Source organism: Saccoglossus kowalevskii, chromosome 12, assembly GCF_978046115.1.
Source record: "Saccoglossus kowalevskii chromosome 12, keSacKowa6.1, whole genome shotgun sequence".
Lineage (NCBI taxonomy): Eukaryota > Metazoa > Hemichordata > Enteropneusta > Harrimaniidae > Saccoglossus > Saccoglossus kowalevskii.
In genome coordinates, this window is record NC_140652.1 from 8,012,843 (window position 1) to 8,128,264 (window position 115,422).

At 42.1% G+C, this 115,422-nt stretch overlaps 1 protein-coding gene across 2 annotated transcripts; it reads left to right on the top strand.

Moving 5' to 3' along the window:
• The first annotated feature begins 3,078 nt into the window (after window positions 1–3,078).
• Window positions 3,079–93,318, top strand: LOC144344438 (uncharacterized). Of its 2 annotated transcripts, XR_014931078.1 has the most exons (8): window positions 3,079–4,370; window positions 8,118–8,262; window positions 9,725–9,923; window positions 88,988–89,182; window positions 89,286–89,599; window positions 90,114–90,255; window positions 90,974–91,120; window positions 92,918–93,025. XR_014931078.1 is itself a non-coding variant. In XM_085506097.1 (7 exons), exons 4-7 carry the CDS (start codon window positions 89,002–89,004, stop codon window positions 93,091–93,093), a joined length of 813 nt encoding a protein of 270 aa, XP_085362223.1. In that variant the 5' UTR covers window positions 3,079–4,370; window positions 8,118–8,262; window positions 9,725–9,923; window positions 88,988–89,001; the 3' UTR covers window positions 93,094–93,318. The 2 variants fall into 2 exon arrangements, 1 of the variants encoding a protein (XP_085362223.1); XM_085506097.1 differs by lacking the exon at window positions 90,974–91,120 and having other exon boundaries at window positions 92,918–93,318.
• Window positions 93,319–115,422: the final 22,104 nt, after the last annotated feature.

The window sequence follows — 115,422 nt, forward strand, 5'->3', positions numbered from 1 at the left end:
TATATCAAGAGTAATCGGTATGTGGCACTGATCGAATCATGTATTCTGTCATAGTTGATATAATTAATAAAAGCGATGTTCACACATAAAACTTTGAAAAATGTCTATGGTGAATGTATGCAACCTTGTCCCTTTGCGAAACAAATCAAGATTTGTTTTATTTTGAAATGAGCGTGAATTCATTTTACAATGCAGTGAATACACACAGATTGTATTGATGCCTGCACCTTCATATCCACATTCAACACCTGTAGACTCACAAATATATAACGAGATAAATGGCTTTAGAGTGATGGTGTGTTCAGCTTCCATGGTCGGTTGTGCAGCCTTGACCAATCCTGTAAATTTGCCTGGTTTGCTGCATTGGGACAATAGCGGACAGTCAGGTGGGGCTTCCAGTTCTGTTCTAAGGACACGTAACACTTCATAATATTTTCAAAACGTGATGACTCGAACACCAGACAGTAATTGGATTCATCCACTCACTGATCAACGTAATAAAAAATGTCATATATTTAAGAGTAGTGTGGGTTGGAATAATAGTCATTGTCAGCTAGAAACCCAATATTCTCAGTTACCCCGCATTCTCCAAATAGAACAAGTAGTCAATTTCCTCTTCACAAGGCTATATGGCCATGTTACGGTGTCACGTTTTGGTGGCGGCGTTTTAGGCTTGGTTAAACAGCACCTGGAGTGATGTAATATAATGTGATTGACCGAGCAGTAGACATCAGAGTCTGTATATTGACACGAATAAGGCGGGCATTTGGCTAGTCATATGCAAGGGAACCAGTAACGACTGAACACACTAAATATTGTGTGTGGAAAGTAGTAGTTTGTTGTGGTCGGCACACTGAGTGGTCGAAATATCGTAGTGTGTTAAATCTCTGGGTCTACGTTTTTCTAATTCAACTACTGTACGGCGAATGTACGAACGTGACGAGCAGATATCTAGATTCGATATTAGCAAGGTCAATACAGGAAACGGCGCACTGGTCGCCGTTTACTGTGTGGGACCACGCACATTGACCGCCCAGTGTGGAGTTTTGTAAGGGCTCATACCACTAAATGAATTTCCATGGACGACAATGTTAACATATGACGAGATTGCTATATGAAAATGATAAAGAAAGTTGAAAACATGGCTCGAAAATGGGAAATCAACATGCCAGTAATCAACCATATGAAAAAACTAACATGCTGGCCAGCTCAATCTCTTACAAATCTCAGGTAAACAAGACAAACCTACTGTATTTAGATTGCACCTAGAGAAAACACTGGAAAAACACCAAGATTAGAACATCCAAATACACACAGAATAAGCCCACAGGTACACAGCCACTAAGTAGTAAACAAGAGACCACCCAGGTGATTACGCCCGCAAACAGGAAGCACCTGAGAAAAAAAATATTTAAAAAATTTCATTGGTTCTTTCAAGGCATATAAATTGCTACGAGCAGCCATTGGTTAATTAGTGGCACGAGACGTTAAGTGTATCGGGTTTCTGTGTACTTTTATTGTTATTCGCAACTATGTATTTGTTATTGGTTACTTAGGTTAATTAGGATTGTAATGTGGGACTAAAAATTAATGTGAACTTAGTCAACTATTTATTTTGGCAAGTATTGGGAGTAAGGTTGTATTTATTTTCCAAATAATGTAATGTCTTGTCATATAAACCCTTATGCTGGCCTACGTGTTCCACGTTCGGCTTTCACTCAATGTTGACAGTACTGATGGCATATCATTGGTTGCATTATTCCATAAATGTTTTTTCAATAAACATTTGAACTACACATTACTGTCCTTGACAAGGTGTATTTTTTGTGTATTTACAATGTGATTAATTGTCTCCAAAAAGTGTTTAAACTGCTTTATTGTACCGATGAGTTGAATTGGAAAGCGTGTTTCGAACCATCAGTGTTTGTGCTAGACATTTGTGGTTTTCCCGTGTTTTCCAAACCATAATATGCTACTACTTCCTTTTTCATTGTGTTATTGTGAGTGTTGAATGACGTTTTCCTCGCCTGTCACGCCATGAGAAAGTTTCAACCACTCGGCCTTGTGACAACGAAGTGCATGACTTTGCGTGATCCCACAAACTATATGGTCGTTCTTTTCAATTGCGGTAGAACTTATTTATCACTACATTGTTCCACCTTATTGGTGTCTTATATATTATTATTGTAATCTGTGTACACCAATTCGTATATACCTAACAAACGACTTTGTTTGAAAGTCGTGTATTTTGCGACGTCACCAATTCGTGTGTGGTTACTTCTGAAATTGTGTCCACTCGTTATTCGTTAGTTTGAGACCTTCGGTTTATCGTTTTCGAGAAGCCATCACACTGTCTACTCCGTCATTGGTTCATATGTACAAAGGTCAGATTATGTGTACTGGACCTAATTCCGATCGGAAAGGTGAACAGTAAACATGACCATTTTTCTAATCTATAATCATTGCAATCAACTGAAATTCACTGTTTATAGCTTATTAAAACGTGTTCACGTATAAGTCGTTTTGATTAAGTGCTTTGTGGCACAAGATGTGGGTCAACAATTGCACTGTACTTCGTCCTTTTGCTAACTCGAATGACCCTTATTTACTCTCACCTGAAGAGAGTAAACCTTTTGACTGGTGTGAACATCTCAAAATCTTACTTTTATGTATCTAAAATCACGCACACGCAGTAGTTATCGCGTTATTAGCATAGTGTACCCTTGGTAGGCTGACCTATCGTAGCCACGTGTACATAAACCAGCCTGTCCATTATCTGCACCAACATCGGTTGCATACTAGTATCTGACCCATTGTTCTGATCGTAAGTGTATTCTCGGCTACAAGACTACGTGGGTAATGAGATAGACGCTAACTGTTGTTGCCGTCTAAAGACCGACATGGACTAAATATTGTGAGCTGATAAAATTTAGTATACCCATTAGGTCACTGACCACGAAATCCAACTAATTTACATATAGGACAAAAATAGAATGTCTGCCCAGCAACAGTCACTGTTGCTGAGCAACTAAGTTGTAATATACTTAGGTCAGGTTAGTGAGTTATGTTGAACACATACAGGCAACCAGAAAACACATGTATTTTGGATGGACACCAAGCAAAGGGATATAGGTTTTTTACGAATACGCCAGTGCTACTCATGACAACAGATTAACAACCTGTTTGAATGTGAACCAGGACAATGCAGCTAACAATGCAGCTAAGTAATGATATTATCTAGTGAAGTTGAGTTACATGTTATTCAGTTATTCTCATGTTTTGGTAAAAAAGACAATAAAGTTATGGAAATTGATGAACTGTCTTCAGATATTTGATCAAGCATAACAGCGATAACGACAACTGCTTCACGATTAGAATGCACTGGTAGTAAAGGCCATAAACCGGAGCTTGTGGTATTATTAGAAACTTAGTCACGTGAACGCAGAGACCCGTAGTGATCCATCACCTTGTTCAACCACGCAGTTTCGCGAGCGCGTCGGTAACACTAACCAAACGCAAAAATAAAAGAAAATGGAATATTCTGCTTTTCGTTGCATGGCCAGTGTGCATCGCCGGACGTGTATTATATTACATAAATAGAAAGGATGTACTATACACACTTTTTCAGTTCTCGTGAATAATTCAAAATATCATTTGGCGTTAAAATTAACCTTCTAATCCCTGTTTTTGCCCAAAAGCCTCAATCAGTAATTTAATTTGAGATTTGGCCATCTTTTCAAAAAGTTGAAAAAAAGTTCAGTGTCCTTGCCAATTCCATTCGTTGCATATTGACTAAAGCATCACAGTAACAAGTCTGATATACAATAGCAGTTTACAAAATTTTTACTAAATTTCACCGGTTTACAAGTTATCTACAGTTATTTGTAGAAATTAAATTCTGCATATAAATACAAGTTTACAATATGCATGAAAACAAACGTTTTAAAACCTAACTGCCAGAACCCAGTGCCAGTGTCGCATTGCTATGCTTGTAAAAATTGATCAAGGCCAGTCTCTCGTTACTCGTAAAGGTAAATTCACTCTCAGTCATGCTGAATCTGTCGCATCCATTTTATCTGTACGTGAAACAGTTTAGACAGCCATACAATGCTTTAAACACCTCATTAATTATAAAATAATTGCAACTTTAATTTCTCTCAATTCAAGCGTGTTTATAATATCGAATCATTAGTGGCACATCTACCTTTCTGTTTTACAGCAGTTATGAACTCAAAGAAGCCACATCATCCTCTGCGTACAGAAAGCGATTTGTTCATATCTCAGCAAGCCAAATAATACAGAGGCTGGATTTTAAAGAGTCGGATTCATTACTCGACGTTTGCTGTGGATCAGGGGAGTTAACAAAACTGGTGACTGAAAATGCTGTAGATATACTATATTTTTAGCTCCGCTGTCAAGTTTATTGAGTTCAAAAGTGGCTTGCAGCATCTGTGTATAAAGTACTTTACAACTTGCTTTCATAGTTTGGTCGTCACCATAGAAACAGATACTGAATGTCATAAAACCCATTTCTTAGCAACTGCCTAACCAAAATGATATGTTATTTAGTTTGTAGTATATATCAAAACCCATCAATATAGTCATGTTGTGGGTTTATTTTGAATTGAATATACACAGAGAAATCAAGATTGTCTAACTTCCCAATGCTATACACCGACTCATCAGAGCCAATTAAACTGTATGCACATAATACAGTATGGGGATCTTTTAAAAAACAACAAATGCGTTTGTATTGTTATTTAGTATATTTGTTTTGATTTGTAGATTATCATTAAGTCCCCCCCCCAAAAAAAAAAAAACACAACTACAGCCTTTGGGGTTCGGTGCCTGTCAAGTGACCAGTTCTCAAGTTCCAGTCTAACGAAAAGTGTCAAATAAATGTAAGTCGTCTAATAAAGGTCTGTTGAGGCGACGCCTGTATCTCCCGGAACCAGATTATATCCTCATACCTGACAAAGAATTATATTTCAAGATTCTACATGTACTTTTCATTTTGAATCTTCATTTGTTTTACTGGGAAGTTCAGATTTATAGCACACGAAGTTGGCCGCTATTTTTTACATGTCGTGTCTATCTTTCCAAGTGTATGTTTGTTTGTACATCCCAGCTAAAAGTATAAACTATAGATGGGAGGAGCTCAAATAATAATCCAATGGCTAATGGTCCCAATGAAGGTTTTTATTATTATTGCACAATGTGTATGAAACTAAAGCTGGGAAATATGCCAACATGCCAAGTGATACTATCTATATCTGGTAACAACTATTTCTCCGTAAATGCTGCTTCTATCATAAGACAGCTAAACATGATATAAAACCCAACAATACACTGTCAGATAATACTGTCAAAACTGTCAATATCTGTCCACGATTTGCGTGTTCACAAAGTGTGATGCGAGGACTGATTTCTGTTGTCGGTCACAGCTACAGTGCACTGGCCTATTACTGATCAATCAAAGCACGGTGAATGTTGTATACATGCATGAAACTGCTCACACACACAGTGATTCAATATGTAGATTGCGTTTTGTATCGGTACACAATGTTTCCAAAGTGACATCCACGAACTGAAATTATTATCAGGGTTACAGGCTCGTTACATGGACGTGCCTTATTGTTTGCATCATATACAAGGTCAAATGACGTTACACATCAATAGTTGTCAGCAGATGACGCCTTGTAGGTTTCAAATTTGATGTTCTCACCTCAACTGGGAATTCGTGGCTATCCCAGCCTGTTCTTCGTCATCAAGAACCCAAAATACACTGAAAGTCTCCCTGTGCCAGCAAGTCTGTGTATAGTATGCATGATAGAGACACATAGCCTGTAAACTAAAAGGGCCACATTTTGTGCATGCAGTCCTTTCTGCAGTTTTGATTCGAAATCTCTATTGAGTGTCAATTAACAGTTGTTTAAGTCTCAGATAGATACTCAGATTTTATATTACTATTAATTAAAAGTGTTGAACCCTTTATGTAGGTTTTAGTTGACACTTATCTAGCATTTGGATGCGAGTGAACAAACTAGCTCTTACCACTTAGTAAATATGCTTTTCCCCTGACGATATTAACATGGTGAAGTAATACTTACCGCACACCTACCCGTCTCTAGTTGCTACAATTGTTTTCAGATTCTATGGTGACAAATTTAAAACTGATCACTTGGAGGTGCTTGGTTCCCAAGGCTGCCGCGTATTTCACTAACCTAGTTGATTATGTTTTGAATGGCAATGTCTAGTGGGTTTCAATTGATACTTGATTGGCGATGATCCCAAACTCAGTAAATGCTGCTTGTATGGGAACATTCCGATTGTTAGTGGTATTATACTTTTCTTGTACACTTTTCAGCAATGGATATCAACCAGAATATGATAAATGTAGCGAAGTCTACAAATAATGTTGACAATATCACGTATAATGTTGGTGATACCGAAGCCGAAATTGGGTTTCAAAATGGCATCTACACGAGTGCCTAAAGCCCGGCTTAGAGGGCTATTTAAACATTGAAGTGGATCGAAAGTCACACTTTTCCAGTGTGATACACGATGCTATCCATAAGCTACCGAAATGGCAAACATTTGTGCCAAGGCTTCCCTCTAGTAATGTTGTTCAGACAGCATAGATCTAAAACTTTGTTTTGTTATATGAGCAACTGTGATGTATACAATAATTATTACATATTGTTTTAACTGAGAACATATTTACGCAGTATTTGTTCTTCATGTGATATTCGTCGACTGTGCTGTTATTTAAGAAGTCGAAAATTATATGATAACAACCACACACACAGTGTAATCTCGGATTCTCGACAAAAATGGCCAATCATTTGAGTATTTGTATTGCATGAGTGTTTTAACCGATCAACTTGAAATTGTTCATGCGGCATGTATGGTCAATGCTTCAAAAACATATAATTTCATCATTCACATGCTTTTTCCACCATCTTTTAATATTGTAAATTGGACACATAAAAAATTGGTCAAGGAATACTTAATCCAATCAACTTGATGTCATATCAATATGTATAGAGAAAGCAAGAAGAATAAAATAATTTTGTTCGGTCATGTGATTTGGCCGCCGTCTTGGTTTTCCGGTATTATGATCACAATTTAGGACATTTGTTTATTATGAGCGCTTGAATCAATCAACTGGATATTTTGCTTCGAACACGTTTTGTGCAAAATTTTGTTCGAGATGAATAAAAATAGGCTGGTCAGTGACGTAATTTTGGATATTATTCAAAAATGTTCAAATGTTTAGAATAATTTTTCTTGGAGACTTAAACTGATTAAATTTATTTGTTGCATGTAGAACGAACGTTTCTTATTACAAGAAAATTTAAATAATTTGGATTGCTCACATAGTTTTAGCCATCTTGAATTTCTCACATAATGGCCCCAAAATCATGCATTTGTTACGATCTGAAATGTAATCTATGGATTCTTTATGTGAAAAATAAAATAATATTTGACGGTCAGTGTGATTTTACCAAAACGTAATACTAAGAGTTTAATTGTTTTTTTTAAACTATTCTCATAACGTTGTTGTACAGGTTTTGTATGAAACAATAACATCAGAACATATTCAAAGATTAACTTTAAACTTTTTTCAGAAGCGATTTGACTTTTGTAACCAAGCACCAACAAACTGCTCAATTAATTACGTTTGTGATATACCTACAAAGCACAGCAATATGGTCATGTTCTGTAGTTTGTACAAATTGGATTGAATACATACAAAAACTACTTAAACATGCTCTAACTTCTAAATTTTCAGTTTTTACTCAAAACCGTTGGCTATATTTGTCCCAATCTTCTGAAGGAAATTTATAAACGAGACTTGTTTGTGAATTTGTAATGTGAAAAAGAAACTGGTAGCGAAAAAGTTAATCCTCTGATTAGTATTATTCGTACCTAACACAGACAACATATGAATTGAATATAGGACATCATTGAGAATAGAAGACATTGTTTATTACAACAATGATGACAACACTATAGCAGTCAATTTGAAACTGTAGTGTTTTCCGATACTATTCAACATAACTTAAATTCGTCACTGAATCATGTATTCATACCAAATTACCTTTCCATGATAGGGATTCCAGTATAAAAAGTATCCACTACAAGGCAATAAAGAAGATTTTGCTACAATTCTCCGAAAAGCTGGATTTGTAGATGTCAAAGTAGAACTTGATAATACGTTACCATACTTCATATTTGAAAATGATTTGCAGACAAAAGGTATGTAGAAAGAGAATTGAGAACACATCTGCCTGTCTCATTACTATTGCTAAGAAATTTGAAAACATTCTCTACAACCTTTACTGAATACCCATACCCAAGCATACTGACTTCAAACTTCTTCAAATCACAATCAACTGTCTACATTTAAAACATGCAAACAAGTTTGAGGGCTGCAATCGTTCAACAGAATGCCATATCACAGATGAATAAACAAACAAATAGTGGAAATTACAAGTCTCAGTATACGAAACTGACAATACACAAGCAAACCAAAACAGGTAGATGGATAAGGGGTCATTGTGTACACAGTAATCAATAGTTTTTATTTGCATATTACTTTGTTTGTGTTGTCCGAGATTTGGCGTATTATGTGAATTTTCGTTTGCCTGTGGTTATTTACATTACCTCAGCCGATTACTCTGGCGATGGATAGTGTCAAGAGGGCATTAACTATATTTCTCCAACATGCGTCAGGGCTCTTTACTATACGCACATTTGCAAGTTAAAATTAGGCAAGCTCTTGTTTGGGTTCTTTAAAAATATTACGAATTAAATTAAATCTTGTACAGGATTGGAATTAAACATTAAAAACACTTGACCAGCCTCAAGTAAAAAAGGACGCAAGTAAGAAGTTTCAAACAATATTCAATATAGCAAATAAATAATTACAAACGTGGTGAAATCCCGCTCGAACAATCTCGACCCGTCTCGGGCTGTACATAAACTGGTAAGGAATGAGGTGCACGGATACGAAGGCATGGGAGAATGTCGAGTAAAGGTGGGAGCGATCAGTCACCAAAATGTCAGGTTAAATAAATCAGACTAAACTCCAAAAATAGACAAACCAACCCAAGGCGCCAGCTTAAATACAGAGTCGTAGCAATGTCCTAAGACGAAGACTATAACAGTTGCAATCTTCGCACGATTTCTAGTTGTCTCGACAGATGGTAAATGTACTCCCGATTGTAATCACACTGCGATATATATAGCCAGTGGAAAATTAATTTACATATTAGGACTTTGCAACTTTCCAAGTACATTCGTGACAGTCACAAGCAGAACATTCTACAAACTGGCTACACAAAACATGTTTATGCATTTCATCCTCCCTGTCTGACAACTGCAGTTCTCCTAAAATTGGATAGTCCTACACCAGGAGTTATTGTCTGGCCTAATAGTGACAATTAATATGGATGGCCATTCACAAGTATGCCAACTGCAAGTGCGAGAGGGCGTTGTACACTTGTAACACTTCCTGGTGGTGGTCGCTGAATGTGCAGCAGATAATTTTGAGATTCGACCAAATTACAGGTTTAAAACATATCAAACCTACCAAGCTTTCATGTCCAATTCATTCATGTCCAAAATATTAGTGCCAGCATTGATGATTATAGACAACCTATAGACAAACTGAAATACAAAATTGACAATCCATTGCATCTGTTTGTATCCTACACAGATTAAAGTTGAATATAACTGGCTTTCTAACAAGCAACTTTCTATATGTCCTTGAATCCAGTATTACGACGTCATTCGTTTTCCGTGCATGCGCGCACGTTTACTGTACATAACTAGGTCACTAAAGTGAGCAGGGTCACTTATCGGAGCTTTGACAAAACCAGAAGCCTGAGCGAAGCTGAACGAGTCAGTCGATCAAGGTAAGAAGTGATCAACACTTTATACCAGTTATTAGATTGTGGTACTGTGTTTTGAATACGTTCATGTTTTGTTCTTGCGAGAAATGTCGGATCTAGGCCAATAGAACATTCGTACAATACCCCTGTAATGGAACTGACCTGTAATTTATGTGTAGATCGAAATGTTTTCATAGCGAAGTGTGGCGACAACATAATCATTTATCATAGTATCATTGTGTTAGTTCATCATTACTAATTCATCTTGATATTGGAATGAGTGTAGACATGTTTTATTAATTTACATCATTACCGAGAGAGCAGCCATCTGAACATGACATCACGGGGAGGAACTATTAACTGTGTGTTCGTATAATTATGGGTAATATACATAAACACATTGGCAATATTTGGATAACTCAAGAGTAATCGGTATGTGGAACTTCAAGGAATCCGATTGTGTTCTGTCAAAATGCAGTTGGTAGAATTAATAAAAACGATGTTCACACATGTAATCTTGAAAAATGTCTATGGTGAATGTATGCAACCTTGTCATGTAGCGAAAAATCAAGATTTGTCTTTTTTCAAACAGTTTCAAAATGAGCGTGAATTTTACAATGTAAATGTTTTGACTGAACATGAAATCCCAGTTAAATATACACAGATCGTATATGCTCAATCCATTAAGTGTGTATGCCTGTAACTTCAACTTCACATCCACATTGTATTAGATATGATTCGACATCTGTAGACTCACAAATATATAAGAAGATAAATGCTTCAGGTTAATGGCGTGCTTAGCTTCCATGGTCGACTGCACAGTCAGTCATTAGAAAATTTTGCCAATTTGCCTGGTCTGCTGCATTGGGACAATAGCGGACAGTCAGATGGAATCTTCCGTTGTATTCTAAGGGCACTTAAAAAATATTGTATCTACAACGAGTAGCGGACCATCACGAGTTTACTCGTACTAAGACCCAGACAATTTTTGGATTCATCCACTGATCAACGTAATAAAATAATTGTCATCTATTTAGACATCCCAAGAGTGGTGTGTGTTCGAATAATAGTCGTGGTCAGCTAAACCATGATATGTTCTCAGTTAGCCTTCACACTTCTAATAAAACTGGCGCCGTGACACTAATTTAAGGAGGTTATTGGTGCATACGGGTGAAAGGGGAGACCCTGAGAAATATGGTTCTGTCCCGTGTAATCGTCCTAGGTGTAATACTTGTCCTTTTATTACAGACTATAATCGTATATTTGGTCCCAAAGGAGATGTTGATGTCAAATATCCGTTCAGTTGTATCACAATGAATGTTGTATATTGCATTTCATGTATTAAATGCGGGAAACTTTACATTGGTTCTACAGTTCGTCGACTGGGTGATCGGTTTGCTGAGCATCTGCGGCAAACTAGACAGAAAAATCGTTATTATCCGGTTTCACTTCAATTTAATTCTAGTGGACATAATATTGCAGATATGTCTGTTTCTGGTGTGTGTGTTGTCAATGGCAATGAAAATCAGCTCAGGCGTGTCGAGGAGGAAACTATATTCCGCCTTGGAACTAAAGAACCCCATGGTATTAACAAACAGTTCAACTCATTTGTTGAGCTCACTACCTAAGACGCGTTATTTGTTCTATTGTGGAATTTTTTGTGATTCTACTTATAGTTCTTGCGCGTTCTTACGTTCCTATGTTCTACCTGTACGTTATTACACTTTCTTCTATGCTATCGATAAAGAGCCATTGCTCGAAACGTCTGGCTATTTTTAATAGTTATTTAGGACTACGATTACCAAATATTATCTTCTATATATCAAGTTACGAACTGAAACCTGTGCAAGTCTTGTGAAACCCATTGTATTGTATCTGACAAATAGCCTCGCTGAGGTGTGGTGGTCACCACACTGAGTGGTCGTAACAGCGTAGTGTCAAGTTCCTGCAAAATTTGCTGGGGCATGCTGCAGTCGGATCTACGTTTTGCTAGTTCAGCTACTGTACAGCGAACGTACGCACGTACCGAGCGGATATCTAGATTCGATATTAGCAAGGTCAATACAGTACACGTTGGAGAAAGACAACTATTTACGTCATATTAGTCGTCGCTAACTCTGTGGGACCACGCACATTGACAGTGCAGTCTTGTATGATCATTTATTTAGGCGTCGCCGGCCGGGCAATTGTTCAAATTGTATTAAATAATTTGGGTTGTAATGTGAGACTGAGTATTGATAATTAATGTAAACTTGAGCAACTTTTTAATTTGGCATGTATTTCAAAAGCAGACTGTAGAGTATTTGGGAGTTATGGTATTTAAATGAACAAGCTGCATATGGAACCCACAATTCAGAAATGTAAACGTTATGTACGCTAGTTCAGTTTTCTTGCTTTATGTATGTAAATATGATATAATGTGACCATAATGTGGGACTCCTCAAAGCACTACTGGGGTTCCAAGTTTTTTTTCAACTACCGTGCGACTCTTCATAGCACTACTGGGGTTCCAAGTGTCTTTTCAACTACCGTGCGACTCCTCATAGCACTACTGGGGTTCCAAGTGTCTTTTCAACTACCATGCGACTCTTCATAGCACTACTGGGGTTCCAAGTTTCTTTTCAACTACCGTGCGACTCTTCATAGCACTACTGGGGTTCCAAGTTTCTTTTCAACTACCGTGCGACTCTTCATAGCACTACTGGGGTACCAAGTTTCTTTTCAACGACCATGCGACTCTTCATAGCACTACTGGGGTACCAAGTTTTTTTTCAACTACCGTGCAACTCCTCATGGCACTACTGGGGTTCCAAGTTTTTTTTCAACTACCGTGTGACTCCTTATAGCACTACTGGGGTTCCAAGTTTCTTTTCAACTACCATGCGATTCCTCATATCACTACTGGGGTACCAAGTGTCTTTTCAACTACCGTGCGACTCCTCCTGGCACTACTGGGGTTCCAAGTTTTTTTTCAACTACCGTGTGACTCCTTATAGCACTACTGGGGTACCAAGTGTCTTTTCAACTACCATGCGACTTTTCAAAGCACTACTGGGGTTCCAAGTGTCTTTTCAACTACCGTGTGACTCCTTATAGCACTACTGGGGTTCCAAGTGTCTTTTCAACTACCGTGTGACTCCTTATAGCACTATTGGGGTTCCAAGTTTCTTTTCAACTACCGTGTGACTCCTTATAGCACTACTGGCGTTCCAAGTTTCTTTTCAACTACCGTGTGACTCCTTATAGCTACTGGGGTTCCAAGTGTCTTTTCAACTACCGTGTGACTTCTTATAGCACTACTGGGGTTCCAAGTGTCTTTTCAACTACCGTGTGACTCCCTATAGCACTACTGGGGTTCCAAGTTTCTTTTCAACAACCGTGTGACTCCTCATAGCACTACTGGGGTTCCAAGTTTCTTTTCAACTACTGTGCGACTCTTTATGGCACTACTGGGGTTCCAAGTTTCTTTTCAACTACAGTGCGACTCCTCATATCACTACTAGGGTTCTAAGTTTCTTTTCAACTACCGTGTGACTCCTCAAAGCACTACTGGGGTTCCAAGATTCTTTTCAACTACCGTGCGACTCCTCATGGCACTACTGGGGTTCCAAGTTTCTTCTCAACTACAGTGCGACTTCTCAAAGCACTACTGGGGTTCCAAGATTCTTTTCAACTACCATGTGACTCCTCAAAATACTACTGGGGTTCCAAGATTCTTTTCAACTACCGTGCGACTCTTCATGGCACTACTGGGGTTCCAAGTTTCTTTTCTACTACAGTGCGAATCCTCATATCGCTACTGGGGTTCTAAGTTTATTTTCAACTACCGTGTGACTCCTCATAGCACTACTGGGGTTCCAAGTTTCTCTTCAACTACCGTGCGACTCGTTATGGCACTACTGGGGTTCCAAGTTTCTTTTCAACTACAGTGCGACTCCTCATAGCACTACTGGGGTTCCAAGTGTCTTTTCAACTACCATGCGATTCCTCATAGCACTACTGGGGTTCCAAGTGTCTTTTCAACTACCGTGCGACTCCTCCTGGCACTACTGGGGTTCCAAGTTTTTTTTCAACTACCGTGTGACTCCTTATAGCACTACTGGGGTACCAAGTGTCTTTTCAACTACCATGCGACTTTTCAAAGCACTACTGGGGTTCCAAGTGTCTTTTCAACTACCGTGTGACTCCTTATAGCACTACTGGGGTTCCAAGTGTCTTTTCAACTACCGTGTGACTCCTTATAGCACTATTGGGGTTCCAAGTTTCTTTTCAACTACCGTGTGACTCCTTATAGCACTACTGGCGTTCCAAGTTTCTTTTCAACTACCGTGTGACTCCTTATAGCTACTGGGGTTCCAAGTGTCTTTTCAACTACCGTGTGACTTCTTATAGCACTACTGGGGTTCCAAGTGTCTTTTCAACTACCGTGTGACTCCCTATAGCACTACTGGGGTTCCAAGTTTCTTTTCAACAACCGTGTGACTCCTCATAGCACTACTGGGGTTCCAAGTTTCTTTTCAACTACTGTGCGACTCTTTATGGCACTACTGGGGTTCCAAGTTTCTTTTCAACTACAGTGCGACTCCTCATATCACTACTGGGGTTCTAAGTTTCTTTTCAACTACCGTGTGACTCCTCAAAGCACTACTGGGGTTCCAAGATTCTTTTCAACTACCGTGCGACTCCTCATGGCACTACTGGGGTTCCAAGTTTCTTCTCAACTACAGTGCGACTTCTCAAAGCACTACTGGGGTTCCAAGATTCTTTTCAACTACCATGTGACTCCTCAAAATACTACTGGGGTTCCAAGATTCTTTTCAACTACCGTGCGACTCTTCATGGCACTACTGGGGTTCCAAGTTTCTTTTCTACTACAGTGCGAATCCTCATATCGCTACTGGGGTTCTAAGTTTATTTTCAACTACCGTGTGACTCCTCATAGCACTACTGGGGTTCCAAGTTTCTCTTCAACTACCGTGCGACTCGTTATGGCACTACTGGGGTTCCAAGTTTCTTTTCAACTACAGTGCGACTCCTCATAGCACTACTGGGGTTCCAAGTGTCTTTTCAACTACCGTGTGACTCCTCATAGCACTACTGGGGTTCCAAGTTTCTTTTCAACTACCATGCGACTTTTCAAAGCACTACTGGGGTTCCAAGTGTCTTTTCAACTACCGTGTGACTCCTTATAGCACTACTGGGGTTCCAAGTGTCTTTTCAACTACCGTGTGACTCCTTATAGCACTACTGGGGTTCCAAGTGTCTTTTCAACTACCGTGCAACTCTTCATGGCACTACTGGGGTTCCAAGTGTCTTTTCAACTACCGTGTGACTCCTCATAGCACTACTGGGGTTCCAAGTTTCTCTTCAACTACCGTGCGACTCGTCATGGCACTACTGGGGTTCCAAGTTTCTTTTCAACTACAGTGCGACTCCTCATAGCACTACTGGGGTTCCAAGTTTCTTTTCAACTACCGTGTGTCTCCTTATAGCACTACTGGGGTTCCAAGTTCTTTTCAACTACCGTGTGACTCCTTATAGCACTACTGGGGTTCCAAGTTTCTTTTCAACTACCGTGTGACTCCTTATAGCACTACTGGGGTTCCAAGTGTCTTTTCAACTACCGTGTGACTCCTTATAGCACTACTGGGGTTCCAAGTTTCTTTTCAACTACCGTGTGACTCCTCATAGCACTACTGGGGTTCCAAGTTTCTTTTCAACTACCGTGTGACTCCTTATAGCACAACTGGGGTTCCAAGTTTCTTTTCAACTACCGTGTGACTCCTTATAGCACTACTGGGGTTCCAAGTTTCTTTTCAACAACCGTGTGACTCCTTATAGCACTACTGGGGTTCCAAGTTTCTTTTCAACAACCGTGTGACTCCTCATAGCACTACTGGGGTTCCAAGTTTCTTTTCAACTACTGTGCGACTTTTCAAAGCACTACTGAGGTTCCAAGTGTCTTTTCAACTACCGTGTGACTCCTTATAGCACTACTGGGGTACAAAGTGTCTTTTCAACTACCGTGTGACTCCTCAAAGCACTACTGGGGTTCCAAGATTCTTTTCAACTACCGTGCGACTCTTTATGGCACTACTGGGGTTCCAAGTTTCTTTTCAACTACAGTGCGACTCCTCATATCACTACTGGGGTTCTAAGTTTCTTTTCAACTACCGTGTGACTCCTCAAAGCACTACTGGGGTTCCAAGATTCTTTTCAACTACAGTGCGACTCTTCATGGCACTACTGGGGTTCCAAGTTTCTTCTCAACTACAGTGCGACTTCTCAAAGCACTACTGGGGTTCCAAGATTCTTTTCAACTACCGTGTGACTCCTCAAAATACTACTGGGGTTCCAAGATTCTTTTCAACTACCGTGCGACTCTTCATGGCACTACTGGGGTTCCAAGTTTCTTTTCTACTACAGTGCGACTCCTCATATCACTACTGGGGTTCTAAGTTTATTTTCAACTACCGTGTGACTCCTCATAGCACTACTTGGGTACCAAGTTTCTTTTCAACTACCGTGCGACTCCTTATGGCACTACTGGGGTTCCAAGATTCTTTTCAACTACCGTGCGACTCTTCATGGCACTACTGGGATTCCAAGTTTCTTTTCAACTACAGTGCGACTCCTCATATCACTACTGGGGTTCTAAGTTTCTTTTCAACTACCGTGTGACTCCTCATAGCACTACTGGGGTTCCAAGTGTCTTTTCAACTACCGTGCGTCTCGTCATGGCACTACTGGGGTTCCAAGTTTCTTTTCAACTACAGTGCGACTCCTCATAGCACTACTGGGGTTCCAAGTGTCTTTTCAACTACCGTGTGACTCCTCATAGCACTACTGGGGTTCCAAGTTTCTTTTCAACTACCGTGCGTCTCGTCATGGCACTACTGGGGTTCCAAGTTTCTTTTCAACTACAGTGCGACTCCTCATAGCACTACTGGGGTTCCAAGTGTCTTTTCAACTACCGTGTGACTCCTTATACCACTACTGGGGTTCCAAGTGTCTTTTCAACTACCGTGTGACTCCTTATAGCACTACTGGGGTTCCAAGTGTCTTTTCAACTACCGTGTGACTCCTTATAGCACTACTGGGGTTCCAAGTGTCTTTTCAACTACCGTGTGATTCCCTATAGCACTACTGGGGTTCCAAGTTTCTTTTCAACTACCGTGTGACTCCTTATAGCACTACTGGGGTTCCAAGTTTCTTTTCAACTACCGTGTGACTCCTTATAGCACTACTGGGGTTCCAAGTTTCGTTTCAACTACCGTGTGACTCCTTATAGCACTACTGGGGTTCCAAGTGTCTTTTCAACTACCGTGTGACTCCTTATAGCACTACTGGGGTTCCAAGTTTCTCTTCAACTACCGTGTGACTCCTTATAGCACTACTGGGGTTCCAAGTTTCTCTTCAACTACCGTGCGACTCGTCATGGCACTACTGGGGTTCCAAGTTTCTTTTCAACTACAGTGCGACTCCTCATAGCACTACTGGGGTTCCAAGTGTCTTTTCAACTACCGTGTGACTCCTCATAGCACTACTGGGGTTCCAAGTTTCTTTTCAACTACCATGCGACTTTTCAAAGCACTACTGGGGTTCCAAGTGTCTTTTCAACTACCGTGTGACTCCTTATAGCACTACTGGGGTTTCAAGTGTCTTTTCAACTACCGTGTGACTCCTTATAGCACTAATGGGGTTCCAAGTGTCTTTTCAACTACCGTGTGACTCCTTATAGCACTACTGGGGTTCCAAGTGTCTTTTCAACTACCGTGTGATTCCCTATAGCACTACTGGGGTTCCAAGTTTCTTTTCAACTACCGTGTGACTCCTTATAGCACTACTGGGGTTCCAAGTTTCTTTTCAACTACCGTGTGACTCCTTATAGCACTACTGGGGTTCCAAGTTTCGTTTCAACTACCGTGTGACTCCTTATAGCACTACTGGGGTTCCAAGTGTCTTTTCAACTACCGTGTGACTCCTTATAGCACTACTGGGGTTCCAAGTTTCTCTTCAACTACCGTGTGACTCCTTATAGCACTACTGGGGTTCCAAGTTTCTCTTCAACTACCGTGCGACTCGTCATGGCACTACTGGGGTTCCAAGTTTCTTTTCAACTACAGTGCGACTCCTCATAGCACTACTGGGGTTCCAAGTGTCTTTTCAACTACCGTGTGACTCCTCATAGCACTACTGGGGTTCCAAGTTTCTTTTCAACTACCATGCGACTTTTCAAAGCACTACTGGGGTTCCAAGTGTCTTTTCAACTACCGTGTGACTCCTTATAGCACTACTGGGGTTCCAAGTGTCTCTTCAACTACCGTGTGACTCCCTATACCACTACTGGGGTTCCAAGTTTCTTTTCAACTACCGTGTGACTCCTTATAGCACTACTGGGGTTCCAAGTTTCTCTTCAACTACCGTGCGACTCGTCATGGCACTACTGGGGTTCCAAGTTTCTTTTCAACTACAGTGCGACTCCTCATAGCACTACTGGGGTTCCAAGTGTCTTTTCAACTACCGTGTGACTCCTCATAGCACTACTGGGGTTCCAAGTTTCTTTTCAACTACCATGCGACTTTTCAAAGCACTACTGGGATTCCAAGTGTCTTTTCAACTACCGTGTGACTCCTTATAGCACTACTGGGGTTCCAAGTGTCTTTTCAACTACCGTGTGACTCCTTATAGCACTACTGGGGTTCCAAGTGTCTTTTCAACTACCGTGTGACTCCCTATAGCACTACTGGGGTTCCAAGATTCTTTTCAACTACCGTGTGACTCCTTATAGCACTACTGGGGTTCCAAGTGTCTTTTCATCTACCGTGTGACTCCTTATAGCACTACTGGGGTTCCAAGTGTCTTTTCAACTACCGTGTGACTCCCTATAGCACTACTGGGGTTCCAAGATTCTTTTCAACTACCGTGTGACTCCTTATAGCACTACTGGGGTTCCAAGTTTCTTTTCAACTACCGTGTGACTCCTTATAGCACTACTGGGGTTCCAAGTTTCTTTTCTACTACAGTGCGAATCCTCATATCGCTACTGGGGTTCTAAGTTTATTTTCAACTACCGTGTGACTCCTCATAGCACTACTGGGGTTCCAAGTTTCTCTTCAACTACCGTGCGACTCGTTATGGCACTACTGGGGTTCCAAGTTTCTTTTCAACTACAGTGCGACTCCTCATAGCACTACTGGGGTTCCAAGTGTCTTTTCAACTACCGTGTGACTCCTCATAGCACTACTGGGGTTCCAAGTTTCTTTTCAACTACCATGCGACTTTTCAAAGCACTACTGGGGTTCCAAGTGTCTTTTCAACTACCGTGTGACTCCTTATAGCACTACTGGGGTTCCAAGTGTCTTTTCAACTACCGTGTGACTCCTTATAGCACTACTGGGGTTCCAAGTGTCTTTTCAACTACCGTGCGACTCTTCATGGCACTACTGGGGTTCCAAGTGTCTTTTCAACTACCGTGTGACTCCCTATAGCACTACTGGGGTTCCAAGTTTCTTTTCAACTACCGTGTGACTCCTCATAGCACTACTGGGGTTCCAAGTTTCTCTTCAATTACCGTGCGACTCGTCATGGCACTACTGGGGTTCCAAGTTTCTTTTCAACTACAGTGCGACTCCTCATAGCACTACTGGGGTTCCAAGTTTCTTTTCAACTACCGTGTCTCTCCTTATAGCACTACTGGGGTTCCAAGTTCTTTTCAACTACCGTGTGACTCCTTATATCACTACTGGGGTTCCAAGTTCTTTTCAACTACCGTGTGACTCCTTATAGCACTACTGGGGTTCCAAGTTTCTTTTCAACTACCGTGTGACTCCTTATAGCACTACTGGGGTTCCAAGTGTCTTTTCAACTACCGTGTGACTCCTTATAGCACTACTGGGGTTCCAAGTTTCTTTTCAACTACCGTGTGACTCCTCATAGCACTACTGGGGTTCCAAGTTTCTTTTCAACTACCGTGTGACTCCTTATAGCACTACTGGGGTTCCAAGTTTCTTTTCAACTACCGTGTGACTCCTTATAGCACTACTGGGGTTCCAAGTTTCTTTTCAACAACCGTGTGACTCCTTATAGCACTACTGGGGTTCCAAGTTTCTTTTCAACAACCGTGTGACTCCTCATAGCACTACTGGGGTTCCAAGTTTCTTTTCAACTACTGTGCGACTTTTCAAAGCACTACTGAGGTTCCAAGTGTCTTTTCAACTACCGTGTGACTCCTTATAGCACTACTGGGGTACAAAGTGTCTTTTCAACTACCGTGTGACTCCTTATAGCACTACTGGGGTTCCAAGTGTCTTTTCAACTACCGTGCGACTCTTCATGGCACTACTGGGGTTCCAAGTGTCTTTTCAACTACCGTGTGACTCCCTATAGCACTACTGGGGTTCCAAGTTTCTTTTCAACTACCGTGTGACTCCTCATAGCACTACTGGGGTTCCAAGTTTCTCTTCAACTACCGTGCGACTCGTCATGGCACTACTGGGGTTCCAAGTTTCTTTTCAACTACAGTGCGACTCCTCATAGCACTACTGGGGTTCCAAGTTTCTTTTCAACTACCGTGTGTCTCCTTATAGCACTACTGGGGTTCCAAGTTTCTTTTCAACTACCGTGTGACTCCTTATATCACTACTGGGGTTCCAAGTTCTTTTCAACTACCGTGTGACTCCTTATAGCACTACTGGGGTTCCAAGTTTCTTTTCAACTACCGTGTGACTCCTTATAGCACTACTGGGGTTCCAAGTGTCTTTTCAACTACCGTGTGACTCCTTATAGCACTACTGGGGTTCCAAGTTTCTTTTCAACTACCGTGTTACTCCTCATAGCACTACTGGGGTTCCAAGTTTCTTTTCAACTACCGTGTGACTCCTTATAGCACTACTGGGGTTCCAAGTTTCTTTTCAACTACCGTGTGACTCCTTATAGCACTACTGGGGTTCCAAGTTTCTTTTCAACAACCGTGTGACTCCTTATAGCACTACTGGGGTTCCAAGTTTCTTTTCAACAACCGTGTGACTCCTCATAGCACTACTGGGGTTCCAAGTTTCTTTTCAACTACTGTGCGACTTTTCAAAGCACTACTGAGGTTCCAAGTGTCTTTTCAACTACCGTGTGACTCCTTATAGCACTACTGGGGTACAAAGTGTCTTTTCAACTACCGTGTGACTCCTCAAAGCACTACTGGGGTTCCAAGATTCTTTTCAACTACCGTGCGACTCTTTATGGCACTACTGGGGTTCCAAGTTTCTTTTCAACTACAGTGCGACTCCTCATATCACTACTGGGGTTCTAAGTTTCTTTTCAACTACCGTGTGACTCCTCAAAGCACTACTGGGGTTCCAAGATTCTTTTCAACTACAGTGCGACTCTTCATGGCACTACTGGGGTTCCAAGTTTCTTCTCAACTACAGTGCGACTTCTCAAAGCACTACTGGGGTTCCAAGATTCTTTTCAACTACCGTGTGACTCCTCAAAATACTACTGGGGTTCCAAGATTCTTTTCAACTACCGTGCGACTCTTCATGGCACTACTGGGGTTCCAAGTTTCTTTTCTACTACAGTGCGACTCCTCATATCACTACTGGGGTTCTAAGTTTATTTACAACTACCGTGTGACTCCTCATAGCACTACTTGGGTACCAAGTTTCTTTTCAACTACCGTGCGACTCCTTATGGCACTACTGGGGTTCCAAGATTCTTTTCAACTACCGTGCGACTCTTCATGGCACTACTGGGATTCCAAGTTTCTTTTCAACTACAGTGCGACTCCTCATATCACTACTGGGGTTCTAAGTTTCTTTTCAACTACCGTGTGACTCCTCATAGCACTACTGGGGTTCCAAGTGTCTTTTCAACTACCGTGCGTCTCGTCATGGCACTACTGGGGTTCCAAGTTTCTTTTCAACTACAGTGCGACTCCTCATAGCACTACTGGGGTTCCAAGTGTCTTTTCAACTACCGTGTGACTCCTCATAGCACTACTGGGGTTCCAAGTTTCTTTTCAACTACCGTGCGTCTCGTCATGGCACTACTGGGGTTCCAAGTTTCTTTTCAACTACAGTGCGACTCCTCATAGCACTACTGGGGTTCCAAGTGTCTTTTCAACTACCGTGTGACTCCTTATACCACTACTGGGGTTCCAAGTGTCTTTTCAACTACCGTGTGACTCCTTATAGCACTACTGGGGTTCCAAGTGTCTTTTCAACTACCGTGTGACTCCTTATAGCACTACTGGGGTTCCAAGTGTCTTTTCAACTACCGTGTGATTCCCTATAGCACTACTGGGGTTCCAAGTTTCTTTTCAACTACCGTGTGACTCCTTATAGCACTACTGGGGTTCCAAGTTTCTTTTCAACTACCGTGTGACTCCTTATAGCACTACTGGGGTTCCAAGTTTCGTTTCAACTACCGTGTGACTCCTTATAGCACTACTGGGGTTCCAAGTGTCTTTTCAACTACCGTGTGACTCCTTATAGCACTACTGGGGTTCCAAGTTTCTCTTCAACTACCGTGTGACTCCTTATAGCACTACTGGGGTTCCAAGTTTCTCTTCAACTACCGTGCGACTCGTCATGGCACTACTGGGGTTCCAAGTTTCTTTTCAACTACAGTGCGACTCCTCATAGCACTACTGGGGTTCCAAGTGTCTTTTCAACTACCGTGTGACTCCTCATAGCACTACTGGGGTTCCAAGTTTCTTTTCAACTACCATGCGACTTTTCAAAGCACTACTGGGGTTCCAAGTGTCTTTTCAACTACCGTGTGACTCCTTATAGCACTACTGGGGTTTCAAGTGTCTTTTCAACTACCGTGTGACTCCTTATAGCACTAATGGGGTTCCAAGTGTCTTTTCAACTACCGTGTGACTCCTTATAGCACTACTGGGGTTCCAAGTGTCTTTTCAACTACCGTGTGATTCCCTATAGCACTACTGGGGTTCCAAGTTTCTTTTCAACTACCGTGTGACTCCTTATAGCACTACTGGGGTTCCAAGTTTCTTTTCAACTACCGTGTGACTCCTTATAGCACTACTGGGGTTCCAAGTTTCGTTTCAACTACCGTGTGACTCCTTATAGCACTACTGGGGTTCCAAGTGTCTTTTCAACTACCGTGTGACTCCTTATAGCACTACTGGGGTTCCAAGTTTCTCTTCAACTACCGTGTGACTCCTTATAGCACTACTGGGGTTCCAAGTTTCTCTTCAACTACCGTGCGACTCGTCATGGCACTACTGGGGTTCCAAGTTTCTTTTCAACTACAGTGCGACTCCTCATAGCACTACTGGGGTTCCAAGTGTCTTTTCAACTACCGTGTGACTCCTCATAGCACTACTGGGGTTCCAAGTTTCTTTTCAACTACCATGCGACTTTTCAAAGCACTACTGGGGTTCCAAGTGTCTTTTCAACTACCGTGTGACTCCTTATAGCACTACTGGGGTTCCAAGTGTCTCTTCAACTACCGTGTGACTCCCTATACCACTACTGGGGTTCCAAGTTTCTTTTCAACTACCGTGTGACTCCTTATAGCACTACTGGGGTTCCAAGTTTCTCTTCAACTACCGTGCGACTCGTCATGGCACTACTGGGGTTCCAAGTTTCTTTTCAACTACAGTGCGACTCCTCATAGCACTACTGGGGTTCCAAGTGTCTTTTCAACTACCGTGTGACTCCTCATAGCACTACTGGGGTTCCAAGTTTCTTTTCAACTACCATGCGACTTTTCAAAGCACTACTGGGATTCCAAGTGTCTTTTCAACTACCGTGTGACTCCTTATAGCACTACTGGGGTTCCAAGTGTCTTTTCAACTACCGTGTGACTCCTTATAGCACTACTGGGGTTCCAAGTGTCTTTTCAACTACCGTGTGACTCCCTATAGCACTACTGGGGTTCCAAGATTCTTTTCAACTACCGTGTGACTCCTTATAGCACTACTGGGGTTCCAAGTGTCTTTTCATCTACCGTGTGACTCCTTATAGCACTACTGGGGTTCCAAGTGTCTTTTCAACTACCGTGTGACTCCCTATAGCACTACTGGGGTTCCAAGATTCTTTTCAACTACCGTGTGACTCCTTATAGCACTACTGGGGTTCCAAGTTTCTTTTCAACTACCGTGTGACTCCTTATAGCACTACTGGGGTTCCAAGTTTCTTTTCTACTACAGTGCGAATCCTCATATCGCTACTGGGGTTCTAAGTTTATTTTCAACTACCGTGTGACTCCTCATAGCACTACTGGGGTTCCAAGTTTCTCTTCAACTACCGTGCGACTCGTTATGGCACTACTGGGGTTCCAAGTTTCTTTTCAACTACAGTGCGACTCCTCATAGCACTACTGGGGTTCCAAGTGTCTTTTCAACTACCGTGTGACTCCTCATAGCACTACTGGGGTTCCAAGTTTCTTTTCAACTACCATGCGACTTTTCAAAGCACTACTGGGGTTCCAAGTGTCTTTTCAACTACCGTGTGACTCCTTATAGCACTACTGGGGTTCCAAGTGTCTTTTCAACTACCGTGTGACTCCTTATAGCACTACTGGGGTTCCAAGTGTCTTTTCAACTACCGTGCGACTCTTCATGGCACTACTGGGGTTCCAAGTGTCTTTTCAACTACCGTGTGACTCCCTATAGCACTACTGGGGTTCCAAGTTTCTTTTCAACTACCGTGTGACTCCTCATAGCACTACTGGGGTTCCAAGTTTCTCTTCAACTACCGTGCGACTCGTCATGGCACTACTGGGGTTCCAAGTTTCTTTTCAACTACAGTGCGACTCCTCATAGCACTACTGGGGTTCCAAGTTTCTTTTCAACTACCGTGTGTCTCCTTATAGCACTACTGGGGTTCCAAGTTTCTTTTCAACTACCGTGTGACTCCTTATATCACTACTGGGGTTCCAAGTTCTTTTCAACTACCGTGTGACTCCTTATAGCACTACTGGGGTTCCAAGTTTCTTTTCAACTACCGTGTGACTCCTTATAGCACTACTGGGGTTCCAAGTGTCTTTTCAACTACCGTGTGACTCCTTATAGCACTACTGGGGTTCCAAGTTTCTTTTCAACTACCGTGTGACTCCTCATAGCACTACTGGGGTTCCAAGTTTCTTTTCAACTACCGTGTGACTCCTTATAGCACTACTGGGGTTCCAAGTTTCTTTTCAACTACCGTGTGACTCCTTATAGCACTACTGGGGTTCCAAGTTTCTTTTCAACAACCGTGTGACTCCTTATAGCACTACTGGGGTTCCAAGTTTCTTTTCAACAACCGTGTGACTCCTCATAGCACTACTGGGGTTCCAAGTTTCTTTTCAACTACTGTGCGACTTTTCAAAGCACTACTGAGGTTCCAAGTGTCTTTTCAACTACCGTGTGACTCCTTATAGCACTACTGGGGTACAAAGTGTCTTTTCAACTACCGTGTGACTCCTCAAAGCACTACTGGGGTTCCAAGATTCTTTTCAACTACCGTGCGACTCTTTATGGCACTACTGGGGTTCCAAGTTTCTTTTCAACTACAGTGCGACTCCTCATATCACTACTGGGGTTCTAAGTTTCTTTTCAACTACCGTGTGACTCCTCAAAGCACTACTGGGGTTCCAAGATTCTTTTCAACTACAGTGCGACTCCTCATGGCACTACTGGGGTTCCAAGTTTCTTCTCAACTACAGTGCGACTTCTCAAAGCACTACTGGGGTTCCAAGATTCTTTTCAACTACCGTGTGACTCCTCAAAATACTACTGGGGTTCCAAGATTCTTTTCAACTACCGTGCGACTCTTCATGGCACTACTGGGGTTCCAAGTTTCTTTTCTACTACAGTGCGACTCCTCATATCACTACTGGGGTTCTAAGTTTATTTTCAACTACCGTGTGACTCCTCATAGCACTACTTGGGTACCAAGTTTCTTTTCAACTACCGTGCGACTCCTTATGGCACTACTGGGGTTCCAAGATTCTTTTCAACTACCGTGCGACTCTTCATGGCACTACTGGGATTCCAAGTTTCTTTTCAACTACAGTGCGACTCCTCATATCACTACTGGGGTTCTAAGTTTCTTTTCAACTACCGTGTGACTCCTCATAGCACTACTGGGGTTCCAAGTTTCTTTTCAACTACCGTGCGTCTCGTCATGGCACTACTGGGGTTCCAAGTTTCTTTTCAACTACAGTGCGACTCCTCATAGCACTACTGGGGTTCCAAGTGTCTTTTCAACTACCGTGTGACTCCTCATAGCACTACTGGGGTTCCAAGTTTCTTTTCAACTACCGTGCGTTTCGTCATTGCACTACTGGGGTTCCAAGTTTCTTTTCAACTACAGTGCGACTCCTCATAGCACTACTGGGGTTCCAAGTGTCTTTTCAACTACCGTGTGACTCCTTATACCACTACTGGGGTTCCAAGTGTCTTTTCAACTACCGTGTGACTCCTTATAGCACTACTGGGGTTCCAAGTGTCTTTTCAACTACCGTGTGACTCCCTATAGCACTACTGGGGTTCCAAGTGTCTTTTCAACTACCGTGTGATTCCCTATAGCACTACTGGGGTTCCAAGTTTCTTTTCAACTACCGTGTGACTTTTCAAAGCACTACTGGGGTTCCAAGTGTCTTTTCAACTACCGTGTGACTCCTTATAGCACTACTGGGGTTCCAAGTGTCTTTTCAACTACCGTGTGACTCCTTATAGCACTAATGGGGTTCCAAGTGTCTTTTCAACTACCGTGTGACTCCTTATAGCACTACTGGGGTTCCAAGTGTCTTTTCAACTACCGTGTGATTCCCTATAGCACTACTGGGGTTCCAAGTTTCTTTTCAACTACCGTGTGACTCCTTATAGCACTACTGGGGTTCCAAGTTTCTTTTCAACTACCGTGTGACTCCTTATAGCACTACTGGGGTTCCAAGTTTCGTTTCAACTACCGTGTGACTCCTTATAGCACTACTGGGGTTCCAAGTGTCTTTTCAACTACCGTGTGACTCCTTATAGCACTACTGGGGTTCCAAGTTTCTCTTCAACTACCGTGTGACTCCTTATAGCACTACTGGGGTTCCAAGTTTCTCTTCAACTACCGTGCGACTCGTCATGGCACTACTGGGGTTCCAAGTTTCTTTTCAACTACAGTGCGACTCCTCATAGCACTACTGGGGTTCCAAGTGTCTTTTCAACTACCGTGTGACTCCTCATAGCACTACTGGGGTTCCAAGTTTCTTTTCAACTACCATGCGACTTTTCAAAGCACTACTGGGGTTCCAAGTGTCTTTTCAACTACCGTGTGACTCCTTATAGCACTACTGGGGTTCCAAGTGTCTTTTCAACTACCGTGTGACTCCTTATAGCACTAATGGGGTTCCAAGTGTCTTTTCAACTACCGTGTGACTCCTTATAGCACTACTGGGGTTCCAAGTGTCTTTTCAACTACCGTGTGATTCCCTATAGCACTACTGGGGTTCCAAGTTTCTTTTCAACTACCGTGTGACTCCTTATAGCACTACTGGGGTTCCAAGTTTCTTTTCAACTACCGTGTGACTCCTTATAGCACTACTGGGGTTCCAAGTTTCGTTTCAACTACCGTGTGACTCCTTATAGCACTACTGGGGTTCCAAGTGTCTTTTCAACTACCGTGTGACTCCTTATAGCACTACTGGGGTTCCAAGTTTCTCTTCAACTACCGTGTGACTCCTCATAGCACTACTGGGGTTCCAAGTTTCTTTTCAACTACAGTGCGACTCCTCATAGCACTACTGGGGTTCCAAGTGTCTTTTCAACTACCGTGTGACTCCTCATAGCACTACTGGGGTTCCAAGTTTCTTTTCAACTACCATGCGACTTTTCAAAGCACTACTGGGGTTCCAAGTGTCTTTTCAACTACCGTGTGACTCCTTATAGCACTACTGGGGTTCCAAGTGTCTCTTCAACTACCGTGTGACTCCCTATACCACTACTGGGGTTCCAAGTTTCTTTTCAACTACCGTGTGACTCCTTATAGCACTACTGGGGTTCCAAGTTTCTCTTCAACTACCGTGCGACTCGTCATGGCACTACTGGGGTTCCAAGTTTCTTTTCAACTACAGTGCGACTCCTCATAGCACTACTGGGGTTCCAAGTGTCTTTTCAACTACCGTGTGACTCCTCATAGCACTACTGGGGTTCCAAGTTTCTTTTCAACTACCATGCGACTTTTCAAAGCACTACTGGGATTCCAAGTGTCTTTTCAACTACCGTGTGACTCCTTATAGCACTACTGGGATTCCAAGTGTCTTTTCAACTACCGTGTGACTCCTTATAGCACTACTGGGGTTCCAAGTGTCTTTTCAACTACCGTGTGACTCCCTATAGCACTACTGGGGTTCCAAGATTCTTTTCAACTACCGTGTGACTCCTTATAGCACTACTGGGGTTCCAAGTGTCTTTTCATCTACCGTGTGACTCCTTATAGCACTACTGGGGTTCCAAGTGTCTTTTCAACTACCGTGTGACTCCCTATAGCACTACTGGGGTTCCAAGATTCTTTTCAACTACCGTGTGACTCCTTATAGCACTACTGGGGTTCCAAGTTTCTTTTCAACTACCGTGTGACTCCTTATAGCACTACTGGGGTTCCAAGTTTCTTTTCAACTACCGTGTGACTCCTTATAGCACTACTGGGGTTCCAAGTGTCTTTTCAACTACCGTGTGACTCCTTATAGCACTACTGGGGTTCCAAGTTTCTTTTCAACTACCGTGTGACTCCTCATAGCACTACTGGGGTTCCAAGTTTCTTTTCAACTACCGTGTGACTCCTTATAGCACTACTGGGGTTCCAAGTTTCTTTTCAACTACCGTGTGACTCCTTATAGCACTACTGGGGTTCCAAGTTTCTTTTCAACAACCGTGTGACTCCTTATAGCACTACTGGTGTTCCAAGTTTCTTTTCAACAACCGTGTGACTCCTCATAGCACTACTGGGGTTCCAAGTTTCTTTTCAACTACTGTGCGACTTTTCAAAGCACTACTGAGGTTCCAAGTGTCTTTTCAACTACCGTGTGACTCCTTATAGCACTACTGGGGTACAAAGTGTCTTTTCAACTACCGTGTGACTCCTCATAGCACTACTGGGGTTCCAAGTTTCTTTTCAACTACCGTGTGACTCCTTATAGCACTACTGGTGTTCCAAGTTTCTTTTCAACTACCGTGTGACTCCTTATAGCACTACTGGGGTTCCAAGTTTCTTTTCAACAACCGTGTGACTCCTTATAGCACTACTGGTGTTCCAAGTTTCTTTTCAACAACCGTGTGACTCCTCATAGCACTACTGGGGTTCCAAGTTTCTTTTCAACTACAGTGCGACTCCTCATAGCACTACTGGGGTTCCAAGTGTCTTTTCAACTACCGTGTGACTCCTCATAGCACTACTGGGGTTCCAAGTTTCTTTTCAACTACCGTGCGTCTCGTCATGGCACTACTGGGGTTCCAAGTTTCTTTTCAACTACAGTGCGACTCCTCATAGCACTACTGGGGTTCCAAGTGTCTTTTCAACTACCGTGTGACTCCTTATACCACTACTGGGGTTCCAAGTGTCTTTTCAACTACCGTGTGACTCCTTATAGCACTACTGGGGTTCCAAGTGTCTTTTCAACTACCGTGTGACTCCTTATAGCACTACTGGGGTTCCAAGTGTCTTTTCAACTACTGTGTGATTCCCTATAGCACTACTGGGGTTCCAAGTTTCTTTTCAACTACCGTGTGACTCCTTATAGCACTACTGGGGTTCCAAGTTTCTTTTCAACTACCGTGTGACTCCTTATAGCACTACTGGGGTTCCAAGTTTCGTTTCAACTACCGTGTGACTCCTTATAGCACTACTGGGGTTCCAAGTGTCTTTTCAACTACCGTGTGACTCCTTATAGCACTACTGGGGTTCCAAGTTTCTCTTCAACTACCGTGTGACTCCTTATAACACTACTGGGGTTCCAAGTTTCTCTTCAACTACCGTGCGACTCGTCATGGCACTACTGGGGTTCCAAGTTTCTTTTCAACTACAGTGCGACTCCTCATAGCACTACTGGGGTTCCAAGTGTCTTTTCAACTACCGTGTGACTCCTTATAGCACTACTGGGGTTCCAAGTGTCTTTTCAACTACCATGCGACTTTTCAAAGCACTACTGGGGTTCCAAGTGTCTTTTCAATTACCGTGTGACTCCTTATAGCACTACTGGGGTTCCAAGTGTCTTTTCAACTACCGTGTGACTCCTTATAGCACTAATGGGGTTCCAAGTGTCTTTTCAACTACCGTGTGACTCCTTATAGCACTACTGGGGTTCCAAGTTTCTTTTCAACTACCGTGTGACTCCTTATAGCACTACTGGGGTTCCAAGTTTCGTTTCAACTACCGTGTGACTCCTTATAGCACTACTGGGGTTCCAAGTGTCTTTTCAACTACCGTGTGACTCCTTATAGCACTACTGGGGTTCCAAGTTTCTCTTCAACTACCGTGTGACTCCTTATAGCACTACTGGGGTTCCAAGTTTCTCTTCAACTACCGTGCGACTCGTCATGGCACTACTGGGGTTCCAAGTTTCTTTTCAACTACAGTGCGACTCCTCATAGCACTACTGGGGTTCCAAGTGTCTTTTCAACTACCGTGTGACTCCTTATAGCACTACTGGGGTTCCAAGTTTCTTTTCAACTACCATGCGACTTTTCAAAGCACTACTGGGGTTCCAAGTGTCTTTTCAACTACCGTGTGACTCCTTATAGCACTACTGGGGTTCCAAGTGTCTCTTCAACTACCGTGTGACTCCCTATACCACTACTGGGGTTCCAAGTTTCTTTTCAACTACCGTGTGACTCCTTATAGCACTACTGGGGTTCCAAGTTTCTCTTCAACTACCGTGCGACTCGTCATGGCACTACTGGGGTTCCAAGTTTCTTTTCAACTACAGTGCGACTCCTCATAGCACTACTGGGGTTCCAAGTGTCTTTTCAACTACCGTGTGACTCCTCATAGCACTACTGGGGTTCCAAGTTTCTTTTCAACTACCATGCGACTTTTCAAAGCACTACTGGGGTTCCAAGTGTCTTTTCAACTACCGTGTGACTCCTTATAGCACTACTGGGGTTCCAAGTGTCTTTTCAACTACCGTGTGACTCCTTATAGCACTACTGGGGTTCCAAGTGTCTTTTCAACTACCGTGTGACTCCCTATAGCACTACTGGGGTTCCAAGATTCTTTTCAACTACCGTGTGACTCCTTATAGCACTACTGGGGTTCCAAGTGTCTTTTCAACTATCGTGTGACTCCTTATAGCACTACTGGGGTTCCAAGTGTCTTTTCAACTACCGTGTGACTCCCTATAGCACTACTGGGGTTCCAAGATTCTTTTCAACTACCGTGTGACTCCTTATAGCACTACTGGGGTTCCAAGTTTCTTTTCAACTACCGTGTGACTCCTTATAACACTACTGGGGTTCCAAGTTTCTTTTCAACTACCGTGTGACTCCTTATAGCACTACTGGGGTTCCAAGTGTCTTTTCAACTACCGTGTGACTCCTTATAGCACTACTGGGGTTCCAAGTTTCTTTTCAACTACCGTGTGACTCCTCATAGCACTACTGGGGTTCCAAGTTTCTTTTCAACTACCGTGTGACTCCTTATAGCACTACTGGGGTTCCAAGTTTCTTTTCAACTACCGTGTGACTCCTTATAGCACTACTGGGGTTCCAAGTTTCTTTTCAACAACCGTGTGACTCCTTATAGCACTACTGGTGTTCCAAGTTTCTTTTCAACAACCGTGTGACTCCTCATAGCACTACTGGGGTTCCAAGTTTCTTTTCAACTACTGTGCGACTTTTCAAAGCACTACTGAGGTTCCAAGTGTCTTTTCAACTACCGTGTGACTCCTTATAGCACTACTGGGGTACAAAGTGTCTTTTCAACTACCGTGTGACTCCTCAAAGCACTACTGGGGTTCCAAGATTCTTTTCAACTACCATGCGACTCTTTATGGCACTACTGGGGTTCCAAGTTTCTTTTCAACTGCAGTGCGACTCCTCATATCACTACTGGGGTTCTAAGTGTCTTTTCAACTACCGTGTGACTCCCTATAGCACTACTGGGGTTCCAAGATTCTTTTCAACTACCGTGTGACTCCTTATAGCACTACTGGGGTTCCAAGTGTCTTTTCAACTATCGTGTGACTCCTTATAGCACTACTGGGGTTCCAAGTGTCTTTTCAACTACCGTGTGACTCCCTATAGCACTACTGGGGTTCCAAGATTCTTTTCAACTACCGTGTGACTCCTTATAGCACTACTGGGGTTCCAAGTTTCTTTTCAACTACCGTGTGACTCCTTATAACACTACTGGGGTTCCAAGTTTCTTTTCAACTACCGTGTGACTCCTTATAGCACTACTGGGGTTCCAAGTGTCTTTTCAACTACCGTGTGACTCCTTATAGCACTACTGGGGTTCCAAGTTTCTTTTCAACTACCGTGTGACTCCTCATAGCACTACTGGGGTTCCAAGTTTCTTTTCAACTACCGTGTGACTCCTTATAGCACTACTGGGGTTCCAAGTTTCTTTTCAACTACCGTGTGACTCCTCAAAGCACTACTGGGGTTCCAAGATTCTTTTCAACTACCATGCGACTCTTTATGGCACTACTGGGGTTCCAAGTTTCTTTTCAACTGCAGTGCGACTCCTCATATCACTACTGGGGTTCTAAGTTTCTTTTCAACTACCGTGTGACTCCTCAAAGCACTACTGGGGTTCCAAGATTCTTTTCAACTGCCGTGCGACTCCTCATGGCACTACTGGGGTTCCAAGTTTCTTCTCAACTACAGTGCGACTTCTCAAAGCACTACTGGGGTTCCAAGATTCTTTTCAACTACCGTGTGACTCCTCAAAATACTACTGGGGTTCCAAGATTCTTTTCAACTACCGTGCGACTCTTCATGGCACTACTGGGGTTCCAAGTTTCTTTTCTACTACAGTGCGATTCCTCATATCACTACTGGGGTTCTAAGTTTATTTTCAACTACCGTGTGACTCCTCATAGCACTACTGGGGTTCCAAGTTTCTTTTCAACTACCGTGCGACTCCTCATGGCACTATTGGGGTTCCAAGATTCTTTTCAACTACCGTGCGAATCTTCATGGCACTACTGGGATTCCAAGTTTCTTTTCAACTACAGTGCGACTCCTCATATCACTACTGGGGTTCTAAGTTTCTTTTCAACTACCGTGTGACTCCTCATAGCACTACTGGGGTTCCAAGTTTCTTTTCAACTACCGTGCGTCTCGTCATGGCACTACTGGGGTTCCAAGTTTCTTTTCAACTACAGTGCGACTCCTCATAGCACTACTGGGGTTCCAAGTGTCTTTTCAACTACCGTGTGACTCCTCATAGCACTACTGGGGTTCCAAGTTTCTTTTCAACTACCATGCGACTTTTCAAAGCACTACTGGGGTTCCAAGTGTCTTTTCAACTACCGTGTGACTCCTTATAGCACTACTGGGGTTCCAAGTGTCTTTTCAACTATCGTGTGACTCCTTATAGCACTATGGGGTTCCAAGTGTCTTTTCAACTACCGTGTGACTCCTTATAGCACTACTGGGGTTCCAAGTGTCTTTTCAACTACCGTGTGATTCCCTATAGCACTCCTGGGGTTCCAAGTTTCTTTTCAACTACCGTGTGACTCCTTATAGCACTACTGGGGTTCCAAGTTTCGTTTCAACTACCGTGTGACTCCTTATAGCACTACTGGGGTTCCAAGTGTCTTTTCAACTACCGTGTGACTCCTTATAGCACTACTGGGGTTCCAAGTTTCTCTTCAACTACCGTGTGACTCCTTATAGCACTACTGGGGTTCCAAGTTTCTCTTCAACTACCGTGCGACTCGTCATGGCACTACTGGGGTTCCAAGTTTCTTTTCAACTACAGTGCGACTCCTCATAGCACTACTGGGGTTCCAAGTGTCTTTTCAACTACCGTGTGACTCCTCATAGCACTACTGGGGTTCCAAGTTTCTTTTCAACTACCATGCGACTTTTCAAAGCACTACTGGGGTTCCAAATGTCTTTTCAACTACCGTGTGACTCCTTATAGCACTACTGGGGTTCCAAGTGTCTTTTCAACTACCGTGTGACTCCCTATACCACTACTGGGGTTCCAAGTTTCTTTTCAACTACCGTGTGACTCCTTATAGCACTACTGGGGTTCCAAGTTTCTCTTCAACTACCGTGCGACTCGTCATGGCACTACTGGGGTTCCAAGTGTCTTTTCAACTACAGTGCGACTCCTCATAGCACTACTGCGGTTCCAAGTGTCTTTTCAACTACCGTGTGACTCCTCATAGCACTACTGGGGTTCCAAGTTTCTTTTCAACTACCGTGTGACTCCTTATAGCACTACTGGGGTTCCAAGTTTCGTTTCAACTACCGTGTGACTCCTTATAGCACTACTGGGGTTCCAAGTGTCTTTTCAACTACCGTGTGACTCCTTATAGCACTACTGGGGTTCCAAGTTTCTCTTCAACTACCGTGTGACTCCTTATAGCACTACTGGGGTTCCAAGTTTCTCTTCAACTACCGTGCGACTCGTCATGGCACTACTGGGGTTCCAAGTTTCTTTTCAACTACAGTGCGACTCCTCATAGCACTACTGGGGTTCCAAGTGTCTTTTCAACTACCGTGTGACTCCTTATAGCACTACTGGGGTTCCAAGTGTCTTTTCAACTACCATGCGACTTTTCAAAGCACTACTGGGGTTCCAAGTGTCTTTTCAACTACCGTGTGACTCCTTATAGCACTACTGGGGTTCCAAGTGTCTTTTCAACTACCGTGTGACTCCTTATAGCACTAATGGGGTTCCAAGTGTCTTTTCAACTACCGTGTGACTCCTTATAGCACTACTGGGGTTCCAAGTTTCTTTTCAACTACCGTGTGACTCCTTATAGCACTACTGGGGTTCCAAGTTTCGTTTCAACTACCGTGTGACTCCTTATAGCACTACTGGGGTTCCAAGTGTCTTTTCAACTACCGTGTGACTCCTTATAGCACTACTGGGGTTCCAAGTTTCTCTTCAACTACCGTGTGACTCCTTATAGCACTACTGGGGTTCCAAGTTTCTCTTCAACTACCGTGCGACTTGTCATGGCACTACTGGGGTTCCAAGTTTCTTTTCAACTACAGTGCGACTCCTCATAGCACTACTGGGGTTCCAAGTGTCTTTTCAACTACCGTGTGACTCCTCATAGCACTACTGGGGTTCCAAGTTTCTTTTCAACTACCATGCGACTTTTCAAAGCACTACTGGGGTTCCAAGTGTCTTTTCAACTACCGTGTGACTCCTTATAGCACTACTGGGGTTCCAAGTGTCTCTTCAACTACCGTGTGACTCCCTATACCACTACTGGGGTTCCAAGTTTCTTTTCAACTACCGTGTGACTCCTTATAGCACTACTGGGGTTCCAAGTTTCTCTTCAACTACCGTGCGACTCGTCATGGCACTACTGGGGTTCCAAGTTTCTTTTCAACTACAGTGCGACTCCTCATAGCACTACTGGGGTTCCAAGTGTCTTTTCAACTACCGTGTGACTCCTCATAGCACTACTGGGGTTCCAAGTTTCTTTTCAACTACCATGCGACTTTTCAAAGCACTACTGGGGTTCCAAGTGTCTTTTCAACTACCGTGTGACTCCTTATAGCACTACTGGGGTTCCAAGTGTCTTTTCAACTACCGTGTGACTCCTTATAGCACTACTGGGGTTCCAAGTGTCTTTTCAACTACCGTGTGACTCCCTATAGCACTACTGGGGTTCCAAGATTCTTTTCAACTACCGTGTGACTCCTTATAGCACTACTGGGGTTCCAAGTGTCTTTTCAACTACCGTGTGACTCCTTATAGCACTACTGGGGTTCCAAGTGTCTTTTCAACTACCGTGTGACTCCCTATAGCACTACTGGGGTTCCAAGATTCTTTTCAACTACCGTGTGACTCCTTATAGCACTACTGGGGTTCCAAGTTTCTTTTCAACTACCGTGTGACTCCTTATAACACTACTGGGGTTCCAAGTTTCTTTTCAACTACCGTGTGACTCCTTATAGCACTACTGGGGTTCCAAGTGTCTTTTCAACTACCGTGTGACTCCTTATAGCACTACTGGGGTTCCAAGTTTCTTTTCAACTACCGTGTGACTCCTCATAGCACTACTGGGGTTCCAAGTTTCTTTTCAACTACCGTGTGACTCCTTATAGCACTACTGGGGTTCCAAGTTTCTTTTCAACTACCGTGTGACTCCTTATAGCACTACTGGGGTTCCAAGTTTCTTTTCAACAACCGTGTGACTCCTTATAGCACTACTGGTGTTCCAAGTTTCTTTTCAACAACCGTGTGACTCCTCATAGCACTACTGGGGTTCCAAGTTTCTTTTCAACTACTGTGCGACTTTTCAAAGCACTACTGAGGTTCCAAGAGTCTTTTCAACTACCGTGTGACTCCTTATAGCACTACTGGGGTACAAAGTGTCTTTTCAACTACCGTGTGACTCCTCAAAGCACTACTGGGGTTCCAAGATTCTTTTCAACTACCATGCGACTCTTTATGGCACTACTGGGGTTCCAAGTTTCTTTTGAACTGTAGTGCGACTCCTCATATCACTACTGGGGTTCTAAGTTTCTTTTCAACTACCGTGTGACTCCTCAAAGCACTACTGGGGTTCCAAGATTCTTTTCAACTGCCGTGCGACTCCTCATGGCACTACTGGGGTTCCAAGTTTCTTCTCAACTACAGTGCGACTTCTCAAAGCACTACTGGGGTTCCAAGATTCTTTTCAACTACCGTGTGACTCCTCAAAATACTACTGGGGTTCCAAGATTCTTTTCAACTACCGTGCGTCTCTTCATGGCACTACTGGGGTTCCAAGTTTCTTTTCTACTACAGTGCGACTCCTCATATCACTACTGGGGTTCTAAGTTTATTTTCAACTACCGTGTGACTCCTCATAGCACTACTGGGGTTCCAAGTTTCTTTTCAACTACCGTGCGACTCCTCATGGCACTATTGGGGTTCCAAGATTCTTTTCAACTACCGTGCGACTCTTCATGGCACTACTGGGATTCCAAGTTTCTTTTCAACTACAGTGCGACTCCTCATATCACTACTGGGGTTCTAAGTTTCTTTTCAACTACCGTGTGACTCCTCATAGCACTACTGGGGTTCCAAGTTTCTTTTCAACTACCGTGCGTCTCGTCATGGCACTACTGGGGTTCCAAGTTTCTTTTCAACTACAGTGCGACTCCTCATAGCACTACTGGGGTTCCAAGTGTCTTTTCAACTACCGTGTGACTCCTCATAGCACTACTGGGGTTCCAAGTTTCTTTTCAACTACCATGCGACTTTTCAAAGCACTACTGGGGTTCCAAGTGTCTTTTCAACTACCGTGTGACTCCTTATAGCACTACTGGGGTTCCAAGTGTCTTTTCAACTATCGTGTGACTCCTTATAGCACTATGGGGTTCCAAGTGTCTTTTCAACTACCGTGTGACTCCTTATAGCACTACTGGGGTTCCAAGTGTCTTTTCAACTACCGTGTGATTCCCTATAGCACTCCTGGGGTTCCAAGTTTCTTTTCAACTACCGTGTGACTCCTTATAGCACTACTGGGGTTCCAAGTTTCGTTTCAACTACCGTGTGACTCCTTATAGCACTACTGGGGTTCCAAGTGTCTTTTCAACTACCGTGTGACTCCTTATAGCACTACTGGGGTTCCAAGTTTCTCTTCAACTACCGTGTGACTCCTTATAGCACTACTGGGGTTCCAAGTTTCTATTCAACTACCGTGCGACTCGTCATGGCACTACTGGGGTTCCAAGTTTCTTTTCAACTACAGTGCGACTCCTCATAGCACTACTGGGGTTCCAAGTGTCTTTTCAACTACCGTGTGACTCCTCATAGCACTACTGGGGTTCCAAGTTTCTTTTCAACTACCATGCGACTTTTCAAAGCACTACTGGGGTTCCAAGTGTCTTTTCAACTACCGTGTGACTCCTTATAGCACTACTGGGGTTCCAAGTGTCTTTTCAACTACCGTGTGACTCCCTATACCACTACTGGGGTTCCAAGTTTCTTTTCAACTACCGTGTGACTCCTTATAGCACTACTGGGGTTCCAAGTTTCTCTTCAACTACCGTGCGACTCGTCATGGCACTACTGGGGTTCCAAGTGTCTTTTCAACTACAGTGCGACTCCTCATAGCACTACTGCGGTTCCAAGTGTCTTTTCAACTACCGTGTGACTCCTCATAGCACTACTGGGGTTCCAAGTTTCTTTTCAACTACCATGCGACTTTTCAAAGCACTACTGGGGTTCCAAGTGTCTTTTCAACTACCGTGTGACTCCTTATAGCACTACTGGGGTTCCAAGTGTCTTTTCAACTACCGTGTGACTCCTTATAGCACTACTGGGGTTCCAAGTGTCTTTTCAACTACCGTGTGACTCCTTATAGCACTACTGGGGTTCCAAGTGTCTTTTCAACTACCGTGTGACTCCCTATAGCACTACTGGGGTTCCAAGTTTCTTTTCAACTACCGTGTGACTCCTTATAGCACTACTGGGGTTCCAAGTGTCTTTTCAACTACCGTGTGACTCCTTATAGCACTACTGGGGTTCCAAGTTTCTTTTCAACTACCGTGTGACTCCTCATAGCACTACTGGGGTTCCAAGTGTCTTTTCAACTACCGTGTGACTCCTTATAGCACTACTGGGGTTCCAAGTTTCTTTTCAACTACCGTGTGACTCCTTATAGCACTACTGGGGTTCCAAGTTTCTTTTCAACAACCGTGTGACTCCTTATAGCACTACTGGGGTTCCAAGTTTCTTTTCAACAACCGTGTAACTCCTCATAGCACTACTGGGGTTCCAAGTTTCTTTTCAACTACTGTGCGACTTTTCAAAGCACTACTGAGGTTCCAAGTGTCTTTTCAACTACCGTGTGACTCCTTATAGCACTACTGGGGTACAAAGTGTCTTTTCAACTACCGTGTGACTCCTCAAAGCACTACTGGGGTTCCAAGATTCTTTTCAACTACCATGCGACTCTTTATGGCACTACTGGGGTTCCAAGTTTCTTTTCAACTGCAGTGCGACTCCTCATATCACTACTGGGGTTCCAAGTTTCTTTTCAACTACCGTGTGACTCCTCAAAGCACTACTGGGGTTCCAAGATTCTTTTCAACTACCGTGCGACTCCTCATGGCACTACTGGGGTTCCAAGTTTCTTCTCAACTACAGTGCGACTTCTCAAAGCACTACTGGGGTTCCAAGATTCTTTTCAACTACCGTGTGACTCCTCAAAATACTACTGGGGTTCCAAGATTCTTTTCAACTACCGTGCGACTCTTCATGGCACTACTGGGGTTCCAAGTTTCTTTTCTACTACAGTGCGACTGCTCATATCACTACTGGGGTTCTAAGTTTATTTTCAACTACCGTGTGACTCCTCATAGCACTACTGGGGTTCCAAGTTTCTTTTCAACTACCGTGCGACTCCTCATGGCACTACTGGGGTTCCAAGATTCTTTTCAACTACCGTGCGACTCTTCATGGCACTACTGGGATTCCAAGTTTCTTTTCAACTACAGTGCGACTCCTCATATCACTACTGGGGTTCTAAGTTTCTTTTCAACTACCGTGCGACTCCTCATAGCACTACTGGGGTTCCAAGTTTCTTTTCAACTACCGTGCGTCTCGTCATGGCACTACTGGGGTTCCAAGTTTCTTTTCAACTACAGTGCGACTCCTCATAGCACTACTGGGGTTCCAAGTGTCTTTTCAACTACCGTGTGACTCCTCATAGCACTACCTGGGGTTCCAAGTTTCTTTTCAACTACCATACGACTTTTCAAAGCACTACTGGGGTTCCAAGTGTCTTTTCAACTACCGTGTGACTCCTTATAGCACTACTTGGGTTCCAAGTGTCTTTTCAACTACCGTGTGACTCCTTATAGCACTACTGGGGTTCCAAATGTCTTTTCAACTACCGTGTGACTCCTTATAGCACTACTGGGGTTCCAAATGTCTTTTCAACTACCGTGTGACTCCTTATAGCACTACTGGGGTTCCAAGTGTCTTTTCAACTACCGTGTGATTCCCTATAGCACTACTGGGGTTTCAAGTTTCTTTTCAACTACCGTGTGACTCCTTATAGCACTACTGGGGTTCCAAGTTTCTTTTCAACTACCGTGTGACTCCTTATAGCACTACTGGGGTTCCAAGTTTCGTTTCAACTACCGTGTGACTCCTTATAGCACTACTGGGGTTCCAAGTGTCTTTTCAACTACCGTGTGACTCCTTATAGCACTACTGGGGTTCCAAGTTTCTTTTCAACTACCGTGTGACTCCTCATAGCACTACTGGGGTTCCAAGTTTCTTTTCAACTACCGTGTGACTCCTTATAGCACTACTGGGGTTCCAAGTTTCGTTTCAACTACCGTGTGACTCCTTATAGCACTACTGGGGTTCCAAGTGTCTTTTCAACTACCGTGTGACTCCTTATATCACTACTGGGGTTCCAAGTTTCTTTTCAACTACCGTGTGACTCCTCATAGCACTACTGGGGTTCCAAGTTTCTTTTCAACTACCGTGTGACTCCTTATAGCACTACTGGGGTTCCAAGTGTCTTTTCAACTACCGTGTGACTCCTTATAGCACTACTGGGGTTCCAAGTTTCTTTTCAACAACCGTGTGACTCCTTATAGCACTACTGGGGTTCCAAGTTTCTTTTCAACAACCGTGTGACTCCTCATAGCACTACTGGGGTTACAAGTTTCTTTTCAACTACTGTGCGACTTTTCAAAGCACTACTGAGGTTCCAAGTGTCTTTTCAACTACTGTGTGACTCCTTATATCACTACTGGGGTTCCAAGTTTCTTTTCAACTACTGTGTGACTCCTTATAGCACTACTGGGGTTCCAAGTGTCTTTCCAACTACAGTGTGACTCCTTATAGCACTACTGGGGTTCCAAGTGTCTTTTCAACTACCGTGTGACTCCTTATAGCACTACTGGGGTTCCAAGTTTCTTTTCAACTACCGTGTGACTCCTTATAGCACTACTGGGGTTCCAAGTTTCTTTTCAACTACCGTGTGACTCCTTATAGCACTACTGGGGTTCCAAGTTTCTTTTCAACTACCGTGTGACTCCTTATATCACTACTGGGGTTCCAAGTTTCTTTTCAACTACCGTGTGACTCCTTATAGCACTACTGGGGTTCCAAGTGTCTTTCCAACTACAGTGTGACTCCTTATAGCACTACTGGGGTTCCAAGTGTCTTTTCAACTACCGTGTGACTCCTTATAGCACTACTGGGGTTCCAAGTTTCTTTTCAACTACCGTGTGACTCCTTATAGCACTACTGGGGTTTCAAGTTTCTTTTCAACTACCGTGTGACTCCTCATAGCACTACTGGGGTTCCAAGTTTCTTTTCAACTACCGTGTGACTCCTCATAGCACTACTGGGGTTCCAAGTTTCTTTTCAACTACCGTGTGACTCCTTATAGCACTTCTGGGGTTCCAAGTTTCTTTTCAACTACCGTGTGACTCCTTATAGCACTACTGGGGTTCCAAGTTTCTTTTCAACTACCGTGTGACTCCTCATAGCACTACTGGGGTTCCAAGTTTCTTTTCAACTACCGTGTGACTCCTTATAGCACTACTGGGGTTCCAAGTGTCTTTTCAACTACCGTGTGACTCCTTATAGCACTACTGGGGTTCCAAGTTTCTTTTCAACAACCGTGTGACTCCTTATAGCACTACTGGGGTTCCAAGTTTCTTTTCAACAACCGTGTGACTCCTCATAGCACTACTGGGGTTACAAGTTTCTTTTCAACTACTGTGCGACTTTTCAAAGCACTACTGAGGTTCCAAGTGTCTTTTCAACTACCGTGTGACTCCTTATATCACTACTGGGGTTCCAAGTTTCTTTTCAACTACTGTGTGACTCCTTATAGCACTACTGGGGTTCCAAGTGTCTTTCCAACTACAGTGTGACTCCTTATAGCACTACTGGGGTTCCAAGTGTCTTTTCAACTACCGTGTGACTCCTTATAGCACTACTGGGGTTCCAAGTTTCTTTTCAACTACCGTGTGACTCCTTATAGCACTACTGGGGTTCCAAGTTTCTTTTCAACTACCGTGTGACTCCTTATAGCACTACTGGGGTTCCAAGTTTCTTTTCAACTACCGTGTGACTCCTTATATCACTACTGGGGTTCCAAGTTTCTTTTCAACTACCGTGTGACTCCTTATAGCACTACTGGGGTTCCAAGTGTCTTTCCAACTACAGTGTGACTCCTTATAGCACTACTGGGGTTCCAAGTGTCTTTTCAACTACCGTGTGACTCCTTATAGCACTACTGGGGTTCCAAGTTTCTTTTCAACTACCGTGTGACTCCTCATAGCACTACTGGGGTTCCAAGTTTCTTTTCAACTACCGTGTGACTCCTCATAGCACTACTGGGGTTCCAAGTTTCTTTTCAACTACCGTGTGACTCCTTATAGCACTACTGGGGTTCCAAGTTTCTTTTCAACTACCGTGTGACTCCTTATAGCACTACTGGGGTTCCAAGTTTCTTTTCAACAACCGTGTGACTCCTCATAGCACTACTGGGGTTCCAAGTTTCTTTTCAACGACTGTGCGACTTTTCAAAGCACTACTGGGGTTCCAAGTGTCTTTTCAACTACCGTGTGACTCCTTATAGCACTACTGGGGTACCAAGTGTCTTTTCAACTACCGTGCGACTCCTCATGGCTCTACTGGGGTTCCAAGTTTTTTTTCAACTACCGTGTGACTCCTTATAGCACTACTGGGGTTCCAAGTTTCTTTTCAACTTCCGTGTGACTCCTCAAAGCACTACTGGGGTTCCAAGATTCTTTTCAACTACCGTGCGACTCCTCATGGCACTACTGGGGTTCCAAGTTTCTTCTCAACTACAGTGCGACTTCTCAAAGCACTACTGGGGTTCCAAGATTCTTTTCAACTACCGTGCGACTCTTCATGGCACTACTGGGGTTCCAAGTTTCTTTTCTACTACAGTGCGACTCCTCATATCACTACTGGGGTTCTAAGTTTATTTTCAACTACCGTGTGACTCCTCATAGCACTACTGGGGTTCCAAGTTTCTTTTCAACTACCGTGCAACTCCTCATGGCACTACTGGGCTTCCAAGATTCTTTTCAACTACCGTGCGACTCTTCATGGCACTACTGGGATTCCAAGTTTCTTTTCAACTACAGTGCGACTCCTCATATCACTACTGGGGTTCTAAGTTTCTTTTCAACTACCGTGTGACTCATCATAGCACTACTGGGGTTCCAAGTTTCTTTTCAACTACCGTGCGTCTCGTCATGGCACTACTGGGGTTCCAAGTTTCTTTTCAACTACAGTGCGACTCCTCATAGCACTACTGGGGTTCCAAGTGTCTTTTCAACTACCGTGTGACTCCTCATAGCACTACTGGGGTTCCAAGTGTCTTTTCAACTACCGTGTGACTCCTCATAGCACTACTGGGGTTCCAAGTTTCTTTTCAACTACTATGCGACTTTTCAAAGCACTACTGGGGTTCCAAGTGTCTTTTAAACTACCGTGTGATTCCCTATAGCACTACTGGGGTTTCAAGTTTCTTTTCAACTACCATGTGACTCCTTATAGCACTACTGGGGTTCCAAGTTTCTTTTCAACTACCGTGTGACTCCTTATAGCACTACTGGGGTTCCAAGTTTCGTTTCAACTACCGTGTGACTCCTTATAGCACTACTGGGGTTCCAAGTGTCTTTTCAACTACCGTGTGACTCCTTATAGCACTACTGGGGTTCCAAGTTTCTTTTCAACTACCGTGTGACTCCTCATAGCACTACTGGGGTTCCAAGTTTCTTTTCAACTACCGTGTGACTCCTTATAGCACTACTGGGGTTCCAAGTTTCGTTTCAACTACCGTGTGACTCCTTATAGCACTACTGGGGTTCCAAGTGTCTTTTCAACTACCGTGTGACTCCTTATAGCACTACTGGGGTTCCAAGTTTCTTTTGAACTACCGTGTGACTCCTCATAGCACTACTGGGGTTCCAAGTTTCTTTTCAACTACCGTGTGACTCCTTATAGCACTACTGGGGTTCCAAGTGTCTTTTCAACTACCGTGTGACTCCTTATAGCACTACTGGGGTTCCAAGTTTCTTTTCAACAACCGTGTGACTCCTTATAGCACTACTGCAGTTCCAAGTTTCTTTTCAACAACCGTGTGACTCCTCATAGCACTACTGGGGTTACAAGTTTCTTTTCAACTACTGTGCGACTTTTCAAAGCACTACTGAGGTTCCAAGTGTCTTTTCAACTACCGTGTGACTCCTTATATCACTACTGGGGTTCCAAGTTTCTTTTCAACTACTGTGTGACTCCTTATAGCACTACTGGGGTTCCAAGTGTCTTTCCAACTACAGTGTGACTCCTTATAGAACTACTGGGGTTCCAAGTGTCATTTCAACTACCGTGTGACTCCTTATAGCACTACTGGGGTTCCAAGTTTCTTTTCAACTACCGTGTGACTCCTTATAGCACTACTGGGGTTCCAAGTTTCTTTTCAACTACCGTGTGACTCCTTATAGCACTACTGGGGTTCCAAGTTTCTTTTCAACTACCGTGTGACTCCTTATATCACTACTGGGGTTCCAAGTTTCTTTTCAACTACCGTGTGACTCCTTATAGCACTACTGGGGTTCCAAGTGTCTTTCCAACTACAGTGTGACTCCTTATAGCACTACTGGGGTTCCAAGTGTCTTTTCAACTACCGTGTGACTCCTTATAGCACTACTGGGGTTCCAAGTTTCTTTTCAACTACCGTGTGACTCCTTATAGCACTACTGGGGTTTCAAGTTTCTTTTCAACTACCGTGTGACTCCTCATAGCACTACTGGGGTTCCAAGTTTCTTTTCAACTACCGTGTGACTCCTCATAGCACTACTGGGGTTCCAAGTTTCTTTTCAACTACCGTGTGACTCCTTATAGCACTACTGGGGTTCCAAGTTTCTTTTCAACTACCGTGTGACTCCTTATAGCACTACTGGGGTTCCAAGTTTCTTTTCAACAACCGTGTGACTCCTCATAGCACTACTGGGGTTCCAAGTTTCTTTTCAACTACTGTGCGACTTTTCAAAGCACTACTGGGGTTCCAAGTGTCTTTTCAACTACCGTGTGACTCCTCATAGCACTACTGGGGTTCCAAGTTTCTTTTCAACTACCGTGTGACTCCTTATAGCACTACTGGGGTTCCAAGTGTCTTTTCAACTACCGTGTGACTCCTTATAGCACTACTGGGGTTCCAAGTTTCTTTTCAACAACCGTGTGACTCCTTATAGCACTACAGGAGTTCCAAGTTTCTTTTCAACAACCGTGTGACTCCTCATAGCACTACTGGGGTTACAAGTTTCTTTTCAACTACTGTGCGACTTTTCAAAGCACTACTGAGGTTCCAAGTGTCTTTTCAACTACCGTGTGACTCCTTATATCACTACTGGGGTTCCAAGTTTCTTTTCAACTACTGTGTGACTCCTTATAGCACTACTGGGGTTCCAAGTGTCTTTCCAACTACAGTGTGACTCCTTATAGCACTACTGGGGTTCCAAGTGTCATTTCAACTACCGTGTGACTCCTTATAGCACTACTGGGGTTCCAAGTTTCTTTTCAACTACCGTGTGACTCCTTATAGCACTACTGGGGTTCCAAGTTTCTTTTCAACTACCGTGTGACTCCTTATAGCACTACTGGGGTTCCAAGTTTCTTTTCAACTACCGTGTGACTCCTTATATCACTACTGGGGTTCCAAGTTTCTTTTCAACTACCGTGTGACTCCTTATAGCACTACTGGGGTTCCAAGTGTCTTTCCAACTACAGTGTGACTCCTTATAGCACTACTGGGGTTCCAAGTGTCTTTTCAACTACCGTGTGACTCCTTATAGCACTACTGGGGTTCCAAGTTTCTTTTCAACTACCGTGTGACTCCTTATAGCACTACTGGGGTTTCAAGTTTCTTTTCAACTACCGTGTGACTCCTCATAGCACTACTGGGGTTCCAAGTTTCTTTTCAACTACCGTGTGACTCCTCATAGCACTACTGGGGTTCCAAGTTTCTTTTCAACTACCGTGTGACTCCTTATAGCACTACTGGGGTTCCAAGTTTCTTTTCAACTACCGTGTGACTCCTTATAGCACTACTGGGGTTCCAAGTTTCTTTTCAACAACCGTGTGACTCCTCATAGCACTACTGGGGTTCCAAGTTTCTTTTCAACTACTGTGCGACTTTTCAAAGCACTACTGGGGTTCCAAGTGTCTTTTCAACTACCGTGTGACTCCTTATAGCACTACTGGGGTACCAAGTGTCTTTTCAACTACCGTGCGACTCCTCATGGCTCTACTGGGGTTCCAAGTTTTTTTTCAACTACCGTGTGACTCCTTATAGCACTACTGGGGTTCCAAGTTTCTTTTCAACTTCCGTGTGACTCCTCAAAGCACTACTGGGGTTCCAAGATTCTTTTCAACTACCGTGCGACTCCTCATGGCACTACTGGGGTTCCAAGTTTCTTCTCAACTACAGTGCGACTTCGCAAAGCACTACTGGGGTTCCAAGATTCTTTTCAACTACCGTGTGACTCCTCAAAACACTACTGGGGTTCCAAGATTCTTTTCAACTACCGTGCGACTCCTCATGGCACTACTGGGGTTCCAAGATCCTTTTCAACTACCGTGCGACTCTTCATGGCACTACTGGGGTTCCAAGTTCCTTTTCAACTACAGTGCGACTCCTCATATCACTACTGGGGTTCTAAGTTTCTTTTCAACTACCGTGTGACTCCTCATAGCACTACTGGGGTTCCAAGTTTCTCTTCAACTACCGTGCGACTCGTCATGGCACTACTGGGGTTCCAAGTTTCTTTTCAACTACAGTGCGACTCCTCATAGCACTACTGGGGTTCCAAGTTTCTTTTCAACTACCGTGTGTCTCCTCATAGCACTACTGGGGTTCCAAGTTTCTTTTCAACTACCATGCGACTTTTCAAAGCACTACTGGGGTTCCAAGTGTCTTTTCAACTACTGTGTGACTCCTTATAGCTACTGGGGTTCCAAGTTTCTTTTCAACTACCGTGTGACTCCTTATAGCACTACTGGGGTTCCAAGTGTCTTTTCAACTACCGTGTGACTCCTTATAGCACTACTGGGGTTCCAAGTGTCTTTTCAACTACCGTGTGACTCCTTATAGCACTACTGGGGTTCCAAGTTTCTTTTCAACTACCGTGTAAGTCCTTATAGCACTACTGGGGTTCCAAGTGTCTTTTCAACTACCGTGTGATTCCTTATAGCACTACTGGGGTTCCAAGTTTCTTTTCAACTACCGTGTGACTCCTTATATCACTACTGGGGTTCCAAGTTCTTTTCAACTACCGTGTGACTCTTTATAGCACTACTGGGGTTCCAAGTGTCTTTCCAACTACTGCGTGACTCCTTATAGCACTACTGGGGTTTCAAGTTTCTTTTCAACTACCGTGTGACTCCTCATAGCACTACTGGGGTTCCAAGTTTCTTTTCAACTACCGTGTGACTCCTTATAGAACTACTGGGGTTCCAAGTTTCTTTTCAACTACCGTGTGACTCCTTATAGCACTACTGGGGTTCCAAGTTTCTTTTCAACTACCGTGTGACTCCTTATAGCACTACTGGGGTTCCAAGTTTCTTTTCAACAACCGTGTGACTCCTTATAGCACTACTGGGGTTCCAAGTTTCTTTTCAACAACCGTGTGACTCCTCATAGCACTACTGGGGTTACAAGTTTCTTTTCAACTACTGTGCGACTTTTCAAAGCACTACTGAGGTTCCAAGTGTCTTTTCAACTACCGTGTGACTCCTTATAGTACAACTGGGGTACAAAGTGTCTTTTCAACTACCGTGCGACTCCTCATGGCACTACTGGGGTTCCAAGTTTTTTTTTCAACTACCGTGTGACTCCTTATAGCACTACTGGGGTTCCAAGTTTCTTTTCAACTACCGTGTGACTCCTCAAAGCACTACTGGGGTTCCAAGATTCTTTTCAACTACCGTGCGAATCCTCATAGCACTACTGGGGTTCTAAGTTTCTTCTCAACTACAGTGCGACTTCTCGAAGCACTACTGGGGTTCCAAGATTCTTTTCAACTACCGTGTGACTCCTCAAAATACTACTGGGGTTCCAAGATTCTTTTCAACTACCGTGCGACTCTTCATGGCACTACTGGGGTTCCAAGTTTCTTTTCAACTACAGTGCGACTCCTCATATGACTACTGGGGTTCCAAGTGTCTTTTCAACTACCGTGTGACTCCTCATAGCACTACTGGGGTTCCAAGTTTCTTTTCAACTACCGTGCGTCTTCTCATGGCACTACTGGGGTTCCAAGATCCTTTTCAACTACCGCGCGACTCTTCATGGCACTACTGGGGTTCCAAGTTTCTTTTCAACTACAGTGCGACTCCTCATATCACTACTGGGGTTCTAAGTTTCTTTTCAACTACCGTGTGACTCCTCATAGCACTACTGGGGTTCCAAGTTTCTCTTCAACTACCGTGCGACTCGTCATGGCACTACTGGGGTTCCAAGTTTCTTTTCAACTACAGTGCGACTCCTCATAGCACTACTGGGGTTCCAAGTTTCTTTTCAACTACCGTGTGTCTCCTCATAGCACTACTGGGGTTCCAAGTTTCTTTTCAACTACCATGCGATTTTTCAAAGCACTACTGGGGTTCCAAGTGTCTTTTCAACTACCGTGTGACTCCTTATAGCACTACTGGGGTTCCAAGTGTCTTTTCAACTACCGTGTGACTCCTTATAGCACTACTGGGGTTCCAAGTGTCTTTTCAACTACCGTGTGACTCCTTATAGCACTACTGGGGTTCCAAGTGTCTTTTCAACTACCGTGTGACTCCTTATAGCACTACTGGGGTTCCAAGTGTCTTTTCAACTACCGTGTAACTCCTTATAGCACCACTGGGGTTCCCAGTTTCTTTTCAACTACCGTGTGATTCCTTATAGCACTACTGGGGTTCCAAGTTTCTTTTCAACTACCGTGTGACTCCTTATAGCACTACTGGGGTTCCAAGTGTCTTTTCAACTACCGTGTGACTCCTTATAGCACTACTGGGGTTCCAAGTGTCTTTTCAACTACCGTGTGACTCCTTATAGCACTACTGGGGTTCCAAGTTTCTTTTCAACTACCGTGTAAGTCCTTATAGCACTACTGGGGTTCCAAGTGTCTTTTCAACTACCGTGTGATTCCTTATAGCACTACTGGGGTTCCAAGTTTCTTTTCAACTACCGTGTGACTCCTTATATCACTACTGGGGTTCCAAGTTCTTTTCAACTACCGTGTGACTCTTTATAGCACTACTGGGGTTCCAAGTGTCTTTCCAACTACTGCGTGACTCCTTATAGCACTACTGGGGTTTCAAGTTTCTTTTCAACTACCGTGTGACTCCTCATAGCACTACTGGGGTTCCAAGTTTCTTTTCAACTACCGTGTGACTCCTTATAGCACTACTGGGGTTCCAAGTGTCTTTTCAACAACCGTGTGACTCCTTATAGCACTACTGGGGTTCCAAGTTTCTTTTCAACAACCGTGTGACTCCTCATAGCACTACTGGGGTTACAAGTTTCTTTTCAACTACTGTGCGACTTTTCAAAGCACTACTGAGGTTCCAAGTGTCTTTTCAACTACCGTGTGACTCCTTATAGTACAACTGGGGTACAAAGTGTCTTTTCAACTACCGTGCGACTCCTCATGGCACTACTGGGGTTCCAAGTTTTTTTTTCAACTACCGTGTGACTCCTTATAGCACTACTGGGGTTCCAAGTTTCTTTTCAACTACCGTGTGACTCCTCAAAGCACTACTGGGGTTCCAAGATTCTTTTCAACTACCGTGCGAATCCTCATAGCACTACTGGGGTTCTAAGTTTCTTCTCAACTACAGTGCGACTTCTCAAAGCACTACTGGGGTTCCAAGATTCTTTTCAACTACCGTGTGACTCCTCAAAATACTACTGGGGTTCCAAGATTCTTTTCAACTACCGTGCGACTCTTCATGGCACTACTGGGGTTCCAAGTTTCTTTTCAACTACAGTGCGACTCCTCATATCACTACTGGGGTTCCAAGTGTCTTTTCAACTACCGTGTGACTCCTCATAGCACTACTGGGGTTCCAAGTTTCTTTTCAACTACCGTGCGTCTTCTCATGGCACTACTGGGGTTCCAAGATCCTTTTCAACTACCGCGCGACTCTTCATGGCACTACTGGGGTTCCAAGTTTCTTTTCAACTACAGTGCGACTCCTCATATCACTACTGGGGTTCTAAGTTTCTTTTCAACTACCGTGTGACTCCTCATAGCACTACTGGGGTTCCAAGTTTCTCTTCAACTACCGTGCGACTCGTCATGGCACTACTGGGGTTCCAAGTTTCTTTTCAACTACAGTGCGACTCCTCATAGCACTACTGGGGTTCCAAGTTTCTTTTCAACTACCGTGTGTCTCCTCATAGCACTACTGGGGTTCCAAGTTTCTTTTCAACTACCATGCGATTTTTCAAAGCACTACTGGGGTTCCAAGTGTCTTTTCAACTACCGTGTAACTCCTTATAGCACTACTGGGGTTCCAAGTGTCTTTTCAACTACCGTGTGACTCCTTATAGCACTACTGGGGTTCCAAGTGTCTTTTCAACTACCGTGTGACTCCTTATAGCACTACTGGGGTTCCAAGTGTCTTTTCAACTACCGTGTGACTCCTTATAGCACTACTGGGGTTCCAAGTGTCTTTTCAACTACCGTGTAACTCCTTATAGCACCACTGGGGTTCCCAGTTTCTTTTCAACTACCGTGTGATTCCTTATAGCACTACTGGGGTTCCAAGTTTCTTTTCAACTACCGTGTGACTCCTTATATCACTACTGGGGTTCCAAGTTCTTTTCAACTACCGTGTGACTCCTTATAGCACTACTGGGGTTCCAAGTGTCTTTCCAACTACTGCATGACTCCATATAGCACTACTGGGGTTTCAAGTTTCTTTTCAACTACCGTGTGACTCCTCATAGCACTACTGGGGTTCCAAGTTTCTTTTCAACTACCGTGTGACTCCTTATAGAACTACTGGGGTTCCACGTTTCTTTTCAACTACCGTGTGACTCCTTATAGCACTACTGGGGTTCCAAGTTTCTTTTCAACAACCGTGTGACTCCTTATGGCACTACTGGGGTTCCAAGTTTCTTTTCAACAACCGTGTGATTCCTCATAGCACTACTGGGGTTCCAAGTTTCTTTTCAACTACTGTGCGACTTTTCAAAGCACTACTGAGGTTCCAAGTGTCTTTTCAACTACCGTGTTACTCCTTATAGCACTACTGGGGTACCAAGTGTCTTTTCAACTACCGTGCGACTCCTCGTGACACTACTGGGGTTCCAAGTTTTTTTTCAACTACCGTGTGACTCCTTATAGCACTACTGGGGTTCCAAGTTTCTTTTCAACTACCGTGTGACTCCTCATGGCACTACTGGGGTTCCAAGATCCTTTTCAACTACCGTGCGACTCTTCCTGGCACTACTGGGGTTCCAAGTTTCTTTTCAACTACAGTGCGACTCCTCATATCACTACTGGGGTTCTAAGTTTCTTTTCAACTACCGTGTGACTCCTCATAGCACTACTGGGGTTCCAAGTTTCTCTTCAACTACCGTGCGACTCGTCATGGCACTACTGGGGTTCCAAGTTACTTTTCAACTACAGTGCGACTCCTCATAGCACTACTGGGGTTCCAAGTTTCATTTCAACTACCGTGTGTCTCCTTATAGCACTACTGGGGTTCCAAGTTTCTTTTCAACTACCGTGTGACTCCTTATATCACTACTGGGGTTCCAAGTTCTTTTCAACTACCGTGTGACTCCTTATAGCACTACTGGGGTTCCAAGTGTCTTTTCAACAACCATGTGACTCCTTATAGCACTACTGGGGTTCCAAGTTTCTTTTCAACAACCGTGTGACTCCTCATAGCACTACTGGCAAGTTTCTTTTCAACTACTGTGCGACTTTTCAAAGCACTACTGAGGTTCCAAGTGTCTTTTCAACAACCGTGTGACTCCTTATAGCACTACTGGGGTTCCAAGTTTCTTTTCAACAACCGTGTGACTCCTCATAGCACTACTGGGGTTCCAAGTTTCTTTTCAACTACTGTGCGACTTTTCAAAGCACTACTGAGGTTCCAAGTGTCTTTTCAACTACCGTGTGACTCCTCAAAGCACTACTGGGGTTCCAAGATTCTTTTCAACTACCGTGCGACTCCTCATGGCACTACTGGGGTTCCAAGTTTCTTCTCAACTACAGTGCGACTTCTCAAAGCACTACTGGGGTTCCAGGATTCTTTTCAACTACCGTGTGACTCCTCAAAACACTACTGGGGTTCCAAGATTCTTTTCAACTACCGTGCGACTCCTCATGGCACTACTGGGGTTCCAAGATCCTTTTCAACTACCGTGCGACTCTTCATGGCACTACTGGGGTTCCAAGTTTCTTTTCAACTACAGTGCGACTCCTCATATCACTACTGGGGTTCTAAGTTTCTTTTCAACTACCGTGTGACTCCTCATAGCACTACTGGGGTTCCAAGTTTCTCTTCAACTACCGTGCGACTCGTCATGGCACTACTGGGGTTCCAAGTTTCTTTTCAACTACAGTGCGACTCCTCATAGCACTACTGGGGTTCAAAGTTTCTTTTCAACTACCGTGTGTCTCCTCATAGCACTACTGGGGTTCCAAGTTTCTTTTCAACTACCATGCGACTTTTCAAAGCACTACTGGGGTTCCAAGTGTCTTTTCAACTACTGTGTGGACTCCTTATAGCTACTGGGGTTCCAAGTGTCTTTTCAACTACTGTGTGACTCCTTATAGCACTACTGGGGTTCCAAGTGTCTTTTCAACTACCGTGTGACTCCTTATAGCACTACTGGGGTTCCAAGTGTCTTTTCAACTACCGTGTGACTCCTTATAGCACTACTGGGGTTCCAAGTTTCTTTTCAACTACCGTGTAACTCCTTATAGCACTACTGGGGTTCCAAGTTTCTTTTCAACTACCGTGTGATTCCTTATAGCACTACTGGGGTTCCAAGTTTCTTTTCAACTACCGTGTGACTCCTTATATCACTACTGGGGTTCCAAGTTCTTTTCAACTACCGTGTGACTCCTTATAGCACTACTGGGGTTCCAAGTGTCTTTCCAACTACTGCGTGACTCCTTATAGCACTACTGGGGTTTCAAGTTTCTTTTCAACTACCGTGTGACTCCTCATAACACTACTGGGGTTCCAAGTTTCTTTTCAACTACCGTGTGACTCCTTATAGAACTACTGGGGTTCCAAGTTTCTTTTCAACTACCGTGTGACTCCTTATAGCACTACTGGGGTTCCAAGTTTCTTTTCAACAACCGTGTGACTCCTCATAGCACTACTGGGGTTCCAAGTTTCTTTTCAACAACCGTGTGACTCCTCATAGCACTACTGGGGTTCCAAGTTTCTTTTCAACTACTGTGCGACTTTTCAAAGCACTACTGAGGTTCCAAGTGTCTTTTCAACTACCGTGTGACTCCTTATAGCACTACTGGGGTACCAAGTGTCTTTTCAACTACCGTGCGACTCCTCATGGCACTACTGGGGTTCCAAGTTTTTTTTTCAACTACCGTGTGACTCCTTATAGCACTACTGGGGTTCCAAGTTTCTTTTCAACTACCGTGTGATTCCTCATGGCACTACTGAGGTTCCAAGATCCTTTTCAACTACCGTGCGACTCTTCATGGCACTACTGGGGTTCCAAGTTTCTTTTCAACTACAGTGCGACTCCTCATATCACTACTGGGGTTCTAAGTTTCTTTTCAACTACCGTGTGACTCCTCATAGCACTACTGGGGTTCCAAGTTTCTCTTCAACTACCGTGCGACTCGTCATGGCACTACTGGGGTTCCAAGTTTCTTTTCAACTACAGTGCGACTCCTCATAGCACTACTGGGGTTCCAAGTTTCTTTTCAACTACCGTGTGACTCCTTATATCACTACTGGGGTTCCAAGTTCTTTTCAACTACCGTGTGACTCCTTATAGCACTACTGGGGTTCCAAGTGTCTTTCCAACTACCGCGTGACTCCTTATAGCACTACTGGGGTTTCAAGTTTCTTTTCAACTACCGTGTGACTCCTCATAGCACTACTGGGGTTCCAAGTTTCTTTTCAACTACCGTGTGACTCCTTATAGAACTACTGGGGTTCCAAGTTTCTTTTCAACTACCGTGTGACTCCTTATAGCACTACTGGGGTTCCAAGTTTCTTTTCAACTACCGTGTGACTCCTTATAGCAGTACTGGGGTTCCAAGTGTCTTTTCAACAACCGTGTGACTCCTTATAGCACTACTGGGGTTCCAAGTGTCTTTTCAACAACCGTGTGGACTCCTCATAGCACTACTGGGGTTCCAAGTTTCTTTTCAACTACCGTGCGACTCCTCATGGCACTACTGGGGTTCCAAGTTTTTTTTCAACTATCGTGTGACTCCTTATAGCACTACTGGGGTTTCAAGTTTCTTTTCAACTACCGTGTGGACTCCTCATAGCACTACTGGGGTTCCAAGTTTCTTTTCAACTACCGTGTGACTCCTCATAGCACTACTGGGGTTCCAAGTTTCTTTTCAACTACCGTGTGACTCCTTATAGCACTACTGGGGTTCCAAGTTTCTTTTCAACAACCGTGTGACTCCTTATAGCACTACTGGGGTTCCAAGTTTCTTTTCAACAACCGTGTGACTCCTCATAGCACTACTAGGGTTCCAAGTTTCTTTTCAACTACTGTGCGACTTTTCAAAGCACTACTGAGGTTCCAAGTGTCTTTTCAACTACCGTGTGACTCCTCAAAGCTCTACTGGGGTTCCAAGATTCTTTTCAACTACCGTGCGACTCCTCATGGCACTACTGGGGTTCCAAGTTTCTTTTCAACTACTGTGCGACTCTTCATGGCACTACTGGGGTTCCAAGTTTCTTTTCAACTACAGTGCGACTCCTCATATCACTACTGGGGTTCTAAGTTTCTTTTCAACTACCGTGTGACTCCTCATACCACTACTGGGGTTCCAAGTTTCTCTTCAACTACCGTGCGACTCGTCATGGCACTACTGGGGTTCCAAGTTTCTTTTCAACTACAGTGCGACTCCTCATAGCACTACTGGGGTTCCAAGATTCTTTTCAACTACCGTGTGACTCCTTATATCACTACTGGGGTTCCAAGTTCTTTTCAACTACCGTGTGACTCCTTATAGCACTACTGGGGTTCCAAGTGTCTTTCCAACTACCGCGTGACTCCTTATAGCACTACTGGGGTTTCAAGTTTCTTTTCAACTACCGTGTGACTCCTCATAGCACTACTGGGGTTCCAAGTTTCTTTTCAACTACCGTGTGACTCCTTATAGAACTACTGGGGTTCCAAGTTTCTTTTCAACTACCGTGTGACTCCTTATAGCACTACTGGGGTTCCAAGTTTCTTTTCAACAACCGTGTGACTCCTTATAGCACTACTGGGGTTCCAAGTGTCTTTTCAACAACCGTGTGACTCCTCATAGCACTACTGGGGTTCCAAGTTTCTTTTCAACTACCGTGCGACTCCTCATGGCACTACTGGGGTTCCAAGTTTTTTTTCAACTACCGTGTGACTCCTTATAGCACTACTGGGGTTTCAAGTTTCTTTTCAACTACCGTGTGACTCCTCATAGCACTACTGGGGTTCCAAGTTTCTTTTCAACTACCGTGTGACTCCTCATAGCACTACTGGGGTTCCAAGTTTCTTTTCAACTACCGTGTGACTCCTTTTAGCACTACTGGGGTTCCAAGTTTCTTTTCAACAACCGTGTGACTCCTTATAGCACTACTGGGGTTCCAAGTTTCTTTTCAACAACCGTGTGACTCCTCATAGCACTACTGGGGTTCCAAGTTTCTTTTCAACTACTGTGCGACTTTTCAAAGCACTACTGAGGTTCCAAGTGTCTTTACAACTACCGCGTGACTCCTCAAAGCACTACTGGGGTTCCAAGATTCTTTTCAACTACCGTGCGACTCCTCATGGCACTACTGGGGTTCCAAGTTTCTGCTCAACTACAGTGCGACTTCTCAAAGCACTACTGGGGTTCCAAGATTCTTTTCAACTACCGCGTGACTCCTCAAAACACTACTGGGGTTCCAAGATTCTTTTCAACTACCGTGCGACTCCTCATGGCACTACTGGGGTTCCAAGATCCTTTTCAACTACCGTGCGACTCTTCATGGCACTACTGGGTTTCCAAGTTTCTTTTCAACTACAGTGCGACTCCTCATATCACTACTGGGGTTCTAAGTTTCTTTTCAACTACCGTGTGATTCCTCATAGCACTACTTGGGTTCCAAGTTTCTCTTCAACTACCGTGCGACTCGTCATGGCACTACTGGGGTTCCAAGTTTCTTTTCAACTACAGTGCGACTCCTCATAGCACTACTGGGGTTCCAAGTTTCTTTTCAACTACCGTGTGTCTCCTCATAGCACTACTGGGGTTCCAAGTTTCTTTTCAACTACCATGCGACTTTTCAAAGCACTACTGGGGTTCCAAGTGTCTTTTCAACTACTGTGTGACTCCTTATAGCTACTGGGGTTCCAAGTGTCTTTTCAACTACCGTGTGACTCCTTATAGCACTACTGGGGTTCCAAGTGTCTTTTCAACTACTGTGCGACTCTTCATGGCACTACTGGGGTTCCAAGTTTCTTTTCAACTACAGTGCGACTCCTCATATCACTACTGGGGTTCTAAGTTTCTTTTCAACTACCGTGTGACTCCTCATACCACTACTGGGGTTCCAAGTTTCTCTTCAACTACCGTGCGACTCGTCATGGCACTACTGGGGTTCCAAGTTTTCTTTTCAACTACAGTGCGACTCCTCATAGCACTACTGGGGTTCCAAGATTCTTTTCAACTAACGTGTGACTCCTTATATCACTACTGGGGTTCCAAGTTCTTTTCAACTACCGTGTGACTCCTTATAGCACTACTGGGGTTCCAAGTGTCTTTCCAACTACCGCGTGACTCCTTATAGCACTACTGGGGTTTCAAGTTTCTTTTCAACTACCGTGTGACTCCTCATAGCACTACTGGGGTTCCAAGTTTCTTTTCAACTACCGTGTGACTCCTTATAGAACTACTGGGGTTCCAAGTTTCTTTTCAACTACCGTGTGACTCCTTATAGCACTACTGGGGTTCCAAGTTTCTTTTCAACAACCGTGTGACTCCTTATAGCACTACTGGGGTTCCAAGTGTCTTTTCAACAACCGTGTGACTCCTCATAGCACTACTGGGGTTCCAAGTTTCTTTTCAACTACCGTGCGACTCCTCATGGCACTACTGGGGTTCCAAGTTTTTTTTCAACTACCGTGTGACTCCTTATAGCACTACTGGGGTTTCAAGTTTCTTTTCAACTACCGTGTGACTCCTCATAGCACTACTGGGGTTCCAAGTTTCTTTTCAACTACCGTGTGACTCCTCATAGCACTACTGGGGTTCCAAGTTTCTTTTCAACTACCGTGTGACTCCTTTTAGCACTACTGGGGTTCCAAGTTTCTTTTCAACAACCGTGTGACTCCTTATAGCACTGCTGGGGTTCCAAGTTTCTTTTCAACAACCGTGTGACTCCTCATAGCACTACTGGGGTTCCAAGTTTCTTTTCAACTACTGTGCGACTTTTCAAAGCACTACTGAGGTTCCAAGTGTCTTTACAACTACCGTGTGACTCCTCAAAGCACTACTGGGGTTCCAAGATTCTTTTCAACTACCGTGCGACTCCTCATGGCACTACTGGGGTTCCAAGTTTCTGCTCAACTACAGTGCGACTTCTCAAAGCACTACTGGGGTTCCAAGATTCTTTTCAACTACCGCGTGACTCCTCAAAACACTACTGGGGTTCCAAGATTCTTTTCAACTACCGTGCGACTCCTCATGGCACTACTGGGGTTCCAAGATCCTTTTCAACTACCGTGCGACTCTTCATGGCACTACTGGGTTTCCAAGTTTCTTTTCAACTACAGTGCGACTCCTCATATCACTACTGGGGTTCTAAGTTTCTTTTCAACTACCGTGTGATTCCTCATAGCACTACTTGGGTTCCAAGTTTCTCTTCAACTACCGTGCGACTCGTCATGGCACTACTGGGGTTCCAAGTTTCTTTTCAACTACAGTGCGACTCCTCATAGCACTACTGGGGTTCCAAGTTTCTTTTCAACTACCGTGTGTCTCCTCATAGCACTACTGGGGTTCCAAGTTTCTTTTCAACTACCATGCGACTTTTCAAAGCACTACTGGGGTTCCAAGTGTCTTTTCAACTACTGTGTGACTCCTTATAGCTACTGGGGTTCCAAGTGTCTTTTCAACTACCGTGTGACTCCTTATAGCACTACTGGGGTTCCAAGTGTCTTTTCAACTACCGTGTGACTCCTTATAGCACTACTGGGGTTCCAAGTTTCTTTTCAACTACCGTGTGACTCCTTATAGCACTACTGGGGTTCCAAGTTTCTTTTCAACTACCGTGTGATTCCTTATAGCACTACTGGGGTTCCAAGTTTCTTTGCAACTACCGTGTGACTCCTTATATCACTACTGGGGTTCCAAGTTTCTTTTCAACTACCGTGTGACTCCTTATAGCACTACTGGGGTTCCAAGTGTCTTTCCAACTACTGCGTGACTCCTTATAGCACTACTGGGGTTTCAAGTTTCTTTTCAACTACCGTGTGACTCCTCATAGCACTACTGGGGTTCCAAGTTTCTTTTCAACAACCGTGTGACTCCTCATAGCACTACTGGGGTTCCAAGTTTCTTTTCCACTACTGTGCGACTTTTCAAAGCACTACTGAGGTCCCAAGTGTCTTTTCAACTACCGTGTGACTCCTTATAGCACTACTGGTGTACCAAGTGTCTTTTCAACTACCGTGCGACTCCTCATGGCACTACTGGGGTTCCAAGTTTTTTTTCAACTACCGTGTGACTCCTTATAGCACTACTGGGGTTCTAAGTTTCTTTTCAACTACCGTGTGACTCCTCATAGCACTACTGGGGTTCCAAGTTTCTCTTCAACTACCGTGCGACTCGTCATGGCACTACTGGGGTTCCAAGTTTCTTTTAAACTACAGTGCGACTCCTCATAGCACTACTGGGGTTCCAAGTTTCTTTTCAACTACCGTGTGTCTCCTTATAGCACTACTGGGGTTCCAAGTTTCTTTTCAACTACCGTGTGACTCCTCATAGCACTACTGGGGTTCCAAGTTTCTTTTCAACTACCGTGTGACTCCTTTTAGCACTACTGGGGTTCCAAGTTTCTTTTCAACAACCGTGTGACTCCTTATAGCACTACTGGGGTTCCAAGTTTCTTTTCAACAACCGTGTGACTCCTCATAGCACTACTGGGGTTCCAAGTTTCTTTTCAACTACTGTGCGACTTTTCAAAGCACTACTGAGGTTCCAAGTGTCTTTACAACTACCGTGTGACTCCTCAAAGCACTACTGGGGTTCCAAGATTCTTTTCAACTACCGTGCGACTCCTCATGGCACTACTGGGGTTCCAAGTTTCTGCTCAACTACAGTGCGACTTCTCAAAGCACTACTGGGGTTCCAAGATTCTTTTCAACTACCGTGTGACTCCTCAAAACACTACTGGGGTTCCAAGATTCTTTTCAACTACCGTGCGACTCCTCATGGCACTACTGGGGTTCCAAGATCCTTTTCAACTACCGTGCGACTCTTCATGGCACTACTGGGTTTCCAAGTTTCTTTTCAACTACAGTGCGACTCCTCATATCACTACTGGGGTTCTAAGTTTCTTTTCAACTACCGTGTGACTCCTCATAGCACTACTTGGGTTCCAAGTTTCTCTTCAACTACCGTGCGACTCGTCATGGCACTACTGGGGTTCCAAGTTTCTTTTCAACTACAGTGCGACTCCTCATAGCACTACTGGGGTTCCAAGTTTCTTTTCAACTACCGTGTGTCTCCTCATAGCACTACTGGGGTTCCAAGTTTTCTTTTCAACTACCATGCGACTTTTCAAAGCACTACTGGGGTTCCAAGTGTCTTTTCAACTACTGTGTGACTCCTTATAGCTACTGGGGTTCCAAGTGTCTTTTCAACTACCGTGTGACTCCTTATAGCACTACTGGGGTTCCAAGTGTCTTTTCAACTACCGTGTGACTCCTTATAGCACTACTGGGGTTCCAAGTTTCTTTTCAACTACCGTGTGACTCCTTATAGCACTACTGGGGTTCCAAGTTTCTTTTCAACTACCGTGTGATTCCTTATAGCACTACTGGGGTTCCAAGTTTCTTTGCAACTACCGTGTGACTCCTTATATCACTACTGGGGTTCCAAGTTTCTTTTCAACTACCGTGTGACTCCTTATAGCACTACTGGGGTTCCAAGTGTCTTTCCAACTACTGCGTGACTCCTTATAGCACTACTGGGGTTTCAAGTTTCTTTTCAACTACCGTGTGACTCCTCATAGCACTACTGGGGTTCCAAGTTTCTTTTCAACAACCGCGTGACTCCTCATAGCACTACTGGGGTTCCAAGTTTCTTTTCAACTACTGTGCGACTTTTCAAAGCACTACTGAGGTCCCAAGTGTCTTTTCAACTACCGTGTGACTCCTTATAGCACTACTGGTGTACCAAGTGTCTTTTCAACTACCGTGCGACTCCTCATGGCACTACTGGGGTTCCAAGTTTTTTTTCAACTACCGTGTGACTCCTTATAGCACTACTGGGGTTCTAAGTTTCTTTTCAACTACCGTGTGACTCCTCATAGCACTACTGGGGTTCCAAGTTTCTCTTCAACTACCGTGCGACTCGTCATGGCACTACTGGGGTTCCAAGTTTCTTTTAAACTACAGTGCGACTCCTCATAGCACTACTGGGGTTCCAAGTTTCTTTTCAACTACCGTGTGTCTCCTTATAGCACTACTGGGGTTCCAAGTTTCTTTTCAACTACCGTGTGACTCCTTATATCACTACTGGGGTTCCAAGTTTCTTTTCAACTACCGTGTGACTCCTTATAGCACTACTGGGGTTCCAAGTGTCTTTCCAACTACCGCGTGACTCCTTATAGCACTACTGGGGTTTCAAGTTTCTTTTCAACTACCGTGTGACTCCTCATAGCACTACTGGGGTTCCAAGTTTCTTTTCAACTACCGTGTGACTCCTTATAGAACTACTGGGGTTCCAAGTTTCTTTTCAACTACCGTGTGACTCCTTATAGCACTACTGGGGTTCCAAGTTTCTTTTCAACAACCGTGTGACTCCTTATAGCACTACTGGGGTTCCAAGTGTCTTTTCAACAACCGTGTGACTCCTCATAGCACTACTGGGGTTCCAAGTTTCTTTTCAACTACCGTGCGACTCCTCATGGCACTACTGGGGTTCCAAGTTTTTTTTCAACTACCGTGTGACTCCTTATAGCACTACTGGGGTTTCAAGTTTCTTTTCAACTACCGTGTGACTCCTCATAGCACTACTGGGGTTCCAAGTTTCTTTTCAACTACCGTGTGACTCCTCATAGCACTACTGGGGTTCCAAGTTTCTTTTCAACTACCGTGTGACTCCTTATAGCACTACTGGGGTTCCAAGTTTCTTTTCAACAACCGTGTGACTCCTTATAGCACTACTGGGGTTCCAAGTTTCTTTTCAACAACCGTGTGACTCCTCATAGCACTACTGGGGTTCCAAGTTTCTTTTCAACTACTGTGCGACTTTTCAAAGCACTACTGAGGTTCCAAGTGTCTTTTCAACTACCGTGTGACTCCTCAAAGCACTACTGGGGTTCCAAGATTCTTTTCAACTACCGTGCGACTCCTCATGGCACTACTGGGGTTCCAAGTTTCTTCTCAACTACAGTGCGACTTCTCAAAGCACTACTGGGGTTCCAAGATTCTTTTCAACTACCGTGTGACTCCTCAAAACACTACTGGGGTTCCAAGATTCTTTTCAACTACCGTGCGACTCCTCATGGCACTACTGGGATTCCAAGATCCTTTTCAACTACCGTGCGACTCTTCATGGCACTACTGGGGTTCCAAGTTTCTTTTCAACTACAGTGCGACTCCTCATATCACTACTGGGGTTCTAAGTTACTTTTCAACTACCGTGTGACTCCTCATAGCACTACTGGGGTTCCAAGTTTCTCTTCAACTACCGTGCGACTCGTCATGGCACTACTGGGGTTCCAAGTTTCTTTTCAACTACAGGGCGACTCCTCATAGCACTACTGGGGTTCCAAGTTTCTTTTCAACTACCGTGTGTCTCCTTATAGCACTACTGGGGTTCCAAGTTTCTTTTCAACTACCGTGTGACTCCTTATATCACTACTGGGGTTCCAAGTTCTTTTCAACTACCGTGTGACTCCTTATAGCACTACTGGGGTTCCAAGTGTCTTTCCAACTATCGCGTGACTCCTTATAGCACTACTGGGGTTTCAAGTTTCTTTTCAACTACCGTGTGACTCCTCATAGCATTACTGGGGTTCCAAGTGTCTTTTCAACTACCGTGTGACTCCTTATAGAACTACTGGGGTTCCAAGTTTCTTTTCAACTACCGTGTGACTCCTTATAGCACTACTGGGGTTCCAAGTTTCTTTTCAACAACCGTGTGACTCCTTATAGCACTACTGGGGTTCCAAGTGTCTTTTCAACAACCGTGTGACTCCTCATAGCACTACTGGGGTTCCAAGTTTCTTTTCAACTACCGTGCGACTCCTCATGGCACTAATGGGGTTCCAAGTTTTTTTTCAACTACCGTGTGACTCCTTATAGCACTACTGGGGTTTCAAGTTTCTTTTCAACTACCGTGTGACTCCTCATAGCACTACTGGGGTTCCAAGTTTCTGTTCAACTACCGTGTGACTCCTCATAGCACTACTGGGGTTCCAAGTTACTTTTCAACTACCGTGTGACTCCTTATAGCACTACTGGGGTTCCAAGTTTCTTTTCAACAACCGTGTGACTCCTTATAGCACTACTGGGGTTCCAAGTTTCTTTTCAACAACCGTGTGACTCCTCATAGCACTACTGGGGTTCCAAGTTTCTTTTCAACTACTGTGCGACTTTTCAAAGCACTACTGAGGTTCCAAGTGTCTTTTCAACTACCGTGTGACTCCTTAAAGCACTTCTGGGGTTCCAAGATTCTTTTCAACTACCGTGCGACTCCTCATGGCGCTACTGGGGTTCCAAGTTTCTTCTCAACTACAGTGCGACTTCTCAAAGCACTACTGGGGTTCCAAGATTCTTTTCAACTACCGTGTGACTCCTCAAAACACTACTGGGGTTCCAAGATTCTTTTCAACTACCGTGCGACTCCTCATGGCACTACTGGGGTTCCAAGATCCTTTTCAACTACCGTGCGACTCTTCATGGCACTACTGGTGTTCCAAGTTTCTTTTCAACTACAGTGCGACTCCTCATATCACTACTGGGGTTCTAAGTTTCTTTTCAACTACCGTGTGACTCCTCATAGCACTACTGGGGTTCCAAGTTTCTCTTCAACTACCGTGCGACTCGTCATGGCACTACTGGGGTTCCAAGTTTCTTTTCAACTACAGTGCGACTCCTCATAGCACTACTGGGGTTCCAAGTTTCTTTTCAACTACCGTGTGTCTCCTCATAGCACTACTGGGGTTCCAAGTTTCTTTTCAACTAAAATGCGACTTTTCAAAGCACTACTGGGGTTCCAAGTGTCTTTTCAACTACTGTGTGACTCCTTATAGCTACTGGGGTTCCAAGTGTCTTTTCAACTACCGTGTGACTCCTTATAGCACTACTGGGGTTCCAAGTGTCTTTTCAACTACCGTGTGACTCCTTATAGCACTACAGGGGTTCCAAGTGTCTTTTCAACTACCGTGTGACTCCTTATAGCACTACTGGGGTTCCAAGTTTCTTTTCAACTACCGTGTAACTCCTTATAGCACTACTGGGGTTCCAAGTTTCTTTTCAACTACCGTGTGATTCCTGATAGCACTACTGGGGTTCCAAGTTTCTTTTCAACTACCGTGTGACTCCTTATATCACTACTGGGGTTCCAAGTTCTTTTCAACTACCGTGTGACTCCTTATAGCACTACTGGGGTTCCAAGTGTCTTTCCAACTACTGCGTGACTCCTTATAGCACTACTGGGGTTTCAAGTTTCTTTTCAACTACCGTGTGACTCCTCATAGCACTACTGGGGTTCCAAGTTTCTTTTCAACTACCGTGTGACTCCTTATAGAACTACTGGGGTTCCAAGTTTCTTTTCAACTACCGTGTGACTCCTTATAGCACTACTGGGGTTCCAAGTTTCTTTTCAACAACCGTGTGACTCCTTATAGCACTACTGGGGTTCCAAGTTTCTTTTCAACAACCGTGTGACTCCTTATAGCACTACTGGGGTTCCAAGTTTCTTTTCAACAACCGTGTGACTCCTTATAGCACTACTGGGGTTCCAAGTGTCTTTCCAACTACTGCGTGACTCCTTATAGCACTACTGGGGTTTCAAGTTTCTTTTCAACTACTGTGCGACTTTTCAAAGCACTACTGAGGTCCCAAGTGTCTTTTAAACTACCGTGTGACTCCTTATAGCACTACTGGTGTACCAAGTGTCTTTTCAACTACCGTGCGACTCCTCATGGCACTACTGGGGTTCCAAGTTTTTTTTCAACTACCGTGTGACTCCTTATAGCACTACTGGGGTTCTAAGTTTCTTTTCAACTACCGTGTGACTCCTCATAGCACTACTGGGGTTCCAAGTTTCTCTTCAACTACCGTGCGACTCGTCATGGCACTACTGGGGTTCCAAGTTTCTTTTAAACTACAGTGCGACTCCTCATAGCACTACTGGGGTTCCAAGTTTCTTTTCAACTACCGTGTGTCTCCTTATAGCACTACTGGGGTTCCAAGTTTCTTTTCAACTACCGTGTGACTCCTTATATCACTACTGGGGTTCCAAGTTTCTTTTCAACTACCGTGTGACTCCTTATAGCACTACTGGGGTTCCAAGTGTCTTTCCAACTACCGCGTGACTCCTTATAGCACTACTGGGGTTTCAAGTTTCTTTTCAACTACCGTGTGACTCCTCATAGCACTACTGGGGTTCCAAGTTTCTTTTCAACTACCGTGTGACTCCTTATAGAACTACTGGGGTTCCAAGTTTCTTTTCAACTACCGTGTGACTCCTTATAGCACTACTGGGGTTCCAAGTTTCTTTTCAACAACCGTGTGACTCCTTATAGCACTACTGGGGTTCCAAGTGTCTTTTCAACAACCGTGTGACTCCTCATAGCACTACTGGGGTTCCAAGTTTCTTTTCAACTACCGTGCGACTCCTCATGGCACTACTGGGGTTCCAAGTTTTTTTTCAACTACCGTGTGACTCCTTATAGCACTACTGGGGTTTCAAGTTTCTTTTCAACTACCGTGTGACTCCTCATAGCACTACTGGGGTTCCAAGTTTCTTTTCAACTACCGTGTGACTCCTCATAGCACTACTGGGGTTCCAAGTTTCTTTTCAACTACCGTGTGACTCCTTATAGCACTACTGGGGTTCCAAGTTTCTTTTCAACAACCGTGTGACTCCTTATAGCACTACTGGGGTTCCAAGTTTCTTTTCAACAACCGTGTGACTCCTCATAGCACTACTGGGGTTCCAAGTTTCTTTTCAACTACTGTGCGACTTTTCAAAGCACTACTGAGGTTCCAAGTGTCTTTTCAACTACCGTGTGACTCCTCAAAGCACTACTGGGGTTCCAAGATTCTTTTCAACTACCGTGCGACTCCTCATGGCACTACTGGGGTTCCAAGTTTCTTCTCAACTACAGTGCGACTTCTCAAAGCACTACTGGGGTTCCAAGATTCTTTTCAACTACCGTGTGACTCCTCAAAACACTACTGGGGTTCCAAGATTCTTTTCAACTACCGTGCGACTCCTCATGGCACTACTGGGGTTCCAAGATCCTTTTCAACTACCGTGCGACTCTTCATGGCACTACTGGGGTTCCAAGTTTCTTTTCAACTACAGTGCGACTCCTCATATCACTACTGGGGTTCTAAGTTACTTTTCAACTACCGTGTGACTCCTCATAGCACTACTGGGGTTCCAAGTTTCTCTTCAACTACCGTGCGACTCGTCATGGCACTACTGGGGTTCCAAGTTTCTTTTCAACTACAGTGCGACTCCTCATAGCACTACTGGGGTTCCAAGTTTCTTTTCAACTACCGTGTGTCTCCTTATAGCACTACTGGGGTTCCAAGTTTCTTTTCAACTACCGTGTGACTCCTTATATCACTACTGGGGTTCCAAGTTCTTTTCAACTACCGTGTGACTCCTTATAGCACTACTGGGGTTCCAAGTGTCTTTCCAACTATCGCGTGACTCCTTATAGCACTACTGGGGTTTCAAGTTTCTTTTCAACTACCGTGTGACTCCTCATAGCATTACTGGGGTTCCAAGTGTCTTTTCAACTACCGTGTGACTCCTTATAGAACTACTGGGGTTCCAAGTTTCTTTTCAACTACCGTGTGACTCCTTATAGCACTACTGGGGTTCCAAGTTTCTTTTCAACAACCGTGTGACTCCTTATAGCACTACTGGGGTTCCAAGTGTCTTTTCAACAACCGTGTGACTCCTCATAGCACTACTGGGGTTCCAAGTTTCTTTTCAACTACCGTGCGACTCCTCATGGCACTAATGGGGTTCCAAGTTTTTTTTCAACTACCGTGTGACTCCTTATAGCACTACTGGGGTTTCAAGTTTCTTTTCAACTACCGTGTGACTCCTCATAGCACTACTGGGGTTCCAAGTTTCTTTTCAACTACCGTGTGACTCCTCATAGCACTACTGGGGTTCCAAGTTACTTTTCAACTACCGTGTGACTCCTTATAGCACTACTGGGGTTCCAAGTTTCTTTTCAACAACCGTGTGACTCCTTATAGCACTACTGGGGTTCCAAGTTTCTTTTCAACAACCGTGTGACTCCTCATAGCACTACTGGGGTTCCAAGTTTCTTTTCAACTACTGTGCGACTTTTCAAAGCACTACTGAGGTTCCAAGTGTCTTTTCAACTACCGTGTGACTCCTCAAAGCACTACTGGGGTTCCAAGATTCTTTTCAACTACCGTGCGACTCCTCATGGCGCTACTGGGGTTCCAAGTTTCTTCTCAACTACAGTGCGACTTCTCAAAGCACTACTGGGGTTCCAAGATTCTTTTCAACTACCGTGTGACTCCTCAAAACACTACTGGGGTTCCAAGATTCTTTTCAACTACCGTGCGACACCTCATGGCACTACTGGGGTTCCAAGATCCTTTTCAACTACCGTGCGACTCTTCATGGCACTACTGGTGTTCCAAGTTTCTTTTCAACTACAGTGCGACTCCTCATATCACTACTGGGGTTCTAAGTTTCTTTTCAACTACCGTGTGACTCCTCATAGCACTACTGGGGTTCCAAGTTTCTCTTCAACTACCGTGCGACTCGTCATGGCACTACTGGGGTTCCAAGTTTCTTTTCAACTACAGTGCGACTCCTCATAGCACTACTGGGGTTCCAAGTTTCTTTTCAACTACCGTGTGTCTCCTCATAGCACTACTGGGGTTCCAAGTTTCTTTTCAACTAAAATGCGACTTTTCAAAGCACTACTGGGGTTCCAAGTGTCTTTTCAACTACTGTGTGACTCCTTATAGCTACTGGGGTTCCAAGTGTCTTTTCAACTACCGTGTGACTCCTTATAGCACTACTGGGGTTCCAAGTGTCTTTTCAACTACCGTGTGACTCCTTATAGCACTACAGGGGTTCCAAGTGTCTTTTCAACTACCGTGTGACTCCTTATAGCACTACTGGGGTTCCAAGTTTCTTTTCAACTACCGTGTAACTCCTTATAGCACTACTGGGGTTCCAAGTTTCTTTTCAACTACCGTGTGATTCCTGATAGCACTACTGGGGTTCCAAGTTTCTTTTCAACTACCGTGTGACTCCTTATATCACTACTGGGGTTCCAAGTTCTTTTCAACTACCGTGTGACTCCTTATAGCACTACTGGGGTTCCAAGTGTCTTTCCAACTACTGCGTGACTCCTTATAGCACTACTGGGGTTTCAAGTTTCTTTTCAACTACCGTGTGACTCCTCATAGCACTACTGGGGTTCCAAGTTTCTTTTCAACTACCGTGTGACTCCTTATAGAACTACTGGGGTTCCAAGTTTCTTTTCAACTACCGTGTGACTCCTTATAGCACTACTGGGGTTCCAAGTTTCTTTTCAACAACCGTGTGACTCCTTATAGCACTACTGGGGTTCCAAGTTTCTTTTCAACAACCGTGTGACTCCTTATAGCACTACTGGGGTTCCAAGTTTCTTTTCAACAACCGTGTGACTCCTCATAGCACTACTGGGGTTCCAAGTTTCTTTTCAACTACTGTGCGACTTTTCAAAGCACTACTGAGGTTCCAAGTGTCTTTTCAACTACCGTGTGACTCCTTATAGCACTACTGGGGTACCAAGTGTCTTTTCAACTACCGTGCGACTCCTCATGGCACTACTGGGGTTCCAAGTTTTTTTTCAACTACCGTGTGACTCCTTATAGCACTACTGGGGTTCCAAGTTTCTTTTCAACTACCGTGTGACTCCTCATGGCACTACTGAGGTTCCAAGATCCTTTTCAACTACCGTGCGTCTCTTCATGGCACTACTGGGGTTCCAAGTTTCTTTTCAACTACAGTGCAACTCCTCATATCACTACTGGGGTTCTAAGTTTCTTTTCAACTACCGTGTGACTCCTCATAGCACTACTGTGGTTCCAAGTTTCTCTTCAACTACCGTGCGACTCGTCATGGCACTACTGGGGTTCCAAGTTTCTTTTCAACTACAGTGCGACTCCTCATAGCACTACTGGGGTTCCAAGTTTCTTTTCAACTACCGTGTGTCTCCTTATAGCACTACTGGGGTTCCAAGTTTCTTTTCAACTACCGTGTGACTCCTTATATCACTACTGGGGTTCCAAGTTCTTTTCAACTACCGTGTGCCTCCTTATAGCACTACTGGGGTTCCAAGTGTCTTTCCAACTACCGCGTGACTCCTTATAGCACTACTGGGGTTTCAAGTTTCTTTTCAACTACCGTGTGACTCCTCATAGCACTACTGGGGTTCCAAGTTTCTTTTCAACTACCGTGTGACTCCTTATAGAACTACTGGGGTTCCAAGTTTCTTTTCAACTACCGTGTGACTCCTTATAGCACTACTGGGGTTCCAAGTTTCTTTTCAACAACCGTGTGACTCCTTATAGCACTACTGGGGTTCCAAGTTTCTTTTCAACTACCATGCGACTTTTCAAAGCACTACTGGGGTTTCAAGTTTCTTTTCAACTACCGTGTGACTCCTCATAGCACTACTGGGGTTCCAAGTTTCTTTTCAACTACCGTGTGACTCCTCATAGCACTACTGGGGTTCCAAGTTTCTTTTCAACTACCGTGTGACTCCTTATAGCACTACTGGGGTTCCAAGTTTCTTTTCAACTACCGTGTGACTCCTTATAGCACTACTGGGGTTCCAAGTTTCTTTTCAACAACCGTGTGACTCCTTATAGCACTACTGGGGTTCCAAGTTTCTTTTCAACTACCGTGTGACTCCTCATAGCACTACTGGGGTTCCAAGTTTCTTTTCAACTACCGTGTGACTCCTCATAGCACTACTGGGGTTCCAAGTTTCTTTTCAACTACCGTGTGACTCCTCATAGCACTACTGGGGTTCCAAGTTTCTATTCAACAACCGTGTGACTCCTCATAGCACTACTGGGGTTCCAAGTTTCTTTTCAACTACCGTGTGACTCCTCATAGCACTACTGGGGTTCCAAGTTTCTTTTCAACTACCGTGTGACTCCTTATAGCACTACTGGGGTTCCAAGTTTCTTTTCAACTACCGTGTGACTCCTTATAGCTACTGGGGTTCCAAGTGTCTTTTCAACTACCGTGTGACTCCTTATAGCACTACTGGGGTTCCAAGTGTCTTTTCAACTACCGTGTGACTCCTTATAGCACTACTGGGGTTCCAAGTGTCTTTTCAACTACCGTGTGACTCCTTATAGCACTACTGGGGTTCCAAGTTTCTTTTCAACTACCGTGTAACTCCTTATAGCACTACTGGGGTTCCAAGTTTCTTTTCAACTACCGTGTGATTCCTTATAGCACTACTGGGGTTCCAAGTTTCTTTTCAACTACCGTGTGACTCCTTATATCACTACTGGGGTTCCAAGTTCTTTTCAACTACCGTGTGACTCCTTATAGCACTACTGGGGTTCCAAGTGTCTTTCCAACTACTGCGTGACTCCTTATAGCACTACTGGGGTTTCAAGTTTCTTTTCAACTACCATGTGACTCCTCATAGCACTACTGGGGTTCCAAGTTTCTTTTCAACTACCGTGTGACTCCTTATAGAACTACTGGGGTTCCAAGTTTCTTTTCAACTACCGTGTGACTCCTTATAGCACTACTGGGGTTCCAAGTTTCTCTTCAACAACCGTGTGACTCCTTATAGCACTACTGGGGTTCCAAGTTTCTTTTCAACAACCGTGTGACTCCTCATAGAACTACTGGGGTTCCAAGTTTCTTTTCAACTACTGTGCGACTTTTCAAAGCACTACTGAGGTTCCAAGTGTCTTTTCAACTACCGTGTGACTCCTTATAGCACTACTGGGGTACCAAGTGTCTTTTCAACTACCGTGCGACTCCTCATGGCACTACTGGGGTTCCAAGTTTTTTTTCAACTACCGTGTGACTCCTTATAGCACTACTGGGGTTCCAAGTTTCTTTTCAACTACCGTGTGACTCCTCATGGCACTACTGAGGTTCCAAGATCCTTTTCAACTACCGTGCGACTCTTCATGGCACTACTGGGGTTCCAAGTTTCTTTTCAACTACAGTGCGACTCCTCATATCACTACTGGGGTTCTAAGTTTCTTTTCAACTACCGTGTGACTCCTCATAGCACTACTGGGGTTCCAAGTTTCTCTTCAACTACCGTGCGACTCGTCATGGCACTACTGGGGTTCCAAGTTTCTTTTCAACTACAGTGCGACTCCTCATAGCACTACTGGGGTTCCAAGTTTCTTTTCAACTACCGTGTGTCTCCTTATAGCACTACTGGGGTTCCAAGTTTCTTTTCAACTACCGTGTGACTCCTTATATCACTACTGGGGTTCCAAGTTCTTTTCAACTACCGTGTGACTCCTTATAGCACTACTGGGGTTCCAAGTGTCTTTCCAACTACCGCGTGACTCCTTATAGCACTACTGGGGTTTCAAGTTTCTTTTCAACTACCGTGTGACTCCTCATAGCACTACTGGGGTTCCAAGTTTCTTTTCAACTACCGTGTGACTCCTTATAGAACTACTGGGGTTCCAAGTGTCTTTTCAACTACCGTGTGACTCCTTATAGCACTACTGGGGTTCCAAGTTTCTTTTCAACTACCGTGTAACTCCTTATAGCACTACTGGGGTTCCAAGTTTCTTTTCAACTACCGTGTGACTCCTTATAGCACTACTGGGGTTCCAAGTTTCTTTTCAACTACCGTGTGACTCCTTATATCACTACTGGGGTTCCAAGTTCTTTTCAACTACCGTGTGACTCCTTATAGCACTACTGGGGTTCCAAGTGTCTTTCCAACTACTGCGTGACTCCTTATAGCACTACTGGGGTTTCAAGTTTCTTTTCAACTACCGTGTGACTCCTCATAGCACTACTGGGGTTCCAAGTTTCTTTTCAACTACCGTGTGACTCCTTATAGAACTACTGGGGTTCCAAGTTTCTTTTCAACTACCGTGTGACTCCTTAAAACACTACTGGGGTTCCAAGTTTCTTTTCAACAACCGTGTGACTCCTTATAGCACTACTGGGGTTCCAAGTTTCTTTTCAACAACCGTGTGACTCCTCATAGCACTACTGGGGTTCCAAGTTTCTTTTCAACTACTGTGCGACTTTTCAAAGCACTACTGAGGTTCCAAGTGTCTTTTCAACTACCGTGTGACTCCTTATAGCACTACTGGGGTACCAAGTGTCTTTTCAACTACCGTGTGACTCCTCATGGCACTACTGGGGTTCCAAGTTTTTTTTCAACTACCGTGTGACTCCTTATAGCACTACTGGGGTTCCAAGTTTCTTTTCAACTACCGTGTGACTCCTCAAAGCACTACTGGGGTTCCAAGATTCTTTTCAACTACCGTGCGACTCCTCATGGCACTACTGGGGTTCCAAGTTTCTTCTCAACTACAGTGCGACTTCTCAAAGCACTACTGGGGTTCCAAGATTCTTTTCAACTACCGTGTGACTCCTCAAAACACTACTGGGGTTCCAAGATTCTTTTCAACTACCGTGCGACTCCTCATGGCACTACTGGGGTTCCAAGTTTCTTCTCAACTACAGTGCGACTTCTCAAAGCACTACTGGGGTTCCAAGATTCTTTTCAACTACCGTGTGACTCCTCAAAACACTACTGGGGTTCCAAGATTCTTTTCAACTACCGTGCGACTCTTCATGGCACTACTGGGGTTCCAAGTTTCTTTTCAACTACAGTGCGACTCCTCATATCACTACTGGGGTTCTAAGTTTCTATTCAACTACCGTGTGACTCCTCATAGCACTACTGGGGTTCCAAGATTCTTTTCAACTACCGTGCGACTCCTCATGGCACTACTGGGGTTCCAAGATCCTTTTCAACTACCGTGCGACTCTTCATGGCACTACTGGGGTTCCAAGTTTCTTTTCAACTACAGTGCGACTCCTCATATCACTACTGGGGTTCCAAGTTTCTTTTCAACAACCGTGTGACTCCTCATAGCACTACTGGGGTTCCAAGTTTCTTTTCAACTACTGTGCGACTTTTCAAAGCACTACTGAGGTTCCAAGTGTCTTTTCAACTACCGTGTGACTCCTTATAGCACTACTGGGGTACCAAGTGTCTTTTCAACTACCGTGCGACTCCTCATGGCACTACTGGGGTTCCAAGTTTTTTTTCAACTACCGTGTGACTCCTTATAGCACTACTGGGGTTCCAAGTTTCTTTTCAACTACCGTGTGACTCCTCAAAGCACTACTGGGGTTCCAAGATTCTTTTCAACTACCGTGCGACTCCTCATGGCACTACTGGGGTTCCAAGTTTCTTCTCAACTACAGTGCGACTTCTCAAAGCACTACTGGGGTTCCAAGATTCTTTTCAACTACCGTGTGACTCCTCAAAACACTACTGGGGTTCCAAGATTCTTTTCAACTACCGTGCGACTCCTCATGGCACTACTGGGGTTCCAAGTTTCTTCTCAACTACAGTGCGACTTCTCAAAGCACTAATGGGGTTCCAAGAATCTTTTCAACTACCGTGTGACTCCTCAAAACACTACTGGGGTTCCAAGATTCTTTTCAACTACCGTGCGACTCTTCATGGCACTACTGGGGTTCCAAGTTTCTTTTCAACTACAGTGCGACTCCTCATATCACTACTGGGGTTCTAAGATTCTATTCAACTACCGTGTGACTCCTCATAGCACTACTGGGGTTACAGTTTCTTTTCAACTACCGTGCGACTCCTCATGGCACTACTGGGGTTCCAAGATCCTTTTCAACTACCGTGCGACTCTTCATGGCACTACTGGGGTTCCAAGTTTCTTTTCAACTACAGTGCGACTCCTCATATCACTACTGGGGTTCTAAGTTTCTTTTCAACTACCGTATGACTCCTCATAGCACTACTGGGGTTCCAAGTTTCTCTTCAACTACCGTGCAACTCGTCATGGCACTACTGGGGTTCCAAGTTTCTTTTCAACTACAGTGCGACTCCTCATAGCAATACTGGGGTTCCAAGTTTCTTTTCAACTACCGTGTGTCTCCTTATAGCACTACTGGGGTTCCAAGTTTCTTTTCAACTACCGTGTGACTCCTTATATCACTACTGGGGTTCCAAGTTCTTTTCAACTACCGTGTGACTCCTTATAGCACTACTGGGGTTCCAAGTGTCTTTCCAACTACCGCGTGACTCCTTATAGAACTACTGGGGTTCCAAGTTTCTTTTCAACTACCGTGTGACTCCTTATAACACTACTGGGGTTCCAAGTTTCTTTTCAACAACCGTGTGACTCCTTATAGCACTACTGGGGTTCCAAGTTTCTCTTCAACTACCGTGCGACTCGTCATGGCACTACTGGGGTTCCAAGTTTCTTTTCAACTACAGTGCGACTCCTCATAGCACTACTGGGGTTCCAAGTTTCTTTTCAACTACCGTGTGTCTCCTCATAGCACTACTGGGGTTCCAAGTTTCTTTTCAACTACCATGCGACTTTTCAAAGCACTACTGGGGGTTCCAAGTGTCTTTTCAACTACTGTGTGACTCCTTATAGCTACTGGGGTTCCAAGTGTCTTTTCAACTACCGTGTGACTCCTTATAGCACTACTGGGGTTCCAAGTTTCTTTTCAACTACCGTGTAACTCCTTATAGCACTACTGGGGTTCCAAGTTTCTTTTCAACTACCGTGTGACTCCTTATAGCACTACTGGGGTTCCAAGTTTCTTTTCAACTACCGTGTGACTCCTTATATCACTACTGGGGTTCCAAGTTCTTTTCAACTACCGTGTGACTCCTTATAGCACTACTGGGGTTCCAAGTGTCTTTCCAACTACTGCGTGACTCCTTATAGCACTACTGGGGTTTCAAGTTTCTTTTCAACTACCGTGTGACTCCTCATAGCATTACTGGGGTTCCAAGTTTCTTTTCAACTACCGTGTGACTCCTTATAGAACTACTGGGGTTCCAAGTTTCTTTTCAACTACCGTGTGACTCCTTAAAACACTACTGGGGTTCCAAGTTTCTTTTCAACAACCGTGTGACTCCTTATAGCACTACCGGGGTTCCAAGTTTCTTTTCAACAACCGTGTGACTCCTCATAGCACTACTGGGGTTCCAAGTTTCTTTTCAACTACTGTGCGACTTTTCAAAGCACTACTGAGGTTCCAAGTGTCTTTTCAACTACCGTGTGACTCCTTATAGCACTACTGGGGTACCAAGTGTCTTTTCAACTACCGTGCGACTCCTCATGGCACTACTGGGGTTCCAAGTTTTTTTTCAACTACCGTGTGACTCCTTATAGCACTACTGGGGTTCCAAGTTTCTTTTCAACTACCGTGTGACTCCTCAAAGCACTACTGGGGTTCCAAGATTCTTTTCAACTACCGTGCGACTCCTCATGGCACTACTGGGGTTCCAAGTTTCTTCTCAACTACAGTGCGACTTCTCAAAGCACTACTGGGGTTCCAAGATTCTTTTCAACTACCGTGTGACTCCTCAAAACACTACTGGGGTTCCAAGATTCTTTTCAACTACCGTGCGACTCTTCATGGCACTACTGGGGTTCCAAGTCTCTTTTCAACTACAGTGCGACTCCTCATATCACTACTGGGGTTCTAAGTTTCTATTCAACTACCGTGTGACTCCTCATAGCACTACTGGGGTTCCAAGTTTCTTTTCAACTACCGTGCGACTCCTCATGGCACTACTGGGGTTCCAAGATCCTTTTCAACTACCGTGCGACTCTTCATGGCACTACTGGGGTTCCAAGTTTCTTTTCAACTACAGTGCGACTCCTCATATCACTACTGGGGTTCTAAGTTTCTTTTCAACTACCGTGTGACTCCTCATAGCACTACTGGGGTTCCAAGTTTCTCTTCAACTACCGTGCAACTCGTCATGGCACTACTGGGGTTCCAAGTTTCTTTTCAACTACATTGCGACTCCTCATAGCACTACTGGGGTTCCAAGTTTCTTTTCAACTACCGTGTGTCTCCTCATAGCACTACTGGGGTTCCAAGTTTCTTTTCAACTACCGTGTGACTCCTTATATCACTACTGGGGTTCCAAGTTCTTTTCAACTACCGTGTGACTCCTTATAGCACTACTGGGGTTCCAAGTGTCTTTCCAACTACCGCGTGACTCCTCATAGAACTACTGGGGTTCCAAGTTTCTTTTCAACTACCGTGTGACTCCTTATAGCACTACTGGGGTTCCAAGTTTCTTTTCAACAACCGTGTGACTCCTTATAGCACTACTGGGGTTCCAAGTTTCTCTTCAACTACCGTGCGACTCGTCATGGCACTACTGGGGTTCCAAGTTTCTTTTCAACTACAGTGCGACTCCTCATAGCACTACTGGGGTTCCAAGATTCTTTTCAACTACCGTGCGACTCCTCATGGCACTACTGGGGTTCCAAGTTTCTTCTCAACTACAGTGCGACTTCTCAAAGCACTACTGGGGTTCCAAGATTCTTTTCAACTACCGTGTGACTCCTCAAAACACTACTGGGGTTCCAAGATTCTTTTCAACTACCGTGCGACTCCTCATGGCACTACTGGGGTTCCAAGTTTCTTCTCAACTACAGTGCGACTTCTCAAAGCACTAATGGGGTTCCAAGAATCTTTTCAACTACCGTGTGACTCCTCAAAACACTACTGGGGTTCCAAGATTCTTTTCAACTACCGTGCGACTCTTCATGGCACTACTGGGGTTCCAAGTTTCTTTTCAACTACAGTGCGACTCCTCATATCACTACTGGGGTTCTAAGTTTCTATTCAACTACCGTGTGACTCCTCATAGCACTACTGGGGTTCCAAGTTTCTTTTCAACTACCGTGCGACTCCTCATGGCACTACTGGGGTTCCAAGATCCTTTTCAACTACCGTGCGACTCTTCATGGCACTACTGGGGTTCCAAGTTTCTTTTCAACTACAGTGCGACTCCTCATATCACTACTGGGGTTCTAAGTTTCTTTTCAACTACCGTATGACTCCTCATAGCACTACTGGGGTTCCAAGTTTCTCTTCAACTACCGTGCAACTCGTCATGGCACTACTGGGGTTCCAAGTTTCTTTTCAACTACAGTGCGACTCCTCATAGCAATACTGGGGTTCCAAGTTTCTTTTCAACTACCGTGTGTCTCCTTATAGCACTACTGGGGTTCCAAGTTTCTTTTCAACTACCGTGTGACTCCTTATATCACTACTGGGGTTCCAAGTTCTTTTCAACTACCGTGTGACTCCTTATAGCACTACTGGGGTTCCAAGTGTCTTTCCAACTACCGCGTGACTCCTTATAGAACTACTGGGGTTCCAAGTTTCTTTTCAACTACCGTGTGACTCCTTATAACACTACTGGGGTTCCAAGTTTCTTTTCAACAACCGTGTGACTCCTTATAGCACTACTGGGGTTCCAAGTTTCTCTTCAACTACCGTGCGACTCGTCATGGCACTACTGGGGTTCCAAGTTTCTTTTCAACTACAGTGCGACTCCTCATAGCACTACTGGGGTTCCAAGTTTCTTTTCAACTACCGTGTGTCTCCTCATAGCACTACTGGGGTTCCAAGTTTCTTTTCAACTACCATGCGACTTTTCAAAGCACTACTGGGGGTTCCAAGTGTCTTTTCAACTACTGTGTGACTCCTTATAGCTACTGGGGTTCCAAGTGTCTTTTCAACTACCGTGTGACTCCTTATAGCACTACTGGGGTTCCAAGTTTCTTTTCAACTACCGTGTAACTCCTTATAGCACTACTGGGGTTCCAAGTTTCTTTTCAACTACCGTGTGACTCCTTATAGCACTACTGGGGTTCCAAGTTTCTTTTCAACTACCGTGTGACTCCTTATATCACTACTGGGGTTCCAAGTTCTTTTCAACTACCGTGTGACTCCTTATAGCACTACTGGGGTTCCAAGTGTCTTTCCAACTACTGCGTGACTCCTTATAGCACTACTGGGGTTTCAAGTTTCTTTTCAACTACCGTGTGACTCCTCATAGCATTACTGGGGTTCCAAGTTTCTTTTCAACTACCGTGTGACTCCTTATAGAACTACTGGGGTTCCAAGTTTCTTTTCAACTACCGTGTGACTCCTTAAAACACTACTGGGGTTCCAAGTTTCTTTTCAACAACCGTGTGACTCCTTATAGCACTACTGGGGTTCCAAGTTTCTTTTCAACAACCGTGTGACTCCTCATAGCACTACTGGGGTTCCAAGTTTCTTTTCAACTACTGTGCGACTTTTCAAAGCACTACTGAGGTTCCAAGTGTCTTTTCAACTACCGTGTGACTCCTTATAGCACTACTGGGGTACCAAGTGTCTTTTCAACTACCGTGCGACTCCTCATGGCACTACTGGGGTTCCAAGTTTTTTTTCAACTACCGTGTGACTCCTTATAGCACTACTGGGGTTCCAAGTTTCTTTTCAACTACCGTGTGACTCCTCAAAGCACTACTGGGGTTCCAAGATTCTTTTCAACTACCGTGCGACTCCTCATGGCACTACTGGGGTTCCAAGTTTCTTCTCAACTACAGTGCGACTTCTCAAAGCACTACTGGGGTTCCAAGATTCTTTTCAACTACCGTGTGACTCCTCAAAACACTACTGGGGTTCCAAGATTCTTTTCAACTACCGTGCGACTCTTCATGGCACTACTGGGGTTCCAAGTCTCTTTTCAACTACAGTGCGACTCCTCATATCACTACTGGGGTTCTAAGTTTCTATTCAACTACCGTGTGACTCCTCATAGCACTACTGGGGTTCCAAGTTTCTTTTCAACTACCGTGCGACTCCTCATGGCACTACTGGGGTTCCAAGATCCTTTTCAACTACCGTGCGACTCTTCATGGCACTACTGGGGTTCCAAGTTTCTTTTCAACTACAGTGCGACTCCTCATATCACTACTGGGGTTCTAAGTTTCTTTTCAACTACCGTGTGACTCCTCATAGCACTACTGGGGTTCCAAGTTTCTCTTCAACTACCGTTCAACTCGTCATGGCACTACTGGGGTTCCAAGTTTCTTTTCAACTACATTGCGACTCCTCATAGCACTACTGGGGTTCCAAGTTTCTTTTCAACTACCGTGTGTCTCCTCATAGCACTACTGGGGTTCCAAGTTTCTTTTCAACTACCGTGTGACTCCTTATATCACTACTGGGGTTCCAAGTTCTTTTCAACTACCGTGTGACTCCTTATAGCACTACTGGGGTTCCAAGTGTCTTTCCAACTACCGCGTGACTCCTTATAGAACTACTGGGGTTCCAAGTTTCTTTTCAACTACCGTGTGACTCCTTATAGCACTACTGGGGTTCCAAGTTTCTTTTCAACAACCGTGTGACTCCTTATAGCACTACTGGGGTTCCAAGTTTCTCTTCAACTACCGTGCGACTCGTCATGGCACTACTGGGGTTCCAAGTTTCTTTTCAACTACAGTGCGACTCCTCATAGCACTACTGGGGTTCCAAGTTTATTTTCAACTACCGTGTGTCTCCTCATAGCACTACTGGGGTTCCAAGTTTCTTTTCAACTACCATGCGACTTTTCAAAGCACTACTGGGGGTTCCAAGTGTCTTTTCAACTACTGTGTGACTCCTTATAGCTACTGGAGTTCCAAGTGTCTTTTCAACTACCGTGTGACTCCTTATAGCACTACTGGGGTTCCAAGTGTCTTTTCAACTACCGTGTGACTCCTTATAGCACTACTGGGGTTCCAAGTGTCTTTTGAACTACCGTGTGACTCCTTATAGCACTACTGGGGTTCCAAGTTTCTTTTCAACTACCGTGTAACTCCTTATAGCACTACTGGGGTACCAAGTTTCTTTTCAACTACCGTGTGACTCCTTATAGCACTACGGGGGTTCCAAGTTTCTTTTCAACTACCGTGTGACTCCTTATATCACTACTGGGGTTCCAAGTTCTTTTCAACTACGGTGTGACTCCTTATAGCACTACTGGGGTTCCAAGTGTCTTTCCAACTACTGTGTGACTCCTTATAGCACTACTGGGGTTCCAAGTTTCTTTTCAATAACCGTGTGACTCCTCATAGCACTACTGGGGTTCCAAGTTTCTTTTCAACTACTGTGCGACTTTTCAAAGCACTACTGAGGTTCCAAGTGTCTTTTCAACTACCGTGTGACTCCTTATAGCACTACTGGGGTACCAAGTGTCTTTTCAACTACCGTGCGACTCCTCATGGCACTACTGGGGTTCCAAGTTTTTTTTTTCAACTACCGTGTGACTCCTTATAGCACTACTGGGGTTCCAAGTTTCTTTTCAACTACCGTGTGACTCCTCAAAGCACTACTGGGGTTCCAAGATTCTTTTCAACTACCGTGCGACTCCTCATGGCACTACTGGGGTTCCAAGTTTCTTCTCAACTAGAGTGCGACTTCTCAAAGCACTACTGGGGTTCCAAGATTCTTTTCAACTACCGTGTGACTCCTCAAAACACTACTGGGGTTCCAAGATTCTTTTCAACTACCGTGCGACTCTTCATGGCACTACTGGGGTTCCAAGTTTCTTTTCAACTACAGTGCGACTCTTCATGGTACTACTGGGGTTCCAAGTTTCTTTTCAACTACAGTGCGACTCCTCATATCACTACTGGGGTTCTAAGTTTCTTTTCAACTACCGTGTGACTCCTCATAGCACTACTGGGGTTCCAAGTTTCTCTTCAACTACCGTGCAACTCGTCAAGGCACTACTGGGGTTCCAAGTTTCTTTTCAACTACAGTGCGACTCCTCATAGCACTACTGGGGTTCCAAGTTTCTTTTCAACTACCGTGTGTCTCCTTATAGCACTACTGGGGTTCCAAGTTTCTTTTCAACTACCGTGTGACTCCTTATATCACTACTGGGGTTCCAAGTTCTTTTCAACTACCGTGTGACTCCTTATAGCACTACTGGGGTTCCAAGTGTCTTTCCAACTACCGCGTGACTTCTTATAGAACTACTGGGGTTCCAAGTTTCTTTTCAACAACCGTGTGACTCCTTATAGCACTACTGGGGTTCCAAGTTTCTTTTCAACAACCGTGTGACTCCTCATAGCACTACCGGGGTTCCAAGTTTCTTTTCAACTACTGTGCGACTTTTCAAAGCACTACTGAGGTTCCAAGTGTCTTTTCAACTACCGTGTGACTCCTTATAGCACTACTGGGGTACCAAGTGTCTTTTCAACTACCGTGCGACTCCTCATGGCACTACTGGGGTTCCAAGTTTTTTTTCAACTACCGTGTGACTCCTTATAGCACTACTGGGGTTCCAAGTTTCTTTTCAACTACCGTGTGACTCCTCAAAGCACTACTGGGGTTCCAAGATTCTTTTCAACTACCGTGCGACTCCTCATGGCACTACTGGGGTTCCAAGTTTCTTCTCAACTACAGTGCGACTTCTCAAAGCACTACTGGGGTTCCAAGATTCTTTTCAACTACCGTGTGACTCCTCAAAACACTACTAGGGTTCCAAGATTCTTTTCAACTACCGTGCGACTCTTCATGGCACTACTGGGGTTCCAAGTTTCTTTTCAACTACAGTGCGACTCCTCATATCACTACTGGGGTTCTAAGTTTCTTTTCAACTACCGTGTGACTCCTCATAGCACTACTGGGGTTCCAAGTTTCTTTTCAACTACCGTGCGACTCCTCATGGCACTACTGGGGTTCCAAGATCCTTTTCAACTACCGTGCGACTCTTCATGGCACTACTGGGGTTCCAAGTTTCTTTTCAACTACAGTGCGACTCCTCATATCACTACTGGGGTTCTAAGTTCCTTTTCAACTACCGTGTGACTCCTTATAGCACTACTGGAGTTCCAAGTTTCTTTTCAACAACCGTGTGACTCCTTATAGCACTACTGGGGTTCCAAGTTTCTTTTCAACAACCGTGTGACTCCTCATAGCACTACCGGGGTTCCAAGTTTCTTTTCAACTACTGTGCGACTTTTCAAAGCACTACTGAGGTTCCAAGTGTCTTTTCAACTACCGTGTGACTCCTTATAGCACTACTGGGGTACCAAGTGTCTTTTCAACTACCGTGCGACTCCTCATGGCACTACTGGGGTTCCAAGTTTTTTTTCAACTACCGTGTGACTCCTTATAGCACTACTGGGGTTCCAAGTTTCTTTTCAACTACCGTGTGACTCCTCAAAGCACTACTGGGTTTCCAAGATTCTTTTCAACTACCGTGCGACTCCTCATGGCACTACTGGGGTTCCAAGTTTCTTCTCAACTACAGTGCGACTTCTCAAAGCACTACTGGGGTTCCAAGATTCTTTTCAACTACCGTGTGACTCCTCAAAACACTACTAGGGTTCCAAGATTCTTTTCAACTACCGTGCGACTCTTCATGGCACTACTGGGGTTCCAAGTTTCTTTTCAACTACAGTGCGACTCCTCATATCACTACTGGGGTTCTAAGTTTCTTTTCAACTACCGTGTGACTCCTCATAGCACTACTGGGGTTCCAAGTTTCTTTTCAACTACCGTGCGACTCCTCATGGCACTACTGGGGTTCCAAGATCCTTTTCAACTACCGTGCGACTCTTCATGGCACTACTGGGGTTCCAAGTTTCTTTTCAACTACAGTGCGACTCCTCATATCACTACTGGGGTTCTAAGTTCCTTTTCAACTACCGTGTGACTCCTCATAGCACTACTGGGGTTCCAAGTTTCTCTTCAACTACCGTGCGACTCGTCATGGCACTACTGGGGTTCCAAGTTTCTTTTCAACTACAGTGCGACTCCTCATAGCACTACTGGGGTTCCAAGTTTCTTTTCAACTACCGTGTGTCTCCTCATAGCACTACTGGGGTTCCAAGTTTCTTTTCAACTACCATGCGACTTTTCAAAGCACTACTGGGGTTCAAAGTGTCTTTTCAACTACCGTGTGACTCCTTATAGCACTACTGGGGTTCGAAGTGTCTTTTCAACTACCGTGTGACTCCTTATAGCACTACTGGGGTTCCAAGTGTCTTTTCAACTACCGTGTGACTCCTTATAGCACTACTGGGGTTCCAAGTTTCTTTGCAACAACCGTGTGACTCCTCATAGCACTACTGGGGTTCCAAGTTTCTTTTCAACTACTGTGCGACTTTTCAAAGCACTACTGAGGTTCCAAGTGTCTTTTCAACTACCGTGTGACTCCTTATAGCACTACTGGGGTTCCAAGTGTCTTTTCAACTACCGTGTGACTCCTTATAGCACTACTGGGGTTCCAAGAGTCTTTTCAACTACCGTGTGACTCCTTATAGCACTACTGGGGTTCCAAGTTTCTTTTCAACTACCGTGTGACTCCTTATAGCACTACTGGGGTTCCAAGTTTCTTTTCAACTACCGTGTGACTCCTTATATCACTACTGGGGTTCCAAGTTTCTTTTCAACTACCGTGTGACTCCTTATAGCACTACTGGGGTTCCAAGTGTATTTCCAACTACCGTGTGACTCCTTATAGCACTACTGGGGTTCCAAGTTTCTTTTCAACTACCGTGTGACTCCGTATAGCACTACTGGGGTTGCAAGTTTCTTTTCAACTACCGTGTGACTCCTTATAGCACTACTGGGGTTTCAAGTTTCTTTTCAACTACCGTGTGACTCCTCATAGCACTACTGGGGTTCCAAGTGTCTTTTCAACTACCGTGTGACTCCTCATAGCACTACTGGGGTTCCAAGTTTCTTTTCAACTACCGTGTGACTCCTCATAGCACTACTGGGGTTCCAAGTTTCTTTTCAACTACCGTGTGACTCCTTATAGCACTACTGGGGTTCCAAGTTTCTTTTCAACTACCGTGTGACTCCTCATAGCACTACTGGGGTTCCAAGTGTCTTTTCAACTACCGTGTGACTCCTTATAGCACTACTGGGGTTCCAAGTTTTTTTCAACTACCGTGTGACTCCTTATAGCACTACTGGGGTTCCAAGTTTCTTTTCAACTACCGTGTGACTCCTTATAGCACTACTGGGGTTCCAAGTTTCTTTTCAACTACCGTGTGACTCCTCATAGCACTACTGGGGTTCCAAGTTTCTTTTCAACTACTGTGCGACTCCTCATAGCACTACTGGGGTTCCAAGTTTCTTTTCAACTACCGTGTGACTCCTCATAGCACTACTGGGGTTCGAAGTTTCTTTTCAACTACCTTGCGATTTCTCATACCACTACTGGGGTTCCAAGTTTCTTTTCAACTACCGTGCGACTCTTCATGGCACTACTGGGGTTCCAAGTTTCTTTTCAACTACCTTGCGATTTCTCATACCACTACTGGGGTTCCAAGTTTCTTTTCAACTACCGTGTGACTCCTCATAGCACTACTGGGGTTCCAAGTTTCTTTTCAACTACCGTGCAACTCCTCATAGCACTACTGGGTTTCCAAGTGTCTTTTCAACTACCGTGTGACTCCTTATAACACTACTTGGGTTCCAAGTTTCTTTTCAACTACCATGCGATTCCTCATATCACTACTGGGGTACCAAGTGTCTTTTCAACTACCGTGCAACTCCTCATAGCACTACTGGGGATCCAAGTTTCTTTTCAACTACCATGCGACTTCTCAAAGCACTACTGGGGTTCCAAGTTTCTTTTCAACTACCGTGTGACTCCTCATAGCACTACTGGGGTTCCAAGTTTCTTTTCAACTACCGTGCGACTCTTCATGGCACTACTGGGGTTCCACCAACATCAATATATCGTCAATTGCCTTGAATAAAAATACCACGAATTTCTGAACCAGCTCAAAATTCGCTTATTTGACAAGAGAGGAGTCACTGTACTTGAACAACAACAGAATACAGGGAAACTAGCACCACCATTCAATACTACACCATACAAAGAAATAGACAAAAAAGGCTCCATTGTCACAGTCCGACATGACTCATATAAAATAAAACGAAATCAACACTAGTTGTGGTTCAATTTGGCATCGGACATTTGTGTTATGCCAGTTTAATGGGAGAAACCATAGGCCTTCAGTGTCGATAACAAACCTACTGAAAAGCAGCATTTACCGGCATTAGATGCAAAGCTTCTATTCAACGAATTTCATTTATGCAACATAGTTATGACATTACACTTCTGTAATATCTAGGTGCATGTATATTTTGTGTGGACTTGATAAAGTAAATTTCATAAATATGTCGGTATATAATTAAGATTTGGGTAATTCCCTAGTTTGTAAAATATTTCACAATGACTCTTATTCCTGCAAAATAATCTGTAGTAATACGTCCCAGTGTCACACTGGTCCCGCACTACTTCATGGGGTATTTCATGTTCACATCCCCAGAAAAATCAGATGTTTTACTGGAGAATAAAACGACACAATGTGCTGGTTTAAATTACTTGGGTAACGGATTAAATTAATCAGGCCGATACAATGCCTGCATTGACACATGATTACATTTATGCAACATAATATCTAGGGCAACTGAAGATATCCAGTTCTGAAACAAGTTAACTTACGTCAAAATTTGTACCCAATTTTCTGTGCATTGATGAGATAATACTTTTGAGAATTGTTTTTTTGTAATTTTAGACTGTGAACAAACCATATGAGATTCGAATCGAATTTACATTAATATTTTTTCTTAGATTGGCTAATCTGTTTGCCAAGAGATGCATGTGGTGCCATTATTATATTAGATGCAAAACAAGTTGCATTCTTAAATTCAATATTGCGGTCAAAATCACATGATTGTTAAAATATTTGTCCATGGTCTTGATGAGCAAATTCGACAAACTGATCAAACTGCATATTTCAAAAAGCGCTGTAAGAATAATATTCGAGAAAAAGAGTTTTGAAAATACGGGAAAATGAAAATAGCAGGTGCCATGCAAACATTTTTTCACTTATTATAAAAACAAATATTTTGTTTCCAAATTCAAGATGGCTGCCAAATTCCACGACCAATCAGGACAATGTTTGAAGGCAATCATGACACTGTTACTCCCTACATGTATAAGTTTCATGTCTGTCATTTGGTCAGTAATTTTATGACTTATATCTATTTTAGTGATATTTTACTATATATATATGGCGGCAAACATCACATGTTCGCTCAAGCTTTTGTTCATGAATATTGGTAAGCACAAGCCACAGGTGCTACATAAAAAATTGGAGATCCCGGACCCTTAGAAAGTGGTGCAATCGAGCACTTCCGGGTTTTACTAAATCTAAGATGGCGCCGAATGACGTCCCATATTGAAAATCGGAAACTTTGACGTTTTAGAGAATTGCATATAGATTGTGTCTGTAAAGTTTCAGTCATATGGGCAAACCCGTCTTCAACAAGAAGAGTTTTAACAATTTTGAAAAACGGCAGAATAATAATAATAATAAACATTACAATAACAAAAGGCTTTTGATGCTGACAATCATCAAAAGCCTAATGACACAAAAATGTTCAGAAATGACTAAAATAGTATAACAAAGACTAAATGGACCCACAGCTAGACAACAAAATGAAAGTGGCCACTCGAATCATTCAAGAAGACGTTCATGATGATCAAGACCAGAAATCGAAGAACACTCTACTTTATGAAAGAACCAAAAAGCACCCTGGTACTTGCTAGATTAAAAGTTAAATTAGAATAACATAAGAAAGGGCCGAATAAGCCTTTAAACTTATTGTAGGAAAAGATAAAACAATAAAAGACATTCAATTGTGTAATAGCTGTAAACACAAACAAATTCTAGAAATGGACTGCTGCAAATTACTGGTGTATGATCCCTTGAGGTTACTATGGGAATTTTTATTGAGTTGCAAATCAAGGAGAAGAGAAAAAATGTGTACTGAGAGCGAGGCAAAACAATGTATATACGATCGAGTGGTACTCACTAAAGTGTAAACCGTTGTCAACGGCCTGTCTATGGGGTTCCAATGTACTTTTGTACTGTAGGGTGACCGACTTTTATTTTATTTTATCCTTGTATTCTTGGGCTAAAAAGCACAGAACAATACAATGCAATACAATACAGGTTCTCTACGTCAGTCATCATCCACAAAAAAACTAGATACTGTTTGGCGTGACATATTGAGTCTACCTGAAAATGCCAAGCCCAATTTCCATGATTGTTATATAGCACCAGTTATTGGAAAATATGGGGACCTGCAGTGGCGTATCTCTCATGGTGCGTTTCCAACTGGGAGATTTCTGTTCAAAGCCCGTCTGAACAGTTCTGATAAGTGTCCTTTCTGTGATGAGGTCGATACATATCTTTTTTGATAACCTACTCTACCTTTTTACGAACATCGCATCTCGTCTGGTTCACCAAGACTTTCGGATTCCTGGTTGGTGGTTCATAATATTACCACCCCGTCGCTCAAAACAGTTTCATTCTAGCCAGGCACAAAGCACTTTTTGCTTCTTAGCGTGCATGGCTAAAGTTGTGATTCACTCCAGCCGTTGTAACAAGCGGCAAAACAAAGGGTCTAGTGACCCTCTCGAAATGTTCAAACAAAGTAATAGGTCAAGACTTAAAACGGAATATGAATATTCACGCGTTATGAACCTATTGCCTAAGTTTAACACTACATGGACAGTGGAGAATGCCCTGTGTCACATTCAGGATAATGAGCTCCGCATTACTCTATAACATACTATTGTCTTGGCAAATATTGCAATTTACGTACTCACGTACAGAAATGCACAACCAAGTTTAGAACACGCACAGTAGCCAAGAGTTTCGTCCTCTTGGTGGATTATCTGCAAACATACGCGCGTTTTTCCTTTCTGCTTGTTTTGTGCTTTTATTGTTTTAGTTTTCCCTTGGAATTTGGGAGGATGAGGTTATCATGTGCCACAGCAGCCTCAATGTCACCCTTGGACACAATGAACGCGCGGGTGAACGCAGTGCTTTTCAGCGCTCCCCGAATTATTACAGGTTTGGCTTCACGACTTAGTCGGTTTTCAGTTGTATTGAACATGTCCTGGGTAAGACGTTAAAATTACATCCTGTTGTGGAGTTTTTGTACTTGGGAGAATGAGGTTTCCCTTTGCCGCAACTACCTCCAGGTCACCCTTGGGCAAGGTGTAGTACCTGTCAGCCTTTGGTGCCAACTTCCCACATAATAAGTTTGGTTTACGTCAGTAAGGGCATACGGTCATAACAGCCTTGCACCAACTCAGCCTCACGTGTGATGTATTACCTATTAAAGGCAACGTTTACGTTTATTTAAATATGTATATATGTGTCCTGGGAAAGATTTTAAACTACATCCGGTTGTGGAGTCTATGGACGTGGGAGAATGAGGTTACCCTTTGCCACAACTACCTCCAGGTCACCCTTGGGCAAGGTGTAGCACCTGTGAGCCTTGGGTGCCAACGTCCCACATAACAAGTTTAGTTGACGTCTGTAAAGGCATACCGTCGTAAAACTCCTGCACAAACAGTTCCGCATTGGTGGAAATTTTTTCATGTAAATATGTATATATTAGTTACAGTTGTTCTTAGCATTTGGCAGGGGGTATCGTAACCTCTTGTGGTGAGAACCAGTGTGACTGGCCTGCCAACGGGGTGCTAAGAATTTCATTGGAAAAGTTATCAGTTACATCTGTTAATGTAATTTCGTTTTACATACCCAAAAATCAAAAATCACAATATAAATGCAATAAAATACTGGTCAGGTGAACACGTCGTTCTCAACGCTCTGTGTGTTTTCATCTGCTTTTGGTGGGTTGCTTCTGTCCGAACTTTATTTTTTTCAACAGTTTCCCAGCTGAGCTTTTCTGGTTATTGTTATTTTGTTTTTCAAGCTTTCATGCATCAGTGGTCGGCGACCAATGAAGACGGCTGCCGCTCACAAAAGCGATTAGTGGTTTGTGTTATAACGACTTGTATAAGAACCATTGAGTCACATGTATCCAATGGAATAATAAGATATTATGAAATGACTCGAGGGTTCATTGTTCGTGTTCTAAATTTCGCCTGCATTCATGATGAGAAATTGTATGATTTTGAGCTATTACATCATACGATGACCGAATAGCTTGTTAAGAAAAGTGTTTCTTGTATATTTCTAATGTTTACAACCTTTTTCCCCAAATATTCCACTTCATTTTGTTGCAATATGCTAAGAGATATCAATCTATCAGATATTACTGAATTAAAATGTATAGTTAAGTTATAACCAATTCTGGATTCACTCTTTAGAACAATTAACGGCGATGAATAGTGAAGAAGCATCATCTTTTTCCACATTTCGAAAACAATTTATTTATAAATCATTAGATGACGTCCTGCAACGAATTCATTTTCGAGAGTCAGATTCGTTACTCGACATATGCTGTGGGTCGGGAGAGCTAACGAAACAGATAACTGCAAATGCCAAGATACAATCAGCTACAGGTAAATAGGGGGCAGACTAGCAGGGTAATTGTGTAGTTAATACATTATTTCATAAAACGGTTACTGGTATTACATTAACTAAGAGATTTTTCACTAATTCCAGCATTTGACATAAACCCCAAAATGGTCGACATCGCTAAGTCAATAAATAGCGCAGATAATATTACATACTTTGTGGCTGATGCTGGAAATGCTGAGACATACAAACCCGAGTGGATTGACTCGTTCGACAAAGCATTGGCGTTTTATGCTCTACATTGGATTCCTAACTGGTCTGATACTATGAGATACATGTATAAATGTTTGAAACCAGGAGGAGTGTGTTATATTAATATCGAAGTGGATCACAAACCGCACTATATCAGTATAATAAACGACACAGTTGATGAACTGTCAAAGTATCATCGTTACTTTAAGGTTAGTACAAGTAACGTGGTCTCAGTGATTCTGTTATATTAGGTTTAATCAGCAAAACAAGAATGGAGAAACCTGTGAGGCAAGTCGATGGTATAATATGAGGTTATTGCAAGGATACATCAAAGTATGCACGAAGGCAGTACAGCGAAGGTCGATGCGACGGTGTACTTTGCGTCCATATTTTGAGGTATCCTCGTAATAACCTTGATAAGGATACATCACGGGAATGCTATTTATCATAGTAAATGTGCATACAATTATATTCAATTCAAGTCAGTTTAAAAAAACAGGCTGAGATTAATATCATTGACTAATCCATGCGTTTATACATACATTTCTAATAAGAAATGACTATTATCAATGAAGAAACAACCAACAAGAAAGGATATCCTTTGCTACTAAGTAAAAACATAACGTAATATAGAAACTGAGAAATAGCGGTATATATTATGCAACGATCGGTATGATTTTGTTACTATTTACTGTATGTGATTTTGTTACTGTTTAATTTAAGGACTATTCACATAACCACTACCCATTTCAAGGAAATGAGAAGGATTTTGCTGATGCTATTAGGAAGGCTGGTTTTGTTGATGTCCACGTTGACGTAGATCGAAGTCCGGATTACGCGTCTGACAGTGATGTCGAGAATAAGAGTAAGTGTCCAAGGTGTCCACGCGTTAATATAGATTATATTATAGCATTATCAATACCAGTGGATTTTATGACGTCATTGCAGCAGATTATTCTCTCGATAATGTATCCCATTATTGAGCAGGTGTGTATTTTTTAAATTTATGCAGTCAGATTAAAATCACTGTTGGTTCTCATAACACCCACAAGCTTTCCAGCCATGCTCGTTCGCTCGCTACGCCTGTAAGTTTCGTTTAGCTTCAAAGTATTTATCAAATCACTGCCCTCCGTGGAATTCAAAATAACATTTGCCAATAACATCTACCTAAAGACTACCTTGATGGTTTGAAAACACTAGTGGGATTGGGTAAAGATGCAACTACGTACATGTACCCCTGGTACGCACCCCTACGCACAGTCGATCCAGCTGGACCACGGCGGCGATCTAGCGTATCGTAGTGCAAGGCCGCGACGGACACCGATGCGGCGTACCAGTCACGGTGAGCTGTCAGTGAGCGATCACTGCAATACTACTCCCCACCACACATCAGTCACTCATTCACCCGCAATGTAAATGAGTTCAATAAAATAATATTTGATGGATTAAAACTAGTTTCTTTCATATGAGATTGTGGAAACAATTTCCAGGAAGACATTTCAAATTATTCAGATTCACGGGCCAGTGACACTGAAACTATTCCGTTCACGGTGATTTTTTTCTCCAAATTTTCCGCTTTTTAGATGCAGCAAATCCACTGGTATTGACAACGCTATAAAATAATAATAATAATGAATTCCCCGCCAGCCCATAATGGGCAAAAGCTCACTTTGTGCGACGAGGCAAAGTTTTGTGACAGTATGCCTGACAAGTATTGTCGTTATTCTGAGGTAAGTTTGATGGTGTAAAATCGAATTCTCGCCCCGTTTTTGTTACACGTACATGATATGCCTTGTCTCAACTCCGGCTGAAAGAAAGACTTTGCACGCCGTCGCTCTAATACAGTGGTTGGTGTACACTCGGAACAAATCTGTCGCTTTCGAAATTACTTTCATTATCTACTCTAATTTATTTAGCCCTAGTGGAGAATTACAATACTATGAATCATCGTCGAATTCTGTGTTATCCCGTGGTCTTTGAAAGAGATGACAATAACCTGGGTGCAATTTCACCGGTTGTTATTCGTAGCATACATTTTAGCCTTTGCCTCGTAGTTTTTTTTTTCATTTTTTTGTGCTTCAGTCCCCTAACCTCATCTAGATGGTCACCAGTTAAACTTAAAGATCATGTTTTCTTTGAGGTTTGTGATCCATTTAAAAGTCGCACCACGGAAAACACAGATTTCTGGTGTTCGTTTAGGCAGCGTCCATCATGGTGTTGAGGGACGATGGTTTAGGTTTGTGTTGCGAACGCTGATCACCCAACGACCGACGCTCACAACTTGGATCCCGCCATTAACAAAAGCAATATTATGGTTATATAATTTTTCAGATGTTTTTAAGTCGGTAAATTTTCTAATATCTTTCCAATATTCCATCACTATATTTTCCTTAAAATCAAATATGTATTTCCGCATTAAACCTGTAGTCAATTCATGTTCCACGGCCACTTTGTTTAGCTGTGCATTATCAGCCAATATACATGTACCATTAATTGCATATGCAAATTTTTGTTTGGACCAATAAAATCGATGGATTAACACTATCAATATACTGGTATAAGATAATTTGAGAATAAACCAATGCCGCTGTCGGGTATACCACGAGATATTCCGAAGTTCGCGACATGTATGTACGAGCGACATACATACGGAGCAAAGTTTGTAATGGTATAGCTGAATTCGACCGTAGTTCATTACTATTGTAATAATACTAATATCAATATATTATACTAACATATTTTTAATTTTTAGTACTGAGATTTGGAAATAACGTTTACGCACCAACAGGAATGAATAAATGAGATATAGCATTCTAAAAGTTGCAACCCTGGTTTAATTATAGATACATCGAGCATAGGCGCAGGTTTGAACCCTTATTTCGACTTTGCGAAGTTTGTTTCTGTAGTTTTCTTTAAGTAGTGGTTTCAGTCCACTTAAAATCCAAAAAATGCAGACGCTGATCAGTGCCACACACCGATTTTAGTTGATATGAAGGTTTGCTCTTAGTGTGGGTTATTATGGCGTTATTACGAGGATACTGCAAAGTATGCACGAAGACAGTACAGCGGGAGCATCGAGCGACGCGCATGTCTCTTTGTGAATATGCTAATTGTAAACCGGCCACGTTTGTATCCATACGCAAAATGTAATTTCTATAGTTGCATTCATATGCTAAGTAGAATTGCTACAGATAACTGCGACATATTTTGCAAACCGCTATTTAAAACCAGACCTAGCACTCTGCCTCAGAAGTGAGCAGTGCAACGTTTGGAGTTGATAGACTTTTTTCCTATATTATGTACAACTGAGCTATTGGATTTTCGATGGAGGTATCTGAAAACATGAGTATTATGTTGAATAAATGAAAACAAGCTCGCACCCAATCAAAACACTTAAAATGCTGGTATTATATACTTGAGCATATACAAGTTTGGTTTATACGTGTGAATCGAAAGATTTTACAATATTTCTCAGCTAATATTGAAATTTTTTTTACATTTTTGTGAATGACTTTTCTTTTTTTAAGCATTCCTTTCAGGGTTTTTACCTCAAATGCAGTATATACCCTACAACCTGAAGGACGAATTCTTGGAAGATGTTTACCAGAAAATCAAGACGAAATGTGACAAAACTGAAGACGGAAATCCAATGTGGAAACAAACGGTGTATGTTGGAACCGCACGAAAGGCCTACAACGATTAGTTCATTCAATATTTAGTTAGACCTAATTGAAAAAAGAAAGGCGGGGCAGATAAACACCTACCTTCCAATTGCCATTACATCAGTAATATCAAAACTAGTAGAACACTTGTTTCTTGAGAGATGTGAACTGTACTTCGTGACTACCAGCAATTAATTTGGTTTTAAAAATAATTATTCTACGGATTCCTTTGTGTTGGTTATAAAAGATCTTATTCGTCATTATAACTCTCTTGGGAGTAATGCTTTTGTTTGTTTTCTTTATGCGTCAAAGGCTTTTGACAGAGTCAACCACTGGACACTGTTTAGCAAACTAGTAGACCGTGAGGTTCCATCATACATCATTCGATTGTTTATAAACTTGTATTCCTCGCAATACTACTCTATTGGATGGGGACATTCTGTCTCGCGAGTATTTTCTGTATCGAATGCGATGCGACAAAGGGGTGTTATGTCGCCGGTCCTATTCAATGTGTTTGTGGATAACTTGAATATCAAACTCAATAATACCATGTGCGGGTGCCTAGTTGGCAAAACATTAATTAATAACCTTAGTTATTATCTATCAAGGGTTTGAGAAAACCTGTACATGTTTGTGAAATCTATGCGATCCATCATGATATTTGTCACACGCAACGTAATATTACCGTAATTGGTATAGTACAGGTGTGATGGTTCAAATACCAAAATGGCAACAGTAACAAAAAGACTTCCCTGGCGGCAATGATAAAATACGAACACGGAGCCAACAGATGAGGTTTCAACTGGTACTGGTATTATTATACTCTGCAAACATCAAGTACAATAACGCGGTTAAACTCCACTACTCCAATAACTAAATACTTAAATGTTCCATTACGGTACCTTCTATTGCCTTCTACAGTGTCCTATTACCTATTCAACCAGCTTCTAAAAAAATTTAGAATATTCCACCCAGACACAGTACGGTTCTAGAACATTCTCAGTGACACGGAAGTAGTAAATAAGTCGTATGCGACAATATTGAATATAATCTTACCAAAACAAAATGTATGCACTTTTCAGGACGTCATAAACTTAACACTTTACCTTCAATTACTATGTATGGTCATGACATTAATTTGTTTAGAACTTTACTTACCTCGGCCACGTATTGACTACGGATTTACATGACAATATAGACATTGACAGCCAGAGACGGTCGTTCTGCATAAGAGCTAATAGCCTGTTACGTAGATTCGCCAAATGCAGTTATCGTGTGAAATGTATTTTATTTAAAACGTTTTGTTCCAATTTTTATTGCTGCCAATTGTGGTGCACTTGCCGTAAATCGAACATGATCGTTTTTGGAGTACGTTATATTAATGCGTTCCGCAGACTGTTTAGTTATCTAAATGAATGTAGCGCTAGTAATATGTTCGTTACAAACCGCATAAATTAGTTTTCGTGTATTTATCGTATTTTCATTTTTAAATTCAATGAACGTGGGCAGAACGTTCGTCCAACTGTCCGCTTTTGAGTCTTTTTAACTCTGATAATATACGGTGGAAAACAGCACTTTTCCACCACTGGAAAAATCAGCTGTACTAACTTTCACATTTATTTTTGGCGGGGGGGGGGGGGTCTCTTCTGCTATGGATCTTATGATTTGAATTAAAGCAATAAAAATAAACATCATTTGGGTAAATTATTCAACAAGCCTGAGATGTAGAAATTGGTGATCAACTTACTGGAAAATGCCAAAAGACCTTCAAGTTGGCAATTTCACATGTTGCTGCTTATTTTTGAAATGTATGCAAATATGCAGATGATGAACCACACACAAAACGCACTAGTGCACGATTATGCTTCGAATTTTGGTGCCATACCAGACCTGTCTGAATTGAAATTACAATCTTTGATCATGTGACGCATTAGTATGGTGTCCCTATTTTTTTAGACAATGGTTTTATATGCGAAAGATTATATGAGCACGTTTAGTTAGATTCAATCATAATAAAAGTTCCAAATCTTTTGTTGGCACCGATTCCTATCTGCCAATTTTGCAACCTAACATCTTCACGTCGCTGTTTACATTCAGATGAGAATCTACCACCACTTTCTTATTGTACCACGATTCACACCGAGATGCAATGATATTCAAATATTTTACCCAGCATTTCATTATAAGGCACAATGCATTGACCTTACATGAATTTAATTTATAAATTGTTAACCTATATTTGATTAATTGTGGAACGATAATACTTAAAGTAAACCAACCGAGTCGGCCCGGTGACTACGCAAGTCACACATCGTGTAGTCTTTGCAAATACTTCAATATAATTTTAATGAGGTCATTTCAACTTAGAGCGCTGATACATAGCCTCGGGTTTCACTGACAAGATTGAAAGTATTCAGAACCCAGTTCTGCCAATCCCCACATTCTTTCAAATAAGTATTAACCAACGAGAACCTGACAATAGACAACTACAGAAAATAATGATAGCATGATACTTAGGGAAGGTGGTCACATTTATAGGGCTACCTTTCAAGTTCCATAGTGGTGCAAATAGTCTAAGGTTCTGAAAACAATGCTTTTTTTAGGTTATGTTTATCGTATGTTAACTTGCAGAAATTACAACAGATGAATTGCCTGCTTTCGTCATTTGCTAATAAATGATAAATAATACCACTGACATTAAAATGACCCCTCTAATGCATGTTATTTTCCCCCGAAAACCACTGTCGAAAATTGAGAAAAGCTCAGTCGTTAGAGGGCTATGTTGTGGGTTTGAGTCAACTGTTTTCAATAATTGAAGCAACTCCAAACGTTTCACCTTAATTAGGATGATGAGAAGACTGATATGGTAGATGAAATGAAGGAGATTCGACAAAATAAAACTTAACGTATCTTGAACCGAGGAGCAGCAAGATGAATGACATGACACAGTTATTTAAAATGTTCAATTGTTTACTTTTCGGAATTGCGTTGTAAAATACAAACTCGAACTGATTCACTACCAATGGACATCTTGTTAAGAGAATTTGTTGAAAGGCATAAAAATGATACTTGTGCGAGAAGAGAAAAATGTTTCGTTATTTCTAGAGTACAATTCTTCTTTGGCATTCGTATCCACTTTAAGAAACCAAGACCTACCCCACAACATCCCTCCCACACACCCTACCACAACCCACCCAGTACATGTACCCTCATTTTAAAAACACATAGGAGTCCCTATCAAAATTAAATTGATTAATACGAATATTAAATATAACATTGGAAATAAATTAATACCAAGCAACCTCCCAATTATAAAAGCACACATTCGAAATTGCACTTGTTAAATATTTGGTGAATCACCAAGTATTTGGGCAGGTAGTACTTCAAATGATATGAAATTGGAACTAACATATTATCAAATTATTACATTTTCAAACTGAAATCGTACAACATATTTGCAGTATTAACTTTCCCTGAAGTAATGCTTTGTTCATCGTATTGACCACGATTGGCTGCAATTAAAAATAAAAAAATAAAAATAAAGTGTCCCAGACGATAGATTATACCGACATAAATGAAATTATTAACAATGTCGTTGGTTCGAACCAATTAATATTAATGTAAACGTGTGTCCCTCGGACCAAAAAATCACACATATCACAATTATAAAATACCCTCTCTCCTTACCATGAACAAAGCGCTTTATGTAATTGCATTTCTTCATTTTTTGTATTTGTATTAAAGGATGGGAATCCGATTATAATTTCCACGCCCTTTCACACCTGGAAAACACATCTGCAACAAACCGTTCGAATAAGCTGCGCCCTCTAGAGAGAAATCGTTTCTATGTTGTCAAGGGGGCGAGGGGGCTGTTCACACCGTCGATATGGTTTCAATTTGTGAATGTCTGTAGACAGAGAAACACAATATAATAATATTCTAAACGATGAACGTCTACACAGCCAATCAGAGGCGTCCCATTAAACGACATTGATTACGCTCTTCTACGTCATGTTGACGTCATTGTAGCACTTTGTCCGTAGAGGGCACGACTTACAGGAACGGTCTATTATCCAATCATATTGTGGAATGATGTACGCCAGCTAGTGGCAACTTTTCCACAACGCCCTCTGGAGATTAATATCTCGGCGTGTCCAGATGCTCAACGTCGATGTTGCCAGATATTGTTTTAACCATGCCAGGATTTGTGTACGCTGTAAGTTCTCTGTTGTATGGGTCACCGAATCCTGATAAACTCCCATATACGTATCATGGAACCACATGGCCAAACCGGCTATAGCGACCAGGCACCCAAAACATCCTGCTACATTGCTCGATCCGCCATTCTCCAATAAACACAAAAGTAGACATTCATGAGACATATGAGGGCGCTTAAGACGAGATGCATAAGATTAGGTAAGCAGCCTGTACGCGTATTTGGGTGGTCATGGTAATGTAAAGTAGCATCTCAACAAATCCAGTCATTTGTGATCATTCGTGTGGTCACTTGGTTTCTCCATCTTCCCCCAAAACCGGGCATAAAAAACTTGAATCCATCAATTGTCGAGCAGTAATAAATTCCCGGCGTGTAATATGCATTTAAAGCGCAGGCGCACATGTGGACGTGATCGTTTTATCGATTGTTCAGCGCTGCTGCATGATGGGTAATTTGTAGTATTCGCTAATTACCAATAGTTTTGAAATGATATACAGATTTCAATTTCTATTAATAAATTTACTAACAGTGTGGTCAATTAAAGAGACGTAAATAGTTGACGGTCAGTGTCTCGGCGAGGACGAGAAAGCAAGCGACTTGTTTACCCCCGAAGTAGTATTCCATTTTTTCCCGTTATCATCTCCTCTGCTTAAGGAAGATATCAATACCTTAATTAATTCCATAAACTTTTGCGATTCTGAATTTGGAAAAAAAATCGCCAAAATGTGACTTTTCCGTTTAAAGAATCTTGTAACTAGATATGATTTCTATTTTATCCGTCATATGCTACTGGTCAGCATTGGGTACGTTTGGCAAATTCTTCAAAAATAGTTTGGTAATTATTTTCAGGTTATTAATATACTTTGCATCAAAACACTACAAGCATTTATATTCCCTCCAATCACCGTTTGGAATCTGTCTGTATCTCATATTTGTATCAAGTACATTATGCACGAAATAATGATGCAAAGTAGGGGGGTTCATTTTTGTGGAAGGGTATCCATCCGAGATTTTTCTGAAAATGTTTAATTTTTAAACACCAAGAGGAAGTAATCAGCACATAAAACAAGGATGTTATGCTATGTTATTATGCAAACCCTACACCAGCCATCAACAATCAATCTTTTCAATGTTCAATGTTTATTCATACCTGCTATTGTCCTGCTGACGCAGACTGAGAGAAAAACTTATGATACTCTGTAGGCAGTGTGACGTCATCGTCTGAAAACAAGGAAAGTGGGTCAATGGTTAATAAGTGAATGGAAATGCAGTGCGTATCAAGTGACTATTCTGAGTTTGTTTGTTTTCTGTTTGTTTGTGTTTGTTTTTGTTTATTTTTTATTAGCACGAACATAAATAACACCAACTACAAGTAGCCCACCCTAACATGTTAACAGTAAGTACCCAACTTTTATTAAATATATTTCCTTAATATGAGATGATTGCGAAAATGCCGCAAAATGTGCACGAAGAGCTAGTACGGCGGGAGCATCAATGGACGAGAAGGTGAAAGAGGGCGGGGGGGAGTGGTTCGATGCGTCCTGTCAATGATAAAATATATAGAAGCATAGTATTCGTTAATGTGTCACTCATTAATTTATTCTAAAAAAAATACCAATGGAAACACTCCAAGTATATCACACGTAAGTACTATACAAATAAACTATTAGAACAAAACAGGTAAAATTACCTACAAATAACCGAATTAAAATTTCGAATGAAATATTCTGACAAGGCAGATAACAATTTCGTATTATCGGTAATTCCCGGGAAAGTGGCTTCTTCTTACAATTATTTCCCAGTTTCTTTTATTCTGCGATGTTCAGTGTTTATATTGTACACCTGAATACCGAATATTGGAAATGGGTTCGTGTCATATCTCATTTGAGATCTACCAACTCTTCCTTGCCCTAGCGACTTGCTTTACTACTTATTTTAGAGTATCTGCACATGTACAACACATCTTACTTGATTTTCTCTGCCATTTAAATTAGCATCGTTAACTGCTTCATTATTTCATACATACATCGTTGACTGTGGTCATGATAGAATGCTTTAAAATGTTTCTGTGAATTATTAAAAATCTCATTAAAATAAAAAGTAGTACTGTCACATAGCCATTGTTAGTGTATTTATAAATACTGGTTGTCAGGTGGCCCAATATACACGGCAATTTTAGAATACATACCATCCCACGATACTGTAATAGTACGACCGTACTGTCAAGCAACAATAGAGTATATTGATGTGTTAATTAGTTCGATTATTATTCAAATTATCCGTAATACTATGTCTGATGATTTAACACGCGCGAGCATTTACAAAAGTAATTTGCATATATTTATGCGTAAATTGGCTATTCAAAGTGCCAGTGTGGACCATTACTCAATTTGCATTTGCTTGTTTATCATAACACAAGATTTGACAATTTTTATTTTGGGGTGTCTCTCATTGTCCCATTTCTTTCTCGTCTTCTCTGGGGTCAGTCTATATTAGAATCGCGGCCAATTACAGTTTTATATGTGCTTGACAACTGTTTTTTTCTTTCCGATGAGTTCTGATGGCGGCTATCTTTGATAAAATTAATTGGTGGTCCGTTCACTGCACAGATAAAGAAACATTCACTGCTCTACACCTTTTAACTACGTCTCGGCACGAGGTCAACGAAAGTAATCTTAATGTCTGTGTCTGTCTATATTTTACATTCAACTCGCCAAAAATCAGTGAGATAAATTCCATACAAACAACCAAAAAGTCTTTTCAGTGAAAATTAATTCCAGCTAAAATAAAGTATTTTACAGTATTCGCCGGTCGTCTAGAAAAGTGTGCGTCTAGACCAGACGACAACAGACCAAAAAGTACGAAAACCATCCTTTATGTCCCAGTGATGGATTATTTAAAATAAATCGGGATCACCAGACTTCGCATGACCCATCAAATTCGGTCCATTTACCCATTTTTCAATGAATGACAGTCGATGGTATTTTTGGTTTGATGGTTTGAAAATTAACCACGAAATGAAGCTGGTAATAACTCAATGTATTGTTTTGTCGTTGTCAGTCAGTTTGAATTGCAAAATACTTATTATTAAAGTCGGAACGATCAGGAGTAAGCTCGCCTTACGTTCTGGCTACGCATCACCTGGCTAACTCGTGTAAATGTCAGTGTATTCTAACCTTGCGGTAAGTGTTGCCCTTTACAATGACGTATTGCCTGTTAACAAAGATTTCTGAAAAGAATGAAGCCGAATTAGTTTAGTACAACTACGGCATCCGGCTGTTGTTAAACACGAGAACCCAAAGTCATTAGCAAAACTGCCGGATTGCGACCGGATTGAAATCGTAAGGAGTTATGCAATAGTACGAAAAATAAGTCTAATCCTAAAAAACCCGCAGATTAGTAAGCAGAGTAGAAACTCCTTAACAGAACAGAAGCACATATTATGGTTTATTTAGGGACATTTAAACTGTTAGTGATTCAGTAACTTGCATACAAGACAAACGTCTACATATAGACAGCCGAGCGATAGTCGGAATAATGTCGGTGACATCGATAAGATGAAATAAGTGAAATGGCGACATGTCAGTCAGACCACCGCGGAGGGCTCTGATACACATTTTATGTGTTGTGTGGATTTGTTTTTCACTTGAATCCTCAAATCTATTTATTGCGTAATTTAATCTGGGGAGGTTAGATTTTATACAACAAGAAGGAACACATAAACAGTTATTAATAAATTGCCTCTACACATAATTTGGAATAATGGAGGTGTGAATTCCATTTAATAGGTTTGGTTTTCAATCCAATTCGAAATAACACAGGAGTATACGCCCCTTCCCATGCAGCATGTAGGCGAATGATTTACGTTTCGTAAAAATACAAATAATTAACATCGCAATACAGTGGCGGCGGCAAGGGGGCAGAGGGGCGGTCGCCCTCTCGAAAAAATGTTGGGGGGCGTCGCCCCTCCAAAATCAAGCTGAAACCCTTTGTGTGAGCAAAATTTGCACCTAAAAATGCAGGAAATAGCGTTTCAGAGAGGGTCTAGATTTCAATTTTTTAAGGGGGAGCATGCCCCCGGACCCGCTAGTAATGTTGCGCCTTCTTCGCGAGGTTGGTGAGCAGATGTCGCTCGCTATGCAAAATTTCGTGCCACAGCCCCTGCGATAGATTATATAGCTCTTTTTCAACATAAGGTTGACTACGCAAATGGTAATCGTTGCGACAGGCAACTGAATTTCAGCTTCATTTCACTTTCTGACGTATTTTGATTGTAACAAATAAACATCAATGGCCGGCAATGACTTAAGAACCATAGCTTGATTATATGGTAAAATCCGCGACAAAATAAACATGGAAGAGAGCCGAAAAATAATTAAAATGCTACAGTTATCGAACTTCAGGTAGACTATATGCCCAGTCATGACCAATGACAGACTCAATGTCCTTATGTACTCAAATGTATTCATCGTTGATTGAAGCAAACTTTGCGAATCAGCCAAACACCCTCACATATAGCAAATCTCTCTGTAAATGGGACACGTTTCCATTGGTCTTTCGAATGAATGATGATGATCGAGCCCAGTTTAATAAGTCAAAGTATGCGTGTGACTGTCAGAAAATCATGCAAATGTTATAATTGTTACATAACAAGGGGTATTAATAATGAAATGAAAATGTAGGACTGATGTCAAAATTAGAAATGTCTAAAACATGATTGTATTATTGTAAATCTATCGCAATTCCTGGACTTAATGTTCTATATGCCAGCTATCAAGACACCACGCCATCTTACGCAAATATAATATAGATTATACAATACACACCATATTCGTGTATTGATATAACAGTTCCAATAGAGAATATTCAGTACACATATAATCTGTTAGTGTCATTCACCATTCTCATCATTGGAAACAAGATATAATGTCTAGAAAGTCTCCACTTTCACCCTCTACGATTGTTTTTCTAGTGCAATTTCTTGTGATTGTCAATAACTGTAGTTTCTTTTTTACCCCTTGAACTTTTGAAGTACTATTCACGATTATTTAATTAGTAGTATGATTGAAATTTGTTATTATTAGTTCTTTGTTATTTTTCTATCATTTTGTTAAAACGGTTTTTACTTCTTGCACATTCTGTAGAAAAAGTTTTGAATCAAGTTCTGCCCCCGAATTTATGGTATTGCCCATCAAAATAATAATCTCTCTTTATACCCATTTCAGCAATCGACATCAACCCGAATATGATAGACAACGCTGACAATATTGCATATGTGGTTGGTGATGTCGGAGCTGCTGAGACATTGAAGTTAGAATGGAAAAACTCGTTCGATAAAGTGTTGGCCTATTTTGCTCTATTATAGATTCCTAACTGGCCTGATACTTTAAAATATCTCTACGAATGTTTGAAACCAGGCAGAAGGGCTATATAAATATAACAATAGATGAACCTGCATTAGTTGTAAATGTAACACAAGAAGTTGTCTATCGGATACCGAGATGGCTGACATACGACTAACTGTTTAGCATTATTATTGAACATATTATTTTCGTTTCATAGATCTCTAATGTTCTGTTCGAGATTACTGCGGCATAAAATCGGAGGAATCTGCATTTGTGTAATTCGATTCAACTTATGCTGCTATTGGACTTGGTGGATACGCCGAGTAATTAAATGGTTCAGGTAACGTTTATGTAACGGCTCTTGCACTTGCTTTTGAAATTTAAATTGAAGAATTATGAAACTGACAGTAAACAAGCTCGCGAGTTAGACGTGAGTGGAAATGGTGCGACAATGCATGCAGTTCAACTCAAACACGTGTTTTCGATGTGGATACAGTGTTAGTATAGAGAACAAGAAAGTCGAAAATTCAAGAAAAGGGGTATATATCGCAGCTGGTTGTCGCTCAAAACAGTCTGTTTAAACAACATCCGCCGAATAAGAAAGGTTTTCGGGGTAAATACGTTTCCAAAACTTACCTATAAAATCAAGACAGTGAAAGCATAGTTACTAGAGCAGTACTAATAATTCGTGGCGAGTAAAGAACAATCAAATACGTCAGATTAGAGTTGGATGTTGAATCTGATGCAACCATGAAGTTCTTCAAGTCAAGGCCAGTACCGTATTCTTTGCAAGGTGCGGTAGAAACTGATATCCATTAGTGCAAGTGTCTGAACCCAATGGTAATTTACGAATTCAGGGATTACAAAGCTACAGTCAATCCAATGTTGCAAGTAGTTCAGTTGTCTGCACATTATCACGAAGATTCATCATTGAAGCTTGCCTGTAACTCTTCTCCTTATGATGTTAATGAGGTAATTTCACATATCATGCCTGATGGTAAGAAAAACAAAACAATCGACTTTGTTTTAGAACACTATCAACTATGCCCGGAATGAAAAAAAGGCACTCAAGAAATTCCATCAATATTCTCATGGAAGAGAATTTACTTGGTTACCGATCATCAACCATTGACTAAATCCTTGGGTCCAAATCCGTTATTTCTGCTTTGGCTGCAGCGATGTTACAACGTTGAGCAATTTAATTATATGCATATACCTATATTATTGAATATAAATTGTCTGAAGTTCATGCAAACGAGATACGCTGTCCCGATTATCATTTTCATCCATTGGTTGCACAGATTCAAGTACAGTTGAAGCCAGTATATTTAATATTCAACAAATAGAACAAATGAAAAATATATTGTATTGAAGCATTTAGGGAGTTCTAAATTGTGTGGCAGGCTTGACTACATGACATATTTAAACAATTTAAACCACATTCAACTATACAAACCATAAAGTCACCTCTTTTATTTTGTTTCTACATTAATGATCTTCATAAAGCTTTTCAACGAGGTCATGAAACTGTAGTTTACCTGTGTGCTTTGAAATTGTGTTACCTATTGTATGCAGATGACCTGGCTCTGTTTAGTAGTACTGTCAGGGGGAAAATCTCTCTCTGGGTTCTCCACACTTGTCAGGGGGAAATCTCGTCTCGTCTCTCTATCGCGTCCCCTTGAGGTACGGGATCGGGAAAGTCACTTATACTTTACAGTCAAATAAGACGCACATAAAGAAATACGTTTCAGCTCTCATCTTAGTCGGTCAATCGAGCACTCTATAAGACACAGCGCCCTGGGGAAAAGTCCCCAAGACTATCACAAGGCTGACCCAAGACTCTCTTAGACTGCGTCAACACTCGTCCCAAGACTCTCCAGGACTGCCTCTCGACTCTCAAGGACTGCACCACAACTGCGTCTGTCGTGGAGTATTCGCCAAGACCAACTCAAACTCTCTTTATTCATTTTCACAACTCTAACCAATTACAAAGCAGCAAAAAGACTCTAGGGCGTAACCTTCAATCATAAAGCCAATCACACTAAGTACTGAATACGTCATATCTTTTGATTGATCGTTCACTACATTAATAACTATGAATATAAACTGTCAGAATCGCGACGGTTATCTGGTAATTAGTTCCAAATCACTGAGCCAAGTTTCGTCCAAAACTTCAAATAGGCCTAAACGATGACAGACATAACACAGCAATTCGCTAATAATCAACTAATTAAGTCGGTCAACAGATACGCAAAAACAAATTCATGACACATCCCTTCACCCAAACTGAGATTGTGCCTCCCGGCATTACACGTTCATAAATCAAAGATACCGTCAGCCACTCATCGTCATAGGGTTAAATACAATACTAATAAAAGGTATAAATCAAAAAGAGTAAAACACACTAATTAAGTACAATGATTATAAAGTCTAAATAGAATGGTTATAAAGTCTCAAATATTAACGGTTATAAATCAAAAAACAAGGGAAAGGCTACCAATAGGCCCGCTTTTCTCAAACAGTTCGCTGAGGTAACCCTTCGCTGCACTGTCTCAGTTACTAAACGTTACAAACTCTATATCAAAAGGTCAAAAAAACTAAGGCGTGGCGGTGTAACCAAGCGATCGGCCAATCGCGGCCGTCGACAGCACGATCACGTGATTACCAGGGATGCGTCTCTCGGTTAAAGCATTGCAAAGCGGTAACTAATAAACAATGAATAAAAAGCTATTAATCAAACTCCTGTCATATACGCTTATAAACTTCAACTGAACTCAAAAGTCGTTAATCTAAACAAAAGTCATACGGCGTGGTAACGGAATGCAAAGATAGAGCTATTATAACACATTACTCCTCTGGCAAAAAGACGGGAAATGCTAAAACGATAGAAACTACTGAATTACATATAAACCTGTCAATCATGAACAAAAGCTTGCGTTATCAAACAATACGTGTATAAGCGCACCAAACTCCCATCCCCAAAAGACATTAAAAAAACGTTACAAAGTGCTCTCAACTCAAAAAAGCGTCAGAAGTATTTCGGAAACAACACATAAACAAAAACAACTCTTAAAACGTCGATATCTCTGTACATTGACAAATCTCAAAACTCTTAAAAAAAACTCTGAAAAACTCATTAGGGCATTACTTTCCCCATCATAATCCGTACTCATAAACTCATTAAAACTCCATAAAACTTCACAAAACTCAAAACACTGTGTTGCAAATACTTGTCCACTGAGGCGCGCTTAAATCGTTATAAAGGACCTCGCACGTCACCAAATATCAGTTCAAAACAAAGATCTGGGCGCTCACGTACATACAATTCAACATCACAAAAAAACGGTAAAAACGATAGGAAAAAGCAAGCAATACATTACATTACTGAGCAATAGGGTTAGGGTTCTGGAAAAGGGTTCAACGTCCTGAGTTATACAGCGTCAGTTACAGTGTCCAACCAGCGGTTCAATAAGCAATAAACAGATAGCTAAAGTTCGAATCAAAGTCTATAAGCGTCTCCTCTCTTGTCGTCGCGTTAGTCCGGGTCGTTCTTTCACTTCATCTTGTCTTTAATGTCGCACAATTCTTAATTATACAGTCCTATGCGATACTCGTCCTTCATAAGGGGTTCAGAAGTCTTCATCTCTTCAGTGTTGTGCATCGGTGCCATACTGGTAAAGGCGTTAGTCGTCAAGCGCGGTTTCGTCTCTGCCATCAAGCCAGTTAGTTCGGTTCGCAAGAAAGACACACCTTCGCCATTTCACTTTCTTCACAGGATGTCAATATGCGTTAAACACCTGCCCGGGTTCATCCAAAACGTATCAGGGGTAAATCTTCTTTCTCTGGGTTCTCCACACTTGTCAGGGGGAAATCTCGTCTCGTCTCTCTATCGCGTCCCCTTGAGGTACGGGATCGGGAAAGTCACTTATACTTTACAGTCAAATAAGACGCACACAAAGAAATACGTTTCAGCTCTCGTCTTAGTCGGTCAATCGAGCACTCTATAAGACACAGCGCCCTGGGGAAAAGTCCCCAAGACTATCACAAGGCTGACCCAAGACTCTCTTAGACTGCGTCAACACTCGTCCCAAGACTCTCCAGGACTGCCTCTCGACTCTCCAGGACTGCACCACGACTCGTGGAGTATTCGCCAAGACCAACTCAAACTCTCTTTATTCATTTTCACAACTCTAACCAATTACAAAGCAGTAAAAAGACTCTAGGGCGTAACCTTCAATCATAAAGCCAATCACACTAAGTACTGAATACGTCATATCTTTTGATTAATCGTTCACTACATTAATAACTATGAATATAAACTGTCAGAATCGCGACGGTTATCTGGTAATTAGTTCCAAATCACTGAGCCAAGTTCCGTCCAAAACTTCAAATAGGCCTAAACGATGACAGACATAACACAGCAATTCGCTAATAATCAACTAATTAAGTCGGTCAACAGATACGCAAAAACAAATTCATGACAGTACACCTATTCGTTTACAACGATTATTGAATAATTTGGCAGACTATTGTTCAAAGTGGAGACTTACAGTGAACCTTAAGAAAACTAAAATTATTGTTTTTCGGAAAGGGGGTCGTTTAAAAAACAGTGAAAAATGGTTTTGGAAGGGTAAAAGCATTGAAACTGTTTCAAAATATAATTATTTTGGGGTTATACTTTCCAGTTCTGGAAAGTGGTACCAGGCACAAAAATATGTTTCTCAACAGGCTAGTAAAGCACTTTTTTGTTTGGAAAAAAAGTTAGAGAATCTGGGTGGTGTGCCGCCTGATGTTGCTTTTCGTATATTTTATTGTAAAATCCTCCCAATTCTCCCCTACGGTAGTGCTATTTGGGGCACACATTCTGATATTAATGATGTGGAGAGAGTACACAATACATTTTGCAAATTTTTACTAAGTGTTAGTTTGGTTGCCACTAATTCCGCTGTTAGGGGAGAATTGGGTCGGCATTATCTTAGAGTGTATGTAAATGTTGAAATTATTCGTTTTTGGTTAAAACTAATACGTGATGTTTCTCCACATATTTTAAAAGAATCATATAAATTTCAACTTAATAAAAAAGCAGGTACTATCTGTTGGGCTTTGACAGTTAAAATCTTCTCTATAAATATGGTTTTGGACATATTTGGATCGACTAATATGTAAGTAGTTCAATTGCATTCCTGGAACTATTTAAACAGAGGTGCTTTGATATTTCCAGACAAGATTGGAGCTCTGAAATTAATAACTAGTAACTTATTGTAAGGTGAAACATGAATTAACATGTGAGAAATATCTTACAAATATTGGTCAGTCTTATGCAATATACAGAAATGCTTTATGTAGATTTAGGATCTCGTCCCATGTACTACAAATTGAAAAGGGTGGGGCCAGTGGTACTCCACGTAACCAGAGGTTGTGTCCTTTTGGCTGTAATGTAATTGAGGACGAATACCACTTTACATTAGTTTGTCCCAAATATAACTCCCTAAGGTTGAAGTTTATTGCACAGTATTACTACTCCCCACCTACATAGATAAAGTTTATTTCATTATTTCAGAATCAAACCCCATATATACAATTAAACCTTGGTAAATTTATATTTTATAGTTTTCAAGTACGTCAACTTATGCTTGAAGAGAACACTTAATTATGCAAATGTTATGTATTATGATTTTATATTTGTTTTTCTTTACTTGTTTCAGCGACCATTCCAATCTAATTTATTATGTATTTATTTGTATCTGTACATAAGGCCAATGGCGACAGTACGAAATAAAGATATATATATATATATATATATATATATATATATATATATATATATATATATATATATTACACAGCAAGTCACTTAAGATAGGTCAATCAGTTCTTCTTCTGTGATTTATAGCCAAACAAATGAAAACTGCTTTCGGTAATACCTACGAGATCGGACATCCACATCATTTGGTCACATATGAACGTTCATATAAGGTTCTATCATTCTGTTTCTGACAAGAAGAGAATCGACACTGTATGTTTACCATTTACCTACAGCCAAATACAACATTGCGAATGTTTCGCTATAAACCACGAACTCAAAACACCGCCCTTTGGCATGCAACACAAACATGATTTAAGGATTTACGTTTGTGACCAGAAACATTAATAATCAGGATTAAATATATGCATTGTTATCACTCAAAAACGTTGCAAAATGTAGAAAAACCACCTGTGCATATTAATTATCTAATTAGCAAAATAATTCGTATTTTTTGGATTTTGCATAATCAGATTTCAATGAAAATTTGTACATTCGATTTTCTAGGACACTGCACAAACTTTATTATTTTACATTAAATATTTGTATATTAATTACCCGATTTGCATAATAATAACTCCATCAATATTGCAAGCACTTATCTTATTTCAATGAGTCTTTGTTCATAAATACAAATTGCAACAATATAATGTAATATAATGTTTTGGGTTTATAGTTAATTACTTAAATTGCATAATTATTATTTAAGCATTTTCACTTGTTTTTGTATGTACTATTCAACACAATGGTGAAACGTTTTGGGACCTACTTTTGAACACAGAAAACCGTGGTATAACGAGTATTTTAGACCGACTTGCATAAATTGAAAATAACTTTCATCTAATCATAATTCTGCACATTGGTGAAATATTTGTTTTGAATTAATAAATGTACAACTATAAATTTTGATCCATAATGGCCCATCTATATAACGATTTTCTTTTATCAATCACGCCACGGCTGTCCACTCATCTATGCAAATAGAAGACTTAATCTTGCATCTACACTCACAGTGTAGTTGTCGTAAAACATTACCTCATGATGACTGATATCACCTGTACGATTAATTAGCTAAAGATAATGTCTCAATACGAGAATGAATCTGGCACACCAATGTATTATGCCATGAAATTTATGTATTATGTCTGGGAAATGGTGTACGATTTCACCAAAAATATTAATATATGTTCAGGTACATAGATGGTAGGTGATGAATCTTCATCAGGTAGATAAACGTAACCCTAATAAGTACATATAAATATACATATATTTTTGGCACTATTCATAATTGCACACTGAAAGTACAAGTGAAATATATACAGTGAATGCAAAGAGAAAACGTGCTGATCTGTTATCTGTTGTGTCTAGTTGTTATGCCATTACTTGAGCGCACATGCTAATTGTATTTATCAACTGTGCAACCACAGCCTGGCCGCTGTCAAAGACAGAAACCAGAACGATCAAGGTGAGAAGTGACAATGAACACATTAACCAAACAGGTTTTTTCCCCCAATTATCAGGTCGTGGTGCTGTGTTTTCTATTGTTGGTCACATGTTGGCGCAACATTGCATGTTTACTATATTGTACGCATATTTACAATATTGTAAAACGATTGTATCGATTTTGTTTTTAGACCTGTGATAATAAAATCCAGACTGCCAGTCATGAACGCCAAAGATGTGATATCATTTTCTTCATACAGAACGCGTTTTGTTCACATCTCAGCAGACGACATAATACAAAAGCTGGATTTTCAAGAGTCGGATACTTTACTGGACGTGTGCTGTGGAACAGGGCAGTTAACAAAACTAGGGACTGAAAATTCCAGGATAAAGTCTACTACAGAATAGATACGATCAAGTTCAGGGGATGCAGAACTAATGTAAAAACTGGCAACGTTTACATTCATTCTTAACATGATTTAAACATTACCATTTCATTAAAGTAAATTGTATTGACATAAACCTAAGAAACTATTAACATTTTGACAGAGGTAGTATTGTCTAGACTAGATGAATCAACCACCGCCTTAAACCAATTTGTTTAACACTTTCTGTGGAAGTTCATTGATATTACCAAGTCTTTATGTCAATAGAGACAATTATATGATCTAAATCAAAGAACTTTACGTGAACAAATGCAGTATGTTCTTGTCCTTCTGTTGTTGTTTTTGTCGGCAATTTGAATATTGCAAATATTTCTCAATCTGAAATAGACCCAGTGCAATTGCAATGTATATATTGAGTGCTACGTATATTTAAGTTGTGTCATTTGACCTGTCAAGTATTTGTTTATGTTACTTTATTAACTACAATACAATAATCTATAAGTGTAAATGAAATGTTTTACACCATGTAAATAACTGTATTTTTTCTGCTAGCTAACATTCAAACGGGCAAGCGCTCTCACATTTAATTTAAGTTATCATCACTTGCAGATTCGATATTGCAATCACATAATGTCCCCTTAGTGATATACTCTTTTACCCATTTTATCAATTGACATCAATCCGACAATGATAGATATCGATGCTGGTACTGCTGAAACATTCAAGTCAGAATGGAAAACTCATTCGATCAAGTTTTGGCCTACTATACTCTGCATTAGATTTCTAACTGGTAAGATACCTTAAGATATCTCCACGAATGTTTAAAACCAGGCGGGGAGGGTTATATAAATATGTCAGTCGACGAAACATCAATGTTTGTCAATGTAATACAAGAGTCTGTCCTGAGTTACCAATTTGGCAACAATTTGTGAAGGATTGTAAATTTACAGTAAAATGTTTGATGATATGGCCACGGGTAATCCTCTAACAGTGACGTACATGACATATTGCTAGTTTTATTTGGTGTAATAATAGTGTAAGCATGGATGCCTAATACATTTACAAAATCATTTAAATTTCAATCAAAATTTACACATCTAAATTGCTTAGTGTTTGATTCGAACTGCTTTGGTTGCATACCGTTTTTTTAAATTTTTTTAGCTTTGTTTTTCAATAGAGTTGTATCTGGTTTATTTGCAAACAAATAATGATGCATTTATTGCTCTTTATGGGAGCATCGCTAGAAGAATTTTGTTTGTTATTCCTTTCGCTTTTTTTGGTCATAGCGACGTCGCTTTTTCATTCTTCAATATCGGCTATTCTTATCATTGCAAAGTAGAATTTTATAAGCTTTGGATTGTTCACCCATAAACAGACAACGTGGTTTTAGACCGTAGCGAAAAGGTTAGTTATTTTGTGCCTAACATTTCAGTGCATATGTTTCTTTTGGCACTTTCAACCTTACTGGCTCACTGTCTTTAATGTTCGTTTTCTTTTGCTTTCAACATGTAACTTCGAATTTCTTAATTCTGCAGGCGAGAGTATAAATTATGTTTTAATTACTTAGAAAAACTAGTTTAAATTTCGCCGTATTTCAATCACTGCTGATTGTAATAGTGATACCGATTCTGCATATTATGGACCACTGTTTATACAAACGTTTCTGTCTCTCACAGTGTGGAACCAATCTCCGGGGTAGGTGTATATTTTTGTCTATGATACTGTAATGTAAGATTTTAGCGAACCCTGACAATAGTGTTACCTTAGTTTTTAATTGGTGTAGATGATAATATATTTAGATGCAAATAACCTCGGGACGTTTTGCCCTTCAAATACTGTATAATTCTCATGCATTCAGTGCTATAACGGAAGATGGAACATTATTTGAAGAACAAAACCTAATCGAGTTGCTTTCAATTTCTTACTCTCACATTGCCTGTTTTTAATAAGCATTTTGTTAATTTCATCAACCCATATTACGATACTCTTTCCAACTATGTTTAACACCACATGGATTCCAGTATAAAATGTATGCACTACAAGGGAATGCGGAAGATTTTGCTGCAATTCTCAGAAAAGCTGGTTTTGTTGATGTCAAAGTAGAAGTGGATAACACGTTAAAGTTCTACACATTTGATAATAATTTGCAAACAAAAAATAAGTATAACTTACGTAGCAAAGTATAATGTTAGTGAGGGTCAGTGAAGTGAAAAATAGGATCTAAGAAAAATATTTCAACTAAAACTTGTTTGTCAAATATCTATCTCAGACAACTCATGTCAGACTTGTGTGTGTATAAGCATTTTTCACCTACGCATAATAATTATATATAATTATCAGAGATGTGTCTATCCAGTGAAAGTACCAACATGCTTGCACAGATCGGTTTTAGACTCGATTATTCAAACAGTTTATTCCATTGTACTTATGTGTGCTGCAAGAATAATTTTGAGAATAAGAAGATATGATCACATCATTCCTGGACTAAATAGCCTTTTATTTCCTTCATGTAAACTACAAGTTTGATTTTAGAATTACATTGATTGAATATTGAAAACTCGTATTCCACATATTACTACTTTTTGTACGTGGTTGATTCAGATGTCAATTTCACAATTAGTGACTTGTGATGATTCTACATCTGTGTTACACGTTTGTTATCTGCACACACACGGTCATCTCATTATGGTCAATTTTAAGGTAACACTGAAAAAAACTGTTGAAAACACTTGATCAAGGGTTATACATTAACATAAATAGTATTCATTTTGTTTTGCTAATTAATGGATATTTTGTATTTATTGCGTCATGAGCTTCCAATCAGTATTTTAGAAAGCACAATAGAAGTTTCAGTTTTGTACATTAACATTCAATCATATTCATTCCACCATTAATCACATGAAAACAGACTAATGGTAATCTGTTTTCAAAAAAACAGTGTTTCTATTGAAACGCACATTAATGATTCTGATTATGAGCCTGTTGATGAAATAGTTGTGATATGGGATAATATAAAATATCTTTATTTAAACTCAATTCTATTAACAACCTTGAAGACATGACGTGTCCCTTCACAAAAATATAACACATCAACTATATATATATTCACATTACTAGTATGTCGCCTCTGTTCCATTTCTAGGTTTTATTAAAACCTTTCTCCCTCACCTGGAGTGTATACCTGACGACCTCAAAAAAGGTATTTTTCTTCATTCTGATTCGAAATATGAGAAGACTGAAGATGGAAAAGCAATATGGAAAGGCCCAGTTTTAACTGCTATAGTCAGAAAAAAGTGAACTAATGGCTTACATTCAAAATTGAATCCTTATTAGCGTTTTGTTGAAATGACAAAATGAGAACTATTTAGCAATGCTTTTTTACATATAATTTGCGTTGGGTCTTCCTGATTTTCGTTAGAGATTACTGTTTATTTTTGAAATATATGTGATTAGATTCAACATTCCTTACTATGTGATCCATGTAATCGTCAACATGTTATGCAAGTAAGCCAGGAAGTCAAAACACAACTAAAGGACTTGGCGTGTACGCTGAGCAATTCAACAGTTAGGTTCTCGTTCTTCTGTTCCGTCATTACACAATATGCCATAAAAAATGTAATCGATATTGTAAGATTTTATGCCCATTGCTCCCTGGGTCATTTTCCCCCTGTATATTTCCTCCCGTTTTGTTAAAATTCATAAAATTAAAGCGGGAGGTCGTCCCCTGCGCATGCGTCAGTTGGCCATACCGTGTCATTGCTTACAAACATCTACCCATGAGCCTTTGTGTTTTTAAGCATGTGTTGTTATCGTCGCTTAGGACATAACTCATGCGCGTGCGCAGGTATCGACCCTCCTTCTTGAAATAAATATTTCAAAATACTAAAATATTATTGGAAGTTTTAAAGTAGTAACTCTGAGTCTGAGTGTTGATCAGTAAATTCCGAGCTTTACTCTGGGCATAGTAATAGTGACCTGGGCATTTTTTGTGAAATAGATGCGAGTATATACTAGAAGTTGTATGAGTTGCAGAGGTTTATATTTATTATTAGAAAAAAATATCTCAAATTACCATGAATTGGCTATGGACTGGGGGACAACGGGCTGGGGCCAATGGGCCTGCTCCCGGATATTGTATTCTTCTTACATGATCTCTGTTTCACTTTAAACGCATTTATAGGTACCGGTCATGATTTTCATTTAGTAACCACTTGTTTTATAAAGTTTACAAAACAAAAGTTTGTTATAGGTTGTGCGAATGCTAATTGTATGAATACAGCTTAAGAATGAATACAAATGGTAAAAGATCCCGTTTGATAGTCTGCGATTTGTTGAAGATTCTGTAATCTTTCAACGTAAAACACTCGACTATACATGATTCATAAAAACTATATAAATATTTCACAATCATATAGAATTGCCATTAATACAATAGAATAATAAACTAATTTCACTCGCTAATATGTCATATTTGTTTGTGAACCATGCATGGTGGTCAAAATATACAATGTTATATGTTGAAGTTTGTAATAATGCTATCAGTTGAAACACTTGTTAAAAACAAATGTGTCAATTTATTTATTTTTAAACGTGGAAGGTCCCACCACTGGAAGTGGTTTTCAATCATTGAAAGTGCGAATTCAGCTCACTAGACTTCCTGTAGGTAGTGATATAAAATAAGTGCACTAGTATTATTAAACGAACAGGGTTAAATAAAGTCAGAAACAGCTTATTGTGGGAAAGTTAATCCCCAGTATTTAAATAAATTAAACGGCAGTTTTAGCATGTTTTTTTTTTTAATTTTACAAAGGGCAAACTAAACATTGGGAAAAGACCATTGGCAATCATAATGATAACTTCGGTGAGCATTTGCCTATGTCTATAAGTAGGTAGCACCATGTGCCCTCAATAAGAGAATATTTGTTGGTTCATACAGAAATTCTTTTAGTATAAAAAGCGAATGGCTTGTTAAATATAGTGATCAGTTTAGTCTGATACAAAGCGTTTTAAGTCTAGTCACCACAATAGACAATCTGTGTGGTCCTGATGTTTTATGATCAATGCTTTTGAGTAATTGTCATTATTAGCATATTTGATACACATTGTGTATGCTTGACCTCATTATCATGCATTGCACCGGGCATGCATCACCAGGCATAGCACAATGGAACACATAG

Bases quoted from the DNA above. Each gene is read 5' to 3' on its own strand.
- LOC144344438 (XM_085506097.1), top strand. From the start codon at position 89,002: ATGAATAGTGAAGAAGCATCATCTTTTTCCACATTTCGAAAACAATTT. The intron at 89,183-89,285 runs GTAAATAGGGGG...CACTAATTCCAG, and splicing joins CAAGATACAATCAGCTACAG to CATTTGACATAAACCCCAAA. The intron at 90,256-92,917 runs GTAAGTGTCCAA...TCTTTTTTTAAG, and splicing joins CAGTGATGTCGAGAATAAGA to CATTCCTTTCAGGGTTTTTA.